Source organism: Cherax quadricarinatus, chromosome 18 (assembly GCF_038502225.1).
Source record: "Cherax quadricarinatus isolate ZL_2023a chromosome 18, ASM3850222v1, whole genome shotgun sequence".
Taxonomy (NCBI): domain Eukaryota; kingdom Metazoa; phylum Arthropoda; class Malacostraca; order Decapoda; family Parastacidae; genus Cherax; species Cherax quadricarinatus.
This window is the reverse complement of record NC_091309.1, coordinates 23,838,819-23,976,276: the sequence shown is the minus strand read 5'-3', so window position 1 is coordinate 23,976,276 and position 137,458 is coordinate 23,838,819. Positions and strand designations below refer to the sequence as shown.

Here is a 137,458-nt window from a genome sequence, read left to right as displayed (position 1 = left end):
CTATTCTCATTATCAAGTCACTGCAGCGTACACTGATGGACTTAAGTGCCTTGAAAGTGTCAGGGTGTGGAGCAGCTTTCCCGGACAGTTATTCGAAATAACTTACTAGACTTTGTTTTTTCACAGCCAAGTTGTATAAAACTCTTGGCAGTCAGATATTGCCTCAATGCTTGCCTTGTCACTGGTAGCAATTTCAGTCTTCCATATTACGTTGGAGGCTATCTAGTAATTTGATTCCCCTCGTCTCATCGTCCTAAGTATACAACTTTGGTTATGCCTCATTTCTAGTAAACACTAAGACGACGTTTTCTGTAGTTCCTAGACACTTAAATGTCCCTGGCAACGAATAAGCAAGATTCCGCAGCTAACATTATACAGAGCCTGGGGAGGGAATTGAAGGCATTCAGGCTCAATTCAGGGAACCCGAGCAGATCCAATACCGTAGATCAAGAACCCCTCACCAGCATCGAGGAACCTTCCTCGAGGGGTGTTTACAATGAAATACATTGTCTAACTATGCTTATGTTCCTAGATATCGTTGTCATGTTTAGGACTCGCTCACCTATCAGACATCCCACTCACGGACATCTCAGGAAAGAACGCTCGGCACCACTAAGGATTGCGAAGTTAGGCTGTTGGTTCATAATTTTTATAAATTGTCTTCATTAGCAGAATGCATAATTCCACTTCGTCTTCACCGCCCTCCTTGAAAGTCGCACCCTTTGACTTAAACTTACTGCCTCCAACAATAAATACCTCTGGGGAAGAGATGAAATCAAACTATCAAGACTGGGATGAAACAATGAAATTCCACTATTACAGTGCAGTTGGAACTTTCCAGAAGTCAGATTGGTGTAACATTTCAAATTTTCAGCTACGCATCCACTAACCAATGGGGCAATAGTTGTTTAGACAGAACATAGCGTGCAACTGTAAAGTTAGAGTAGCACAATTATGGATTTTGATTCTACAACTATGACTAATTTTTTCCTAACACTTGGTACTGTGTACAGCCCGAGTAACTTTCTTAGCTCAAAAGTACCTATTTTAATATTAAACAATGCACACAATCTTAGGAACAATACAAACTTAAAGCTATTAGGAAAGCAGGTTTCGAGTGCCCAAAACTAATTATATTTATGGGAAAAGTTTTATACAAACCTCTGAACCAGTAAGGATCATACAGCTGAGAAGGAAACAGGTTTTATTTAACTAGAGGCACTAAACCCATGAGAGGTCATAAAGTGCCTGGGGAATAGAAGTTAAAGGTCCAATTCCTTAGCTTAGGAGCTCGCCAGCATTTTCAAAATCTGCCTCATTAATTTAAAATATCCATAAAGCCCTCAAATTAGTATTAGCAACCATTTCCTGACAAAATCCAGGTTACATAAATAATGTTCACTGGAAATCTAAATTCATAGCAATCATACAGAACCTGAGGAATAAGTAATCAGATCTGATTAGAGGGAAGGTCTGAAAGGGTCATACTGCACCACAGAGTAGGATGCAAGCAAGAGGTTATCGAGTTGGCACAATAGTCGTCTTAAAAACTATCTACATCAGACAAAAATGATAAAACCTCACTCGTTGATTTGAGTAGCCTGTATTTAGTCATCTATGGAGGAGCTCCCTTACTACCAATCTTTTATACCAGTTTTGTCTATACAAATCAATGTTAAGTATTTGACTTTGCGAAATTATGTTGCTTAAAATTATCTTTAAAAGTACAGGAGGGCACTGCAGAGCACCTTTTCGGTGTTCCATGCGTTTGTCTGCTTCAAAGGAGCCATTGCACATTAAGTCCCACATGCTGGTGATTTTAACAATGGTTCAATTTTAAGCCAATGAAAATGTTAACACCAAAAATAGGTGCTGTATATGCAGGGCACTCCTGTGCAACATTTAAAACTAAGGCATTAAATAAAATAGTGCACTGAAAAATTTAGCATATATTTGAAGTAAAATAAAATCAATGAAAATATATTTTTGTAACTAAAATGGTATTATTTGGAAAAAATATGTTTTGATGTAAAAGTACTTCAGGAATGTTTACCTCCAGTTTAACTAATAGCATGTGGAAGGTAATTTTCACCTTAATATTTTCAATATTCATCCCCATCTTCAATGTCTTCGCCATCAGCAGAATCCATGCCAACTTCTTCATAATCCTTCTCCAGTGCTGCCAAATCCTCACGGGCTTCAGTGAACTCTCCTTCCTCCATGCCCTCTCCTACATACCAGTGAACAAATGCACGTTTGGCATACATCAGATCAAATTTGTGGTCAAGACGTGCCCATGCCTCTGCAATAGCAGTGGTATTCGACAACATGCAAACAGCGCGTGACACCTTTGCCAAATCAGCACCAGGAACTACTGTTGGTGGCTGGTAATTTATGCCAACCTTAAAACCTGTGGGACACCAATCTACAAACTGGATGGTACGCTTCGTCTTGATCGAGGCAATAGCAGCATTCACATCTTTGGGGACAACATCACCCCTATACAAGAGGCAGCAGGCCATGTATTTCCCATGTCGAGGATCACACTTTACCATTTGATTGGCTGGTTCAAAGCAAGCATTTGTGATCTCTGCTACAGATAACTGCTCATGGTATGCTTTCTCAGCCGAAATTACGGGAGCATAAGTTACAAGAGGGAAATGGATCCTTGGGTAAGGAACTAAGTTAGTTTGGAATTCAGTCAAGTCAACATTTAAGGCACCATCAAATCTGAGGGAAGCTGTAATGGAAGACACAATTTGACCAATGAGTCTGTTGAGGTTTGTGTAAGAAGGCCTTTCAATATCTAAATTCCGGCGACATATATCATAAATTGCTTCATTGTCTACCATGAAAGCACAATCCGAGTGTTCGAGGGTTGTGTGAGTCGTCAGGATGGAGTTGTATGGCTCTACCACAGCAGTAGCAACCTAGAGGGGAAAAATAAAGAAAGCATTAAATTTTAGTACATGTCATATTCATATACTAAATGCAACAAGCAAACATTGGCAACTGCACTTTTTAATAAGGAATAGACACTCACCTGGGGTGCAGGGTAGATGGCAAATTCCAGTTTACTCTTCTTTCCATAGTCAACTGAGAGGCGTTCCATTAACAGCGATGTGAAACCTGAACCAGTGCCACCACCGAATGAATGGAAGATAAGGAAACCCTGAAAGAGAATTTCTTTAGTGATAGGCATATTGAAGGCTCAAAGCTACTCTTGAAACTATGTGAACCACAAACTCGAAACTAAAAATGGATGGTATGAAGATTAACTATAGTCAAGTTTGCTCAGTAACCTAAATTACAATGATTTACAGATTGAAAAACATTTGTACAGTAGGGCCCCACTTATACAGCAGGTTAAGTTCCAGGGTACTGCTGTAAAGCGGAACAGCATTAAAAAAATTACACAGTAAATTCATTACTTAAAATATCTGTGGTTTTAACGTTGGGGCAAGAGGTTAGTAGTATTAATTGCAGGAAGTCTGGTGGGGTAGCTCCCACACCAGCTACCCTAACTACACGAAATATGACAAATTTAACCCTTTGACTGTTGCAAGCCCATTTCTGAAACTGTCATTCTATGTTGCAAATTTTTTTTGGGAAAAAAAAAAAAAAAAAAAAAAAAAAAAAAAAAAATAAGAGAATCTTTTCCCAATGCTAATGACACCATAGGTATGAAATCTAATCGAAAACTTGCAGAATTACGCTCCCGCTAAGTTAGCGATTTCTGATTTCACCAACTTTGAGCCCTATTTTCAGCCAATTCCATTGTTCCAGTCGACCAATCTCGACTATTTTTTTTAGAACTCCATTTTTTTTCTATCAATTGAATACAAGAAACCGCCCATTTATCAATTTTAAATATCCAAATTAAAAAGACGCCAATTTCAAAATAGGGTCCAGAATAAACAATGCAGACATTCTTGGCTGCTCCACTTCTGGTTAGTGTGACTTTGTCAATGGTCCAAGTCGGACCGAAACGTCGTCGTAAGCTTCTCTCTTATGTGCGGGTTATTTGTGTATCGTTCCAGTCACGGTATTGTGCCTTTTTGTTATTCTTGGCATTAACATAACATCCTCTGTTCATCAGTCATCTCCAGACCCCTCTTATTTTGATTCTTTTTTAGTCACACAAAAATCGAAGATTTACTGTTATGCAGACTACTGCATTATTGTAAAAATGGTATAAATAACATCAGTGCACTAATGAAAGATTAGACTCCAAAGTTGATGTGTACTGGATATGTGGCATGATTTGCTTACTCTTGAACATTGGTAAAAATCTAACATTTCTGCTACTCTGAGCTCAAATTTAAGGTAGTTTTCATCATGAAACTAATCAAAATCACCACTATTTCTGTAATACGTTTTCCCTTGTATCAAATGAGACCATGAAAATGAGAATACAACTATAAGTACAGTGGACCCCCGCTTTACGATCGGCTCCCAATACGACCAATTATGTAAGTGTATTTATGTAAGTGCGTTTGTATGTGTATGTTTGGGGATCTGAAATGGACTAATGTAATTCACAATATTCCTTATGGGAACAAATTCAGTCAGTACTGGCACCTGAACATACTTCTGGAATGAAATAATATCGTAAACCGGGGGTCCACTGTACTATACGAAAATACACCTCAAAGTCGGCGTTTTAATCCAAAAACAGTCTGAGTATTTTTTTTTTTTTGTTGTGCACTGCGTGCCGCAGGATTTTTTTTTTATGCAGTGCACACTGACCCATTCTCTCACGTGGGCCTACCAGCTTTCTCCTGCTTGATTTGAAGCCACTAGAATCAAGTATATGTACGTCTGAAATACAGTCACTGGATCAGAAGAAATGCATATTAACATCAGTCTACTTTTGGTTCAAACAAGTACATTTGCACGAGTTGGTGAACCACTTACCCCACAAAAATTGCAGTAGAATAAATAGCTACAAGTGAAGGCATACGAAAGGAATAATTTTCTAGTTACCCCCAGTAATAAGAACAAAGGAACACTGCAGCATGCCTACTGGCCCATGCAAGGCGGGTCCAAGTCTCCTACCAGCTTAAGCCAACCACCAAACCAAGTGAGGTCAGGTCACATCCACTTAAGGAATGAACATGGCATCAGACCAATTAGCACAAAATAGTCAGGTCCAACTTACACTCACTCGTGTATTTATCAAACCTATTTTTAAAACTGCATGTTTTAGCTTCTATGACAGTACTGGGGAGTTTGTTCCACTCATCCACAACTATTACCAAACCAGTACTTTCCTATATCCTTCCTGAATCTGAATATTTCCAACTTAACCCTTTGACTGTTTTGGTCGTATATACTGTACATGTTTTAAGAGTCAGTGTTTTTGACGTATTTATACTCCAAAATTCTAGCGGCTTCAAATCAAGCAGGAGAAAACTTGTAGGCCCACATGTGAGAGAATGGGTCTGTGCGAGTATAAAAAAAAATCCTTCAGCACACAGTGCATAACTAGAGAAAAAAAAACAACTGACAGTTTTTGGATTATAATGCCGACTGAGGTATTTTTGTATAGTATTTATGGTTGTATTCTAGTTTCCTTGATCTCACTTGATAGAACAGAAGACATGTTACAGAAAGAGATGATTTTGATCGGTTTCACGATGAAAAGGACCTTGAAATTGAGCTCAAAGTAGTGAAAGTGTTCGATTTTTGCCGACGTTCAAGAGTAAACAAATAGCGTCACTGTCCAATACATGTCCAACCGGCCATTCTAATATGCAGTCATGAATGGGCGATTATCAATAATAATGCAGTAGTCTTAACAGTAAATCTTCTATTTTTTGTGCAAATAAAAATAAAAAATGGAAAGCAGTAGTAATACAAGAGGGGCCTGGAGACACGACTAATGAACAGAAAACGTTATTTTAGTGCCAAGAATGTCTGCCTTGTTTATTCTGGACCCTATTTTGAAATTGGCATCTTTTGAAGTTTGTTAAATTGGTCAAATTGCCAATTTGACCACTTTATTGGGTAGTTGAAATCAGTAAGTGGGCAGTTTCTTGTACTCTATCAATAGAACAAATGGAGTTCTAGTGAAACAGCTATGATTTTAGTCAATTGGAACAATGGAATTGGCTGAAACTAGGGCTCAAAGTGGGTGAAATAGCCAGTGTGAACATTGCATAGATTGTTAACTTTGCGAGAGCATAATTCGAGTTTTCCACCAAATTTCGTACTTTAGGTGTCATTACCATCGAGAAAAGATTATTTCATAAGATTTTTTTTTTTTTAATACTTTGACAGTTAAGGATCAGGGGTCTCAACACTATAAAGTGAAGTGAATGACAATGGGAAAGCAATAAAGGGATTTCTTTTTCTTTTTGGGTCACCCTGCCTTGGAGGGAGACGGCAAACTTGTTAAAAAAATTAGTTACGAAGACTGCGAAGAGGTTAGGCGACTACTGAAGTTCTAACCCCCCCCCCATCCTAGAATAAAGGCAACCAACCTGTTAAAATTTTTTTTAATGAAACTAGTTTAATAGCCAGTCTAAAAAGGAGGAAAATATATGGATATAGTAGATTAAAAAAAAATTTAAACCCTAACCAAAACATGTCAGTTTATGAAAATTTGCATTCCTGATTAAGTGGCAGACATAATAATGAAGTGCTAAACCTGTGGCAGACAAAAAATTAGCCCCACTTATGCAGCAGGTTAGGTTTGTGTTTACCACGACTTGGGAGTCGTGGTAAGTAGAAATTAAAGCCAAGACAACAGTGCCTAAGTGTGTATAAAAAGTTTAACAGATCACTAGGATTTATTTCAACAAGTGCAAGTAACGTAATTCCAAGAGTTATTTTATAGCTCTCTACATCACTAGTGAGGCCTTGCAAAATATGCTGCTCAGTTTTGGTCTCCTTACTACAGGATGGATATAGATTCATTAGAGAACATTCAGAGAAGGAGGACTAAACATATTTAAAATACAAGGAATCTCCCATATGAAGATTGAGTCTTGAATCTTCACTCTGGAGAGACTTAGAAATGAGGGGAGATATTGTTGGAATGAGTGATAAAATACAGGAGATATCGAATCAGGTAAAAACAAAAAGTAATGGATTTAAGTTAAATAAATTCACATTTAGAAAGGCCATAGCTAAGTACAGCCTCTCCTCACTTGAGGACCGAGTTGTGTTCCTAAGATCTCGTCGGTAAGCAAATCTGCAATGAGTAGCATACTATAATGGTAAATTTTTAAAGGTTTATGCATTAATGTACTGTATATTGTAATAAACAAGAGGAAATCAGCTGTAACACATTTTGGTATGCATACTGGTCAGAGAACCTGTCAAATCTGAGTTGTTGGTAAACAAGTACATCACTGAGGAGAGTACTGGTTTTCAAGCAGTTGTGGATGTGTAGAACAGTCTTCCGAGTAGAATAATCGAGGCTAGGACCCTGGGTAGCTTTAAAGAGATTGGAGAAATATACAGGTGGGAAGGGCTGGGTGTGATTGGTGTTGTGGGTACAGGAGTAAATTCTTCGGTAGCAGTGGTTTTGGCAAGGACCTGCCTTGTATGGGCCAGTAGGCCTTCAGCAGTGTTCCTCCATTATGGTTTTCTCCTTACTTTTAAATACATATAAATGCCTGACAACTTTTACAGTATCACATTAAATGTAGGGTTAGAGGTGAATAGCATTTATTATAGGTAGTCAGGTGTGGTAGCCCACCCAGCTACCACCCCTCAACTGTTTTATTGCGATTGTATACATTTAACTTGACATTAAAGCATGATTTTTTTTTTTTAAAACTACCCTTAGATGTGATCATAAATGTGAGAACAAGACACTGAGAAGGTGAACAGTGTGAACAAGTAGTAGACAGTAAGACTAATGTGTGTTAATACCTGTCCACTTGCTGTTCATACACTTTCATTTCACATTAGGCAAGTTTTTCCACACAATACAAACACCTTATATTGTGTACAAGTTGTCTTCATGTTGGTGCAGTAGAATAAACCAACACACTCATGCACAATTAACCCACACGTAAGAGGAGCTTACAACAACATTTCGATCCGACTTGGACCATTTATGAAGTCACACTAACAAAAAGGAGAGGGAGTATATATAGGCCAGTAGACAGGGACAGGACAAGAGAGGTAGTAGGAAATGAAGGAGAGGTAGAAGTATAGTAGAGTCAAAGACTGATAAAGAGGAGCACTGCAAGGGAGCTAGGAAGCCACAAAGGGTAGGAAGAACAAAGGGAAAGGGGGGAGGGGTAAATAATAATGGACCAAATACCCAAGGCAGAAAAAACTCCAAAGGAGAAAGGAAAGGGGAAGAGAAAAGAATCAGGTTAAGTCATAGGTGTTCTGAAGTTCTGAGCATTTTACAATGTAATGGGAAAGGAAGGCTTTTACAGAGACAGCCAGGACAGATTCATACAAGGAAAGTTGTGTAAAAGGGAGGATTCAACTAGAGAGCGACTGAAAATTAGACGTAGAATACAGTCTTCGCAGAAGACCAGTCAACAGGATGACTGATCTCTACCATGACAAAAGAGCTGTTGTCGCAGGCTCCTCTCTCCTACGTGTGGGTTATCTGTGTATTGCTCCAGTCATGGTATTGTGCCTTTTTGTTATTCTCGTGCAACACGATTTTTAGCAAAAGATGCTAAAAGTGATTATTACTATGCTTATTGAGTCTTCACCATGTGTACCGGCATGCCAGCAGTTTCCAAGTAAATTCCAGTACGTGTAAAATTTTTTTTTTATTAACACATCAGCCGATTCCCACCAAGGCAGGGTGGCCCGAAAAGAAAAACTTTCATCATTCACTCCATCACTGTATTGCCATTGGGGTGCTTTACATTAGTTATAAAACTGTAACATTAACACTTCCTAGTGCCAACACTGTACTTCCCCTCTCCTGGACTCAAGTCCGGCCTGCCGGTTTCTCCGAATCCCTTCATAAATGTTACTTTACTCATACTACAACAGCACATCAAGTATTAAAAACCATGCATCTCCATTCACTCATCAAATATGCTCACATGCTTGCTGTAAGTCCAAGCCCCTCACACACACAACTTCCTTTCCTCCTCCCTCCAACCTTTCTTAGGCCAACCCCTACCCCAACCTTCCCTTCACTACAGATTTATACTCTTGAAGTCATTCCGTTTCGTTCCATTCTCTCTACATGTCCGAACCACCTCAACAACCCCTCATCAGCTTTTTCGATAACAGTTTTGGTAATCCCGCACGTCCTCCTAACTTCCAAACTATGAATTCTCTGCATTATATTCACACCACACAATGCCCCCAGAAATGACGTCTCCACTGCCTCCAGCCTTCTCGTTGCAACATTCTCACCCACGCTTCACATCCACGTAAGTGTGTTGGTAACTATACTCTCTTACATTACCCTTTTTCCTTCCACAAAGTTCTTCATCTCCACAGACTCCCAAATGCATCGCTCGCCCTTTTCCCTCATCAATTCTACGATTCACCTTATCTTTCATAGACCCATCTGCCGATATGTCCACTCCTAAATATCTGAATACTTTCACCTCCCCCATACACTCTCCCTCCAATCTGATATTCAATCTTTTGCCACCTAATCATCTTGTTATTGTCGTCAACTTACTCTTTCCTATGTTCAGTTTTAATTTTCTTTTACATATCCTACCAAATTTATCCACCAACCTCTGCAATTTCTCTTCAGAATCTCCCAAAAGCAGTGTAATCAGTAAAAAGCAACTGACAACTCCCAGTTTGTGTTTGATTCTTTATCTACCCTCTCATTCACTTCTTACAACCCCATCTATAAATATACTGAACCACGGTGACATTACACATCCTTGTCTAAGGCCTATTTCTACTGGCAAATAACCTCCCTCTCACCTACATACTCTAACCTGAGCCCCCCTATCCTCAAAAACTCTTCACTGCTTTCAGTAACCTACCTCCTACACCATACACCTGCTACACTGCCCCCCTATCCACCCTGTCATACGCCTTTTCCAAATCCACAAATGCCACGAAAACCTCTTTAGCCTTGTCTAAATAATGTTTACCTATACGTTTCACTGTAAACACTATCTACACCCACCTACCTTTCCTAAAGCCTCCTTGTTTATCTGCTAACCTACTATCTTACTCCTAATTCTTTCAGTAATAACTACCATACACTTTACTAGGGGTACTCAACACTTTTCTTTCAACACGCCGGCCGTATCCCACCGAGGCGGGGTGGCCCAAAAGGAAAAACTAAAGTTTCTCCTTTTACATTTAGCAATATATACAGAAGAGGTTACTAGCCCCTTGCTCCCGGCATTTTAGTCACCTCTTACAACACGCATGGCTTACGGAGGAAGAATTCTGTTCCACATCCCCATGGAGATAAGAGGAAATAAACAAGAACTAGAAAGAAAATAACAGAAAAACCAGAGGGGTGTGTGTGTGTATATATGCTTGTACATGCATGTGTAGTGTGACCTAAGTGTAAGTAGCAAGACGTGCCCGAAATCTTGAATGTTTATGAGACAGAAAAAAGGACACCAGCAATCCTACCATCATGTAAAACAATTACAGGTTTTCGTTTTACACTCGCTTGGCAGGACGGTAGTACCTCCCTGGGCGGTTGCTGTCTACCAACCTACTACCCAGGACTCGACAGACTTATTCCCCTATATAAAATACACCCACTTTTAAACTTAAAATTTTGGAAGTTTCCATTCATAAACAAGATGCAGAACTCACAGATGTAAACAGGCATTCACATGTCATAGCGAATCAGGAAGCTATATAAATTTTAGGCGGGCGGCGACGGCGAGGGGGTGGGGGTGGGGGGGTTGGTTGGTTGGTTTAATACGATATATCCATATTAGCAAATTCCTGTAAACGGGGGCCCTCCTGTATAGTTTACCTCAAGTTGTGCATGTTTATTAGACACCTATGAGTGCACACACTTCATGATTAACCCCTTCAGGGTCCAAGGCCAAAATCTGAAGTGGTGCCCCAGTGTCCAAGAATTAAAAAAAAAAAAAAAATCTTATGAAATGGTAGAGAATCTTTCGGTTTATGTAACAAAACAAAAAGTACGATATTTGATGGAAAATTAACGAAATTATGCTCTCGCGAATTTTGATGTGTCAGCGATATTTACAAATTGGCGATTTTGCTGACCGAGTCCAATTTTAGGCCAATTACATTATTCCAGTTGACCAAATTTTTATCTATTTCACTAGTATTACTTCTATTCTATCAATTGAGCACAAGAAATCGCCAAGTCAACTGTTACAACTACAAAATATAGTGATCGGAAATTGCTAATTTGGCCAATTTAACACAAAGTTCAAAATATTCCGATTTCAAAATAGGGTCCAGAATAAACAATGTAAGTATTCGTGGCACTAAACTAACATTTCCTCTGTTCATTAGTTACATTTTGAGGCTTTACAAATAAATTCCATTTTGATTTTTTATTCACACCAAAAAATAGAATATTTACTATTATACAATATTGTAATAATGGTATAAATATCACCACATTTGTGAATGTATATTAGACCCACAAGCTGGCATGTATTAGACATATGAGGTCGTTTGTTTACTCTAACATCAGCAAAAATTTAACATTTCTGCTACTTTGAGCTCAGTTTCAAGCCATTTTCAGTGCTAAAACCTATCAAAATCATCTCTATTTCTGTAATATGTCTTCCATTCTATCAAATGAGACCAAGAAATCGCAAATACAACTATAAAAAACATACGAAAAAACACTGCAAATTCGCTGTTTTAATCGAAAATCATGGTCTCAGTTTTTTTCTCTCATTATACACAGTGTCCTGCAGGATTTGTTTTATGTGGTGCACACATACCACAGATGTATTTGCTCATATCTAGGCCCAAATGTACCACTCACAGTTTATCAGAGTGAGCTGAGCTCATGGCATAGATCTATGGTTTGGACCCTGAACATAAAGCCGTAGATCTACGCCATGAGCTCGGCTCACTGATAAGCTGCAAGTGTTAAATTTGGGCCTAGATATGAGAGAATACATCAATGTAGTATGTGCACACCACAAAAAAATTCTGCAGCAGTGTATAATGAGAAGAGAAAAGAGAAAAGAGAGAAAAGAGAAAAGAAAAGAGAAAAGAGAGAAAAGAGAAAAGAGAAAAGAGAGAAAAGAGAAAAGAAGAGAAAAGAAAAGAGAAAAGAAAAGAGAGAAAAGAGAAAAGAAAAGAGAAGGAGGAGAAGAGAGAGCGCACCAGACCGTGATTTTCAATTAAAACAGCGACTTTGCAGTGTTTTTTTTTTTATTTTTTTTATAGTTGTATTTGCGATTTCTTGGTTTCATTTGATAGAATGGAAGACGTGTTACAGAAATGGAGATGATTTTGATTGGTTTTAGCACTGGAAATGGCTTGAAACCGAGCTAACAAATGACCTCAAATGTCTAATACATGCCAGCTGGTGGGTCTAATACTATTTATGGTTTGAATAAAAATTCATTATGTGAATAAAAAATCAAAGTGGAATTCATTTGTAAAGCCTCAAAACGTAACTAATGAACAGAGGAAATGTTAGTTCAGTGCCAGGATACCTACATTGTTTATTCTGGACCCTATTTTGAAATTGGAATATTTTCAACTGTTAAATTGGCCAAATTACCAATTTCTGATCACTATTTTGTAGTTGAAACAGTTGACTTGGCGATTTCTTGTGCTCAATCGATAGAATAGAAGTATTTATTAATTATAGTTGAGAATTTGGTCGACTGGAATAATGTAATTGGCCTAAAATGGGAGTCAAAGTCGGCAAAATCGCCGATTCGTAAATATCGCTGACACATCAAAATTCGTGAGCATAATTTCGTCAATTTTCCATCAAATTTCGTATTTTTGTTTTATTACCTTCAGAAAAAGATTCTCTACCATTTCATAAGGAGAAATAATTTTGTTTCTTGAAAATTCTTATAGACTCTGGTGTATACTTTGGAATTTGACCTCTGGATCCTGAAAGGGTCAAGTATTTCACCGATACTCAATTTCAGGATGATACAGACATCAAAATTAGCCAATACAGCTACGGGTACTAGTACTAATGAGATGTGGTTATTAAAAAATTAGCAAATATTAATAAGTGTTTAACAAGTGCTAGACCAATAGAAAAGGGTTTTGAAAGAACATAGCAAAGACAAAGTAAGAAATTAGTTTTTTTTTTTTAAACCTTTCAGGGTCGAGAGGCCCTCTCCTAAACTTGTTCTCAGGGTCGAAAATTCCCCCCCGGGTGGGGGCGAGATTTTTTATGAAAAGATATTTTCTTGATCACAATGACGCCAAAAGTATGAAAATTGATGGAAAACTTACGGAATTATGCTCTTATGAAATCAGCGGTCTCTATGAGGTTTATGCATTGGCAATTTTGCCCACTGAGCCCTATTTTCTGCCAATTCCAGTGTACCAGTCGACAAAAATCGTAACTATTTCGCTAGAACTCCATTTTTTTTTCTATCTACCGAGCACAAGAAACCACCCATTTACCGATTTCAACTATCTAATAAAGTGCTCAGAAATTAGCAATTTTGCCAATTTCACAAATTTTGAGATGCCAATTTCCAAATAGAGCCCAGAATAAACAAGACAGACATTCTTGGCACTAAAATAATATTTCCTCTGTTCATTAGTCACATCTCCAGGCCCCTCTTACATTTATTTTCCACTTTGAATTTTTATTCTTAACCCCTTTGAGGGTCGACAGGCCCTCTCCAAAACTCGTTCTCAGGGTCGGCCAAATTAAAAAAAAAAAAAAAAAAAAAAAAAAAAAAAAAAAAAAAAAAAAAATTATTTTCTCTTATGAAAAGATAGATAATCTTTTCCCGATCATAAGGACACCAAAAGTTTGAAATTTGATGGAAAACTTACGGAATTATGCTCTCGCAAAGTTAGCGGTCTCGGCGATGTTTACGCATCGGCAATTTTGCCCAGAGCCCCATTTTCGGCCAATTCCACTACTAGTCGGCAAAAAACATGAATATTTCGCTAGAACTCCATTTTTTCTATCGAATGGGTGCAAGAAACCACCCATTTATGAAATTCAACTATCCAGTACAGTGGTCAGAATTTAGCAATTTTGCCAATTTCACACAAATTTCAAAGATGCCAATTTCCAAATAGGGTCCAGAATAAACAAGAAAGACATTCCTGGCACTAAAATGACATTTCCTCTGGTCATTAGTCACGTCTCAAGGCCCCTCTTATATTCTTTTGCTTTCCACTTTGATTTTTTATTCTCACAAAAAATATAAGATTTACTGTTATGCAGACTACTATATTAGTGTAAAAAATGGTATAAATATTATTGGTGCACTTGTGAGAGAATATTAGACTCACCAGTTGACGTGTATTGCACGCTTGGCACGATTTGTTTACTTTTGAAATTTGGTAAAAATCGAACATTTCTGCTACTTTGAGCTCAATTTCAAGGTATCTCATTGTAAAACCAGTCAAAATCATCTCAATTTCTGTAATGTCTTCCATTCTATAAAATGAGACCAAGAAAACTAGAATACAACAATAAATACCATATGAAAATACAGTGCAAAGTCGCTGTTTTATTCCAAAAAAAAATTGTCAAAGTTTTTTTTTTCTCATTATGCACTGTGTACTGCAGGATTTTTTTTTAGACTGTGCACACTGACCAGACCCATTCTTTCATATGAAGGCCTACCAGCTTTCTCCCACTAGATTTGAGGGCGCTAGAATTTAGGCGTACTAGTACGCCAAAAACCCTGGGTCGTAAGCCGTACTAGTACGTCCAAAACCCTCAAAGGGTTAAACCAAAAATACCATACAAAAATACAGTGCAATGTCGCCGTTTTAAACAAAAAACGGCGAAATTTTTTTTTTTATCATTACGCACAGTGTGTTGCAGGATTTTTTGTTTTTATATTGTGCACACTGACCACAGACCCATTCTTTCATATGTAGGCCTACCAGCTTTCTCTCACTAGATTTGAAGGCGCTAGAATTTGCGAGTACCAGTACGTCAATAACCGTGCGCAAGCCGTACTAGTATGTCAGAAACCCTGAAAGGGTTAAACAGATGGGGAGAGAAAAAAAAAAAAAAAACACTGAAGCATGAAATACACAAGGGAGAGATGAGGGAAAGTACAATTGTTTAAACGAAAAGCAGTGCGGTTCATCATAGGCAATGCAGAAGTAAACACGTGATCCAAGATTACCTGGTACCAGCAAATATGGTTAAGATTGCCAGATTAAGCTCATGAATTTAAGAGGAAACTAGCATCAACCCTTCCCATCTTTCAAAGTGCCAGATCAACCTGGCTGTGATGGATGTTGGGGTCAATAACATACTAGTTAAACTTTTGACAACAGCCTGGCTTTATGTTAGAGCGCAAGGGCGGAAAAACTATAGGTTCACGACAGATACTAGTCTAGTATTTTTAATATTATTGTGATACTTAAATTAGACCTAATATGGAAACAAAAACAAGAATAAAAGGTTAATTTATTAAAATAAGAAAAACGCACATTTAAGAGAAAAAAAAATACTCATATGCCACGAGGATCTAATTGCACAGATGATTTAGCTGCATCAAGTACTTACAAGAAATAGGAACATTAAATCTGGATGAATATCAATTAGAGTAACTTGTGTTAAAATATAATTAAGTAAAATCAGACTATAATCTTTGAAAAAATAAACAATTAAAATTAATGAAGACCACACCAGATGTATAGTTCTGATCCTTTCAGTACAATTACTAAGGGATGAGGGGCTATAAATAGCAGACAATCATCACTATTTGAAATGATCCCCACAATGGAAGCCATTTCTTGGCCAAGGCCTTGAGTGTGCAAGCAATAGACAGTGCTAAATCAGCAACAAAGCAACTTTAAAATACTAACCTGGAGCCCAGTGCACTGGTCCGCTAGTTTGCGGATCCTGTCTAGCACCACATCAACAATTTCTTTGCCAATGGTGTAATGTCCGCGAGCATAATTGTTGGCAGCATCTTCCTTTCCAGTAATAAGCTGCTCTGGGTGGAAAAGTTGCCGATAAACTCCAGTGCGTACCTCATCTGGAAGATTCATGAAGTTAGTACATAGTAACTTTACATTTTGAAACTATGGCAGCTTTGCCAGCCAGTTAATTTTAACCCTTTCACAGTGGTGCCATAGTACTATGACTTATGAGCTAGTGTTGGTGCCATAGTACTACACTAAAATTCTATCCACTTCAAATCTAGCAGGAGAAAGCTGGAAGGTGTACATGTGAGAATTGGTCTGCATGATCTATGTGCACAGTATAAAAAAAATCAGAGCCAATGGTGCATTATGGGAATGCTATTTCAGTAGTGTTAGTTCAGCGTGCCTAAATGTAAAGAAATATTTGACTCCCTGGCAAATTTGGGACTCTTCCCAAGTGATAGTTCTAACAAATGAAAGTCAGTGAAGATGAATTTCATGGTTATGAAGAGTGTGACCAAAAGGAATGACCAGGATACCAGATGCAGATAGTAAAAAGGGAAGACAGCTTGGGTGTTGGGGGAAGACGGTGGGGAAGACTGCGTGTAAGTTTATCCAGGTATACATGAATATAGTTACATAGATTATAATACAGAGCAGCATGTGGAGAGTACCTAGGATAACCCAAAAAAGTCAAGCATGGGTGGTGAGGAAGACAGCATGGGTTTGTGTAAACCTGTTTTGTAAACAATGATAATGCTTGTGTGGTTAATGTGTTGCATACGAGTGGAGATATACAGATTATATTATGCATTATATTGGTCTCACAGGGCACAAAAGTTACTTGCAGTTCACTATGTCAACTTCATGCCTATCTTGGGAAGGAGAGAGAGAGAGAGAGAGACAGAGACAGAGAGAGACAGAGACAGAGACAGAGACAGAGAGAGAGAGAGACAGAGAGAGAGAGAGAGAGAGAGAGAGAGAGAGAGAGAGAGACAGACAGAGAGACAGAGAGAGACAGAGAGAGAGAGAGAGAGAGAGAGAGAGACAGAGAGAGAGAGAGAGAGAGAGAGTGAGAGAGAGAGACAGAGAGAGAGACAGAGAGACAGAGAGAGAGAGACAGAGAGAGAGAGAGACAGAGAGAGAGAGAGAGACAGACAGAGAGAGAGACACAGAGAGAGAGAGAGAGAGAGAGAGAGAGAGAGACAGAGACAGAGAGAGAGAGAGAGAGAGAGAGAGAGAGAGAGAGAGAGAGAGAGAGAGAGAGAGAGAGAGAGAGAGAGAGACAGAGAGAGAGACAGAGAGAGAGACAGAGAGAGACAGAGAGAGACAGAGAGAGACAGAGAGAGACAGAGAGAGAGACAGAGAGAGAGACAGAGAGAGAGACAGAGAGAGAGACAGAGAGAGAGACAGAGAGAGAGACAGAGAGAGAGAGACAGAGAGAGAGAGACAGAAAAACAAAAATATTCTTAAAGATTTTGCAAAGAAATTTTTTTTTTTCTGAATACTTCGACAGTGTGATCAGAGGTCTCAACAGTGAAAGGGTTTAAAAACTGAAAATTTAAAATGCACAAAATAAATTCCCATTTTGAAAGTTACAAGTCCTCACCAACAACAGATGGTTCCAGGTCAACAAATACAGCTCTTGGGACATGTTTGCCAGATCCAGTTTCACTGAAGAAAGTATTAAAAGAGTCATCACCAACTCCAATTGTCTTATCAGAGGGCATCTGGCCATCAGGCTGGATACCATGTTCTAGGCAATAAAGCTCCCAGCAAGCATTGCCCATCTGGACACCAGCCTGACCAACGTGGATGGAGATGCACTCACGCTGAAAAAACAGAACTGTTACAATAACTGAACATATTTTTCCACCAAGAGGATAGGCAGCATATTGCAAAGCAATTATTTACATTTATGTATCAAGACATAGCAGATCAACCTGAACAGTAGATGAGGTGAGGATGCACGCTCCTACCCAAATGGGAAAGGTAAAATTTTATCAATCTTATATAAAAGTGAAAAATAAACGAATATGCAAAAATGCATCTGGAAAAAACTTTTTTGGAGGTATAGTGCAGGAATTACTACACAAGTACTGAATGTGGCAATGAGGTGGTAAGATGAAGCAATGTCAAGTTTGAGAGCGATGTGAATATTGCGCAGAGAATTCAGAGTACAGATTAAGATTGGTATAACTACGGGGACTGAGGTGGTTTGGGCATTGAGAAGAGAGGGAGATAGGATAACTGAGGGTTTATCAATCTGAAGAAGCTAAGGAAATTTGTCATTAAATTGTGATGTCAACAAAATTCTGGCAACTGTAAATGAGTGAACAAGAGAATGTGGGAGGCCACCTTGCTTTAGGCAAGAGATTGTCCAAGGTTAAAGTTAGTTTTGGATGGATGAATATTTATATACCATTTAAAAAATACTTTCAAGAAGTCTTACCACAAACATGCAGAATAGAAAAATTCTCCAGAAAGACAGCATCCTCAACTATCCTTTCACTGCAAGCACTAATTGCCCTAACATTTTTCACATGGTTTGATAGTTTCTATTCCTGCAGCCCAACCCTAAGCCAGGCTTGTCTGGTCAACTCAGGTTGTATTGGTGAACTAGCATACCCATCAGTCTAGCTCATCTGGTACTATGCAGTACTTTCCTAATTTTCCCCATGGTTACTTGTTGCAGCAACATTTAGAGCTTTCTAGCAAGATGCAGAAGTTTGCCATCACTTAAAGTGATACAATAGATTTGCTTTATTTCCACAGCTACTTTTCACCATTTTCTTTTGTATTATGATGCATCATTTTTCTAGTTGTCATGAAGTGTGTTTAGGACAGGCAAGCCACCATTACGCATGTCCCTTCTATTCCACTGGGCAATCCTTATACAGTGGTCCCTCATTTTTCGCAATTAATCCTTTCCTGGAAGTGTGACTTATCGAAATAGACTATTTTTGAATCCATTTTCCCCATAAGAAATAATTTAAATCCAATTAATTTGTTCCAGACACCCAGAAGTATAAATTTTATTTCCCTTAAAGATTGTTTTACATGCACAAAAGAATGAACATTCAACATGACAGTTACCTTTATTGAAGGCTGTTGTTGATGAATGGAAGACAGGAGGAGAGAGGTTATTGTTTGGAAGAGGAATCCCCCTCCATAAGAACCAGGTCACTTCCCTAGCTTAAGTATAGATTTACATGCAGAAAAGAATGCCAAATAAATGTAAAGCACTAATAAAAAGTATAAATAAACATTAAACATCACACTTGCCTTTTATTGAATACTTTTGTTAGTGTATGGCAGACGGGGCAGAGAGAGGGGAGGAGAGTTTATTGTTGGATAATACGACACTAATATCAACTCTATGGCTTTTTTATCAATCACAATTCAACTAATATGACAAACTACATTAACCCTTTGAGGGGTCCAGAGGCCAAATTTCAGTGTGCACCAGTGTCCAAGAATTTTCAAAAAAATAATTATTTTTTCTTATGAAATGGTAGAGAATCTTTTTCTGAAGGTAATAAAACAAAGTATGAAATTTGATGGAAAATCTATGAAATTAAGCTCTCCTGAATTTTGATGTGTCAGCGATATTTACGCATTGGCGATTTTGCCGACTGACTCCCATTTTAGGCCAATTACATTATTCCAGTATCAAATTCTTAGCTATTTCACTAATACAGTGGACCCCCGGTATTTGATGGCATTGGTATTCGATGCATTTTAAGGCAAAAATTTCACCTCTGTATCCGATTGAAAATCTGGTATTCGATGAGATTCGTACGAGACGTGTCCACGTGTGGCCTGAACTGCCCCGTGTGTGCCAGTGTTTACAAGCCAGGCAGCGTGTGCTCATCTAAGGATACATTTGGTACATTCCATATGACTTTTTGGTGCTTGTTTCTGCAAAATAAGTTACCATGGGCCCCAAGAAAGCTTCTAGTGGTAAAAAGGGTGAGAATTAGTATGGAAATTAAGAAAGATTTTGAAGGGTTTGGGGCTAACCCTGAGAAGCCTATGCCAGTTGTGGAATCCAGTGTGCATACTTCGAAAATAAAAAAATGTGTGCAAAGTGGGTTGAACTGCAAACCTTCATGGATGAAAATCACCCTAACAGCTATTGCAAGCCGTGCTGGTGACTATTACAATGACAAATCTTAAATGAACGGGAGGTACAGAGCTCTATGGACAGATTTGTTGTGCAACAGAGGTCCAGTGACTCAAGCTGGTCCTAGTGGCATTAAAAGAAGGGAAGTAACCCCTGAAAAGGACTTGCTACCTCAAGTCCTAATGGAAGGGGATTCCCCTTCTAAACAGTAACAACTTCAGACACTTTCCCCTCCTCTGATGCCTACATCTTTCCTGCCTCAAGTCTGCAGGGGGTGCTGGATTATAATCCCTGGCAGGTCAGTGCTGCTGACCTATTGTGAAACTAACATGACACTAGGAAGCTATCCCAACATACCACTGACAGATGTAGTCTAAGGACACGATTAACCCTTTGACTGTCGCAAGCCCCTTTCCGAAACTGTCATTCTATGTCACAATTTGGGGGGGGGGGGATTTCTTACTATAATCTTTTCCCGATGGTAAAGACACTAAAAGCATGAAATTTGGCCAAAAACTCACGGAATTACGTTCCCACGAAGTTAGCGGTCGCTGATTAAGCCCTGTTTTTGGCCAATTCTGTTGTTACAGTTGACCAAACTCATAGCTATTTCTTTAGAACTCCATTTTTTCTATCAAATGAGTACAAGAAACCACCCATTTACTGATTGAACTACCCAAAAAAAAGTGGTCAGAAATTGGCAATTTGGCCAATTTCACACAAATTAAAAAGATGCCAATTTCAAAATAAGGTCCAGAATAAACAATGTAGACATTCTTGCCACTAAAATAACATCCTCTGTTCATTAGTCACACCTCTAGACCCTTATATTACTATTACTTTCTATTTTGATTTTTTATTCATAAAAAAAAAAAAAAAAAAAAAAAAAAAAAAAAAAAAAAAAAAAAAAAAAAAAATAATTTACCATTATGCAGAATACTGCATTATTGTAAAAATGGTATAAATAATATCAGTGCACTAGTGAAGGAATATTAGACTCCCCAGTTGACATGCATTGGACGTGTGGTGTGATTTGGTTACTCTAACTTTGGTAAAAATCAAACATTCCCACTACTTTGAGCTCAATTTCAAGGTCGTTTTCAGCATGAAACTAATCAAAATCATCTCTTTCTACAATATGTTTTCCCTTTTATCACACAAGACCACGAAAATGAGAGTTCAATGATAAATACTAAGAAAATACACCTCAAAGTTGGCGTTTTAATAATAAAAAAGGTTCTCATTATGCACTGTGTGCTGCAGGACTTTTTTGTGTGGTGCACACTGACCACACAGACCCATTCTCTCACATGTGGGCCTACCAGCTTTCTCCTGCTCGATTTGAAGCCACTAGAATTATCGAGTACATATACGTCCGAAACACTGGCTCGTGAGACGTATATATATGACCAAAACAGTCAAAGGGTTAATGAGCTGAGGAAACATTGCTTTAGTCCCAGGAATGCTTAGTCAATATTAATGGACTTTTTAAAATGGGATTTTTTTTCTAATTTTAGTTGAATGGGCACTTTCTGGTGCTCAATTGGTAAAATGGAAAGCACATTAGGAAAAATAGCCAAGAATTTGATTGAATTGAACATCATAATCACGGGGGAGCGCTAAACCAATAGGATTATACAGCGCATGTGGGGGGGTAGTCAGGCTTAATTCAGGGAACTGGAGCTCAGATCCAATCCCCTAGATAAAGAGCCTGTCAAGGAACCTCCCTTGAGGGGATTGAATTGAACAATGATACTGGCTTAAAATAAAAACCGCTGATGCACAAATTGCTTCCAAACTGCTAACTTCGCACCCGTGTCATTCCTGGTATTACCCCCAGCAATTTTTTCTAATTTCAGATGTCTTAAGAAATGCCAACAGCCCTATTACAGGGCTGAGTGTACTGGTCAAGGTTTAAACCCAAAAGGGTTTATAACCGAGATGCCTCTGACAAGGTTCAAAAATAAAAATAACAGAACCTTTATGCTGGTGTTTATCATGCTTATACTTAACAGCCTTAGAAATTATTCTGCACTATTTACCGAGGTAGACTGGGCTGGGCTTGGGGTATGGAATAAGGGACTACAGTGGTACCTTGACTTATGAATTTAATTCGTTCCACGACCGAGCTCTTAACTATTTGCTCTTATATCAAATCAATTTTCCTCATCGAAATTAATTAAAATGCCATTAATCCATTCCAGTCCCCCCAAAAAATCACCCCAGGGGCAGGAGAAAATAAATTATCAACTCTACAGCTTATTTATCTATCAGAATTGATCTAATATGACAAACACTAAGTAACATAGGAACAATACATGTATACATCTAGACTAAAATAGGCCATAATATGGCGAGTGTCCAAGACCAGTCCAAGCACAAAATCATTACTGCTCCTTCCTCTAACGTGTTCTTTGCTCCTGGGTAAGAAAATGGAGTTTTTGAAGAGGCTAACTGTGCTAGATCACTAGTGCAGCGATATATGAATATCTCGGAAGTTATTGACTCATTTCAAGAAGCCCGCCATTTATTATTGAAATAAATGCAATAATATTGACAGGAATCTTAAAATGATTGTTCTACAATTGGCTTGTGGAATACTGGAAATATTCCAAATATTTTGGAATTTCTGCGAGTAATGGGCAGGATATTTTGCAAATGTCAAAAACTTAGCAACTTTATTTTTCTGTAGAATAACTAAAGAATTACACTACTACCTTCAGTGAGAACATCGCACTAGCATTGTTTAACCCTTAAACTGTCCAAACGTAGATCTACGTTTTTTCAACATTTGGAAGCATATAAAAAACATTATTATTATTATTTTTTTTTACACACATTTGAAGTGTAAAAAAAAAAAAACTGATCTTTTTTGTTATATTTGAAAATATGTAAAAAAAAAAAAAAAAAGATCTATTTTTGGAGCACTATGCATGTGAACATAGATCTGTTTGGACAGTTTTAGGGTTAACAAGTACCAAGTCCCAAAACCATCTTTTGTTGTGCCATTTTGGCAGGGATTCTTGCAAATATTTTTAGTAATTTTTTTTTCACTCAACTTTGATTTTGGCTCGCAACTCAAAGCAAAAAAAATAGACCGAGTGACGGCTTGTAACTGAAAACTTGTAAATTGGGGCACTCTTAAGTCAAGGTGCCACTGTACCATAGTCTTCACTTTGTTACCTTCAGGAATATTTTAATCAGTGAAAAAATGCAGTGCTATAATGCTTAGGTATTATATACTGTCTGTAAAATACAAGGCATTTGGATTCAAGCCAAGCAAAGAAAAGTTTCATTAGACAGAGCCCTTCAGTGCCATGTGCAAACATCCTTGGGAAGAAATTACATTAATAATATCTATTTCTACATGTACAAGGTATACAGGCCTAGCCAACATTAATAACATACTACTATAAAGCCACTTGTTATGCAGACCATTTCAGGCAAATTAGGTCAGTTGTCCCAGGATGCAACCCACACCAGTCGACTAACAACCAGGTACCCATTTTACTGATGGCGGAAGACAACCAGTGTAAGGAATCACACCCAATGTTCCTGCCGTTGCCGATAATTGAACCCAGACCCCTCACCGTGTGAAGCGACAGCTTTAGCCACCAAGCGGGTCAGTGCCTGAAGCAACTGGAGACATTCAGGTTCAATTCATGGGATGGCAAAGCCAAAGTCCACTAGGAACCTTTACCCCTAAAATTGGGGGGGATATATGGTTGAAGTTTTAAAAATGGTGGACAGGAATAAATGGAATATAAATAATGTGCTGAAAACATCTAATGAAGACAGAACTTGCAGCAATGGGTTAAAGTTAGGAAAATCTGGGTTTAGAAAGGATATGGGAAAGCACTCATTTTGTATGTGGTGGAAAAGTGAAAAACTCCAAAACAGCATCATGAGAACCAAGAGTGACTTTAAAAATTAGAATGAATAGGTACACAAGTGAGTGGGTGGCTGCCAGTTGAACTTGTCTAGCAAAGGCCAGGAGACCTAACACAGGGCTCCTGTTATTTATACTGGGGGGAACCAAGGAATCCACAGGTGTTATTACCTGGAGTTTACCTGGAGAGAGTTCCGGGGGTCAACGCCCCCGCGGCCCGGTCTGAGACCAGGCCTCCTGGTGGATCAGAGCCTGATCAACCAGGCTGTTGCTGCTGGCTGCACGCAAACCAACATACGAGCCACAGCCCGGCTGATCCGGAACTGACTTTAGGTGCTTGTCCAGTGCCAGCTTGAAGACTGCCAGGGGTCTGTTGGTAATCCCCCTTATGTGTGCTGGGAGGCAGTTGAACAGTTATAGTGGCTGATAAATTAGATTTTAAGATCAGGGGTTACTACTAAATCCATACAGCTCATACATGTCCTGGTGAATAAGAGGTATTTATGTTAGATACAAGGAAAGGTAGAGGACGTCCAGGCCCTTGGATCAATAGCCTCCACCCCCTGGCATCAAGGTACTTGCCTCCCTTGAAGTACAAGGGAATTAAATGCATTATAACTACTTGGGTGGAACTTTTTCGTCATAGTAACCTTCTTGATGGGAAGTATTTAAACTAGGTTCCCATGAACACTAGGAAGTGTGTCAAGGATATCAGCCAAGCTCATCACCGGTTATTATACACGCTACAGGACGTCGAGCATGACCTACGCTCCACTTTTTAATTTATGCGTCATACATACACGCACTTTAAAGTATATAAACATGTAGAAAGTAATTTTTAATTAACACAAGATAACCCGTAGTTAAATATGCTACTTTCACCAGGAATCTATTTCTACTGTAGAAATGTTTTGCCTAGTATCCACTAGGAGCTCCTGTCATATGACACCCGTTAATGACGGCAGGCTTGCTACAATAAGGCAAATACGTACTTGGACAAGTTTTATCGAGTAATGGCGTAGTGAAGCCAGTCAAGTGATGCCGGTTACCACCCTCGAGGGCCCCACACTGGCTGAATCATACTCACTCCACATAAATGTGACTTTCGTTAACATCGAAACTAAAACAATATAATCCACATATAAAACGATTTAAATTGGAAATGCATTACAGCCCTTAAAATTTAGGAAGCCGTCCTAAAACGCGATTTTGAATCGCGCACGACTACAGCCACCTGTTGAATGTTGACCAATACACCTGTAAAAAATACATCCACAGCACGTATACTTCACCCGGAAACACGCTAGACTTCAGATGTGCTATAAACAACGTTAAAACTTACCATTTTGATCGATTTAAAAAGAAATAGCACGACAAGAAAGCCTCTCACAGGACCAGCTTTGGGTGTTCCCGCAATTGTCTGGAAAGTGCCACGTTGCTCACCTATTTATAATCTCTGATCACGTGATGTGCGCAGGTTTCAAACCTGGAGTCTGCGCATCTCAGCTTCCCTCCACACCCTCTTGGTCTACTCTCTCTTACAGTGATCATCATGATAATAATAATAATAATAATAATAATAATAATAATAATAATAATAATAATAATAATAATAATAATAATAATAATAATAGCACTATTACCAATAATAATTTGAGATTGTGTTATTCTATAGCACCGGCTCTTTCAAGAATTTCAGATGTCAAAATAAAAAAAATAAACGTGATCTCTATTTTTAAGAATACACAGACATTGCAATGGTTGGGAGGTTCATAATGGTTATAGGTTTTATACAATAATCACACAAAAATTATGTGACACACCATTATGTAGTATGTCACTGATGTCAGCTAGGCTTGTATACCTTGTAGATGTAGAAATAAGTAAGTTTATTCAGGTATACACAAATACAGTTGCATAGATTATCATACATAGCAGCATATATTAAGAATATTAAGAATTATATTAAAAATTAAGAATTAAACTAAGTCTGTCCGAAATGCCTAGCCATGCTAGGTGTTCTAGTGGTACACTCTGTAATCATTATTTTACTATATGTAAACCACACAATAACTAAATTCTGTAAACTCAGCATTGTAATCCTTATAGAGAATAAACTTATAGAGAACCTCTGGTGTAAATTATGGGACCCATAGCCTCGGAGAAGTGAATAAAAAGGCTTCAAGGAAGAATATTTGGAATTCTTCCTGGAGCTGTTTGAATATTCCACTTCCTCTACCACCTCATCTTTTCATTCTTTTTTACCAATACCTGGAGTTTACCTGGAGAGAGTTCCGGGGTCAACGCCCCCGCGGCCCGGTCTGTGACCAGGCCTCCTGGTGGATCAGAGCCTGATCAACCAGGCTGTTGCTGCTGGCTGCACGCAAACCAACGTACGAGCCACAGCCCGGCTGATCAGGAACTGACTTTAGGTGCTTGTCCAGTGCCAGCTTGAAGACTGCCAAGGGGTCTGTTGGTAATCCCCCTTATGTGTGCTGGGAGGCAGTAGGTATATTTTATTACATAATATGGTACAAAAAGGTTTAAGAGATACATTGTTGATATACAGATGGCATATACAGTACATGAGATGTGAGAAATACATGTCTACTCCATATTGTTACATGTTTGTCACTGATTATAATGCGAAAATCTTATCCAGCTCTTCAGAAGTGGGGCACGTGCCCAAAATACAGCAGGCATTACCCCTCTGAACAGCAGCGCTGAGTCGCTGGAACAGAAAACTAGCCGCCCTGGGATCCCTAGTTACCCTGATGAGTCTTTTGCCTAGCTCCTTAAGGAACTTAGATGCACTCTTTCCCCATGAGCCAAGGGTCTCTGAGCCTATGGGAAAAAGCACATAATGACGGGCAAGTTCTCCAGCATATGTGTAGAGAACCTAGTGTAACCCAAGTCAGACAGTGACTTATTTCCATTGGGGTCCTTTTACCTTATTATTATAATATAAAGGTCATAATATCTTATTGTTCTACAATGGAGATAACATCTTATTATCATATTAAAAAGACTATCTACTACACGAGGGTCATTAAGACTATCTACAATACGAGGGTCATTACTAGGAATAAGGTAAAATTACACGTGTATTAGCTAAAAAATAATTCCCCTCCTTTTCTGTAGCTACATTCATCAGACACCTTTTAGCTTTGACATGTGCAGGTAGTCTGTTCCAATCCTTTATTGCTGTACAATAAAAGGTGTTTGAAGCCTGGCCACTGACTGTGGCTACTACAAAGTTGTGCTCTCTCCCGCTAGTACTATAATTGATTGGGTTCCTAACCTTGACAAAATTGTCAGCAAGATATTATTATTATTATTATTATTATTATTATTATTATTATTATTATTATTATTATTATTATAGAAGGCCACGACGTATGAAAGTTAAAAAAAATATTGTCATACAATATAAAAACCCTTTCGTCCAATATACACAAAATTCGTATGTAAATAAATCATTGGCTGTACAGAAGGCATCTCACCGAAAATCTTCAGGCTCTTTTTCCTGTGTCTTCTTTGTGGTTCAGTTCACAAGTATAAGTTTCTTTAGGTACAGGTACACATTAATACTATTAACGTACCTAGTAACATTGCCTAGGATAACCCCATAAAAGTCAGACAAAATGACTTATTTCCATTAAGGTCCTTGATCTTCTATAATCTCAATATATACTTGTTGGTATGATACCTCTTTCCCTTCCTCCATCAACACAATTTTCACTTTACCCAGTTAACTCATTCCAATCTACCTCTCTTCAGTTTTTATTCTGGTTTAATAAACAAGTTAATATTATTTTTAGTTACCTTATACACCAAACACTATACCATGCATCAATGTGCACCAATAGTCAGATAGTGTTACTTGTGAGGAATGAGACACTTGTGCAATATTTGGGAATCTTTATTGTGGACACATGTTGCCAGTCAGTGGCTTCATCAGTCCAATACAGAGAATAACGGTGGCAGATGATGAGTTTGAAGTAATCAGTCCCTCAACCTGGAGTCGATGTGCTCAGTCCATCAATCTTGAAAGATATACAGCATATGCGCTGTGCAACTGAATATATTGGATTAAAATTGCAAATATTTCAACAGTGCAGAATATCGCTACTCTCTCTCTGCAGCTTCAGTCATTAGAGTTTCTTTATCTCAGTTTTTAAATAAATTTACATTAAGGTTAGCCTTAAAATGATCAGTTGACCCATTCTATTCCTTTATAGTTAAATAATAGGAATTTGAGGCCTATTGTGGGCACTTCAAAATTATCTCCACTTCCCCTAGCACACTCCTGGCTTCGGTTCACATCTCTCACAAAATTTGAAGGAAGACTATTGGACAATGTTGTTAGCAATTTTTTAATACATGGTTTAATTTCAGCTGCTTTAATCCATCTTCCATTTTTAGTATATCCAGTTTCAGCAGTTCATTCTGGCCTACATATTTTCTTGGGCCCAGATACAGGATATCATCTTATTCTGGATGCTTTGTACGTATTTCTCTTTTTGGTAGAGCAGAGTTAAACGAAGAACACGCCTGATCTACATGACTTTATATAGAAGCTGGATATTAAAGTCTTTCATTCCCGAGCTGGTAGGCACTGTACCTCTTTATAGAGCAATATTAACTTGGAATTCGCACTTTTACTTCGTTATGGCTCACCTGGCATGCTAAAGCTCTCGCTTCACACGGCGAGGGTCTACGTTCGATTCCCAGCAAGGGTAGAAACATTGGGCGTGTTTCTTCACACTGGTTGTCTATGTTCACCCATCACTAAAATGGGTACCTGGGTGTTAGTCGACTGGTGTGGGTCGCATCCTGGGACAAGGACCTAATTTGTCCGAAATGCTCAACATAACAAGCGATGTCAGCTAGGCCTGTATACTATGTATTATGTACTTGTAGTAAATAAAGGTATTATTATTTTATAATGTTTCATTGAAGTTGCTATTGAGACAGGTTCCTTTAGAATTATTATTTTTTTTTTTTTTGCAACTTATATTTTGAACCAAATAATATAGCTATTGTTTTGCCCCGGTGCAACAACGATTCGTCTATTACTATCGCCTGCACTGTTCTAGTTCCACTGATAATACCCAAATTACTATGTATCATTTGGGGTCTTTTCCTAACACCAAAAGAAATGTCATCTGCATAAAGTAGAAGTTTACATTTGACACTGACAAATGTGTCACTGACAGAACATGAAGAGCAGGGAACCCAAGGAACTCTGGTGAGGGAATCTTGATTCAAAGAACCGGTCTTATACTTTCCTTCTCTAGCTCGAGCCTGAATATTTTCTGTTCCCAACGCCCTATATGATCACTATGGGTTCAGCGATTACCCCTTATTAAAATAAAAAATGATAAGACTAACAGTTGTTTTCTGTTTTGGTAAGACTTAATTAAAAAATCTACAGAGCTAATGTCGATACCTTGACATTTTTACACAATATAAGGCTTTCTTTGTCAAAATCTTCGGTAGGTTTAAGGTAACTGTGACTGAAATTTCTATTCGACATTTAGATTCCTATGTAATCAATCAAGTTAATTTGAATGACATCCCCTGAAACCAGACTGGTAACTAATATATTATTGTTATTCAGATACCCACCTAACTACAAAATTATTATTAATGGAGGAGCGCAAAACCCGTAGGAATCATTCAGCGCCTGGGGGAAATTGGAGACAATCAGGTTTGATCCAAGGAAGGGGAGAGCAGGTCCTACTAATTGGATCAAGAGCCCCTTACCGGCGTCATGAAACCTCCCTTGATTGGTACAGTCTCCCTTAAAAATTGCTCCCTTAATTATTTATTTTACACTTTCAAAAATGTCTCGTTACACTCTTCTCTGCCCTCAAGAGATTCCTTGATGCCGGTGAGGGGCTCTCGATGCAAGGAAATGGATCCGTCCTCTTCCTTGGATCAAACCTGATTGCCTCCCATTTCCCATAGGAGCTGCATGGCCCCAACGGATTCATTGTTTCCCCTACATACAATAATAATAATAATAATAATAATAATAATAATAATAATAATAATTTAATATATTATGCAGCCCAAATCCATCCTGTGGGGGGTGACTAACACTTTCTTACATTGTTTTACTGTCTCGTGCATTGTGTAAACTATACTTTTAAATGTACTTCTCAATATTAAACAATTCTAAGTAATGGCCTGAACTTGCTACCACCTGCAGCTCACAACTGCCATCCCCACGAGCCCCTTTGTGGGGCGGGGCAGATGGCAGACCAGAGGCCTAGCTTCTCCCTGCTAGCCCCGTGAGGGCGGGGACTGTGGCTAGGCCTGGGGACACTTGGTCCCAAAGATGAGGGAGGTATTTGTACCTCCTCCCATGGGAGACTTAGGTCTCGAGACACTCCCCAGATAGGGAGCCAAAGCCGGGTCACCACTATTGGAAAAGACCCGGGCCGGGAGATTACCGGCGAATAATAATAATAAAAAAGACTATAATTTTTAAAGGGGTGGACCGGTAAGCCAGCGGAAGGCCTCGGTCAGATGACCAAAAGCTCCAAAGGCGGGTCATCATTTGACCAAGACCCGCGTCAGGAAACACTTGTCCTGTTTCCTGACGAACCTTACCTAACAATTCTATATGAACAAATCTCTATGAATAAAGAAATAACAGAAGTTACCACCACATGGCAAACTCTGATGCAGGAAATGACAATACAACATATTTATATTTAGCAGGAGAGAATGACGTCAGTGAGGGGGCCCCGCTGAGGAGTGCTGGGAGTGCCGGTGTTTGTTATCTACTTAGTCATACAGAGCCTAGCACACCTTCATCTACCAAGAGGTGTATATTATCTAATCACACTATATACGCCGAAGTCTTACTTTAATCCTCGAGATAAAACCAAATAAATCACACCGTGTTAGAGCGTTCATATCTCCTGAAAAATTCTGGCTGCGGCTGCTACCGTCCCTCTTCACCTAGCACTGAATAGGCACCTAGTGTTAGTCAACTGTTGTAGTTTACATCCCTGGGGACTGGGGTGGGGGTAAAGTAGTATACTAAATGAGATTTAAAGCCTATCGATTACACGAGGATCATCAAAACTGCGGATAACTTACTTGTCCGCAATCAGTAAAACATATTGAAATACCTAGAGCAGGGATTATTAAAATAAACTCTGTGTATATACATTGAAAGCTATATACTTGTCTATGTATATCATCCCCTAAAATTAAAAATAAGTTTTATTTAGGTTAAGTATACTGACTTTTTACAGACTGTCGTTTAAATTATGATGTGCTTGCATTAAACACATTGTTATAGACATACATTTGGAATATGGTATTGTTTTTAAATTGAAATAGTTCAGTTTGCAGGTTAAAGAGCTGGTATCCCAACTTGGTTTATCTCAGAGCCAAGTCCTATCTTATTTTAGAAAATAAATACATATCCCAGACTCCCCACAATACTAGACTTAAAATTAAATGCTCACACCACGACCATAACACTTAAACCAAAGGTTATTCTTTTGTCTGACGACGAATGACGTAATTATTTACACACTAAAGTGTTTCCGACTTTCTCCTCACAGAGTTTCACACCAGTTCAAAGAAATCTAACTATTCAGAAGACAGACCCTACGTCAATCAACGGGGTATTATTGATGATAGTGTGCAGCGAGCTGCTGCACACATTAATGAACTAAGTAGGTTTTTACAAAGCACAAATATGAAAAACAGTATAGAATGGGTCAAATAACTAGAGAACAGTCTAAACGTTACTCGTCAGCTCTTACCAGCCTGATAAGATCTAAAAAATTGTATTATGAAAACAGATTACATAACATAAAAAAAAAACTGGAAAACTCTATCTGAAATTCTTGGAACTAAAAAGTTATCCAAAAACAAAACAATCAAACTAACAAGATCAGACGAACCCCTACTCACACCAGCTGAAACAGCAAACAGACTCCAAGCTCAATGTTTTCTTCTCCACCATAGGAAAAAATCTAGCGAACAAAATACAAAGCTCAAACACCCGTCCATGAGACTACCTCATAGGTACCTACCCAAATACGTCATTCCTAGCTCCAACCAACCCACTAGAAGTCTCGCTTATCATCAACACCCTTAAAAACAAGGCAGGAGACATAAACAACTTGCCTGCTTTTAGGTACAAAAAGCTTCTCAAGTATTGTCACCAAATATTGCAACACTCTTTAACAAATCCATTGAATCATCTACCTTCCCAACAATCCTCAAAATAGCGAGGGTCACTCCGATCCATAAAGGAGGTGACCAAGCTGACTTGAATAACTATAGACCAATATCTAACTTACCACTGCTCTCTAAAATCTTTGAAAAATTAATTCATAGACGCATCTATTCCTACTCGTCTCACACAACATATTAAACCCTTGTCAGTTTGGATTCAGGAATAATAAAAGCACAAATGATGCTGATACACATGCAAGAACTAATATATACAGCACTCGAAAAGAAAGAAGTCCCGCTGGACATTTTCATTGATTTACGTAAAGCTTTTGATACAGTCGACCATGAACTGCTGTACTCTAAATTAACGCACTATGGTATCAGAGGCCACTCCCTCAACTACCTAAAGTCATACTTTAGTAGCAGAATTCAATATGTGTATGCAAATGGTGCAAACTCTTCCACCCAACCAATCACAGTAGGAGTCCCACAGGGAAGCGTCCTTGGAACACTCCTCTTTCTCATCTACATCAATGAACTACCGAATGTATCACAGCTACTCAAACCCATATTATTTGCAGATTACACTGCATACGTCTTCTCCCACCCAAACCCAGTCATACTCGCCAACACTGTCAATGCCGAATTGCAGAAAATATCTGCCTGGATGATGACTAATAAACTTACCTTGAATACTGATAAAACCTATTTCATTCAGTTTGGAAACAAAGCTGCAAATGTTCCACTTAACATAACGCTGAACGGATCATCAGTCACAAGACTTGCAGAGGGAAAATTCCAAGGTATCCACCTTGACAGTAGCCTTAAGTTCCAGACACATATACAACAAATCACCAATAAAATCTCTAAGACTGTAGGCATACTATCAAAGATACGGGACTACGTTCCACAATCAGCTCTCCTGACACTGTACCATTCACTCATATACCCTTATCTCACATATGGAATTTGTGCATGGGGGATCAACAACATTAAATCACCTAAGACCTCTAATAACCCAGCAAAAGGCAGCAGTCACAATGATAAATTCCCACTCCCGCCAGCATACTCCACCAATTTTCCAAAGTCTAAATCTGCTCACCATTAAAAACATCCATACTTATTCATGTGCCCACTACATACACAGAAGAATACACGCAAATATAAACCCTCCACTCAAACTTCTCACCAATCTTAACAGGACACATGACCATAACACAAGACACAGATCTCTTTTTGATGCACCATATCACACTGTGTAAAAACTCTGTGCACATAAAGGGCCCCATTATTATTATTATGATAATCAAGGGGGAAGCGCTAAACCCGGAGGATTATACAGCGCCTGGGGGGGATGTGGAAGGCATTCAGGCTTAATTCGGGGAACTGGAGCACAGATCCAATTCCCTAAATCAAGAGCCCCTCACCAACATCAAGGAACCTTCCTTGAGGGGATAAAGGGCCCCAAAATATGGAATTCATTACCAGAAGATGCTAAAGTAACCCGGTCTGAAAATCAATTTAAGACTCTTCTAAAAAGCCACTTAATCACCCTAGACTGAATGCTAAATACTCAGTACTCACATACTCAATACGTATTCCCATATCATAATTACAACAATTACTTTTGAACCTTTTATCCATTGTCGACAGGAATATAATTGAATCATTGTTTTCACAAAAAGCATCTTTGAATATATGAATATATCTTTTGTCTTGTACAAATCAGATTCACTTATAATCAATAATCTACTGTACAACCATGATATAATTAATAATCTACTGTACAACTATGATAAAATCCTTAGTGTTAAGTAGTCAGTAAGCCAATAATGTTAAGTTGGCCCATAATGCCTAGGCATAATAGAGGTTCTCTTTGCATTACAACCCATTATTGTAAATACATAATATCAATGTACTATTTGCAAAGACATAAACAAATAAATAATTAAAATAAATAAATAGGATTTACAAACCAACATATAAATGTTTACGGTGGTCTTTAGGGCGCACCTTGTATAACAGGGGCAGCAGAGATTTGCTGATATGTGCTTTATCGTAATGGTGTTCGACCCCATGGCCTCTATGTATTGGCCCATCTTTTACTCTGTTCTCAGTAATATTAACAGTAGAAGGGCAAAACACATATGCATTTGCAGGTTCATTAATTAGGTAATCATTGGCTGTAGTCCTAACTAAAATTGGTTTCGACATGATCAGGTAACTCATTACAGTTCTTCGTAGGTGTATTATATAGAAGGTGTTTGGCGCCTGGCCACCTACTGAGAGTACTGCAAAACTGTGCTCACTTTCCTTAGTAAGACACTGACTGGTCTTGGTTGCTACCTTAAAAAAAATGAGAGGTATTCTGGATACCGATTACTAGCAATTCTGCAATTCTGCATATATGATTTGTTTTCATCTATGTACTTTATTTTATCTGCCGCTTTTAGCATTTCTGGTTTTTGCATTTCATTCTTGGCTTAAATATTCTCTTGATCCCAGGTCTAGTCTCAGTTTCACTATCTTATTTTGGATTTGTAATCTGCTTTACTTTTTTTTTTTGGGGGGGGGGGGGGAGGGAGGATGGGAAGAGTACCACGAAGCACAGAAGTAATGTTGTATATGCCATTGTAAGAGTTAGACAGTAGGTCATGTTTGCTTGAGTCGGTAGACACTGTGGAGAGTTTTTAAACATAAAAGACTTAACAAACACACACGGTGACTCGCGCAGGTCACATACCTCGAGGTGAAAACAGTTGGAACGGGTGAGCCTCACATTCTTGCTCCTCCATCACCACAGCCAATGAACTTGACCCCTCCCTTTCTTTTCCTGGTAACCTGTTAGTTCACCCCCCCCCCTTTTTTTTTATCTGCAAATTAAATGCAATGCATTGTAGTTCGAGTATTTAGTGGAAGTAACGGTAGAAGGGAAATACAGTAGAAGACATAAAAAGCCAGACTTTAGGAGTTGAGAGGTTGAGAAACTTCCTGAATGTAGTGGATTGGGACACTGAACTGGAAGGTAATTTAGTGGATGAGATGATGGAATACCTAGCTGGAAAAGGCAGGGAAGCTGAAGAGACCTTCATACCAAGAAAAAGATGCAGAAACAACAAAGACAAAGAGAGCCCTGGGTTCAACTAGAGATGCAGGGAAGCAAAAACAAAAAAGTGAATGAGTGGAAAAAATACACAAAGGAGATACAAGAGAACAGAGAGGTGAGTAATGGCCAGAAACGAATATGCTGAGATACAGTTTGAGAATGAAATAACAACAAAGGCCAAGTTTGAACCGAAACTATTTCACAGCCACATTAGGTAATTCGACTGAAGAAAGAAGGAGAAATCACGAACAATGGGAAGAAAGTTTGTGAAGTGTTAATACAACGATCTGAAGAGGTCCTCTCAGTGGAAAACGGGGCAGTACCAGAGAGATTTAAGGAACAGAGGTCGCCGACAAGTACTGGATGTCATCCACACAACAGGGTAAGAGGTAAAGAAACTGTTGATGAACTTGGATACATCAAAGGCATTGGACCTGACAAAGTGTGACCATGGAATACGGGACTGGGTGCAAAATCATTGTTAAAACCACTAGTTGTGATCAGCAATAAGTTATCTGATACAGGACAGTTGCCAGAGATCTGGAAGACAGCAAATGTAGTCCCTCTCTTTAAGAAAAAAGTCACACAGGAGGCGTTAAACTATAGAAAAGTTTCTCTGACCTGCATACCTTGCAAGGCAATGGATAAATTTATCAGGGGGAGAGTAGTAGAACACTTGTCTTACTAGCTTGTTGGAATTCTGTGACAAACAGATTTGCGATGAGAGAGAGTGGGGTGGATTTTTTTTAGACTGTATGAAGGCGTTTGATACTGTACTCCACAAGAGGCTGAGCCAAAAACTTGAGACTCACGCTGGATTATTGACAGGGAACATACTCCGGTGGATCAAAGAGTATCTTAGGGGAAAGAGGCAAAGAATGATTGTCAGGAAAGAGAAGCCAGAATGAGGAAGAGTAACTAGCGAGGTTCCTTCAGGATCGGTATTAAGACCAGTGCTGTTTCTGGTTTATGTGAATGACATTCTAGATGGAATTGATTCAGATATATCCCTGTTTGCTGATGACGTAAAAATAATGGGGAGAATAAAAACAGACGAGACAAAGAAAGGTTCCACAGGGATTTGCACAAATTGCATGAGCGGTCAGATATGTAACTGCTTAAATTCAACCCCAGTAAATGCAAGATCATGAAAATTGAGGAAGGAGCAAGCACACCGGGAACTGCATATTGACAAGGGGGTTAGAGGCTGCAGACTTCACTTAGAAAGGCCTAAGGGTGAGCGTAGTGCCCAGTATAACGCCAGAGGCTCACATCACCAGAATAACCTCTGCAGCCAATGCTCGTCAGGCAAATCTAAGAGTAGACCTCAGGAATTTCAACAAAAAGTCATTCTGGGCCTTTTTACATAGCATACATCAGGCCCATCTGGAAAGTGTACAACACCAGTATGGAATCTGCACCTGCCCAAAAACAAAACAAAACATAAGAACCTGGAGAAAGCACAGTAATTATTCCTGAGCTAAAGGACATGAGCTACGGGGAGAAGCCAACGAAACTGGAGGACAAGAACCAAGGGAAGCAGGATAACACTATATAAAATACTCATGGGAATTGATAAGGTAGACAGGAATAGGCTGTTTGAGAGGCTAGAAATGGGAACTTAGGGACAACCACTGGACGTTCAAGGCACAGATGAGCCACGGGGATGTTAAAAAGTATTTCTTCATTCTTAGAGTGTGCAGGAAGTGGAATGATCTTGGTGAGGAAGTGGTGGAGGCAGGCTCTATATATAGCTTTAAGAGTAGGTACGATAGAGCCCACAAGGCTAAGAGGGAATGAATCTGAAGAGTGGAAAGATAAAAGGCATGGCCAGAATCAGAGAATCGACCCCTACAACTACAAATAGGTGAGTACATAAACAAGTGCCCTTGACAACTGGTAATTAAAACACACACACACACACACACACACACACACACACACACACACACACACACACACACACACACACACACACACACACACACACACACACACACACACACACACACACACACACACACACACACATACACATGTACGTATTTACAACAGGCCTAGTGTCTAATCGACATGTGCCTAGGACAAAATGGTAACTAACACACATACACACACACACACACACACACAGTCGCAGAAGCGACTCGGACCAGGATCCTGCAGGAGAAAGCACGATTAAGGGACATGACGGCATACAGGAAGGTGTATCTCGACCGCGACAGAACACAAGAAGAAAGGCAGAAACTGAGAGAGATGACACAAAGGCGAAAGGAAGAAAGAGATGGGATGGAGAAGACAGACAGGAGATCCCAGACCCAGGAAGAAGATCAAATACAGCCTCCCTCACAACTTCCTATAGAAGCCTCCCAACCAGGTCAACCCCAGTGCAACCAAACACTCTAAATCAAAACACCCATGCCACATCCAATGCCCCCACCCACTACATTACAAACTCCACCCCCACAGCAACAACCCATAGTTCCTTACCAGGTCTCCCACTTCCCCAACCCCAATATACCTCCCAGACCACAGTCTTAGAAAAGAAGTTGAAGGTGTGGTATACAAATGCAGATGGAATAACAAACAAGTATGAGGAGTGGCACGAAAGAATCAAAGAGACATCCCCAGACATAATAGCACTCACAGAAACAAAACTCACCAGAATAATAACAGATTCAATCTTTCCATCCGGATATCAAATCCTCAGGAAAGACAGAGGGAGGAGAGGGGGAGGAGGAGTTGCACTGCTCATTAAAAACAAGTGGGGTTTTGAGAAAATGGAAGGAATGGATGGCACGGGCGAAAGGGACTACTTAGTAGGAACAATCCAGTCTGAGGGACATAAGGTGATAATTGCAGTAATGTACAAACCACCACAGAACTGCAGGAGGCCAAGAGAAGAATACGATGAGAGCAACAGAGCAATGATCGACACACTAGCCGAGGTGGCCAGGAGAGCACACATGGGGGGAGCAAAGTTACTAGTTATGGGTGATTTCAATCACAAGGAGATTGACTGGGAAAACCTGGAGCCCCATGGGGGTCCTGAAACATGGAGAGCCAAGATGATGGATGTGGTACTGGAAAACCTCATGCATCAACATGTTAGAGACGCTACCAGAGAGAGAGGAGAGGATGAACCAGCAAGGTTGGACCTTGTATTCACCATGAGTAGTTCGGACATCGAGGGTATCATGTATGAAAGGCCCCTGGGAGCTAGTGATCATGTGGTTCTGTGCTTCGACTACATAGTTGAGCTCCAAGTGGAGAGAGTAGCAGGAATAGGCTGGGAAAAACCAAACTACAAAAGGGGGAACTACTCAGGCATGAGGAACTTCCTTCAAGACATTCAGTGGGAGAGGGAACTGACAGGAAAACCAGTACAAGAAATGATGGACTATGTAGCAACAAAATGCAAGGAGGCAGAGGAGAGGTTTGTTCCCAAGGGAAACAGAAATAATGGGAAGAACAGAACGAGTCCTTGGTTCACCCAAAGGTGTAGGGAGGCAAAAACTAGGTGTACTAGAGAATGGAAAAGGTACAGAAGACAGAGAACTCAGGAAAATAAAGAAATCAGCCGAAGAGCCAGAAACGAATATGCACAGATAAGAAGGGAGGCTCAGAGCCAATATGAAAATGACATAGCATCAAAAGTAAAGACTGACCCGAAGCTGTTGTACAGCCACATCAGGAGGAAAACAACAGTCAAGGACCAGGTAATCAGACTGAGGAAGGGTGATGGGGAATTCACAAGAAACGACCGAGAGGTTTGTCAGGAGCTCAATACAAGATTTAAAGAGGTATTTACAGTGGAAACCAGTAGGACTCCAGGAAATCAGAACAGGGGGGCACACCAGCAAGTGCTGGATGAGATATATATAACCAAGGAGGAGGTGAAGAAGCTGCTATGCGAACTTGACACCTCAAAGGCGGTGGGACCAGACAACATCTCTCCATGGGTCCTTAAAGAGGGAGCAGAAATATTGCGTGAGCCATTAACAAAGATCTTCAACACATCATTTGAAACTGGGCAACTCCCTGAGGTATGGAAAATGGCAAATGTAGTCCCAATTTTTAAAAAGGGAGACAGACATGAGGCACTAAACTACAGACCTGTATCACTAACGTGTATAGTATGCAAGGTCATGGAGAAGATCATCAGGAGGAGAGTGGTGGGGCACCTGGAAAGAAACAAGTGTATAATTGACAACCAGCACGGTTTCAGGGAAGGAAAATTCTGTGTCACAAACCTACTAGAGTTTTATGACAAGGTGACAGAAGTAAGACAAGAGAGAGAGGGGTGGATCGACTGCATATTTTTGGACTGCAAGAAGGCCTTCGACACAATTCCTCACAAGAGGTTACTGCAAAAGCTAGAGGACCAGGCACACATTGCAGCCATGTATACACGTAAGTAACCATTCTTACAGTATTCATTACCTTTGTAACTTGTGAGTTCATTACCTTTGTAACTTGTGAGTTCATTACCTTGTACCTAGTTCAGCCATCAAAACTTTGGAGCCCGGTCCCTGGACCCATTGTGTACCTCTGTAATCTGTAAATATCTTTGTAACTTGTCATGATGGTGACTAGACCTACCTGGAGTTCATTACCTTTGTAAATTGTGAGTTCATTACCTTTGTAAATTGTGAATTCATTACCTCTGTAACTTGCTCAGCTATCAAAACTTTGAGGCCCAGTCCCTGGACCCATTATGTACCTCTGTAATCTTTTGACTACCGCCCACTGGATGGGTATGGGGTGCATAATAAACATATTAAACTAAAAAAACTAAACCAGGCACACATAACAGGAAAGGCACTGCAATGGATCAGAGAATATCTGACAGGGAGGCAGCAACGAGTCATGGTACGCGACGAGGTGTCAGAGTGGGCGCCTGTGACAAGCGGGGTTCCACAGGGGTCAATCCTAGGGCCTGTGCTGTTCTTGGTATATGTGAACGACATAACGGAAGGGATAGACTCAGAAGTGTCCTTGTTTGCAGATGATGTGAAGTTAATGAGAAGAATCAAATCGGACGAGGATCAGGCAGGACTACAAAGAGACCTGGACAGGCTACAAGCCTGGTCCAGCAACTGGCTCCTTGAATTTAACCCTGCCAAATGCAAAGTCATAAAGATTGGGGAAGGGCAAAGAAGACCGCAGACACAATATAGTTTAGATGGCCAAAGACTGCAAACCTCACTCAAGGAAAAAGATCTGGGGGTGAGTATAACACCGAGCATATCTCCTGAGGCGCACATCAATCAGATAACTGCTGCAGCATACGGGCGCCTGGCAAACCTACGGATAGCGTTCCGATACCTCAGTAGGGATTCGTTTAAGACTCTGTATACCATCTACGTCAGGCCCATACTGGAGTATGCAGCACCAGTTTGGAATCCACACCTAGTCAAGCACGTCAAGAAATTAGAGAAAGTGCAAAGGTTTGCAACAAGACTAGTCCCAGAGCTACGGGGATTGTCCTATGAAGAAAGGTTGAGGGAAATCGGCCTGACGACACTGGAGGACAGGAGGGTCAGGGGAGACATGATAACGACATATAAAATACTGCACGGAATAGACGAGGTGGACAAAGACGGGATGTTCCAGAGATGGGACACAGACACAAGAGGTCACAATTGGAAGTTGAAGACTCAGATGAATCAAAGGGATGTTAGGAAGTATTTCTTCAGTCATAGAGTAGTCAGGCCATGGAATAGCCTAGAAAGTCATGTAGTGGAGGCAGGAACCATACATAGTTTTAAGGCGAGGTATGATAGAGCTCATGGGGCAGGGAGAGAGAGGACCTAGTAGCAATCAGCGAAGAGGCGGGGCCAGGAGCTGTGAATCGACCCCTGCAACCACAAATAGGTGAGTACAAATAGGTGAGTACACACACACATCCTTGTTCACAGACGACGTGAAACTAATGACGAGAATGCAAGCGAACGAGGACCAGGAAAGGCTACAAACGGATCTGGACAGGTTCCAGGTCTGGTCTGACAAATAGCTCCTGGAGTTTAACATCACCAAATGCAAAGTTACGAAGCTTAGTGTAGGACATAGAAGACCGCTGACGGAGTACAGGCTTGGGGTGCAAAGGCTGCGGTGATATCATACCGATCACATCCCCTGAAACGCAGATCAACCAAATAACTGCTACAGCATATGCGCGCCTGACAAATCTAAGGCTAACATTTCGACACCCAAGTAAGGAACTATTCACAATACTGTACACCGTTAACGTCAGGCCCATATTGGAGTATGCAGCACCAGTGTGGAACCCACACCTTGTCAAGCACATCAGGAAATTGGCGAGAATGCAGAAGTTTGCAACAAGACTAGTCCCAAAACTAAGGGGTATGTCCTATGAGGAGAGGTAAAGGGAACTCAACCTGATGATACTGGAGGACAGGAGGACTAGGGAAAGACGATAAGTTAACGATGTACAAAATACTGAGAGGAGATGACAAAGTGAAACAGAGCGAGAATGATTCAGAGATGGGGTACAGGAACAAGAGTGGACAACTAGAAGATGAAAACTCAGATTAGTCATAGGGATGTTAGGAAGAATTTCTTCAGCCTTAGGGTTGTCAAGAAGTGGAACAATCTGCAGACTGAAGTAGCAGAGTTTTAAGAAGAGGTACGATAAGGCTCTTGAAGCCGGGAATGAACCTAGTAGCAACCAGCGAAGAGGCGGAGCCATGAGCTGTGAATTGACCCTTGCCACCACATACAGGTAAGTATACATACACACACACAGAGGCGGGGCCAGGAGCTGTGAACCGAACCCCACAACCACAAATAGGTAAGAACAGCATGGAGGTGACTCGACTCCATGAAACAGCTAGGCGAGTACACACCAGGGAACCAGCGGCACCCTGACAGAAATCATTCGCGCCTCAGCTTTATCTCTATTTTCATTCAACTGTTCTTCCTTCAAGAAGCCAGTGAACGGGTCGTCATATTAGGACCCACATGAGGACACTGTTTTCCTGACGGATTAAAAAAAAAAAGAGAAAAAGAACGCTTGCTGTATGACGTTCGCTTACACCACCTCTTCATCTAGTTCATTCTGGTTACCACTGAGGGTTGTGGTTTCAGGGTTCAGTATTTATCACTTTTAACTATGGGTGTAGTTGTTTGCTCTTGAGGTGTATAATTATGCATTTATAGTAACAGGAACAGAGCTGTTCGTCGAATACTGTTTTCAGTATCTTAAGTTAATTTTAAGCCTGCCCATAATGCTCTGCATGCATGGGGCTTTGGCATGCTGCACTTTAAAAATTGTATTCCTTGTACTTCTCTGTATCATGTTCAAATTAAATAAATAAATAAATAAATAAATAAATACTGTTTGTACATCAATGCATGCAACCATACGACCTGTTTTTGTAATACTCATTTGTGCTTGTTATCTGTTTACAATGTTTTACCACTGAATACTTCATTGCTTAGTTAATCTTAAGTTAATTTTAAGCCTGCCCGTAATGCTATGCATTCAAGTGGCTTTGGCATGCTGTATTTAACTGTATTCTTTTGTACTTCACTGTATCATGTTCAAATTAATTAATAAATAAATAAAGTACGTGAAAAGTTCGGATTTTTAACCCCGGAGGGTTAGCCACCCAGGATAACCCAAGAAAGTCAGTGCGTCATCGAGGACTGTCTAACTTATTTCCATTGGGGTCCTTAATCTTGTCCCCCAGGATGCGACCCACACCACTCGACTAACACCCAGGTACCTATTTGCTGCTAGGTGAACAGGACAACAGGTGTAAGGAAACGTGTCGAAATGTTTCGATTCCCGGCGGGTGGAAACATTTCGACACGTTTCCTTACACCTGTTGTCCTGTTCACCTAGCAGCAAATAGGTACCTGGGTGTTAGTCGACTGGTGTGGGTCGCATCCTGGAGGACAAGATTAAGGACCCCAATGGAAATAAGTTAGACAGTCCTCGATGACGCACTGACTTTCTTGGGTTATCCTGGGTGGCTAACCCTCCGGGGATTAAAAATCCGAACGAAATCTTACTGGCATGGTGGGCGGGATATAGTGTGAGTGGAATGTAAGTGGGCGGAGAGGCTGTGGGAGGGAGAGGAGTGGGTAGGTGTTTGGTGGTGGGCACAGCAGCCGTGGGAGAGGGAGTGTGGTAGTGAGGACATCAGCCGTGGGAGGATGTGAGGGAGTGTAGGTGAGCATAACGACCTCCAGAGAGAAGGTGGGTGGGGAGGTGGGTGGGGAGGTATGTGGGAGGTGGTGGAAAATCATGGGACGTTGGGAAGGGCTAGCTGGAATGTGAAATTTATTTATTTTAATAAAGAGCGTTTGGAATCAGCAATAATTACAAATACCATATATTATGATAACTGGCGCTTAGTTTGTGACTTTAGTGCCAGCTTAAACATGAACCTGTAGTCGCATAGCAACAAAAGATGGCCATGTTTGACTAGGAAATGCCAGACAAGACGTAAACGGACACGGTTCATGGTGACTGATCATTTGAATTACGTGGGCGGACCTCCACAAACACACAGGTGCATGTCACTATTCAGTGCCATGCATCTATGGGCCTTCAGATTATTTATGTACATTAATGCTAAAATAAAGATACGTTGCTGTATTTGTAAACATCTATCATTATCCATAGCCACACAATGTGTTGTATCTAATTTAGTTAAAAACTATCTAATAACTTAAGGGCTTAATTAGTTAACTTTTAAAAGTTTTTTCTTAAGATTATATGTAACATATACAGACTAAGGAAACATTTTATCATCAAAATTGATACATTTAGTTGTAACTACCCTCATCTATATATTTTACAAGGTTAGAGCAAGAACCATGATTATCCAACACATTCATCACGCAGGATGATTTTCCTGTTATACTCCACCACAGGACAGGTTTACATACAAGGAAATGAAATCTCAGCCTGAGCTGGGAGATTTCAGGACAATAAGAATCAATATTTATACAGAACTGAGTAGATCTAACCCACTATGATAACATAAACGTAGATAAGTATGTTTATGGAGCAACTTGCAATGTGAACAGACTGACTGATGTAGTGGCCAGGCTTAGGCTTGGTTACAAGTACTTCTGGCAGTTTGGGAGACACACAGATGATCAAACTAAATGCAAATTATATGATCAGGCATATGGTCACTGTCTTGAACACTATGTGCTTAATTGTCTACTTATTGAGGAATATAGATAGACAGTATAATAACCTATGTGACATGTCAAGATATCTTATTAATGAAAATAAGATACCAGATATACGAAGCAAATTTCCTAAATTTGCTTGTAACAGATAAGTGAACTGTAGATATGTAGATATAAATCCATATGTATACCTGCTAACCCTTTTGGGGCCTAGTTCCTAGGCCTTTTGTGTATCCATATGCTCTTGCGCTACCGTCCCCAGGATGGATATGGGGTGCACAATCAACTAGCCACTTCGGTGGCAAAATCTACAAAATCTTCCTTCCAGCAGGGCTGGAGTTACTGTTAAAGACGTGTCATGCTTTGGACATTTAGCAATACATAAAAATGGCTGTTCAAGAACTGAGGTTGAGCATTGTAAAGAGATAGGTCCAGACGTTGCAGTTCGCTAATCCTGAATAACTTGCAGTTGATTTACCTATATCTTGGTTATTATTATTACTACAATCAAAACTAGACGCTTAACCCACAAGGACATCTTGGTTAATTGGTGCCTTTTTAGTATATCTTGGAAATTTAGCTTATGAGGCAAAAGGAAAGCTGTGTAAATTCACTGTTGTAATAATGTTATATTCGTGGAAATGCGCTAAGCTGTTGTATTATATTTATAAAGCAGCGCTAAACCCGTAAAATTACGCAACACCTAGTTGATAGGAGAGTAGCTCCAATTCCTTGGACCAAGACCCCTTTATAAGCGAGTTACATTAGCACCTGGGAAATGGGTGGGATGGTTTATGACTTGCCAAACACGCAAGTCATAAACACCTGGGGAATGAGAATCACGTTTGATCTGAGGAGAGAAAAGATAATAACTTTCGTGAATCAAGAGCATTTTATCAGCATCAGGGCACTAAAAGCACTTTATCAGCATCAGGGCACTAAAAGCACTTTATCAGCATCAGGGCACTAAAAGCACTTTATCAGCATCAGGGCACTACAAGCACTTTATCAGTATCAGGGCACTAAAATCTATACTTCTAAATCCTGCAAGGGATTTAGTAGTATAGATTTTCTTATATGTGGCGTCACAGGTTACTTGACAGCCATATTGGACGTGAAGCTTCTTTTGAGTCATATTACAAACACCGCATATGTGCAAGATTTCTCGACTTCTTAAGTCTCTACAATGATTATTACATTTAAGAGCACTTGTTGTACTCTTGGATGTAATAATCAGCAAGCCACAGCGTCTCCAATTATTGTGAAGACAAAACGAAGGATTTGGAGTTGTTCCAAATACAAGAGTTTGGAAGAACCCTTCTTTTCTCGGACAAAACAAACTCCCATTCCACAGGTGCTTTACGATACGTATGAGTTTAGTGCTTCCCCATAAATATATAACAATTGAGAGCAAGTGTTACAACAATGTTAACATTATGCGAATACTGTTATCACACAGCGCTGCACAACCCATATATAGATTTGGTAGTTTTGATAATAGTAATATAATTCACAGGGGTAGCTCTGAACTCGCAGTTTACCTGGAGTTTACCTGGAGAGAGTTTCGGGGGTCAACGCCCCCGCGGCCCGGTCTGTGACCAGGCCTCCTGGTGGATCAGCGCCTGATCAACCAGGCTGTTGCTGCTGGCTGCACGCAAACCAACGTACGAGCCACAGCCCGGCTGATCAGGAACTGTCTTTAGGTGCTTGTCCAGTGCCAGCTTGAAGACTGCCAGGGGTCTGTTGGTAATCCCCCTTATGTGTGCTGGGAGGCAGTTGAACAGTCTCGGGCCCCTGACACTTATTGTATGGTCTCTTAACGTGCTAGTGACACCCCTGCTTTTCATTGGGGGGATGGTGCATCGTCTGCCAAGTCTTTTGCTTTCGTAGTGAGTGATTTTCGTGTGCAAGTTTGGTACTAGTCCCTCTAGGATTTTCCAGGTGTATATAATCATGTATCTCTCCCTCCTGCGTTCCAGGGAATACAGGTTTAGAAACCTCAAGCGCTCCCAGTAATTGAGGTGTTTTATCTCCGTTATGCGCGCCGTGAAAGTTCTCTGTACATTTTCTAGGTCGGCAATTTCACCTGCCTTGAAAGGTGCTGTTAGAGTGCAGCAATATTCCAGCCTAGATAGAACAAGTGACCTGAAGAGTGTCATCATGGGCTTGGCCTCCCTAGTTTTGAAGGTTCTCATTATCCATCCTGTCATTTTTCTAGCAGATGCGATTGATACAATGTTATGGTCCTTGAAGGTGAGATCCTCCGACATAATCACTCCTAGGTCTTTGACGTTGGTGTTTCGCTCTATTTTGTGGCCAGAATTTGTTTTGTACTCTGATGAAGATTTAATTTCCTCATGTTTACCATATCTGAGTAATTGAAATTTCTCATCGTTGAACTTCATATTGTTTTCTGCAGCCCACTGAAAGATTTGGTTGATGTCCGCCTGGAGCCTTGCAGTGTCTGCAATGGAAGACACTGTCATGCAGATTCGGGTGTCATCTGCAAAGGAAGACACGGTGCTGTGGCTGACATCCTTGTCTATGTCGGATATGAGGATGAGGAACAAGATGGGAGCTAGTACTGTGCCTTGTGGGACAGAGCTTTTCACCGTAGCTGCCTCGGACTTTACTCTGTTGACGACTACTCTCTGTGTTCTGTTAGTGAGGAAATTATAGATCCATCGACCGACTTTTCCTGTTATTCCTTTAGCGCGCATTTTGTGCGCTATTACGCCATGGTCACACTTGTCGAAGGCTTTTGCAAAGTCTGATAATAAAGTACTTGGGAAATGAGAGGTAATCATACTCGGTCTATGGGAAGGAAGATTAACACCAATTTATTCACCCTCCACTGGAACACTTGAATGAATTATTATTATAATCAAGACTAAGCGCTAAACCCATGAGGGTCATGCAGAACTTTATTATAATCATAACGAAGAGCTAAACCCTTAAGGGCCACACAGTGCACAAATAACCCGCACATGGAGAGAAGCTTACCTGGAGAGAGTTCCGGGGGTCAACGGACCCGCGGCCCGGTCTCTGGCCAGGCCTAATGGTGAATCAGGGCCTGATCAACCAGGCTGTTATTACTGGCAGCACGCAATCCAACCTACGAACCACAGCCCGGCTGGTCAGGTACTAACTTCAGGTGCCTGTCTAGTGCCTGCTTGAAGACAAAGTGTGACTTTGTAAATGGTCCAAGTCGGACCCAAACGTCGTCGTAAGCTCCTCTCTCCTATGAACGGGTTATTTGTGCATTGTTGCAGTCACGGTATTGTGGCTTTTTGTTCACAAAGGGTCATACAATGCTGCATACAGCACTTGAGTGAAGGATTTCTCAGCTGTTATAAAGTGCTTTTTATTACATTTATTCAAGGAAGAGGGAAAGGACTCTTGATCCAAGGATTGGGCTATCTTCTTTCCTCGAATCAAACCAATCATTTCCCATTCCTTGGCTCTGTATGACCTTAACGGTTCAACGCTTCACCATGAATTTAACAGCTAATGCAGCCGTCAGTGTTGTGAACGTTTAATATTCAGATTTCATGAATTATTAATTATTAATTAATAATTATTAATATTAATTATTAATAAAAGGCCCTAAAATCTGGAATTCATTACCTGTAAATATAAAAGAAACACTACCTGTTTATAAATTCAAGTCTCTTCTCAAAGATCACTTACTCACTCAAAACCAAATAAATACTGAATAACTGAACCTTATAAATTGTATATCCTATATGTTACTCACACTTATATCACACAAATGTTAAACCTAGGACCCAATCTAACTTTGTTATTTTTTTAAATACACTACCTAACAGAATACTCCATTCGACTGAATGTACAGCAATGCATGCAACCATATGACCTGTCTTTGTAATACTCATTTGTGCTTTATAGTTATCTGTTTACAATAATGTTTTATCACTGATTTCATCATTGCTTAGTTAATCTTAAGTTAATTTTAAGCCAGCCCGTAATGCTATGCATATAAGTGGCTTTGGCATACTGCTCTTACCTGTATTTTTTGTACCTCTGTATGTATGTATGTATGTATGCTAAAGTATGATTTGTGGGTTTAGCACTTAATTTTGATTGTAATAATAATAATAACACTGGTCAACAATTTTTGAAAAGCTGTGAACTTCTTAAATGAGATTAGGTGATTCTTATGTATTTTCATGTCCTAAATCCAAACATAACCTTGAAAAATGCTTATTGGCTATAGGTTTAAAGATACGAGATATGTAATATTTGATTATTTTATTATAACGTACAATGTGTGTCAGTATTCCGTACCTACTCTCTGCCTTTTTGCTTGACGTTTATATTGGGCTAAATAATCATCTCTTGCCAATGTCCAGCAATAGTCTTCAAGCATTCTTGTGCCCTAATTGCCCTGGCACCATTTTTCCAAGGTTGAAATATCTTGGTGAAACCTTTCATCATGTTTGTCACTAACTGCCCCACAGTTCACTGGAAAAGTCTAAATATGAGTCCAAAAAGTGTGTTTTAAGTGACATGTTACATCCCATGTTCTTGTAAGCTTTAATGAGGTTTTCCACCAATTCTTCATAGTTGTCTTCCCTTCTGTTTCCGAGAAATTCCTTCGCCACTAACTTGAGTGCTTCCCAAGCAACCGTCTCCTCCTCATGAAGGTCTAATTCGGTCTCCATCTTTAAGAAGCTCTCGAATCTGAGGACCATTGAAGACTCCCTCTCTTATCTTAGCTTCACTCAGAGAGGGGAATTTTGATGTTCAATACTTGAATCCCTGACCGGATTTGTCCATAGCTTTTACAAAGTTTTTCATGAGCCCCAGTTTTATGTGAAGTGGTGGTAGTAAAATTTTGTTTGGTTCAATGAGAGGTGGATGTTGAACATTTTTCATACCAGGCTCCAATGATTGACGAGGTGGCCAGTCTCTCCTGATGTAGTGGGAACCTCTTGCACGGCTGTCCCATTCACATAGAAAGCAGCAGTACTTGGTGTATCCGCCCTGTTTGGTTAAGAAAATCACCTACCTTTCACCTCAAAATATAAACTTGCACAGTACAACCACCACCAATGACTGCTGGAACAATAATGAAGGACAGTGACTGGTAAGAAACACACTGCCTCAAGCATGTTGGAACTTGTTGTGACACGTAGGTGTATATTGAAAAGTAAAGCTAACAATTTTAACCATGATATTCATTATCAGTGACCTAAAATTAGTTGGAAATTGCTACTCTGGTCTCGGAAGCATTTTGGTTGTTGACCAGTGTAATGTGAGGTTTCATTTGTAAGCAACTTTTTTGTTTCATTATACATATTTGGTTACACGTGAAACTGGTGGGAGATAATGGGAGACAAACCATTACATCAGCTGATATATTGGAGAATTATTTATAGGATGTGCATTGTAGTGTCCATAATTTCACAACAATGAGGTGTGGTGTATTCATAAATGTTAGGAAAAGTTATATACCAGACAGCAAAAGCAAACCCTTCATTCAATACGACGTTTCGACTAGAAGAGGCTTCCCTAATTCCTGAATAAAGCCTCTTGTAGGTGAAACGCATTTAATAGTCTAGATAAATGATCCAGAGAGCCGACAGGTTGATGACTGAGACACTTGGGAATCTTAAATGTGGAAGATTTTTGCCAATAAGTAGCTTACTCAGTACGGTAGAGAGGAATGGTGGAAGGGATGTAGTTTGAGGTAATCATTCCCTTAGCCTTGAAGTGCTGTGTTCAGTCCATCAATCATGATCAAAGTTCAGCATTATAAGTGCTAAACCGATAGTGGTATTATGAAAGGTTAGAAAAGAGAAGATTTTATGGTTTAACCCAGAGGGTTAGCCACCAGGATAACTCAAAAAAGTTAGCGCATCGTTAGGAATAATTATTTCCTTAGGCTTCTTAAATCTTAATCCCCAGGATGCAACCCACAAATCTACTAACACTTCAGTACTTACTCACTGCTAAGTGAAGAGAGGTAGCAGGTGTAATGAAGCATATTCTCTATATCCATGCCAAGGAGTGAATTGTAGACCCTCATTATTATAAAAAGCTAAGCGCTAAACCCACTAGGGTCACGTAGACCCCTCAGTGTGCAGCTGAGGACGCTAACATGACTCACGAAATCGTAATGACACGATTGCAAACAAACCATACCACGGGTGGGGATAGAACCCGCAATCAGAGAGTCTCAAAACTCCAGACCGCGTTAGCCACTGGACGAATCTTATTGTGGCTAGCTGGTCCAGTGGCTAACGCGACGGTCTGGAATTTTGAGACTGATCGCAGGTTCTATCCCCACCCGTGGTATGGTTTGAGGACGCCATTAACTGTCAACCGTGCTGTGTGGAACCACACTCAGTAATTTGGGAGACTGCCTCCTGGGAAACAGGAGGCAATCTGGTCTGATATAAGGTAGTGAAGATTAGGGGTAAGAGTACCTGAATTATCATGAAGCACTAAACCCATACGGATTATGGATTATACAGTGCCTGTGGGGAGAGATGGGAGACATTCAGGCTTAATTCAGGGAATTGGTGCACAGATCGAATTCCCTAGATGAAGAGTCCCCCAGCAGCATGAAGGAACCTCCCTTGAGGCCCAGTAAAGTACCTGCAACAGGTTGCAATGGGAGAGGATTATATTCATTGGGGTATTGCTAAACTTGTAGACTGTAGAGTCACATTGCTTGGGGAAAATGGAAGGCATTCAGGGTCAATTGAAGGGGAAGGCAGGTCAAAGTCCTTGGATTAATTGCCTCCTCACCGACATCAAAGAACCACCTTTGAGGGTATGGGTGAGCAATATGCATCCAAGCCTCATTCTAGATTATAATAGAGGAAAGCATTAAACGGTAGGTGTTGTACAGGACATGAGTGAAACAGTAAGTAATCAGGTTTGATTCAAGAAAGTAAAGATAGGTTCAACTTCCTGCACAAAAAGTCCCTCACCAGCATCAAGGAGGGAGGTTAATGTAGAAAACCTTATCAGATTAATGCTTTAAGAGGACAAATTGCCCACTTCTTCCCATGGGGAAGCGCTCGGTCCATTTTACAAATACTACTTGCATTATAATAAAAGTGCTAAACCTACAAGGGTCATACAGTGCCGCTGGGCAGGGAAGGATGCAAGAGTAATGGGTAGCAAGTGGGAGGGGGATGATTATTAGGTCATGGAGTGCAGCAGGGCAGTGGATAGTGCAGGGGTAGAGGGTAAGATAAGATTTTTAACCCCGGAGGGTTAGCCACCCAGGATAACCCAAGAAAGTCAGTGCGTCATCGAGGACTAACTTATTTCCATTGGGGGTTCTCAATCTCGTCTCCCAGGATGCAACCCACACCAGTCAACTAACACCCAGGTACCTACTTGCTGTTAGGTGAACAGGACAACAGGTGTAAAGAAACGTGTCGAAATGTTTCCACCCGCCGGGAATCAAACATGGGCCCTCCAAGTGTGGCGGGAGCCTTAGCCACTGGGCAAGAGATTGAGGTACAAATATGTACTTGTATTAATGATACAGTGCTAAACCCACAGAGGTTACATAATGCCTGTTGAAAGGTATGTGATCACATTCGATCGAAGGAAAAACAAATAGCTCAAATTTCTTTTATCAGTATTCATTTATCAAGGGTCATATAGTTAAAAAAAATATAATGCCAATATTTGTTGTGTAAACAAGCTGATTATTATTATTATAATCAAAAAGAAGCGCTAAGCCACAAGGACTATACAGCATAAACAAGCTGAAGTGTTCATGACTAATATAAACTGGATATTAAAAATCTCTGTAGCATTCAATTTTATTTCACAAAATTATGATTCTTCAATGATTTTCAAATTCATTCAAAGCAACAGGAATGTTTAGAAAAAATATAATGATCTTGAAAATTATGAACTTAACAGTTGAAGAATATCTTTATGGTGGAATCCCTAGATTATCTGCCACTTTACTGATCAAAAATCTAATGTATCCCTACCACAATTCTGGGGCAGAGACCTACTGTAATCACTTAATCTAACCTTGTGCTTATTGCCTTAATTTTACTATAATGTATATTTTTGCTAACCATAAATTCATAGTTACACAGCCAGCACTATAACCCGTATGCATCATACAGTATACAACAAATTCAGTGTTGCATTCGTTATGCTTAATCATTTGGCCAAACTTCTAAACGGTCTATAACAGTATGCTCAAAATGGCGTGTTTAAATAAGATAAAAAAAAAAACTTGGTGTTAATATATGCATCAGATATTTGAGGCTACAAGTATCTTCACAGAAGTATAATTGTGGTTGTCATTAAGAGCTGTGCATTACTCCCTTGATGAAAATTAATGGTTATGAAAACACACCATTTTGAAAAATATTTCATTTTAAATTTTAATTACAAATCAATCATTTTCATTAGCTAAATTCTATATTGCATTTACAAAGTACTGTACTCCGAAGAAGGGGGTAGAGAGATGTTGCCATTTCGTTGGTCGTCTGAACTGCAATTTCTGCAACCTCCTGGCAAGAGAACTGACTGAATGATGGTGAATGCATTTCACATTTTGTCTACCTTAGTGGGAGACTGATGTAGTTATTGTTTTTACAATAACACTAGTACAACATTAAAACATGCACATACACGCACTCACGTGTGCATGCACGCACATGCGCGCACGTGCACGCGCACACACACACACACACACACTGTACTTTATGATAATTGGGATTTTTTTTCCTCGAGTGCCTGTTCTTTCAAGAAGTTCAAAAGCACTAGCACACAATGCCATAAATGCAACATCAATGATGAAAAATACCACTGTATTAAAGTTCATATTCAAGAGTGACAGTATGATCATCAGCTCTAAAAAAGATATGCTTTCCAACTGAGACCCAAAAGCATGATCAGACTCCTGACTTAACAGACACTGGCAACCTGTTGTTCAATATAGGAGCAACATATGAAAAGGCTTTTTCTGTGAATGATTTCTCCAACAGCATTAGGCTCAATCTGTCTAAAAGGGTTCCTGGAAATTCGGAGAAACATTCCTGGGCCTGACAAAATCTACAAGCATATGAGCAAGCTACTTAATAGATTCAAATGTTGATAAACTAAAGCTTAAATTCAATTCTTGCCTTGATAGGGAGCCAATGTAGCTCATACAAGTGCAGACTGATGTTTAACAATATTTAGAAATTTAAAAACATTTTGTAGGTCAATTACCTCTGCATGGAAATACATTAAAAAATTTACAAATGAATAACTTAAGAAATCAAAGAAAGGAAGAAATTTTATACCTACTTAACTGAACAGTGCAATTTTTTTCTGTTACAATTTCTCATTTGGCAAACATTAGCTTGGAAAACAACTGAGATTAGGATGTGTAATATGTGATTGGTTAATGCTAAAAATTTGGATATGTTCTAAAACTACATTACTTTAAAAAATACTTAAAACAAATATAATTATAGTATTACTACAATCAAAAAACAATACCGAGGGTAATTTAGTAGCACTGACATGGCATGGAAATTACGTACAGTAATATGAATAGGTAAATTGAAAAGATTATCAGGCTGAATGGTCCCTTCCCCTTCAAGTGTTTATGTCAGTGTTGCTAGATAAGGCTATTATCATGGGTTTAGTGCCACTGGTGAAATGTTAGTACCTCCTCCAGATGCAGTCACCCTCCACAACCACCCCCTTCCCTCCACGTGTGGTACCAAGTAGCATTTTCAGCCAGTCTCAAACGGTATGAAGCGATTTGCTGGTCTTCAATATTAACATTTAACACAAATTACTCATTAAAACTGATTACTGTCAGTTATTTGAGACAAGTGTCCATGGGTAGTTTTGGGTGTGGAAGGGAAATACATGTACTTTGGAAATCAGTCAAACTCGTCAATCGGAACATAGCAACACACAGGCATGTGCAAGGTAGTCTAGGATCCACTGTGCTGTTAAACATACTCTACAAAGTTCCTGATAAACATGAAACAATTTTTTAACAAATAAGTGTCTAAAATATCACAGTGATACTGCTAAATATATCATTATGCAGTACTATTTGTAAAATTTCTGAAAAACATCATTTGACAAGTATATTAATATTCATCAGTTTCTTCTTCGTTTTCACCCTCAGCCGTGTCCATTCCAACTTCTTCATAATCCTTTTCAAGAGCACCCAGGTCTTCACGGGCTTCTGTGAACTCTCCTTCTTCCATGCCCTCCCCCACATACCAGTGTACAAATGCACGTTTGGCATACATTAAATCAAACTTATGGTCAAGGCGAGCCCATGCCTCTGCAATTGCAGTGGTATTTGACAACATGCACACAGCACGGGCCACTTTGGCCGAATCTCCACCAGGTACAGCTGTTGGAGGCTGATAATTAATCCCCACTTTAAAACCTGTGGGACACCAATCCACAAATTGTATGCTCCTCTTTGTCTTAATACAGGCAATAGCAGAAGTTACATCTTTTGGCACAACGTCACCTCTGTACAAAAGACAACATGCCATATACTTCCCATGGCGTGGATCACATTTCACCATCTGATTGACGGGTTCAAAACAGGAGCTTGTAATTTCTGCTACAGACATTTGTTCATGGTATGCCTTCTCGGCAGAAATAATAGGAGCATAGGTTGTCAAAGGAAAATGGATTCTTGGGTAAGGTACCAAGTTTGTCTGGAATTCAGTCAAGTCAACATTTAAAGCCCCATCAAATCTCAGGGACGCTGTAATAGAAGACACAACTTGACCAATCAGTCGATTGAGATTTGTGAAGGTGGGGCGCTCTATGTCTAAATTCTTTTTGCATATATCGAATATGGCTTCATTGTCAACCATGAAACAGCAGTCCGAATGTTCCAGAGTCGTGTGTGTTGTTAAGATGGAATTGTACGGCTCCACAACGGAGGAGGAAGACTGGAAAAAAGAAAGAAAAAAAAAAGTCATTCTTCGGTTAATATTACAGCATGTTAACTAGCAAATTCAAAGTAAAAATTCTTTTGAAGACCTAATCTGCTTCATCATTATTCACTACACTAACAAAATAGCAATTAAAAATGAAATTATATATAAAGACAGTCCCAGTTAACAAAGGACCATTTATGAACAATTTGCATTACACTCCACATTATGATATTATTTGGTTTAGCAAAGCCAAGATAAAACTTAAAAAATGCTACCACTATCCTAAACTTTGCTGTGGAGTTCAACTTAATCGAGCAGCTGACACCCAAGTCCATGGAGGCATACACTGACTAAAGTTCTTAAATTTTTCTCCTTGCTTGTAGATATATGACTTTTCTTTGCATATTTCTACTCCATATAATAATAATAATCCTGTTTTAAATTTCTCTTCAGCCAACACTTCTTAGAAGAGCACCAAAGCTGGAAAGTAAAAATTATCTTGTTCTAGCTGCTTCTACTGTGTACCATATTCAGTTAATGTCTTCCTTATAACAAATCTCCCTTACCATTTACCAAACCTTGATGGAACTATATACCTTACGTCACAAAGGCTGTAAACAATTCTCCTCCCATCTCATAAGTGAATTTTATCTTTTATGTTGTAATAAGGACACAGGTTATTAGCCAACCCATCTGAACACCGTTTGAAAGTATTTTACTGTACATAATACCTGAAGCTTACGAAAAATTGATTAATTCATAGTAATGGGAAACAATTTCCATTACGATCAATTACATTTTTGTCAATACCCTAGCAATAGCAGTCCTAATCCTTGCATCCACACATTCTGAATCATAATTTGAGTAACTTTAAAAGAGTACAAAATTCCAATACAATTCTGCAAATGTTAAACTCTTGTACAATTAAGAGATCATGATCACAACAAACTCGTGCACTCCACAAAATTTTGTTCTTGCTAATATTAGACTATGGGATAGTTTCAATTGGCAAATACAGTATTCCATTAAATTATTTCCCAGGAAAGCACGGACTTTGTTAAATGGGGATGCCTGTATATAATTACACGTATAAGAAATGTAAGAACAGAAAAAACAAATATACAGTAAATGGATATTAAAAAAAATTAGTAGCATTTAAATTTAATTAATATTTAATTTCACAAAATTACATGTTCTCTGCAATTCAAAGTTATTAAAGCAACAAGAATTTTCAGGAAGAAAAGGCAAATTACAAAACTTAAAAATTGAAAATGTTAGTAATCATCAATCTACAGTTCTAAGTTAGTAATAACACAACTACTGTACTGATCAATACATAACAATGGGCTATGCATCTAATACTGTTATAGGGTATGATTTACCCATCCTTACAGCTATGATATTATTTGCATAATAAATATAATTATTTTAACATTATCATTTTTGGGAATAAAAATCATGAGATAGCAATGCCAAAGCTTCTGAAATAATTAACACCAGTTTATGAGATAATACACATTAAATACTCATCAGCTTTTCATTTACACATTCAGTGGAGTCCATGGCAATCTCTTCATAACTTTTGTCAAGAGCAGCTAAGTCCTCTTGGGCTTCTGTGATGATCTCTTCTTCCAGGCCATCACCCACATACCAGTGGGCAAACTTGTGGTCAAGGCAAGCCAATGCCTCAGCAATAGAGCAGTAGTATTGTTCAACATGCACACAGAACAGGACACTTTGGCTGAATCAGCTCCAGGTACAGTTGTTGGTAGTTAACTCCAACCTTGAAACCTGTGGGACACCAATCTACAAATCTGATACTCCTGTCTTAATACAGGCAATAGCAGAAGTTACATCTTTTGGAACATCCCCTTTGTACAAGACAATATGCCATATTACCTCCCATGTTGTGGATCATTTTTCACCATCTGACTGGTTCACTGCTGGAACTTTATAATTTTTAACAGACATTTGGTTATGTTATGCCTTCTCAGTAGATATAAACAATGGTTGTCAAAGGGAAATAAATTGTTAAGCAAAATAGAGAGAGACCAATCAGGTGGTTGGCATTTGTAAAGCAGGGTCACTTGTGTTTCAATTTATTGGGCATATATGGCTTCAATGCCAATGAAGAATCAAAAATGTTTGAGAGTAGTGGTGAGGTGGGGGTTAGGATGGAATTGTATAACACCAGAGAACTGAAAAAAAATTGCACTGATTAATATTATATGTATAAACAGGAACAGAGTTAGGATGAACATTTTTTTCCAAATTACAATTTTTTCATTATTTATTCAAGCATAATATTTTCACTCTGGTAAGTCTTGGTATCTTAGTACACCAATCCAACCCCAAAAAGGCCTCTTTTCCTTCACAGTAATACTGCACAATGTTGCTGCTTATTTTTTCAAAAAGCTTCAAATATCCATCAATGCGATAAATAATAAAGACTTAATGGATTTGTGGCTTCAGTCAAACTGAAGGGTAAGGTGGGGTTTTTGAGGACAGCACCTCAGTATGGTTATGAACAGGGATGGGTAATAAAAACTGAAATTAAACAGCTCATACAAGCACACACATTATCTGTTCTTGGTTCTGAAGAATATCATCTGCAGTGCCTGGACTCAGACTAGGTCTCCTAGGTTGGAAAATCTAATTTTACAGGATTAGTTGGCAAACTGCCAGTTTAGCAGAGATGGATTAAAAATAGAAAAGCCTAGTTTCTCATAAAAAAAAACTTCATGCTTCTATGGTACACAGCATGGACAGGAAGGTTTTTTTTTTCCCTAAAGCAACTGAAGCAATGAATTTGGGACCATTTGCAAAGCTTAAATAAACAGCGATGATGCAAAAGTGACAATTAATGGGCAACTTAGGCAAAATTTTGCTAAATGGCTAAGCTACAGTACAGTAATTATGACATATGGGGCTAGGCAAATTTTTTTTTGGCACAGTCAAGAAGTTACCTACTAACTACACTGTTGATGTAAACTCAACTCTGAACATTAAAATGGTATAAAATATCAACAGGTTGTTAGGTAAGACACATACGCAACAGTTAGGTATCTATATTTTGAAATTTTTCTCCTACACAGTAGGCTTCTTCAGTCGAGTACAGAAAAGTTGATTGAAGCAGAAGAGACGTGAAGACGATGTAATCAGTCCATCATCCTTGAAGTTTTGAGGTGGTCAGTCCCTCAGTCTGGAGAAGAGCATTGTTCTATGGAACAATGCTCTTCTCCAGACTGAGGGACTGACCACCTCAAAACTTTAAGGGTGATAGACTGAATACATCGTCTTCAAGTCTCTTCTGCTTCTATCAACTTTTCTGTACTCGACTGAAGAAGCCTACTGTGTAGGCGAAACGTTTCGAAATAAAGATACCTAACTGTTGCATATGTGTCTTACCTAACAACAAACTCAACTCTGTCTGGGTACAGGACTGACGAAAGTATCTACATATAGCAAAACTTTTGACAATTCTACCATAACTTAAAAGAACCAGGAATACTCTTTGCCCATTTCTAAGTATCTTTTCCTCTTTCATCCATTAAACATATGTACTCGTCATTCAGAAATTATATCCTAACCAGCTTTCAGCATCTGTTTTCATCCAATCCATGTGAACTGCTGCTCTTCCCTCGGAACCTGCTTACTACCTTAATGCTTCCTCTAGTCACTTTTGGTTTTTTCTTTCCCTTAAACTGTATTCTTAGATGTACCATGCATGAAGTATCTTTAATGTTTAAACTCAAAATATTCTGTCCAATACTTATCTACTCATCCAATCCCTCGCCACTTTCAACTGACAAGTACATTTTCTCACCAAGCTCCCTTATTTCTTAACTCTCCCTCCAAAACTGTCTCATATCAGCAAAATTTGCAATTCTTAACTGTTAACATGTTGTCTCTATATACTCAACTTGCCTAATATTTTAACATGCAAAACTCTTCCTCCAACAATTGTTTATACCTCTCAACACAGTTTTATTAACTTTCACTTCATTTTTACACAAATACTATTCTCCTTGCATTACACCTACCTAAGCTTCAGTTACCACAAAATACAATAACTGGGCTTGTTAGTCGCTCCTCTGATAACACATCCTTAAGTCCACCCTTCAACCTTTTATACACCAACATATAATCTATCAAACTGCTTTCATAGCACACTTCATACCTGGTGTACCTCTTTTTATCCTTTTCTTGAAACATATATTGCCTATTACCAAACATCTTACTGAACACTAGTTGGTCTTTTTTTATGAATGGCTCCATTAATGTTGCCACTGGCAGAAGCATAATGCATATTATGTGGCCAATTTTCTTTGAAGGACAAGTAATTACCCTGTTTTATCACAGCTAGTTGCTTTCAGCAGTCTGCCTCTTCTCTTTTCCAAAGGAAAGTGAAAGGGATATATGCTGTAACATTAATATTCTTATACAGGATATACTTAAGTATAAATACCCTTATATACTTTGTTACAGTATATACAGTACACCAGAAAGAATAGTTAGAAACTTCCATAAATGGATATATATAGTATTTCAATGGGAAATTTTAAAATCTTTTTCTAATAAATGTGGGAAATGACATATGCAAAGAAATTATATACTGTATTAATATAAACAGAAGAATAAACTAGAATGAATATCATGCAAAGACTAATATGAATATGATCATTAAGATTTTTCTACAAGAATTAGGCAATTGTACAGAGGCCAAAAGTATAAACAATGAAATTTAAAAGATTTAGGAATTACTGTACTATGGTAATTATTAAACAAACCTTACAAATTCCCATGTATCTGCTAAGGAAAGATAAAATTACTTGAGTATGAAATAAAGTTTAAAAAATGAATGCAACAAAATAAGACTATTATTGAAGGAAATACAAGTATTATACATGGATAAGTTTTCTTGCAATGGGCAGTCGATAATATGCAGGTGAACCTAATCCAGCGCCAAACATATAAATATTTATACTGCATATACTGTTGAGGTGGTTCAGACATGTAGAGAGGATGGAACAAATAGAATGACTTCGAGAGTGAATAAATCTGAAGTGGAGGGAAGGCAGGGTAGGGGTCGGCTTAGGAAAGGTTGGAGGGAGGGGTTAAAGATGGTTTTTGTATGCGAGGGACTGTCGAATGTGTTGGAAATTAGCAAGTGAATAATTGTTTAAATGAAAAACATTTAGGCACAGCCATTAAATCAGATAGTGTACAAATGTATTGCAATCTAGAGATTCTCCCACACCTTGTTAGGCAAGGCAAAATAGTGTTTATTTGGCTAATAAAATGAGGGAAAAGTTATGTGCAAGTTTCATGCCAGCTGTTGCCTGTTATATTATAATATCAACATAGTTATATTTTGAGAGGACTTAGAGGCACAATATTTCTGAGCTGACTCTGGATTCATTTTAGTTAGTGTGTAAAGTGATGCCAACTAATTACTTTCTCTACTGAACACAAAATTATTGCCCTCTGATGCATTGTTCACAAGAGTTAAAATTTTACAATTTACGTATTTACTGACGAATTAAATATAGAAACTGGGATCTGAAAAGACTGCTTGGAGCCAAGGCAAGAGCCTGCAGACCTCTCCACATCTCGACACAGCCTCCCACAACATTTTAAAAAACAAAAGTATGGTAATTTATTTTCATTCATTATTACTTTCTGAAATGACTTGATCTTTAGCATATGTTTATATAGGTGTGGTGATTTTATTATACAGGGTAAAGACCTAAATTCTTAGGGGTCATTATACATAGCACATTAGGAATGGTAGGTAATCAATGTTCAATCCAAGGAAGTGAGGATAAGTCTAGTTCATTAGATTAAGAGCCCCTAACCAGCATCAATGCACCTGCTTTGAGTGGTGAGTTCCTATATGTATAGTACAATTTGGTATGGAAATGTGGAAAATTTGGGTGCATGATTTAAGGAGTGTTGGTGTGTATCAGAGGTGAAGCTGGGAGTGCTAAGAAGGGAAATTCTGCTACTTAGGAATGAGAATAAGATACTGAAAATTTGTTTGGATAAGCATAAAATGGAGACAAATGGTTTTTAGGACTTCATGTGCTGTTGGAGTGTGAGCAAGGTAATATTTATGAAGGGAGTCAGGGAAACTGGCAGGCTGGACTTGAGTCCTGGAGATGGTAAATACAGTGTCTACACTCTGAAGGAGGGGTGTTAATGTTGCAGTTTTATAAGTGTAGTGTAAGTGCACCTCTGGCAAAACAGTGATGGAGTGAATGACGAAAGTTTTTCTTTTTCAGGCCACCCCGCCTTGGTAGGAGACAGCCAATGTGTTAATAAAATAAAACAAAAGTGTAAAAATAAGTGAAGTACACAAGGGTTGTGAAGTGCAACCTGTTAGTGAACTGTAACATGTTAGCAACAGCAAAAGAAAATGCTAGTATATTTGTGAATGGGAAATGGCTTGCAGTACGAGGTATAGTGGTCAGTGAGGACAGATATGACTAGCCCCTCTACTAAGAAAGATAAGTACTTGCTCATTGTGGGGAACCCTCAAGCTAAATATATGTATATGAACCAAACATTCCATAACAGGGTCAGAAGGGTGAGACTGCTTTCCCAGAGCTAGTTTGGTTGATATAACTGGCAGAATGTATAAGATAATATGCCAGGTAAAAGAAACAACTAAACTGTCTCAAATGTCTCCTTTGGCCTTTTCCCAAGAAGCGAAATGGGAAGTGAAAACTTGTCTAGGGCAATTAGTGAAAATTACTGGCTACCTGGAGGGGGTTTCAGTGAGCAACACCCCTACGGCCCAGTCCGTGGCCAGTCCTTGTGGTGGATCAAGGCCTGATCAACCAGGCTGTTACTACCGACTGCACGTAAACTGACATACGAGCCACAGCGTATCTGGTCACGTTCTGTCTTTAGGTGCCTGGCCAGTGCCTTCTTGAAGATAGCCAGGGGTTTACTGGTAATCCCCCTTATGTATGCTGGTAGGCAGTTGAACAGTCTTGGGCCCCTGACACTCACTGTCGTCTCTTAGCATACTCATGGCACCCTTAATTTTCAGTGGGGGATGTTGCGTATGATGTATTGCCTGGTCCTGGTTAAGTCCATGGAAATCATCATCTTTTTCTTCTCAGCACTGTTCTTTACACTTATTTTCTTAGGACCCATGGTTAGAAAAAAGAAATTTGACCAAAAGACGGTAAAAAAATGCAAACAAGCACGAGAGAACTGCTCCCATAGTGATATAAACAAGTGTACAATGTTTTGGCATCTGTAGTGCTATCTAGGGGCAGGATTCTGAATTATTATTACATACGTATTATGTGTTATTATTAATTTAGGGAACTGAAGCTGAATCATTATAATTATTATTATTAATTTAGGGAACTGAAGCTCTATCGTTATAATAATATTATTATTATTATGACTGTCATTATTAATTTAGGGAACTGGAGCACAGATCCAATTCCCTAGATCAAGAGCCCCACATCAGCGTCAAGGAACCTTGACGCTGGTGAGGGGCTCTTGATCTAGTGAATTAGATCTGTGCTCTAGTTACCTAAATTAATAATAATAACACCAATAATAGTAATAATAATATTATTATTATTACTAGTATTATTATTATAATTATGAACGCCACCAACTCAGTTCACTGTTTATCTCGCTGTGGGAGCGCTTTCTCATGCTTTGTTTACAATTTTGACAGTCATTTGGCCAAATTTAATTTTTCTAAGCATGGGTCCTAAGAAAGTAAGCGTAAAGGACAGTGCTGAGAAGAAAAAGAGAATGATTTCCATGGAATTAAAGCATGAAATCATAGATAAACAAGCGAGGTGTCCAGGTTTTGGGTTGAGGGGGAAGGGGGAGAGGAGCTGACTCATAACTCAAATGTTGGTTCGTAACTCAGAGCAAAAAATCGACCCAGGTACAGCTCATGTCTCAAAAAACTCCTACATTGGGACACTCGTAAATCAAGGTTCCACTGTATAATATATAATATACAGACAGGTTTATGCGCAACACTGAAAACAAATAGAGAGCCTTTCTTGCCATAATCCCCAGTGCAAGATTCAGACTTCATCTTAGGGGCCATGGTGAAATTTACTGTCCAGCTAGTACAATTAATACAGTATGATGCTGCTGATAGGGCAGGGTTACTCAAACTGATGCTGCCTGCATGATGCATTGCCGCCGCAAGTATTGTCAAATACTGTACAGCGGTGTGCATCAGATGGCCCAGCCCAGCTACCAGATGCACGGTCGTAAGTCGAGTGGACGTATGTCGAGCAAGTCATAATTCGAATGGTAGGTGTATATTCTTCTTTCAACGTACCAGCCATATCCCACTGAGGTGGGGTGGCCCAAAAGAAAATACTAAAGTTTCTCCTTTTATATTTAATAATATATACAGGAGAAGGGGTTACTAGCCCCTTGCTCCAGGCATTTTAGTCACCTCTTACAACACGCATGGCTTACAGAGGAAGAATTCTGTTCCACTTCCCCATGGAGATAAGAGGAAATAAACAAGAACAAGAATTAGAAAGAAAATAGAAGAAAACCCAGAGGGGTGTGTATATATATGCTTGTACACGTATGTGTAGTGTGATCTAAGTGTAAGTAGAAGTAGCAAGACTTACCTGCAATCTTGCATATTTACGAGACAGACAAAAGACACCAGCAATCCTACCATCATGTAAAACAATTACAGGCTTTCGTTTTACCCTCACTTGGCAGGACGGTAGTACCTCCCTTTGGCGGTTGCTGTCTACCAACCTACAAGGTGTATATATATAATATATATATATAGTGGAACCTCGGCTTACGAATGCACCACCATGCAAATTTTTCAGGATATGAACAGTCACTCGATCGATTTTTTGCTTCTGGATACGAACAAAATTTCAGGATGCGAACTTTCCCCTCAAGGGAGGTTCCTTGGTGAGGTGCTCTTGATCAAGGGAATAGGATCTGTGCTCCACTTCCCTAAATTAACAATAATACTAATAATAATTATTATTATTATTACTAAAAACAACAGACATAGCCCCACTCCACAAAGGGGGCAGTGAAGCAAAGAACTACAGACCGATAGCACATCCCATATCATAAAAATCTTTGAAAGGGTCCTAAGAAGCAAGATTGCCACCCATCTAGATACCCATCAATTACACAACCCAGGGCAACATGGGTTTAGAGCAGGTCGCTCCTGTCTGTCCCAACTACTGGATCACTACGACAAGGTCCTAGATGCACTAGAAGACAAAAAGAATGCAGATGTAATATATACAGACTTTGCAAAAGCCTTCGACAAGTGTGACCATGGCGTAATAGCGCACAAAATGCGTGCTAAAGGAATAACAGGAAAAGTTGGTAGATGGATCTATAATTTCCTCACAAACAGAACACAAAGAGTAGTAGTCAACAGAGTAAAGTCTGAGGCGGCTACGGTGAAAAGCTATGTTCCATAAGGCACAGTACTTGCTCCCATCCTGTTTCTCATCCTCATATCTGACATAGACAAGGATGACAGCCACAGCACCGTGTCTTCCTTTGCAGATGACATCCGAATCTGCATGACAGTGTCTTCTATTGCAGACACTGCAAGACTCCAGGTGGACATCAACCAAATCTTTCAGTGGGCTGCAGAAAACAATATGAAGTTCAATGATGAGAAATTTCAATTACGTACTCCGATATGGTAAACATGAGGAAATTAAATCTTCATCAGAATACAAAACAAATTCTGGCCACAAAATAGAGCGAAAAACCAACGTCAAAGACCTGGGAGTGATCATGTCGGAGGATCTCACCTTCAAGGACCATAACATTGTATCACTCGCATTTGCTAGAAAAATGACAGGATGGATAATGAGAACCTTCAAAACTAGGGATGCCAAGCCCATGATGACACTCTTCAGGTCGCTTGTTCTATCTAGGCTGGAATATTGCTGCACACTAACAGCACCTTTCAAGGCAGGTGAAATTGCTGACCTAGAAAATGTACAGAGAACCTTCACGGCGCACATAATGGAGATAAAACACCTCAATTACTGGGAGTGGTTGAAGTTCCTGAACCTGTACTCCATGGAATGCAGGCAGGAGAGATACATGATTATATACACCTGGAAAATCCTAGAGGGACTAATACCGAACTTGCACACGAGAATCACTCACAACAAAAGCAAAAGACTCGGCAGACGATGCAACATCCCCCCAATGAAAAGCAGGGGTGTCACTAGCACGTTAAGAGACAATACAATAAGTGTCAAGGGCCCGAGACTGTTCAACTGCCTCCCAGCATACATAAGGGGGATTACCAATAGACCCCTGGCTGTCTTCAAGGAGGCACTGGACAAGCACCTAAAGTCGGTACCTGACCAGCTGGGCTGTGGCTTGTATGTTGGATTGTGTGCAGGCCTGGTCACAGACCGGGCCGCGGGGGCGTTGACCCCCAGGACTCTCTCCAGGTAAACTCCAGGTATTATAATGCATACGTACCAATAATAATAATACACTGAAGCAGGCCTGTTGGCCCATAGTGGGCAGGTCCTTCACAATCCATCCCACTAACAGAATATTTGGCAAACTCAGTTTTCAATGCTACCCAAGCAACAAGCTTTGATATTTCTATTTACATGCAGGTCCCACTCACATCCAACCCCTCTCACTCATGTATTTTTATTTATTTTATTTATTAACACACTGGCTGATTCCCACCAAGGCAGGGTGGCCCAAAAAAGAAAAACTTTCACTATCATTCACTCCATCACTGTCTTGCCAGAAGGGTGCTTTACACTACAGTTTTTAAACTGCAACATTAACACCCCTCCTTCAGAGTGCAGGCACTGTACTTCCCATCTCCAGGACTCAAGTCCGGCCTGCCGGTTTCCCTGAATCCCTTCATAAATGTTACTTTGCTCACACTCCAACAGCACGTCAAGTATTAAAAACCATTTGTCTCCATTCACTCCTATCAAATACGCTCACGCATGCCCGCTGGAAGTCCAAGCCCCTCGCACACAAAACCTCCTTTACCCCCTCCCTCCAACCTTTCCTAGGCCGACCCCTATCCCGCCTTCCTTCCACTACAGACTAATACACTCTTGAAGTCATTCTGTTTCGCTCCATTCTCTCTACATGTCCGAACCACCTCAACAACGATTCCTCAGCCCTCTGGACAACAGTTTTGGCAATCCCGCACCTCCTCCTAACTTCCAAACTACGAATTCTCTGCATTTTATTCACACCACACATTGCCCTCAGACATGACATCTCCACTGCCTCCAGCCTTCTCCTCGCTGCAACATTCATCACCCATGCTTCACACCCATACAAGAGCGTTGGTAAAACTATACTCTCATACATTCTCCTCTTTGCCTCCAAAGACAAAGTTCTTTGTCTCCAAAACTCCGAAGTGCACCGCTCACCCTTTTCCCCTCATCAATTCTATGATTCACCTCATCTTTCATAGACCCACCCGCTGACACGTCCACTCCCAAATATCTGAATACATTCACCTCCTCCATACTCTCTCCCTCCAGTCTGATATCCAATCTTTCATCACCTAATCTTTTTGTTATCCTCATAACCTTACTCTTTCCTATATTCACTTTTAATTTTCTTCTTTTACACACTCTACCAAATTCATCCACCAACCTCTGCAACTTCTCTTCAGAATCTCCCAAGAGCAACTGTGACAACTCCCACTTTGTGTGTGATTCTTTATCTTTTAACTCCACGCCTCTTGCCAAGACCCTCGCATTTACTTCTCTTACAACCCCATCTATAAATATATTAAACAACCACGGTGACATCACACATCCTTGTCTAAGGCCTACTTTTACTTGGAAATAATCTCCCTCTTTCCTTCACACTCTAACTTGAGCCTCACTATCCTCGTAAAAACTCTTCACTGCTTTCAGTAACCTACCTCCTGTACCATACACCTGCAACATCTGCCACATTGCCCCCCTATCCACCCTGTCATACACCTTTTCCAAATCCATAAATGCCACAAAAACCTCTTTAGCCTTATCTAAATACTGTTCACTTAAATGTTTCACTGTAAACACCTGGTCCACACCCCCTACCTTTCCTAAAGCCTCCTTGTTCATCTGCTATACTATTCTCTGTCTTACTCTTAATTCTTTCAATAATAACTCTACCATACACTTTACCAGGTATACTCAACAGACTTATCCCCCTATAATTTTTGCCCTCACTTTTGTCCCCTTTGCCTTTATACAAAGGAACTATGCATGCTCTCTGCCAATACCTAGGTACCTTACCCTCTTCCATACATTTATTAAATAATAGCACCAACCACTCCAAAACTATATCCCCACCTGCTTTTAACACTTCGATCTTTATCCCATTAATCCCAACTGCCTTACCCCCTTTCATTTTACCTACTGCCTCACGAACTTCCCCCACACTCACACCTGGCTCTTCCTCACTCCTACAAGATGTTATTCCTCCTTGCCCTATACACGAAATCACAGCTTCCCTATCTTCATCAACATTTAACAATTCGTCATGTATTTATCCTACACAAATCTGAAACTACCCAAGGTTTTAGCCTCAATAACCATACTAGGCAGATTGTTTCACTCATCATAAGAACATAATAGAGGAGGAACACTGCAGCAGGCCTGTTGTCCCATACTTGGCAGGTCCTTCATAAATCCAGCCCACTAACAGAATAAATGCTACCCAAGCAATAAGCTTTAATAATTCTATTTACTTACGTCCAAGTCCCACTCAAATACAACCCCTCTCACTCACGTATTTATCCAATCTAAATTTGAAACTACCCTAGGTTTTAGCTTCGATAGAACCTTGGGTAGCTTTAGCTTTAAAAAAAAGATTGGACAAATATATGAGTGGGAGGGCTGGGTATGATTGGTGTCATGGGTACATAATAACATAAGAAAGGAGGAACACTGCAGTAGGCCTGTTGGCCCAAACTAGGCAAGTCCTTCATAGATCCAACCCACTAACAGAATAAACGTACCCAAGCAATAAGCGTTGATAATTCTATTTACTCATCTTGACTGTGTGCTAATGGAGTTTACAGGAAGCCGACATCGAAGAAATGCTGAACATTGACAATGATGCACCTGTTGTGCATTCCTTAACACTTTGACTGTTTCTGACCTATAAATACGTCTTACGAGCCAATGTTTCTGACATATTTATACGCACAAATTCTAGCGGCTTCAAATCAAGCGCCAAAGGCCTGGTAGGCCTACACGAGAGAGAATGGGTCTCAGTGGTCGGTGTGCACCCTGTGAAAAAAATCTGGGACCCAGCGGTGCATTGTGGGAACGCCATGTTGTTAGTCCATTTTCACCATGCCTCTCGGTAAGAAGTTCCTCACTCCTCGGCGGATTGGAGGTCTTTTGTTCCCAAGTGATAGCTCTAACAGCGATGAAAATGTCAGTGACAGTGAATTCCAGGGTTTTGAAGTGAGTGTTACCGGAAAAAGTGCCCAGGATAACGTAATTAGTGATGAAAACCCAGATGACCCACAACCTTCCACCTCTGGTGCTGTGCCGGCTTGTTCACGTTCACGTTCGCCTGTACCAGGACGAAAGAGGAAACTATTTGGTTGTGTACAACACCCAGATGATAGCAGTGATAGTGATAGTGATTTCAAGGTCATTGAAAGCAGTTCCAGTGACAGTGAGATTGAATATTCCCCAGTGAAGCGGCAGTATGTACAACATAGCATGCGGTCTGGTAGTGTTTCATATGTTGTTCCAAGGGGAAGGAGAAACTCTAGGAGCACATCCCATGGCCCTACACCACGACCTGATAGTGAAGATGACGATATTGTAACGATGGGTATGAATGGTGACAGTGAGGGAGGAGGCAGTGGTGGTGATAGTGAGGGTGGCACGGCCCATGTGGCACCATCAGCAGGCCACGCTACTACCCACGCTGCTGACGCAGCAAAACAACCAGCCTCACCCTACCCCACACTCCCACAACCTGCACCACCACAACCTGCACCACCACAACCTGCACCACCACAACCTGCACAACCACAACCATGGTACAATATCCAGACCCCACCAGCAGACCGCATCTGGGATTGGCAGGACGGTGACGAGTTTGTTCCCAGTCCCCATGACTTTGATGAAACACAAAGTGGAATAAAGCCATCTTGTCCACTTGGGAACAATGCCAATGAACTGGATTGCTTTGAGTTATTCTTTCCTTGTGGCTTAGCGCTTCTTTTTGATTATAATAATAATAATAATTTGAGTTATTCTTCGATGAACCCCTGATGGACATCATTGTCAGGGAAACAAACACATACTGTGATTACACCATGGCAAATACAATTCTCTCACCAAAATCATGGCTACACAAGTAGAAGGAGACAACTGTGGCAGAGATGTACCTGTGTTTTGCCACAATAATGCTTATGCCACATGTGTATAAGCACACTGTCACCACATACTGGGCAACAGAACGCCTGATTTCAACTCCAGGTTTTAGTGACATTATAGGTGTCAATCGTTTCCTGATACTGTTACGTATGTTACACTTTTCAGACAAAACCAGGCCTGACAGAAGCGACAGGTTATATAAGATCAGAAATGTGTTTATGTACCTGAAACAAAAGTGCTGCATGTATTTTTATCCCTTCAGGAAGCTTGTTATTGATGAGTCCTTGATTTTATTCAAAGGAAGACTCTCATTCAAGCAATATATACCAAGCAAGAGGAAACGCTTTGGTATAAAGCTATTTGTACTGTGTGATTGCAGAAGTGGTCTAGTTTTGGATATCATTGTGTACACTGGCAGTAATACTTTGAGAGATACCATGAAGTTATTGGGTATCTCTGGTGATGTGGTTCGAACAATGATGGAACCATATCTTGGTAAGGGGCATATGTTATTTACTGATAACTGGTACACAAGCCCCTTACTCAGTGATTTCTTACGAGTGAACGACAGACGTGTGTGGCACAGTGCGTGGTAATCGTAAACATATGCCAAGGTTCAACGCTGGCACTCGCAGAGGTGAGGTGCAAGCCTTTGCTGCCAATGACATCATGGCATTTCGGTGGCATGACAAACGTGATGTCACATTGTTGACATCAGTTCACAGAAACGAAATGGTACCCAGTGGCAGGGACAACAGAGAGACCAATGAACCCATTCTAAAGCCTGCAGCTGTCATGGACTACAACCTCAATATGCACTTAGTGGACAAATGTGACATGCAGATTGGGTTTGCAGACTGTGTACGCAAGAGTTATAAGTGGTATATAAAACTTTTTTCCATCTTGTTGATATCTCTATGCTAAATGCTTATAACATATACAAGTTGAAGACCAACAAAACACCAAAATATGGTGAATTTAGCCTGTCAGTAATCAGACAAATAATTGCAAAGTACCAAGGAGCAACTCCTGCAATAGACCAGCGCCCACAGACGTCATCTCGTTTGAGGCCTGGTGATCACTACCCCATACAACTGCCTTCTACTACTGCCAAGAAAAATGCTCAGAAGAGGTGTTATGTATGTATGCATACCACAAAACGCCCACAAACACGCAGAGACACTCGTTTTATGTGTGAGGAGTGTCAAGTGCCACTCTGCATATACCCATGTTTCAAAGAGTTCCACAAGCTGCAGCAGTTCTAGGAACGTGTTCAGTGACTGTACATATGTATATATATTATGGAACAATAGTAATAAACATTGTTTTGTATTGTTTGTTTGTGTAAACAAAGTGTATACACAAACTAATAGTGATAAAGGTTGTTCTGTTATTGTGTTGTAAACAATGAGTGTATATTTGAAGAATGCACCTTACATTGGTCTCACAGGCCACATAAGTTACCTGAAACAGAAAAATATTGAAAAATGCAAGAAACCTTTGAATTAGAGTAAATAAAAGAATACCGGGTGGGCGGCGGTCGCCGCTGTTGCCGTACGCACGTCACTTTCTGCAAACTTTGCGGCTCTATATCTCGGTAAGTACTGATGGCAAAAAATTTTTTTAGGCTTAAAACACTACTAAAAATATTCCTAACATTTTCATAAGAAAAAATAATTTTTTTTTTTCGAATATTTGGCGACATAGAATGACAGTTTCAGAGAGGGGCCTGAAACAGTCAAAGGGTTAACTGATGGTGAAATTAGATGAATTGCGATATATAAATAAGCCGTAGAGTTGATATTAACATCATATTGAAGTATTTTGTCGCGCCTCCTGAGAGAAGGAATTCTGCTGTAACGGATTAATGCCATTTCAGTTAATTTAAATGAGGAAAACTGACTTGGCATACGAACAAATCGGGATACGAACAAGGTCACAGAATGGATTAAATTCGTAAGCCGAGGTTCCACTGTATATATAATATATATTTGTGATGGAAATAAATGGTATAAAATACCAACACAATGGATATAGAAACACTTAAGCAGTATAATGTAATCCTTCATTGACAACGTTTTGCCCACGCAGTGGGCTTTATCAAGTCACAAACAGATCTGTTTCTGACTTGATAAAGCCCACTACGTGGCGAAATGTTGTCAATAAAAGATCACATTATACTGCTTAAGTGTTTTTATTTCCATATATTTGTGATTTTGTTGCACATCATTAGCCCTTTGACTGTCGCAGGCCCCTTTCTGAAACTGTCATTCTATGTCGCAAAATATTTGAAAAAAAAAAAAAAAAAAAAAAAAAAAAAAAAAAAAAAAAAAAAAAAAAAAAAAAAAAAAAAAAAAAAAAAAAATTCTTACGAAAATTTTAGGATTATTTTTCCGAGTGTTTTAAGCCTAAAAAAAAAATTTTGCCATCAGTACTTACCGAGATATAGAGCCGCAAAGTTTGCAGAAAGTGACGTGCGTATGGCAACAGCGGCGACTGCCGCCCACCTGGTATTCTTTTATTTACTGTAATTCAAAAGTTTCTTGTATTTTCCAATATTTTTCTTTTCCAAGTAACTTATGTGGCCTGTGAGACCAATGTAAGGTGCATTGTTCAAATATACACTCACTGTTTACAACACAATAACTGAACAAACTTTATCACTATTAGTTTGTGTATACAATTTGTTTACACAAACAAACAATACAAAACAATGTTTATTACTATTGTTCCATAATATATATACATATGTACAGTCACTGAACACGTTCCTAGAACTGCTGCAGCTTGTGGAACTCTTTGAAACATGGGTATATGCAGAGTGGCACTTGACACTCCTCACACATAAAACGAGTGTCTCTGCGTGTTTGTGGGCGTTTTGTGGTATGTGTACATACGTAACACCTCTTCTGAGCATTTTTCTTGGCAGTAGTAGGAGGCAGTTGTATGGGGTAGTGATCACCAGGCCTGAAAGGAGATGGCGTGTGTTGGTAATTTCGTAGGCGCTGGTCTATTGCAGGTGTTGCTCCTTGGTACTTTGCGATTATTTGTCTGATTACTGACTAACAAAATTCACCATATTTTGGTGTTTTGTTGGTCTTCAACTTGTATATGTTATAAGCATTTAGCATGGAGATATCAACAAGATGGAAAAAAAGTTTTATATACCACTTATAACTCTTGCGTACACAATCAGCAAACCCAATCTGCATGTCACATTTGTCCACTAAGTGCATATTGAGGTTGTAGTCCATGACAGCTGCAGGCTTTAGAATGGGTTCATTGGTCTCTCTGTTGTGCCTGCCACTGTGTGCCATTTCGTTTCGGTGAACTGATGTCAACAATGTGACATCACGTTTGTCATGCCACCGAAATGCCATGATGTCATTGGCAGCAAAGGCTTGCACCTCACCTCTGCGAGTGCCAGCGTTGAACCTTGGCATATGTTTACGATTACCACGCACTGTGCCACACACGTCTGTCAAGTTCACTCGCAAGAAATCACTGAGTAAGGGGCTTGTGTACCAGTTATCAGTAAATAACATATGCCCCTTACCAAGATATGGTTCCATCATTGTTCTAACCACATCACCAGAGATACCCAATAACTTCATGGTATCTCTCAAAGTATTACTGCCAGTGTACACAATGATATCCAAAACTAGACCACTTCTGCAATCACACAGTACAAATAACTTTATACCAAAGCGTTTCCTTTTGCTTGGTATATATTGCTTGAATGAGAGTCTTCCTTTGAATAAAATCAAGGACTCGTCAATAACAAGCTTCCTGAAGGGATAAAAATACATGCAGCATTTTTGTTTCATGTACATAAACACATTTCTGATCTTATATAATCTGTCGGTTCTGTCAGGCCTGGTTGTGTCTGAAAAGTGTAACATGCGTAACAGTATCAGGAAACGATTGACACCTATAATGTCACTAAAACATGGAGTTGAAATCAGGTGTTCTGTTGCCCAGTATGTGCTTATACACATGTGGCATAAGCATTATTGTGGCAAAAAACAGGTACATCTCTGCCACAGTTGTCTCCTTCCACTGGTGTAGCCATGATCTTGGTGAGAGAATTGTATTTGCCATGATGTATTCATACTATGTGTTGGTTTCCCTGACAATGATGTCCATCAGGGGTTCATCAAAGAATAACTCAAAGCATTCCAGTTCACTAGCATTGTTCCCAAGTGGACATGATGGCTTTATTCCACTTTGTGTTTCATCAAAATCATGGGGACTGGGAACAAACTCGTCACCTTCCTGCCAATCCCAGATGTGGTCTGCTGGTGGGTTCTGGATATTGTAACGTGGTTGTGGTTATGCAGGTTGTGGTTGTGCAGGTTGTGGGAGTGTGGGGTCGGGTGAGGCTGGTTGTTGTTGTTGTGCAGAGTCAGCAGCGTGGGTAGTAGCGTGGCCTGCTGCTGGTGCCACATGGGTCGTGCCACCATCACTATCACCACCACTGCCTGCTCCCTCACTCACATCATTCATATCCATCGTAACAATATCGCCATCTTCACTATCAGGTTGTGGTGTAGGGCCACGGGATGTGCTCCCAGAGTTTCTCCTTCCCCTTGGAACAGCATATGAAACACTACCAGACTGCATGCTACGTCATACATACTGCCGCTTCACTGGGGAATATTCACCCTCACTGTCACAACTAGAACTGCTTTCAATGACCTTGAAATCACTATCACTATCACATTCACTGCTAACATCTGGGTGTTGTACACGACCAAATAGTTTCGTCTTTCGTCCTGGTACAGGTGAACGTGAACGTGAACAAGCCGGCCCAGCACCAGAGGTGGAAGGTTGTGGGTCATCTGGGTTTTCATCACTCATTACGTTATCCTGGGCACTTTTTTCGGTCACACTCACTTCAAAACCCTGGAATTCACTGTCACTGACATTTTCATCACTTTTAGAGCTATCACTTGGGAACAAAAGACCTCCAATCTGCCGAGGAGTGAGGTACTTCTTACTGCGAGGCATGGTGAAAATGGACTACCAATATGGCGTTTGCGAGGCATGGTGAAAATGGACTACCAAGATGGCGTTCCCACAATGCACCGCTGAGTTCCAGATTTTTTTCACAGGGTGCACACCCACCACTGAGACCCATTCTCTCTCATGTAGGCCTACCAGGCCTTTCCCGCTTGATTTGAAGCCGCTAGAATTTATGCGTATAAATACATCAGAAACAGTGGCGCGTAAGACGTATTTATATGGCGTAAACAGTCAAAGGGTTAATATACTACATTTTAAAATTAACATGATCTTTCATAAAAATTTCAAAGAAATTCTTGCATTCATTTTTAAAGCTACTATACATTACTACTCATATCTTGGAAGACTCCAAAGATATTTGAATTACATTTATTCTTTCATTTACAATATATATACATTGTCTGTGACTTAACTACATAATGTGTATCCACAAGAACAAAATTCTGCCCTTGGTGTCCTATCTTTAGCAAGTGAAGTTTTCAAAAAACTTAAAATTCACAGCAACAACAGCATCTGCTACCTCCTCTTTCATACCATTTGACTATTGTTCTCATTATTGATTGTGTCAAGAAGTCTTTTGTATTTTTGTGTATACTTTTATGAACTTACATGGTTATTTTTCATTTTCTTGTCTACTAATACATGATAATTATGAGAAATGATGGCTTTTTGTTTTTTTTTTTACTTAGGACAGCAATGACAGTAGAGACTTAATACTTTCAGTGTCTCAAGACACTGCTATTAGTTACACATTGCTAATGGGCCAGTAGGCCTTCTGCAGTGTTCCTCCATTCTTATGTTCTTATGTTATCTTTCGAAAGTGAATACTTTTTGCTAGGAAAATTTACATAGTATGGGCAGCAGCCTACTCACTATTCCTCAAAACCCTTTACATAGTACACATTTAAAGTGCAGTGGACCCCCGGCTTACGATATTTCATTCCAGAATTATGTTCAGGTGCCATTACTGAACGAATTTGTTCCCATAAGGAATATTGTGAATTAGGTTAGTCCATTTCAGACCCCCAAACATACACGTACAAACGGACTTACATAAATACACTTACATAATTGGTCGCATTGGGAGCTGATCGTAAAGCAGGGGTCCACTGTACTGTATTATACTGCCATTAACAGACTTGGGAGATATGGTATAGATATGTTGATATTTTTTATTATCTACAAAGAAAAACAATTGAAATTTGATGTCTTAGAAAAACTACAAGACTTAGTTTCCAGGACGAACTTTAGTATAGAAAGAGAGCAGGTTACCCCTACCTAGATATTTTTACTATCTAAAGTAAACCACCATAAGCATTGTCTGTTCACATAAATTCTAAATATTTAGCCAAATATTCAAGTTCTTTGTCACCATTTGTAAGAGACTAAGAAAAATGTAGCCCTGGATTATTTTCTACATATACTGTGTCATCTGCAAAGAAAACATGATCACTGAAAAACCTCTCGAGTTATCATTATTGTACTCATGAGTAGTGCTCAACTCTTTGGGAGCACCTGGGGTAAATAAAGACACTAATTCAATAAAGGAAAGGGAGGACAGATCAAAGTCCTTGGATCAAGAGCACTTCACTGGAATCAAGGGACCTCCCTTCATGGGCATAACTCTGAAGACCTTGTTACTGAGAATGATTTATACTAGAATGTCAAGCATGAGCCAATACTAGTACTAAAGAACTAATATGAAAATAAAAGCAACACAATGGAAACCTACTCAACTGTAACTCATTTGCCACAAAAGTATATACATGAACATGAAACTCCTTCAAAGTGCAAGGATTGCCTTTGCCACTTCCAGCTAACCAGCTGAAGTGTGAGCAAATTACCTTGCTCACATTTCAACAGCACATGCATTACAAACCTCTTGTCTCCACTTACTCCAATCTAAAGTGCTTACACATGCATGCTCGTTGTTCAAGCCCATACCACTCAAAACCTCCTTTACCTAGTCCCCCCATCCCTTCTTGGGATGACCCCTACCCATCCTTCCCACCAATACAAGATTTAAATACACTTCTAGTCAAACTATTTTCCTCCAAGTGCCCAAACTTCCTCAACAATCCCTCCTCAACTCTCTGAGTTACATTTTTGGAAACCTCACACTGTGAATTTCCATACTCCAAATTCTCAACGTCACATTCATATCACACACTGCCTTCAAACACGACATCTCCACTGATTCCAGCTTTCTCCTAACTGCAATGTTTAAAATCCATGTTTCACACCCATGCAACACTGTTGGTGCCACTATACTCTGGCACACAGTCCCTTTGGGAGGGAGAAATAAGAAGTTGAGAGTTTTAAGGGATTGAGTAACCAGCAGGTTTGAGTCTGTTAGATAGTAGTGAATGGAGACAAGTGGTTTTTAATGTACATTCTGTTGGAATGTGAGCAATATAACTTTTATGAAGGGATTCAGAGAAACCAATAGGCTGGACCTGATTCCTGGAGGTGGGAAGCACAGTGTCTGTACTCCTGGGGAGGGATGTTACAGTGCGAGGGTCATTAACAGTGACGTTAGCACACTTCTGGAAGGATGGCAAACTGTTTTCATCTTTGGGTCCCCCTTTCTTGGCAGTAAACAGCTATTGTAAAAAAATATAAATTCATTACTCATTGCCTTCCTTTTTCTATATTCTCTTATTATTTGTTTCTTTTAGAAACTCCCAAAACAATTATGTTATCAGCAAAGAGCAACTGTAACATTGCCAACTCTGTATCTAATTATCCCTTAGTCACACACATTTTTGCATTTACTTTCACAACTGCATCTATAAGTATGTTGAACCAGTGACATCACACATCCTTCTCTAAGGCCTATGTTTACCGCACAATAATTCCTTTTCTCCTATATACCATAACCTGAGACCCCTCCCTCTCCCTCGTGATAAAAATTCCATTCCTATTAATAACCTGTTTCACATATTTGCAATGTCATATTGCTCTTGTCCACCCTATCATTTGGCTTTTCTAAACCCCCAAATGCAATGCAAAGTTTCTTACCTTTATCTAAGTACTGTTAACTTATGCTCCAATGTAAAAACTGTTTATACATTTATTCCAATTCCTAAAATCTTGTTCCTTTGCAATCTACTTTGTTTTACCCATAATTCTTTCATTCTACCACACACTTTACTCCGGTTTAATCAAAAGCTTATTCCTAATAATTCTTGTGCTCACACCAGTTTTGTTCTGAGGCCAGATTTCATTTTTAACTGTCTGATCAATCAGGCTGATGCTGCTAACAGCCCAAAGACATACATAGCTATCACACCTTGGATGATGAGTTCTACCTTCTCAGTGTGTCAGTTTCTTCTGGAAATCTTGTACCACTACTCCAGCAATATTTCTTATATCTGCTGATAAAGCTGAAAAAGCTATAGATCACAGCTGTCACCCCTGTATTTTACTTTGTTTATTCTACACTTCTTCCTGCAACTCTTCAATGTATTTATTCTCTGGTCAATCTTAATCATTGCAGAGTACATTCCATATCCTTTTAGGAATTCCCACCAGTTTATATGTTTCATGGCATTAATACTCAGTGATGCTTAACAAAGCTGTAGATTGGTTGCATACAATGAAATTGTATTTAATTACATTATGTAAAGTTAGGAAGGCCATATCAGATTTCTAAATTAAGACTTGGTGCAGTTATATAGGCATTAGGGACAAAACAAAAGAATCTGCAACCACATACAATGACATCAAAAATGAAAGAACCAAGAGAGATTTCTTAGCACTATCTACAATTTACCAACTGCAAACTGAGAAAAAAGTTAACTAGACAATTTTTCCACAAAGAGTACTGTAGTAGAACAATTGAAAAAGGCATACAAGAGGTATTAAGTGCCACAACCATTGAAGACAGGACACTAAAAGCACAGACCCAATTCTGTAGCTAAAAATAGCTACAAATAAAAAATTGACAATCAAAGTGAATGTGTATGTGTTTATGTATAGTGTATGTGTATCTCTACATTTGCGTGTTGTGCATGTATGTGTATATGAGTGTGTGTACATGTGCAAGCATGTGTGAAAGTTTTATGTAGTACATATTATAAACACACAAAGTAAACCCTTTACAGCCTCTCCTCACTTACTGACGTACTCGTTTACCGACAACGGGCTCTCTGATGAGTTACTGTATACTGTACGAGAACTTGGGTCATGAACAGGCAGTGCAGCGTCTCAGGGTTAAGCATCTTTATCTCCTTCCTACAGCCACTCAGTACACTAGCTTTCACAGTCTCAAAGACTACACATTTTGTACAAATTTCCTGTTGTTATTCCTCTTCCAAGAGCAAAAACAACAGGAAAATGGAAAAAGTACAAGAACTTCATTGTAAAGGGGTTAGTGATGCAGCTCAGCATCAAGCAATCTCCAAGACTACATATTTCATCTATAAATTTGTACTTTGTGCATCCCATGGTAGAAAATAGAGTTAGAAGTGTAGCAACACTTGGAAGAGGAAAATGGAAGTACAACTGCATGTTTCATGAGTTAGCTGGTGTGTTTGTCTGTGTTTACATTCTTGGTATATCGTGGAAGCTTAAGAAATGATTTAACTCAGTGAACAAGGTATGTCGATGGTAATAATAATAATAATAATTAATAATAATCACTATGGAGTGCTTTAAATGTCAGCTACCAAACCTATACAAAATATGTATGACATTTAAAGCACTTCACAGCAATTATTATAAATGATTATTATAAATTATTACCATCGACATACCTTGTTCAGCGAGTTTAATCTTTTCTCAAGATGCCACGAGACAGCATAACATATGACTCAGAAAAAAAAAGGTGAAGAAAATTGCTCTATTTTGGCATTTTTTCTTATAATAAGAGTGATTTAAGAGTTTACCCTAGTGTAAACACAGTCTTCTTTCACTGTAGACCAGAGGTACAGATGAGAGAACGTATATCTATCCTATGATCTTATCCCAGAGCAGAAGCCCCACTTACATAATATGGCATATATTATTCATTTTGGCATCTTTATTATAGTTCTAGGTATTTACTGTGTTTCTGATATCTATTTGGAATAAATGTAATATATAGAGAACCTTTATTACTAATATTAGCGTAATTACACAACATTTTATTAGCCGAATAGCTAACATCTGACTCCCATGACGACTGACCGGATACTGAATGGTCCTGCTGGCCTCCCTCTCCAGGAAACCCTCTCCAGGTAAACTCCTTTAGCTCCTCTCACTTTGTAATGATGGTACATGGTAAATTTAATGTACTACAGAAAGAATGAAAAAAAAAAAAATCTGAAAATTCACTACATGTTCAGACGTATATTACTTGTAGCATCATGAAGTTAATTTTTTAAAATGACTAATTCTTTGTAGAAACATGGTACAAAGATGATACTTATACCAAAATGTTGCCAGATTCTTAAGCTATTTTTCTGTAAGCTTATCTTGTACATGTATGTGTATTTTACTTTTTTATTGTTTTCCGTAATTTACAAGAGTTATGCAAATTAACCCTTAAACTGTCCAAACATAGATCAACGTTCACGTGCGTACCGCTCTGAATATTGTGGGGAAAATTTTTTTTTTTTTTAAATGAAGAGTACATTTTTCCCAGCATCCCCAAATTTTGTCATACTGCACACACCGAGTGCACAGACTCATTCACTCATGTCTAGGCAACTCAGGCTTATTGTGCTAAGGTTGAAAGCATGTAAAATAAAATGTGGCTTTATGCTCAGAGCACTGTGCACGTGAACATAGCTCTATGTCTGAACAGTTGAAGGGTTAAAATAAGTTATCAAGCTGGAGTTTGTTTTATTTTATTTTTTCTTTCTAATATACATATTTAATTCACTATCTGGCATGGTTACAAAGTGGGCAGAGCTAGATATAGCAGAGGGAGAAGCCAGCAGTCTCTCAGTAACTGATGCTATCCCATGCTGCAAGGAAATGTGCCATACCCCACTATAAAATATTGTATAATTATACTATTACTATCAATAAAGGTTATCTACCTATCATATTTATTCCAGAATAACTTTAGGTATAACAAATAATGTAAAAGCATGATAAAGATGCCCAAATTAATAAAAACTGACATTATATAGAGGGGTATTGAAGGGTGGAGGGCGGGGAGGGATGATAGATAGATAAAAAAAAAAAAAAAAAAAAAAAAATAAAAATAAATAAATAATCCCAAGTAATCAGCTATGTACGCATTTCCTGGAATGCCTCTGAAGCCATTCGCTTACCCATTTCATGTTGTATTACCGTTAATAATAAACAGACTGAAAGCAATTTCCCAGGAAACACAAAACTGAATGTTTTAATTTTGGGTGGTAACAATTTTGAAATGTCAGTAAGTGACGATTCCTTGATTAGCGATGAATTAATTTTCTCACGTAGTCTTAGGAATGGAACTCGGTTGGTAAGTGAGGAGAGGCTGTACTAACTCTTGCCATTTTGTTTTAATGCTACTTGAAAAATGTAACCACAAATTCATAGTGCAATAAAATGCTGCTATAAAATTGTGAACAAGAAAGGCGAACCTTGCAAAAGTGTAAAATGCACAATTGGCTTTAACAAACTTTAGTTTCCAGAATGTGTCAGCTGATCACATTGTGGGAAAACTTCCCTGCTCACTTTGCACAAATTATTCCCGAGAATGGTTATTTTTTTTTTTTTTTTATTATCACACCGGCCGATTCCCACCAAGGCAGGGTGGCCCGAAAAAGAAAAACTTTCACCATCATTCACTCCATCACTGTCTTGCCAGAAGGGTGCTTTACACTACAGTTTTTAAACTGCAACATTAACACCCCTCCTTCAGAGTGCAGGCACTGTACTTCCCATCTCCAGGACTCAAGTCCGGCCTGCCGGTTTCCCTGAATCCCTTCATAAATGTTACTTTGCTCACACTCCAACAGCACGTCAAGTATTAAAAACCATTTGTCTCCATTCACTCCTATCAAACACGCTCACGCATGCCTGCTGGAAGTCCAAGCCCCTCGCACACAAAACCTCCTTTACCCCCTCCCTCCAACCCTTCCTAGGCCGACCCCTACCCCGCCTTCCTTCCACTACAGACTGATACACTCTTGAAGTCATTCTGTTTCGCTCCATTCTCTCTACATGTCCGAACCACCTCAACAACCCTTCCTCAGCCCTCTGGACAACAGTTTTGGTAATCCCGCACCTCCTCCTAACTTCCAAACTACGAATTCTCTGCATTATATTCACACCACACATTGCCCTCAGACATGACATCTCCACTGCCTCCAGCCTTCTCCTCGCTGCAACATTCATCACCCACGCTTCACACCCATATAAGAGCGTTGGTAAAACTATACTCTCATACATTCCCCTCTTTGCCTCCAAGGACAAAGTTCTTTGTCTCCACAGACTCCTAAGTGCACCACTCACTCTTTTTCCCTCATCAATTCTATGATTCACCTCATCTTTCATAGACCCATCCGCTGACACGTCCACTCCCAAATATCTGAATACGTTCACCTCCTCCATACTCTCTCCCTCCAATCTGATATTCAATCTTTCATCACCTAATCTTTTTGTTATCCTCATAACCTTACTCTTTCCTGTATTCACCTTTAATTTTCTTCTTTTGCACAACCTACCAAATTCATCCACCAATCTCTGCAACTTCTCTTCAGAATCTCCCAAGAGCACAGTGTCATCAGCAAAGAGCAGCTGTGACAACTCCCACTTTGTGTGTGATTCTTTATCTTTTAACTCCACGCCTCTTGCCAAGACCCTCGCATTTACTTCTCTTACAACCCCATCTATAAATATATTAAACAACCACGGTGACATCACACATCCTTGTCTAAGGCCTACTTTTACTGGGAAAAAATTTCCCTCTTTCCTACATACTCTAACTTGAGCCTCACTATCCTCGTAAAAACTCTTCACTGCTTTCAGTAACCTACCTCCTACACCATACACTTGCAACATCTGCCACATTGCCCCCCTATCCACCCTGTCATACGCCTTTTCCAAATCCATAAATGCCACAAAGACCTCTTTAGCCTTATCTAAATACTGTTCACTTATATGTTTCACTGTAAACACCTGGTCCACACACCCCCTACCTTTCCTAAAGCCTCCTTGTTCATCTGCTATCCTATTCTCCGTCTTACTCTTAATTCTTTCAATTATAACTCTACCATACACTTTACCAGGTACACTCAACAGACTTATCCCCCTATAATTTTTGCACTCTCTTTTATCCCCTTTGCCTTTATACAAAGGAACTATGCATGCTCTCTGCCAATCCCTAGGTACCTTACCCTCTTCCATACATTTATTAAATAATTGCACCAACCACTCCAAAACTATATCCCCACCTGCTTTTAACATTTCTATCTTTATCCCATCAATCCCGGCTGCCTTACCCCCTTTCATTTTACCTACTGCCTCACGAACTTCCCCCACACTCACAACTGGCTCTTCCTCACTCCTACAAGATGTTATTCCTCCTTGCCCTATACACGAAATCACAGCTTCCCTATCTTCATCAACATTTAACAATTCCTCAAAATATTCCTTCCATCTTCCCAATACCTCTAACTCTCCATTTAATAACTCTCCTCTCCTATTTTTAACTGACAAATCAATTTGTTCTCTAGGCTTTCTTAACTTGTTAATCTCACTCCAAAACTTTTTCTTATTTTCAACAAAATTTGTTGATAACATCTCACCCACTCTCTCATTTGCTCTCTTTTTACATTGCTTCACCACTCTCTTAACCTCTCTCTTTTTCTCCATCTACTGTTCCCTCCTTGCATCACTTCTACTTTGTAAAAACTTCTCATATGCTAACTTTTTCTCCCTTACTACTCTCTTTACATCATCATTCCACCAATCGCTCCTCTTCCCTCCTGCACCCACTTTCCTGTAACCACAAACTTCTGCTGAACACTCTAACACTACATTTTTAAACCTACCCCATACCTCTTCGACCCCATTGCCTATGCTCTCATTAGCCCATCTATCCTCCAATAGCTGTTTATATCTTACCCTAACTGCCTCCTCTTTTAGTTTATAAACCTTCACCTCTCTCTTCCCTGATGCTTCTATTCTCCTTGTATCCCATCTACCTTTTACTCTCAGTGTAGCTACAACTAGAAAGTGATCTGATATATCTGTGGCCCCTCTATAAACATGTACATCCTGAAGTCTACTCAACAGTCTTTTATCTACCAATACATAATCCAACAAACTACTGTCATTTCGCCCTACATCATATCGTGTATACTTATTTATCCTCTTTTTCTTAAAATATGTATTACCTATAACTAAACCCCTTTCTATACAAAGTTCAATCAAAGGGCTCCCATTATCATTTACACCTGGCACCCCAAACTTACCTACCACACCCTCTCTAAAAGTTTCTACTACTTTAGCATTCAAGTCCCCTACCACAATTACTCTCTCACTTGGTTCAAAGGCTCCTATACATTCACTTAACATCTCCCAAAATCTCTCTCTCTCCTCTGCATTCCTCTCTTCTCCAGGTGCATACACGCTTATTATGACCCACTTCTCGCATCCAACCTTTACTTTAATCCACATAATTCTTGAATTTACACATTCATATTCTCTTTTCTCCTTCCATAACTGCTCATTTAACATTACTGCTACCCCTTCCTTTGCTCTAACTCTCTCAGATACTCCAGATTTAATCCCATTTATTTCCCCCCACTGAAACTCTCCTACCCCCTTCAGCTTTGTTTCGCTTAGGGCCAGGACATCCAACTTCTTTTCATTCATAACATCAGCAATCATCTGTTTCTTGTCATCCGCACTACATCCACGCACATTTAAGCAACCCAGTTTTATAAAGTTTTTCTTCTTCTCTTTTTTAGTAATTGTATACAGGAGAAGGGGTTACTAGCCCATTGCTCCCGGCATTTTAGTCGCCTCATACGACACGCATGGCTTACGGAGGAAAGATTCTTTTCCACTTCCCCATGGACAATAGAAGAAATAAAAAAGAACAAGAGCTATTTAGAAAAAGGAGAAAAACCTAGATGTATGTATATATATATATGCATGTGCGTGTCTGTGAAGTGTGACCAAAGTGTAAGTAGGAGTAGCAAGATATCCCTGTTATCTTAGCGTGTTTATGAGACAGAAAAAGAAACCAGCAATCCTACCATCATGCAAAACAGTTACAGGTTTTTGTTTCACAGTCATCTGGCAGGACGGTAGTACTTCCCTGGGTGGTTGCTGTCTACCAACTTAGTCCCAACCAAATGTTGTTTTAAGGAGATGGGGATATGTTGGAAGCATATGCCATCAAGAATTTATAGTAGCAAGCAAGAATATTTGCACCTGGTTTTAAGGCAGTTAAGGATCACTTCAGCCTGCTTCTCTGCACAAATGCATTAGGTGATTTTGAGTGTATACAGATGTTAATTTATTGCACAAAGAATCCCCTTGCTATAAAAACCTACAGAAAACCTGTTTGCCTGCTATTTGGCAGTCTACCAAGGCATTATGAATGACTGAGGCTCTGGTTTGTTGAAAGGTTCAAGCATTATTTTATTCCTGCAGTCATGCTGTACCTGGTCAGGTAGAACCTTGTTGTCAAGGCTCTCCTTAATCTTAATTTCCCTGGTTATTGCGAAATCTTGCAGTCTGGGAACCCCACTGTGAAGACTGCATTGTTACCACCCAACATTTTTGATACAGCCCCTACCTCAAAGAGCTAAAACATTTAAGTGCCACTATATATACAAGGTCATGGAAAAACTAGGTCAGAAAGAAATTAGCATGCTTTCACCTCTCAAAATATTACTGTTGATAAAATGCATAACAGCAGCAAGTGGCAGGAAATTTGCCTATAAATCTTCCCTTATTGCAGTAGAAAACAAATAAATAACTTTGCCTTACCTAGCGACGTGTAGGGATTCCTTAGAATAAGCTGTGTTGGGGTCATTAGCTGGTGTCATATCTGCACCACGGTGAATATGTACATATTGTACTTTCACTATACAACTATTTCGCTTTAACCCTTATTCATTCTTTATCACCAATCAATCTTTCCAAAGGTAAGTAAATTTTGGAAAACACAAGTTTAGCAAAATGTAGTTGGGTGGAAAAGACTTGGTCACTAAGATCAGTGAGAGGCTGGAGGGTACAGCTTGTGGCCTGGCAATCAGATTGAAAAAAATCTGGAGAGGAAACTACCCTAATTTCATGAATGTTTTTATTTATTTATATATATATATATATATTTTTTTTTTTTTTTTTTTTCAACAAATCGGCCGTCTCCCACCGAGGCAGGGTGACCCAAAAAAAAGAAAGAAAATCCCCAAAAAGAAAATACTTTCATCATCATTCAACACTTTCACCACACTCACACATTATCACTGCTTTTGCAGAGGTGCTCAGAATACAACAGTTTAGAAGCATATATGTATAGAGATACACAACATATCCCTCCAAACTGCCAATATCCCAAACCCCTCCTTTAAAGTGCAGGCATTGTACTTCCCATTTCCAGGACTCAAGTCCGACTATATGAAAATAACCGGTTTCCCTGAATCCCTTCACTAAATATTACCCTGCTCACACTCCAACAGATCGTCAGGTCCCAAGTATCATTCGTCTCCATTCACTCCTATCTAACACGCTCACGCACGCTTGCTGGAAGTCCAAGCCCCTCACCCCCGGTTAACAATATTTTTTCACTCCAGAAGTATGTTCAGGTGCCAGTACTGACCGAATTTGTTCCCATAAGGAATATTGTGAAGTAGATTAGTCCACTTCAGACCCCCAAACATACACGTACAAACGCACTTACATAAATACACTTACATAATTGGTCGCATTCGGAGGTGATCGTTATGCGGGGGTACACTGTTATTTTCATATAGTCGGACTTGAGTCCTGGAAATGGGAAGTACAATGCCTGCACTTTAAAGGAGGGGTTTGGGATATTGGCAGTTTGGAGGGGTATGTTGTGTATCTTTATATGTGTATGCTTCTAGACTGTTGTATTCTGAGCACCTCTGCAAAAACAGTGATAATGTGCGAGTGTGGTGAAAGTGTTGAATGATGATGAAAGTATTTTCTTTTTGGGGATTTTCTTTCTTTTTTGGGTCACCCTGCCTCGGTGGGAGACGGCCGACTTGTTGAAAAAAAAAAAAAAAAAAAAAAAAATATATATATATATAATATATATATATATAATATATATACATAATATATATAATATATATAAATAATATATATATTATATATAAATAATATATATATATGGTTCGGACATGTAGAGAGAATGGAGCGAAACAGAATGACTTCAAGAGTGTATCAGTCTGTAGTGGAAGGAAGGCGGGGTAGGGGTCGGCCTAGGAAGGGTTGGAGGGAGGGGGTAAAGGAGGTTTTGTGTGCGAGGGGCTTGGACTTCCAGCAGGCATGCGTGAGCGTGTTTGATAGGAGTGAATGGAGACAAATGGTTTTTAATACTTGACGTGCTGTTGGAGTGTGAGCAAAGTAACATTTATGAAGGGATTCAGGGAAACCGGCAGGCCGGACTTGAGTCCTGGAGATGGGAAGTACAGTGCCTGCACTCTGAAGGAGGGGTGTTAATGTTGCAGTTTAAAAACTGTAGTGTAAAGCACCCTTCTGGCAAGACAGTGATGGAGTGAATGATGGTGAAAGTTTTTCTTTTTCGGGCCACCCTGCCTTGGTGGGAATCGGCCGGTGTGATAATAAAAAAAAAAAAAAAAAAAAATATATATATATATATATATATATATATATACAATAAGATCACAGTTAACAGGTGATTTCAGAATATGCAAAACAACCACTCTGAAAGAATAGAGAAATTCCAAGCGCTTTCGTGAGTAGTCACGAAAGCGCTTGGAATTTCTCTATTCTTTCAGAGTGGTTGTTTTGCATATATATATAATATATATAATATATATATATATAATATATATAATATATATAGGTATATAGGTATATATATAGGTATATAGGTATATATATAGGTGTGGTAGGTAAGTTTGGGGTGCCAGGTGTAAATGATAATGGGAGCCCTTTGATTGAACTTTGTATAGAAAGGGGTTTAGTTATAGGTAATACATATTTTAAGAAAAAGAGGATAAATAAGTATACACGATATGATGTAGGGCGAAATGACAGTAGTTTGTTGGATTATGTATTGGTAGATAAAAGACTGTTGAGTAGACTTCAGGATGTACATGTTTATAGAGCGGCCACAGATATATCAGATCACTTTCTAGTTGTAGCTACACTGAGAGTAAAAGGTAGATGGGATACAAGGAGAATAGAAGCATCAGGGAAGAGAGAGGTGAAGGTTTATAAACTAAAAGAGGAGGCAGTTAGGGTAAGATATAAACAGCTATTGGAGGATAGATGGGCTAATGAGAGCATAGGCAATGGGGTCGAAGAGGTATGGGGTAGGTTTAAAAATGTTGTGTTAGAGTGTTCAGCAGAAGTTTGTGGTTACAGGAAAGTGGGTGCAGGAGGGAAGAGGAGCGATTGGTGGAATGATGATGTAAAGAGAGTAGTAAGGGAGAAAAAGTTAGCATATGAGAAGTTTTTACAAAGTAGAAGTGATGCAAGAAGGGAAGAGTATATGGAGAAAAAGAGAGAAGTTAAGAGAGTGGTGAAGCAATGTAAAAAGAGAGCAAATGAGAGAGTGGGTGAGATGTTATCAACAAATTTTGTTGAAAATAAGAAAAAGTTTTGGAGTGAGATTAACAAGTTAAGAAAGCCTAGAGAACAAATGGATTTGTCAGTTAAAAATAGGAGAGGAGAGTTATTAAATGGAGAGTTAGAGGTATTGGGAAGATGGAAGGAATATTTTGAGGAATTGTTAAATGTTGATGAAGATAGGGAAGCTGTGATTTCGTGTATAGGGCAAGGAGGAATAACATCTTGTAGGAGTGAGGAAGAGCCAGTTGTGAGTGTGGGGGAAGTTCGTGAGGCAGTAGGTAAAATGAAAGGGGGTAAGGCAGCCGGGATTGATGGGATAAAGATAGAAATGTTAAAAGCAGGTGGGGATATAGTTTTGGAGTGGTTGGTGCAATTATTTAATAAATGTATGGAAGAGGGTAAGGTACCTAGGGATTGGCAGAGAGCATGCATAGTTCCTTTGTATAAAGGCAAAGGGGATAAAAGAGAGTGCAAAAATTATAGGGGGATAAGTCTGTTGAGTGTACCTGGTAAAGTGTATGGTAGAGTTATAATTGAAAGAATTAAGAGTAAGACGGAGAATAGGACAGCAGATGAACAAGGAGGCTTTAGGAAAGGTAGGGGGTGTGTGGACCAGGTGTTTACAGTGAAACATATAAGTGAACAGTATTTAGATAAGGCTAAAGAGGTCTTTGTGGCATTTATGGATTTGGAAAAGGCGTATGACAGGGTGGATAGGGGGGCAATGTGGCAGATGTTGCAAGTGTATGGTGTAGGAGGTAGGTTACTGAAAGCAGTGAAGAGTTTTTACGAGGATAGTGAGGCTCAAGTTAGAGTATGTAGGAAAGAGGGAAATTTTTTCCCAGTAAAAGTAGGCCTTAGACAAGGATGTGTGATGTCACCGTGGTTGTTTAATATATTTATAGATGGGGTTGTAAGAGAAGTAAATGCGAGGGTCTTGGCAAGAGGCGTGGAGTTAAAAGATAAAGAATCACACACAAAGTGGGAGTTGTCACAGCTGCTCTTTGCTGATGACACTGTGCTCTTGGGAGATTCTGAAGAGAAGTTGCAGAGATTGGTGGATGAATTTGGTAGGGTGTGCAAAAGAAGAAAATTAAAGGTGAATACAGGAAAGAGTAAGGTTATGAGGATAACAAAAAGATTAGGTGATGAAAGATTGAATATCAGATTGGAGGGAGAGAGTATGGAGGAGGTGAACGTATTCAGATATTTGGGAGTGGACGTGTCAGCGGATGGGTCTATGAAAGATGAGGTGAATCATAGAATTGATGAGGGAAAAAGAGTGAGTGGTGCACTTAGGAGTCTGTGGAGACAAAGAACTTTGTCCTTGGAGGCAAAGAGGGGAATGTATGAGAGTATAGTTTTACCAACGCTCTTATATGGGTGTGAAGCGTGGGTGATGAATGTTGCAGCGAGGAGAAGGCTGGAGGCAGTGGAGATGTCATGTCTGAGGGCAATGTGTGGTGTGAATATAATGCAGAGAATTCATAGTTTGGAAGTTAGGAGGAGGTGCGGGATTACCAAAACTGTTGTCCAGAGGGCTGAGGAAGGGTTGTTGAGGTGGTTCGGACATGTAGAGAGAATGGAGCGAAACAGAATGACTTCAAGAGTGTATCAGTCTGTAGTGGAAGGAAGGCGGGGTAGGGGTCGGCCTAGGAAGGGTTGGAGGGAGGGGGTAAAGGAGGTTTTGTGTGCGAGGGGCTTGGACTTCCAGCAGGCATGCGTGAGCGTGTTTCATAGGAGTGAATGGAGACAAATGGTTTTTAATACTTGACGTGCTGTTGGAGTGTGAGCAAAGTAACATTTATGAAGGGATTCAGGGAAACCGGCAGGCCGGACTTGAGTCCTGGAGATGGGAAGTACAGTGCCTGCACTCTGAAGGAGGGGTGTTAATGTTGCAGTTTAAAAACTGTAGTGTAAAGCACCCTTCTGGCAAGACAGTGATGGAGTGAATGATGGTGAAAGTTTTTCTTTTTCGGGCCACCCTGCCTTGGTGGGAATCGGCCGGTGTGATAATAATAATAAAAAAAGAAATTATATATATATATATATATATATATATATATACATATATATATATATATATATATATATATATATATATATATATATGTATATATATATATATATGTATATATATATATATGTATATATATATATATATGTATATATATATATATATATATATATATGTATATATATATATATGCAATAAGATCACAGTAAACAGGTGATTTCAAAATATGCAAAACAACCACTCTGAAAGAATAGAGAAATTCCAAGCGCTTTCGTGACTACTCACATTATCAAGGAACTATGAAAGTGAAGCATCCAAGGAAGCTATATAAGGGGTCGGCCAGCACCTCACTATCAGATCCCACAACGGTTAAACACGTGACGCGCGGCGTCACGTGGAATTTCTCTATTCTTTCAGAGTGGTTGTTTTGCGCGCATATATATATATATATATATATATATATATATATATATATATATATATATATATATATATATATATATATATATATATATATTTATGGAGTGTAGTAACAAGGATTTTTAGGGCACTATGAATTTTTGGAGACTTTTCCCATCGAGCTTACACATAATTGCAACAAAATGTGTTATAAGAGGGTTTATTGTATATACAAATCAAACTATTACACACTGCACTATACATGGTATGAGAAAACTAATTCAGTGTGAAAGGTGACAATTATAATACTAAGCCATTAAGTTGGAAGGTTAATAGCACAGAAAAACAGCAAAACTGTACAATACAGGCTTCATGAACTCACCTGAGGTGCAGGGTAGACAGCTATTTCCAGTTTACTTTTTTTCCCATATTCAACTGATAAGCGCTCCATTAGCAGGGAGGCAAAACCAGAGCCTGTCCCACCACCAAATGAGCGAAATATTAGGAAGCCCTGAAATTGTAAATAAACTGAGTTAGCTTATTTATGAAGACTAATGTTCATTAACATAGTAGGACCCCCGTATCTGCAGGGGATACATTCCAAAGACCTGCCACGGATGCTGAAACAGCAGATAGTAGCGAACCCTACATATGACTTTTTTTTTCTTTCCATACATTATTATTATTATAAAGTGTAACTGCTGAACTACACACAATAAGTAGAGAATTATCACTTTTTTTTACTGATGTGAAGCACTTCATGGTTTCTCTTAGGCTTTGAAAAACTTCATCACTACTTGTGCACTTTGAGGCCATTATTAAGCAAAAATAAGGGTTATTTTTTGTGCCATGGCAAACCATGGATAACTGAAACCGAGGATACAAGACTCACAGATACAGGAGTCCCACTGTACATAATCTTCATATTAAAAACAGCACTAAACCCATTAGTCACACAGATGTGCAGTGCAATTTGTAATAGCTGGGGTTTGTTGAAGTGCAAAATTTATATCAAAGTTGGTACAATGTGTAAATTATACATAATACTGTTTGAAGGACTTCATTCACTCCCAATAATTTAAGTGCCTGAAAAATATTATACAGGAAGTGAAGATTCTCTGTACATTCTCTAGATATGCATCAGAAGGGACCCTTATGTATAAAATACTGACCTGAAGTCCTGTACATTGGTCTGCCAGCTTACGGAGTCTGTCAAGCACGAGATCAACATACTCCTTGCCAATGGTGTAATGCCCACGAGCATAATTATTAGCAGCATCCTCCTTGCCAGTGATCATTTGCTCAGGATGGAAAAGCTGACGATAAACTCCAGTGCGAACCTGATCTGAAAAGATTGCAAACAAGTCCACTGAAATTCTTACACACTTTTGGTCGACAACACAACCAGTCAGAAAATTTAAAACTATTTTCAAAATAGCAAAGAATTACACTTATATTGTTTTCCTTTAATTTCATTTACACCTGGATGATAAATGTACCTCTAATATGGAAAAAAGTAATCCATTTAACTACTGACAATAAACCATATCCACAATTATACATCAAAATTAATGACTGCAAATGGGAGAAAAAAAATTTGAGCTCATAATGAGCTCACTTAAAAATTATATAAAAAAAAATGTTGGTATACTTAAGAGCAATAATTATGTTTCAAAATCTATACTACTATAATTCTCTCTCTTACCCAGTAAACCCTCAATGTAAGTGACTAGGAGGGGGATTGTCCAAGGGATTGTTAACTCAGAATGAAGTTAGGTAAAGGACAAATCTCCTAGAGAGCAAATCGTCCAACTTGGACCATTAACTACTTACAAAAGTGTAAAGGGAAGGGAGTCAGAATATATACAAGAGGGAAACAAGGAACAGGATTTGTAGAACAAGAGGAGAGAGTAGTAATATTGCAGTAGTGGTAGTTAATAGCAGTAGTCATAGTATAGCAGTGATGAAGGGGCAGCATGTTATATTAGCAAATAAATAGTAGTAGCAATAGTGGAGGTAGTCTAAGGAATAAGAAAACAGGTCACTGCTGGAGAGCTAATGGCCAACTGTGGTAGGACAAAATCCCTGCAGTACAGAACACCACAGAACAGAACCCACTTAGGCAGATAACAGGAAAGGCAATGAAAATATAGCAAAAATTTAAATACTAAAGAGATGAGATGAAGATTAGATCAAGTTACAAGTGTTCTGAAGTTTGGAGTATTTGACAGTAATGAGAAAGGAAGGCATCTACAGACAAAACTATGACTTAAGATTCAGATTAGGGGGTGCTTTAACAAGACAGTATCAGTGAAGGCTTCTTAAAAGGGTAGAGAGACTTGGCACAATAGTAGTTAACAGGATGACTGATTTCTAACATACTAGTAACTGGTCCTCTGCTAAAACTGTCTAGCTGCCTTCTAGCCTCCACAAATGTTGTCTTATTGAAGCATCCCTTATATACAACACTCCTAATATGGATCTCAGTCCTGGCTTTGTCTCTGAAGGCCCTCCTTTCTTATTACATTATCAAAATGTTCCAAAACTTAAGAACACTTGACTACCTGATCTTTATCTCCTCCTCTCCCTACCTTTTCATCTTTCGTCTTCTGTATAGGCGAGTTCTGTCCTAAGGGATTTTGTTCTACCCCAGCTGACCATTAGCTGTCCAGCAGTGCTCCTCTTCTTTTCCCTTCAGACTACTTCCACTATTACTACTACTATTTCTTTAACACTCCACTCACCCATCTTTCTCCCACTACCTTCTTACTGCCACCTTTATCACCACTGTAATACCTCGTCCCATTCTTCCACTCCTGTCTAGTATATATTCTGCCTCCCTTACAACTGTGCTTCTCTGTGTGACTAGTTTTAGTATTTATTATTATCACACTGGCCGATTCCCACCAAGGCAGGGTGGCCCGAAAAAGAAAAACTTTCACCATCATTCACTCCATCAGTGTCTTGCCAGAAGGGTGCTTTACACTACAGTTTTTAAACTGCAACATTAACACCCCTCCTTCAGAGTGCAGGAACTGAACTTCCCATCTCCAGGACTCAAGTCCGGCCTGCCGGTTTCCCTGAACCCCTTCATAAATGTTACTTTGCTCACACTCCAACAGCACGTCAAGTATTAAAAACCATTTGTCTCCATTCACTCCTATCAAACACGCTCACGCATGCCTGCTGGAAGTCCAAGCCCCTCGCACACAAAACCTCCTTTACCCCCTCCCTCCAACCTTTCCTAGGCCGACCCCTACCCCGCCTTCCTTCCACTACAGACTGATACACTCTTGAAGTCATTCTGTTTCGCTCCATTCTCTCTACATGTCCGAACCACCTCAACAACCCTTCCTCAGCCCTCTGGACAACAGTTTTGGTAATCCTGCACCTCCTCCTAACTTCCAAACTACGAATTCTCTGCATTATATTCACACCACACATTGCCCTCAGACATGACATCTCCAATGCCTCCAGCCTTCTCCTCGCTGCAACATTCATCACCCATGCTTCACACCCATATAAGAGCGTTGGTAAAACTATACTCTCATACATTCCCCTCTTTGCCTCCAAGGACAAAGTTCTTTGTCTCCACAGACTCCTAAGTGCACCACTCACCCTTTTCCCCTCATCAATTCTATGATTCACCTCATCTTTCATAGACCCATCCGCTGACACGTCCACTCCCAAATATCTGAATACATTCACCTCCTCCATACTCTCTCCCTCCAATCTGATATCCAATCTTTCATCACTTAATCTTTTGTTATCCTCATAACCTTACTCTTTCCTGTATTCACTTTTAATTTTCTTCTTTTGCATACCCTACCAAATTCATCCACAAATCTCTGCAACTTCTCTTCAGAATCTCCCAAGAGCACAGTGTCATCAGCAAAGAGCAACTGTGACAACTCCCACTTTATGTGTGATTCTTTATCTTTTAACTCCACGCCTCTTGCCAAGACCCTCGCATTTACTTCTCTTACAACCCCATCTATAAATATATTAAACAACCACGGTGACATCACACATCCTTGTCTAAGGCCTACTTTTACTGGGAAATAATTTCCCTCTTTCCTACATACTCTAACTTAAGCCTCACTATCCACGTAAAAACTCTTCACTGCTTTCAGTAACCTACCTCCTATACCATACATCTGCCACATTGCCCCTATCCACCCTGTCATATGCCTTTTCCAAATCCATAAATGCCACAAAGACCTCTTTAGCCTTATCTAAATACTGTTCACTTATATGTTTCACTGTAAACACCTGGTCCACACACCCCCTACCTTTCCTAAAGCCTCCTTGTTCATCTGTTATCCTATTCTCCGTCTTACTCTTAATTTTTTCAATAATAACTACCATACACTTTACCAGGTATACTCAACAGACTTATCCCCCTATAATTTTTGCACTCTCTTTTGTCCCCTTTGCCTTTATACAAAGGAACTATGCATGCTCTCTGCCAATCCCTAGGTACCTTACCCTCATCCATACATTTATTAAATAATTGCACCAACCACTCCAAAACTATATCCCCACCTGCTTTTAACATTTCTATCTTTATCCCATCAATCCCGGCTGCCTTACCCCTTTTCATTTTACCTACTGCCTCACGAACTTCCCCCACACTCACAACTGGCTCTTCCTCACTCCTACAAGATGTTATTCCTCCTTGCCCTATACACGAAATCACAGCTTCCCTATCTTCATCAACATTTAACAATTCCTCAAAATATTCCCTCCATCTTCCCAATACCTCTAACTCTCCATTTAATAACTCTCCTCTCCTATTTTTAACTGACAAATCCATTTGTTCTCTAGGCTTTCTTAACTTATTAATCTCACTCCAAAACTTTTTCTTATTTTCAACAAAATTTGTTGATAACATCTCACCCACTCTCTCATTTGCTCTCTTTTTACATTGCTTCACCACTCTCTTAACCTCTCTCTTTTTCTCCATATACTCTTCCCTCCTTGCATCACTTCTACTTTGTAAAAACTTCTCATACGCTAACTTTTTCTTCCTTACTACTCTCTTTACATCATCATTCCACCAATTGCTCCTCTCTCCTCCCACACCCACTTTCCTGTAACCACAAACTTCTGCTGAACACTCTAACATTACATTTTTAAACCTACCCCATCCCTCTTCGACCCCACTGCCTATGCTCTCACTAGCCCATCTATCCTCCAATAGCTGTTTATATCTTACCCTAACTGCCTCCTCTTTTAGTTCATAAACCTTCACCTCTCTCTTCCCTGATGCTTCTATTCTCCTTGTATCCCATCTACCTTTTACTCTCAGTGTAGCTACAACTAGAAAGTGATCTGATATATCTGTGGCCCCTCTATAAACATGTACATCCTGAAGTCTATTCAACAGTCTTTTATCTACCAATACATAATCCAACAAACTACTGTCATTTCGCCCTACATCATATCTTGTATACTTATTTATCCTCTTTCTTAAAATATGTATTACCTATAACTAAACCCCTTTCTATACAAAGTTCAATCAAAGGGCTCCCATTATCATTTACACCTGGCACCCCAAACTTTCCTACCACACCCTCTCTAAAAGTTTCTCCTACTTTAGCATTCAGGTCCCCTACCACAATTACTCTCTCACTTGGTTCAAAGGCTCCTATACATTCACTTATAATTTCCCAAAATCTCTCTCTCTCCTCTACATTCCTCTCTTCTCCAGGTGCATACACGCTTATTATGACCCACTTTTCGCATCCAACCTTTACTTGAATCCACATAATTCTTGAATTTACACATTCATATTCTCTTTTCTCCTTCCATAACTGATCCTTCAACATTACTGCTACCCCTTCCTTTGCTCTAACTCTCTCAGATACTCCAGATTTAATCCCATTTATTTCCCCCCACCGAAACTCCCCTACCCCATTCAGCTTTGTTTCGCTTAGGGCCAGGACATCCAACTTCTTTTCATTCATAACATCAGCAATCATCTGTTTCTTGTCATCCGCACTACATCCACGCACATTCAAGCATCCCAGTTTTATAAAGTTTTTCTTCTTGTCTTTTTTAGTAAATGTCTACAGGAGAAAGGGTTACTAGCCCAGTGCTCCCGGCATTTTAGTCGCCTCATACGACACGCATGGCTTACGGAGGAAAGATCCTTTTCCACTTCCCCATAGACAATAGAAGAAATAAAGAAGAACAAGAGCTATTTAGAAAAAGGAGAAAAACCTAGATGTATGTACATATATATATATGCATGTGCGTGTCTGTGAAGTGTTTACCTGGAGTTTACCTGGAGAGAGTTCCGGGGGTCAACGCCCCCGCGGCCCGGTCTGTGACCAGGCCTCCTGGTGGATCAAAGCCTGATCAACCAGGCTGTTACTGCTGGCTGCACGCAAACCAACGTACGAGCCAGAGCCCGGCTGATCAGGAACCGACTTTAGGTGCTTGTCCAGTGCCAGCTTGAAGACTGCCAGGGGTCTGTTGGTAATCCCCCTTATGTATGCTGGGAGGCAGTTGAACAGTCTCGGGCCCCTGACACTTATTGTATAGTCTCTTAACATGCTAGTGACACCCCTGCTTTTCATTGGGGGGATGTTGCATTGTCTGCCAAGTCTTTTGCTTTCGTAGTGAGTGATTTTCGTGTGCAAGTTCGGTACTAGTCCCTCTAGGATTTTCCAGGTGTATATAATCATGTATCTCTCCCGCCTGCGTTCCAGGGAATACAGGTTCAGGAACCTCAAGCGCTCCCAGTAATTGAGGTGTTTTATCTCCGTTATGCGCACCGTGAAGGTTCTCTGTACATTTTCTAGGTCAGCAATTTCACCTGCGTTGAAAGGTGCTGTTAGTGTGCAGCAATATTCCAGCCTAGATAGAACAAGTGACCTGAAGAGTGTCACCATGGGCTTGGCATCCCTCGTTTTGAAGGTTCTCATTATCCATCCTGTCATTTTTCTAGCAGATGCGATCGATACAATGTTATGGTCCTTGAAGGTGAGATCCTCCGACATGATCACTCCCAGGTCTTTGACGTTGGTGTTTCACTCTATTTTGTGGCCAGAATTTGTTTTGTACTCTGATGAAGATTTAATTTCCTCGTGTTTACCATATCTGAGTAATTGAAATTTCTCATCGTTGAACTTCATATTGTTTTCTGCAGCCCACTGAAAGATTTGGTTGATGTCCGCCTGGAGCCTTGCAGTGTCTGCAATGGAAGACACTGTCATGCAGATTCGGGTGTCATCTGCAAAGGAAGACACGGTGCTGTGGCTGACATCCTTGTCTATGTCAGATATGAGGATGAGGAACAAGATGGGAGCGAGTACTGTGTCTTGTGGAACAGAGCTTTTCACCGTGCCTGCCTTGGACTTTACTCTGTTGACTACTACTCTCTGTGTTCTGTTAGTGAGGAAATTATAGATCCATCGACCGACTTTTCCTGTTATTCCTTTAGCACGCATTTTGTGCGCAATTACACCATGGTCACACTTGTCGAAGGCTTTTGCAAAGTCTGTATATAATACATCTGCATTCTTTTTGTCTTCTAGTGCATCTAGGACCTTGTCGTAGTGATCCAATAGTTGAGACAGACAGCAGCGACCTGTTCTAAACCCATGTTGCCCTGGGTTGTGTAACTGATGGGTTTCTAGATGGGTGGTGATCTTGCTTCTTAGGACTCTTTCAAAGATTTTTATGATATGGGATGTTAGTGCTATCAGTCTGTAGTTCTTTGCTGTTGCTTTACTGCCCCCTTTGTGGAGTGGGGCTATGTCTGTTGTTTTTAGTAACTGTGGGACGACCCCCGTGTCGATGCTCCCTGTCCATAGGATGGTAAAGGCTCGTGATAGGGGCTTCTTGCAGGTCTTGATGAACACGGAGTTCCATGAGTCTGGCCCTGGGGCAGAGTGCATGGGCATGTCATTTATCGCCTGTCCGAAGTCATTTGGCGTCAGGATAACATCAGATAAGCTTGTGTTAACCAAATTCTGTGGCTCTCTCATAAAAAATTCATTTTGATCTTCGACTCTCAGTCTGGTTAGTGGCTTGCTAAAAACTGAGTCATATTGGGACTTGAGTAGCTCACTCATTTCCTTGCTGTCATCTGTGTAGGACCCATCTTGTTTAAGTAGGGGCCCAATACTGGACGTTGTTCTCGACTTTGATTTGGCATAGGAGAAGAAATACTTTGGGTTTCTTTCGATTTAATTTATGGCTTTTAGTTCTTCCCGCGATTCCTGACTCCTATAAGATTCCTTAAGCTTAAGTTCGATGTTTGCTATTTCTCTGACCAGTGTGTCCCTACGCATTTCAGATAGATTGACCTCTTTTAGCCGCTCTGTTATTCTTTTCCGTCGCCTGTAAAGAGAGCGCCTGTCTCTTTCTATTTTACATCTACTCCTCCTTTTTCTTAGAGGAATAAGTCTTGTGCATACATCGAGTGCCACTGAGTTAATCTGTTCTAGGCATAAGTTGGGGTCTGTGTTGGTTAGTATATCTTCCCAGCTTATATCGGTTAGGACTTGGTTTACTTGGTCCCACTTTATGTTTTTGTTATTGAAGTTGAATTTGGTGAATGCTCCCTCGTGACTAATCTCATTTTGTCGGTCTGGGGCTCTGCGCATACATGTCTGAACCTCAATTATGTTGTGATCTGAGTATATTGTTTTTGATATGGTGACATTTCTTATCAGATCATCATTGTTAGTGAAGATGAGGTCTAGTGTATTCTCCATTCTAGTAGGCTCTATTATTTGCTGGTTTAAATTGAATTTTGTGCAGAGATTTAAAAGCTCGTGTGAGTGTGAGTTTTCATCAGAGCTGCCTCCTGGTGTTATTACTGCAACAATATTATTTGCTATATTCCTCCATTTTAGGTGCCTTAAGTTGAAATCCCCCAGGAGCAAGATGTTGGGTGCAGGAGCTGGAAGATTTTCCAGACAGTGGTCAATTTTTAACAGCTGTTCCTGGAATTGCTGGGATGTTGCATCCGGAGGCTTGTAGACTACCACAATGACTAGGTTTTGGTTCTCGACCTTTACTGCTAAAACTTCCACTACATCATTTGAGGCATTAAGCAGTTCTGTGCAAACAAGTGACTCTGCAATGTACAGGCCGACCCCCCCCATCCTTTTGCCTGTTCACTCTGTCACATCTGTATAGGTTGTAACCTGGGATCCATATTTCGTTGTCTAAGTGATCCTTTATGTGTGTGACCAAAGTGTAAGTAGAAGTAGCAAGATATCCCTGTTATCTAGTGTTTTTATGAGACAGAAAAAGAAACCAGCAATCCTACCATCATGCAAAACAGTTACAGGTTTCTGTTTCACAGTCATCTGGCAGGACGGTAGTACTTCCCTGGGTGGTTGCTGTCTACCAACCTACTAGTTAATGGTCCAATTCAGGCCAAAACAGCATCTTAAGTTTCAATCTATATGTGGGCTATTTGTATGTTGCTCTAGTCACAGTATTGTGCCTTTTTGTTCTTTCTAATTTATATACAAACACTCTAGCAAAAGGAATAAAATCATGAAAATTTAGCAATAAAAAATTACTAAAGCATTGCAAGAAGACTAATGAATTCAGTAATTCTACTGAGGTAGAAAGAGCTATGTAAATGAAATGGGAGAAAAGAGCTATGTAAAAGAAATGAAAGTAATGAGACCACATGAATAATAAAGAACTAAATGAATCAAACTAAGAATGATCTAGGAGTTGTCACTGAAAAGGTTAAAGGAAATGTGTGTTAATTTCATTTCTATGTATTACAGGTCTCCCTTAACATTCGCGTTTTCAACTTTCGTGGGCTTCACACATTCATGAATTCCCAACCGCCAAATCATATTTAAGTTTCCCGCCACCCACGAGTCTCTACTACCCTCCCTCCAACCCCCACAACTGGCAGCCAGCCCTCCCACCACTCAGTGTGGTGAGTGTTTTGTTTGTTCATTATTTGCTATTAAACTACAGTATAAACAATGTCAACCCATTCATGACCGAATATTGGAATGGCTATTCGGACAGGTATTGGACGGTGACATCATATGTTTACTCTTGAACATGGCAAAGAATCAAACATATCTGCTACTGCTAAAAATAATAATAATAATAATAATAATACAGTGGACCCCCGAGTTTCGTGATTAATCTGTTCCAGAGAGCCTGCCGAAAGTCGAAATTCACGAAACTCGAAACCATTTTCCCCATGAGAAATAAAGGAAATAAAATTAATCCGTTCCACACACCTAAAAATATTAAAATAATTTTTTTTTTCAAACTAAATAAAGATTTACATACTGAAAACAATCAGAAATCAAGTACATGCATATAAAAAATAATAATAACATTACACTTACCTTCACTGAAGACTTCTGGGTGGATGGAAGACGGAAGGAAGGGATAGGAGGAAGGTGTACACTATTGTTTGGAAGGAGAATCTCCTTCCATTAGGACTCCAGGTAGCAAGTCCTTTTCTGGGGTTACTTCCCTTCTTCTTTTAATGCCACTGGGAACAACTTGGACCCCTGTCGCACAAAATATCTGTCCAGAGAGGTCTGTTTCTGGCATTTCTTTATGATTTGCCTAAAGTGGGACAAGGATTTGTCACTGAACATGTTGCAGATATGGCTTGTTTCAGCTTGATCAGGGTGATACTTTTCAACAAAACTTTGTAACTCATTCCACTTTGAACACATGTCCTTAATCACCGAAGAAGGCACCTCCTTCACTCTCTTTTCCTCCTCCTCTCAAGCAAGTTCCTCAGCTGTGGTCTGATGCTATTCCAGTTGAAGCTCTTGCAGTTCGTCAGTGGTTAGCTCTTCCCTGTGGTCCTCCACCAACTCTTCCACATCCCCATCACTCACCTCCAACCCCATGGACTTGCCCAATGCCACAACACATTCCATAACAGGCAGAGGGTTGGCAGGGTCAGGGTCTGCCTCAAACCCTTCAAAATCCCCCTGGATCGTGTTCTTCACTTTCTTTACCAAAGGGCTTGCACTAGCTTTCCTTGGGCCCATGGTGGCTTATTTAGCAGTTGCAATCACAAAAAACAATGGATTATTATGTATGAACCCGTGGGGTGATGGTCATGTGTTGGTAAACAATGGCACACTGAGCGTGAATGGCATGGGAGACTGGCTTTGTGTGCGTGGTGACGGGCGGACAGGTACTGGACGGTTGCCGAATCACGAGTCTAATCACGAAACTCGAGGCCAAATTTTGCCCAAAAAACTTGCCGAGTCGAATTTCACGAAAGTTGATGCTGCCTAAACTCGGGGGTCCACTGTAAATGCATGAAAGAGGGGAAAGTATCTAGGGATTGGCGGAGAGCATGTATAGTCCCTTTATATAAAGGGAAGGGGGACAAGAGAGATTGTAAAAATTAGAGGAATAAGTTTACTGAGTTTACCAGGAAAAGTGTATGGCAGGGTTATTACTGAAAGAATTAAAGGTAAGACAGAATGTAGGATTGCGGATGAGCAAGGAGGTTTCAGAGTGGGTAGGGGATGTGTAGTTCAAGTGTTTACATTGAAGCATATATGTGAACAGTACAGTGGACCCCCGGTTAACGAACTTTTTTCATTCCAGTAGTATGTTTAGGTGCCAGTACTGACCGAATTTTTTCCCATAAGGAATATTGTGAAGTAGATTAGTCCATTTCAGACCCCCAAACATACACGTACAAACGCACTTACATAAGTACACTTACATAATTGGTCGCATTTGGAGGTGATCGTTAAGCGGGGGTCCACTGTATTTGGATAAAGGTAGGGAAGTTTCTAATGCATTTATGGATTTAGAAAAGGCATATGATAGAGTGGATAGCGGAGCAATGTGGCAGATGTTGCAAGTATATGGAATAGGTGGTAAGTTACTAAATGCTGTAAAGAGTTTTTATGAGGACAGTGAGGCTCAGGTTAGGGTGTGTAGAAGAGAGGGAGACTACTTCCGGGTAAAAGTAGGGAGCAATGTGGCAGATGTTGCAAGTATATGGAATAGGTGGTAAGTTACTAAATGCTATAAAGAGTTTTTATGAGGAAAGTGAGGCTCAGTTTAGGGTGTGTAGAAGAGAGGGAGACTACTTCCGGGTAAAAGTAGGTCTTAGACAGGGATGTGTAATGTAACCATGGTTGTTTAATATATTTATAGATGGGGTTGTAAAAGAAGTAAATGCTAGGGTGTTCGGGAGAGGGGTGGGATTAAATTATGGGGTATCAAAAACAAAATGGGAATTGACACAGTTGCTTTTTGCTGATGATACTGTGCTTATGGGAGATTCTAAAGAAAAATTGCAAATGTTAGTGGATGAGTTCCGGAGTGTGTGTAAAGGTAGGAAGTTGAAAGTGAACATAGACAAGAGTAAGGTGATGAGGGTATCAAATGATTTAGATAAAGAAAAACTGGATATCAAATTGGGGAGGAGGAGTATGGAAGAAATGAATGTTTTCAGATACTTGGGAGTTGATGTGTCATGGATGGATTTATGAAGGATGAGGTTAATCATAGAATTGATGAGGGAAAAAAGGTGAGTGGTGCATTGAGGTATATGTGGAGACAAAAAAAGTTATTTATGGAGGCAAAGAAGGGAATGTATGAAAGTATAGTGGTACCAACACTCTTATATGGGTGTGAAGCTTGGGTTGTGAATGCAGCAGCGACGAGGTGGTTGGAGGCAGTGGAGATGTCCTGTCTAAGGGCAATGTGTGGTGTAAATATTATGCAGAAAATTCAGAGTGTGGAAATTATTAGAAGGTGTGGAGTTAATAAAAGTATTAGTCAAAGGGCTGAAGAGGGGTTGTTGAGGTGGTTTGGTCATTTAGAGAGAATGGATCAAAGTAGAATGACATGGAGAGCATTCAAATCTGTAGGGGAAGGAAGGCGGGGTCGGGGTCGTCCTCGAAAAGGTTGGAAGGATGGGGTAAGGGAAGTTTTGTGGGCGAGGGGCTTAGACTTCCAGCAGGCAAGCATGAGCGTGTTCGATAGGAGTAAATGGAGACGAATGGTATTTGGGACCTGATGATCTGTTGGAGTGTGAGCAGGGTAATATTTAGTGAAGGGATTCAGGGAAACCGGTTATTTTTATATAGCTGGACTTGAGTCCTGGAAATGGGAAGTACAATGCCTGCACTCTAAAGGAGGGGTTTCGGGATATTAGCAGTTTGGAGGGATATGCTGTCTCTATACGTATATGCTTCTAAACTGTTGTGTTCTGAGCACCTCTGCAAAAACTGATTATGTGTGAGTGAGGTGAAAGTGTTGAATGATGATGAAAGTATTTTCTTTTTGGGGATTTTCTTTCTTTTTGGGTCACCCTGCCGCAGTGGGAGACGGCCACCTTGTTAAAAAAAAAAAAATAATAATAATACGATAGAACTGAAGGAAATTGCACAAAAATATGAGGGTTGAAGCAGTGGTGGAAGAAGTGGTTGACGCATCGTCAGTCAGTGTGGCTTCATTTATGCTGGAGTGAGCATTAGTTTTCCAAACACTTCACAATAATTCATTGTGTTTGGTGCTTGTAGATTGAGTGCGACTGGAGTGGTAGAGGCAGCGGTTGAGGCAGCAGTTTTTAATAAGATATTATTATTAATAACATATAATACATGTTGTTATTAATAACATCATATTATTATTATTATTATTAACATGTTATTAAAAACCACTGCCTCAACCGCTACCTCTACCACTGCCTCTACCACTCCAGTCACACTCAATCTACAAGCACCAAACACAATGAATTATTGTAAAATGTTTGGAAGAGTGTGGAGACTATTACTCACTCCAGCATAAATAAAGCCACACTGACTGACGATGCCTCAACCACTTCTTCCACCACTGCTTCAACCCTGGTATTTTTGTACTATTTCCTTCTCCAATTCTATCGTATTAATAATAATAATAATATGATAGAATTGAAGAAGGAAATTGTACAAAAATACGAGGGTTGAAGCAGTGGTGGAGGAAGGGGCTGAGGCATCGTCAGTCAGTGTGGCTTTGTTTATGCTGGAGCGAGCATTAGTCTCCACGCTCTTCCAAACGTTTCACAATAATTCATTGTGTTTGGTGCTTGTAGATCGAGTGCGACTGCCACATAATTAACCATGGGCCCAAAGAAACTTTCTAGTGCCAGCCCTTTGGTAAAGAAATTGAGAAACACGATAGAATTGAAGAAAGAAATTGTACCAAAATACGAGCAGTGCGCTGCAGTGGTTGAGGCACTGGTGGAGGCAGTGGTATTTAATAACATACATGTTATTAAACCATAACGTGTATTTAGTACAATATTTTACAACATTTTCATGTATTTTATGATTGTTCATGGTTCAACAAGTTAAGGAAGCAGTATTGTAGATTTCCCTACAATATATTGGGGAACCAAACATTCGCGATTTTTCAACATTCATGAGGCTCTTGATCCCCTAACCCTCGCGAATGTTGAGGGAGACCTGTACTGTATTTTATAAATTATAAAAAAAAAAAAAAAAACTCACCTATGACGCTTGGTTCAAGATCTACAAAAACTGCCCTTGGGACATGTTTTCCACCACCAGTTTCAGTGAAAAATGTGTTGAAGGAATCATTATTATTTCCAACACTTTTGTCAGAAGGCATCTGGCCATCAGGATGGATACCATGCTCCAAACAGTAAAGCTCCCAGCAGGAATTTCCTATCTGGACACCAGCTTGGCCCACATGGACTGAGATACATTCACGCTGTGGAAAGTTCCAAAATTAAATAAATAAAAAAACAAAAAAATGTTATGCTTGACCAAACCTGGAAGACAGTAGTGCAGACTACAGTATACGTATTAATTTAAGTTCATAATGAATGCGTATGTGTTAACTTTTCTTTAATTATCAAACTATGCTTGTATAATAAGTATACTAGAATTAAAGTTTTACATTTTATCAATAGTGAAGATCCTAAAACAAAATGATCAAGCACTTAAATTATTTTTGGGGTCAACAAAGTCTAAAAACCAAATAATTCTCAACTTATTGATAACTGTCACTCAATACATGTCCCTTTGTTTTAGGATACCTCTTACTAACTAGTGAACAAATTAACAGCAGTGAAGGTAAGTAAGTAAGTAAGTAAGTTTATTCAGGTATACACAAATACAGTTACATAGAATTATCATACACAGCAGCATATGTGTAGAGAACCTAGGATAACCCCAAAAAATCAGACAGAGTGACTTATTTCCATTGGTGGCACCTTACATCTCTCATGAAGACACTGGAGTCACTAGTATTTAAACACACTGAAACCTCTTGGTAACAATTTTCATCCAATAGGGCCAAATGCCCTAACTGAGCAAAATGAGCAAAAGTCTAATTTCTCATTTTGTCTGTAGCAATAGTAGTGGTTGCTTTCTGAATTATGTAGCCAAATCCACCAACTCCAATGTCTGTGAGGTATGGGCCAAAGCAGCCATATCTAGGATGCCACATTTGTATGGTATGAGCCAAAGTAGCTATGTCCAAGACCCATCCATTTTCGCTGTTCCCCAAGCAGTAGGCCACTTGAACCAGTTTACTGTTTACTCATACACTCATCATTCAACCTTTAATGTTCTCTGGATTTAGAGCATTCTGTATGACATTAATGAAGGTCGAGTCTGGTATCTCATTGGCACGGGTATAAGATGAATAATTTGTTAAAAAAGTGTTCGATCTCAAGTAACAAGGACAAACTTACAGCCTATGATGTTAAATTAAGTGTAGATGCTATCCATAAGGATTCCACAAATGGTTCAAGAAAGCATATGAAAATGTCCCACAAAACAAGCTTCAAGAAGCAGTATATAACTGGCATGTTAAGCAATGCTCTGTTGGTGTTTATGTTCATGGTGTTGATCTTTGCTCATTAGCTAGCAAACATTTGAACAGAATTTCAAACAAGTGATTGATGGTCAGATTTGATATTTCCATAATCGCCATAGCTTGAGAAACAAGAAGACTTATGGTGAGACTTGTAGTTCACCCACGAACCAAGATAACCTGTTCAGATATTAAAGGATCTGATAAACAGTGAGTAGCTCCTCCTATCTCAAATGTATAATGCTGATGAGACTGGTCTTTTTTGGCATTTGCTCCCAACACACTAATCTTTCAGTATGAAGGCAGAATACCAGGTCATAAGATGACCAAATACTGCTTCTTGGTATTATGCTGTGCTAATACTGATGGTTCTTATCATTTGAAATGGATGGTCAAAGGCAAATCAGCATAACCTTGTGCTTTAAAGGCTTACATGAACGAGTTTCCAGTAAATTGTAACATGGGTAAGAAATGCTAGTTTGGCAGGGCTATACAGTGGACCCCCGGTTAACGATATTTTTTCACTCCAGAAGTATGTTCAGGTGCCAGTACTGACCGAATTTGTTCCCGTAAGAAATATTGTGAAGTAGATTAGTCCATTTCAGACCCCCAAACATACACGTACAAACGCACTTACATAAATACACTTACATAATTGGTCGCATTCGGAGGTAATCATTATGCGGGGGTCCACTGTATTTAGCATTTGGCTTTTTTACACATTTTGTCTCTGAACTATGCAAATACTACCAGTTAGGGGTCCTTAAACAAGATCCTGAGAATGTAGACTTTTCTTTTGCTTGATAACGAATCTGCTCACTCAAGGGCTGAAAATTTAAGCATAGATGGTGGCCTGTGGCCTGGTGGCAAAAGTTCTAGCTTCACAAGCTGAGGGTCTGGGTTCGATTCCAGGCAAGGGTTGAAACATTGGCATGTTTCCTTACACCAGTTGTCTATGTTTACCCATCAGTAAAGTAGGTACCTAGGTGTTAGAACATAACATAAATCAAATCAAATCAAAGTTTATTCTCTATAAGGATTACAATGCAGGGTTTACAGATTTTGGTTATTGTGTGGTTTACATGTAGTAAAATACTAATTATTGAGGGGCCACTATAACACCTAGCATGGCTAGGCATTTTGGGCAAACTTAGATTAATTCTTAACCCTAAATTATAACAAATTGTCGAGTAAGTTGACTAAATACTAAGTGACAAATACTAGTTTGTGAGTTTAGCAATGTGAATGCTTTTGTTTTGGCACAATACATAGTTTCTATATTTGAGTATCACAGGCAAACTTATGACTAGTTTGGAATTATTAAGATTAGGATAAGAAAGGAGGAACACTGCAGCAGGCCTGTTGGCCCATACTAGGCAGGTCCTTTACAATCCATCCCACTAACAAAACATTTGCCCAACCCAATTTTCAATGCTACCCAAGAAAAGCTCTGATAACTATCCACTCTCATGTGCAAGTACCACTCAAATCCAACCCTCTCACTCATGTATTTATCCAACCTAAATTTGAAACTACACAAGGTTTTAGCCTCAATAACCCAACTAGGTAGACTGTTCCACTCATCACTACCCTATTTCCAAACCAATACTTTCCTATATCCTTTCTAAATCTAAACTTGTCTAATTTGAACCCATTACTGCGGGTTCTCTCTTGGAGAGATATTCTCAAGACCTTATTAATATCCCCTTTATTAATACCCATCTTCCACTTATACACTTGATCATGTCTCCCCTCATTCTTCGTCTAACAAGTGAATGTAATTTAAGGGTCTTCAATCTTTCTTCATAAGGAAGATTTCTAATGCTATGTATTAATTTAGTCATTCTACGCTGAATGTTTTCTAACGAATTTATGTCCATTCTGTAATATGGAGACCAGAACTGAGCTGCATAATCTAGGTGAGGCCTTACTAATGATGTATAAAGCTGTAATATAATCACTGAACTTCTGTTGCTTACACTTCTCGATATAAATCCCAATAAACTGTCTGCCTTATTATGTACGCTCAGGCATTGCTGTCTTGGTTTAAGGTTGCTGCTTATCATAACCCCCAAGTCGTTTTCGCAATCTGTATGGCTAAGTTCTACATTATTTAACTTTTAAGTGCTGAGGTTGTGGACACTCTCGAGCTGCATAACCTTGCATTTATCTACATTGAACTGCATCTGCCACTTTTCTGACCAGTTACATGTATTGAGTTTGTCTAAATCCTCCCAAAGCTCCCTGATATCTACGTTTGAATCGATTATCCTACCTAACTCTGTCATCGGCGAATTTGCTCATTACACTATTAATTCCCTCATCAAGATCATTGATATATATTATAAACAACAACGGGCCTAAGAATGATCCCTGTGGAATGCCACTTGTTACAGATCCCCACTTGGATTTAACCCCATTTATGGACACTCTCTGCTTCCTGTCTGTGAGCCATGACTATCCATGACAGCACTTTTCCTCTAATGCCATGAGCTGCCACTTTCTTTAACAGTCTTTGGTGCAGTACTCTAACAAAAGCCTTACTAAAATCTAAATAAACAATATCAAATTCTTTGTCGTGATCAACAGCCTCAAAAGCTTCACTGAAGAAAGTTAATAAATTAGTTAGACAGGAACGGCCTCTCATGAATCCATGCTGAGTATCATTAATCAGATTATGCTTATCCAGATGACTTCTCATAATCTCAGCTATAATTGACTAGTAATTTGCTTACAATTGAGGTTAAGCTTATTGGGCGGTAATTTGAAGGTAACGACTTGTCCCCTGCTTTAAAAATAGGAATTACATTAGCCATCTTCCACATATCAGACACTACACCTGTTTGAAGAGATAAATTAAAAATATTAGTTACCGGTTCACAAAGCTCCATTTTGCATTCCTTAGGAACCCTTGAAAAAAAGCTCATCAGGACCTGGTGATTTATTTTGTTTCAGATGGTCTATTTGAAACAAGGGTTTCCTTGTTTGCCAGAAACAAGTCAAGCAGGTTATTTCCCCTTGTAGGCTCTGTCACAAACTGCCTCAAAAAACAATCCTGAACTACTTCTAAGAAGTCGTTAGATTCTAAATTCCCAGTCAAGAAATTCCAATCAGTATGACTAAAGTTAAAAGTCCCCTAGAATTACAACATTATCATGTCTTGTGGCCTTAACAATTTCCTCCCAGAGTAGTCTTCCTCGGTCTCTATCCGAGTTTGGGGGGCAGTGTATCACACCTAAAGTCAATTTTTCATGCCCCTCTGAAAATTCTACCCAAACAGACTCAGTATGTGTTTCAGACTTTATACCCATTTTTATGCAACAATTTAAATGATCAATACTTCTGTCTACTCGGAACAATTTAAAACCCCGAATGTGACATTCAGCAGGGATGTCCCTATTTTTAATATTAAACCATGTCTCGATTATGGCAAAAAGATCAATGTTACCCGCATTTGCAACTAATCTCAATTCGTCCATCTTATTTCTCGCACTATGACTATAATATATTTTTAGAAACCCTCCCTTCTCTTTTTTCTTCCTGCTGATTTCTGTTCCTTCACTATGCCTGTTACTCTCCTTATCACCTAATGCCATTGGCTTTCCTATGTTCACCAATAACTACTTCATTCTGCCTATAACGGGATTCCTTAAAACACACACTATCACTACACTCTGAATACATTGATTTTTCGTGAAAACCCATACCGCTATCTATTTCTAGTTTAAAGACCTAACAGCTCCCTCCACTGCGTTAGCCAGTGTTCCCACCCCAAACCTAGATAAGTGAACCCCATCCCTGGCATACATGTCATTTCTGCCATAGAAGAGGTCCCAGTTGACTATGAATGTTGTTGCATTTTCCTTACAGTGTTTGTCCGGCCAGCAATTGACACCAATTGTCCTGGACAACTATTCATTTCTAACTCCTCTCCTGGGCAAAATGCCACATATCACAGGGATCCCACCCTTCCTCCTAATTATTTCTATTGCTGTTCTATACCTGCTAATCAGGCCTTCACTCCTACGTCTGCCAACATCATTGCCTCCCGCACTGAGGCAGATAATAAAATGCTCCCATTACCCTTCATGATATCGTCCAGACGACTAACAATATCCCCTATCCCAGCCCTGGAAAACATACTCTCTGCCTCCTCTTCCCGTCTCTAAGACAAAATGCCCTATCCATAAATTTCACTTGACTGTCCCCAACTAAAACAATGTTCTTACCTTCACTGGTGGAGTTCGTAGTGACGTTCTCAATGGTCTTCGTTGGGGTTTCAAGAGATGTCGACTCACCCTCATCTGCCAGTGATTCCTTGGTATTCATTGTGACATTCCCAGTAGACAACACACATTCGTCGGGTAGCACTGAAAATGGGTTGGAAGTCTCCACAGCAGTTTTCTGGATCTTCGCTGTTTCCGCCACTCCAACAGTCTTCTTGATTTTCAGCTTCGTTCCATGTTGGTCGGCCACTGACCAGGTTCCTCTCTTGACCTGAGGACTTGCAACAGGAGGATTACTTCAAATCATCGTTTTCCTCCGTCGCCATATCTCAAGCTTAGCAACCCTGAGCTCCTCTTTTAGCTGCTGGTAGAGTTGCTCAAATGAGGACATCTTGTGCAGATTCATGGATAACACACTGGACAGATCTTCACAGAGCAAAGTGGGCTGCATCCCAGAACAAAATTGATGTAATTTGCCCAAAATGCTGTGCATAACAAGTGGCTTTCCATATAGTAGTATGTGACTGATGTCAGCTAGGCCTGTATACCTTGTATATGTATGTGCTTGTAGAAATAAAGATTTATTATTATAAAATTGAGGCCATGTTTCCATCTCCTAATGTCACCTCCCTGATCCAACTTATGGATTGGGGGGTTACTGCAGCCTGCAAGAGGCTGTACAAGTCTAAGTACACAGATGAAGCATTGATAGTGATTGAGGAGGACGAAGATTTGTATAGACATCAGAGACCAGCCTTGGGCCAGGCTCATCTGGTGTACCAGGCTGTTGCTGTTGGCAGCCCAGTGGCCCATATATCCATCACAGTCTGGCTGACCTGGCACCTGGTGAAGATACTTGTCTGGTTTCCTCTGTCTACACTTACCCCAGCAGTGTTTTTGATGTATTCTGGTAAGACGTGAATAGTCTGGGGCTACATATGGTGATACAGTGTTCCCTTATTGGGCCCATGGTGCCCCTGCTTTTCACTGGCTTTATTATCTACATTAAAAAGTTCCTTCAGTTTCTTCCATGAAGAGTCATGGAAAGAAATGAAAACTACAACATTAGCTAATGGTTGGAAAAAATAATTATATAACCTTGATACTGAGCTGGACTTAGAAGGGCTTAAGGCCAGTGATTTTCATCATACACTTCAGAGGGTAGTAGAAACAGAAGTTAAAGAGGAAGATGCGAGGGCAACAGTTATTAGAAAATGGTGATCCTGATAACCACATGATGGGTGATGCAGAAATTAGTGATGATGAAACAGACCACCAAAGCTGTAAGGGAATGGTAGGGCAAGAGCTGGGGCTTGGCGGGCCAGGAGCTGGGGCTTGGCAGGCCAGGAGCTGGGGCTTGGCGGGCCAGGAGCTGGGGCTTGGCGGGCCAGGAGCTGGGGCTTGGTGGGCCAGGAGCTGGGGCTTGGCGGGCCAGGAGCTGGGGCTTGGCGGGCCAGGAGCTGGGGCTTGGCGGGCCAGGAGCTGGGGCTTGGCGGGCCAGGAGCTGGGGCTTGGCGGGCCAGGAGCTGGGGCTTGGCGGGCCAGGAGCTGGGGCTTGGCGGGCCAGGAGCTGGGGCTTGGCGGGCCAGGAGCTGGGGCTTGGCGGGCCAGGAGCTGGGGCTTGGCGGGCCAGGAGCTGGGGCTTGGCGGGCCAGGAGCTGGGGCTTGGCGGGCCAGGAGCTGGGGCTTGGCGGGCCAGGAGCTGGGGCTTGGCGGGCCAGGAGCTGGGGCTTGGCGGGCCAGGAGCTGGGGCTTGGCGGGCCAGGAGCTGGGGCTTGGCGGGCCAGGAGCTGGGGCTTGGCGGGACAGGAGCTGGGGCTTGGCGGGACAGGAGCTGGGGCTTGGCGGGACAGGAGCTGGGGCTTGGCGGGACAGGAGCTGGGGCTTGGCGGGACAGGAGCTGGGGCTTGGCGGGACAGGAGCTGGGGCTTGGCAGGACAGGAGCAAGAGCTGGGGACGAGGGTAAAACGCTGGGTGGCATAAGGTGGAGTATGGACGTGATATGAGGTAAGCACTGGGGAAAGGCAGAGTAACAGATGGGATGGCAGGGTAAGAGGTGGGATGTTAGTGTATACACACACAACCCGAATGTAAGATAATGAAATTTGTGACTAGTTAATGGTCCAAGTCGGACCAAAACAATGTTTCATTATCCAATATGCAGATTAACTGTGTATTGTTCTAGTTAAGGCATTGAGCCTTTTTATCCTTTAGCTGGAGGTGGGAGGAGTAGCGTAGAGTTGGATTGGCGTAACAGATTAGATTTAGAGTTAGTGATGAAGCGAGATAAGATGTGGGAGAGGACTAGGTTAAGAAGTGGGGAGAGGCGGATCAGGAACTAAGGGGCGGTGGAGTATGAACTGGGGAGGAGGGAGGGAGACATTGTAGTGAAGATCTTTATTTGTAGTCATGCCTTTGTTACCAACCGTCGGCAGCATGCCACTATCTCCACCAGATGCGGGAGTTGGGGCAAGAGTGGGCAATGGCATAGTTATCAGTTTGAGTGGCTACGATGCACATGCTGACGCCCACGTAGGCGGCCACACTGTATATCTGGAGAGAGTTCCGGGGGTCAACGCCCCCGCGGCCTGGTCTGTGCCCAGGCCTCATGGTGGATCAGGGCCTGATCAACCAGCTGTTACTGCTAGCCGCACGTAACCCAACGTATGAACCACAACCCGGCTGGCCAGGTACTGACTTTAGGTGCCTGTCCAGCGCCTGCTGGAGACAGCCAGGGCGTCTATTGGTAATCCCCCCTGATGTATGCTGGGAGGCAGTTTAACAGTCTTGAGCCCATGATACTTATTGTGTTCTCTCTTATCATGCTAGTGGCACCCTTGCTTTACATTAGGGGGATGTTGCACCATCTGCCGAGTCTTTTGCTTTCGTAGGGAGTGATTTTCGTGTGCAAGTTTGGTACTAGTCCCTCTAGGATTTTCCAGCTTTGTGGGCATACATTATATTCACGAGGGAGCGCTTACTCGAAAGTGTCACAGAGCAGGCACTGGACAAGCACCTAAAGTCGGTACCTGACCAGCCGGGCTGTGGCTCGTACGTCGGATTGCGTGCAGCCAGCAGTAACAGCCTGGTTGATCGGGCCCTGATCTACCATGAGGCCTGGTCACGGACCGGGCCGCGGGGGCGTTGACCCCCGGAAAATGAGAAACTCAGGTTGGATTCTAAAAGGGAAAGTTCAAAAGTGTCTTACCACCATTAAATACTCTTGAGGGTGTGGGCGTAGACCAAGTCACAGTAACATAGTGAGGGTGGAGTTGTGAGCTCCCCCTCAACACTCACATCGAAGGATGAAGTGTATCGCCCTTCCTGAACGATGAATGAGTGTTGTAGTCTCCCCCACACCATTGTGTAAAGAGGACGGGTACCAAACCTACAGCCCATTACCTATCACAGTTATACAAAACTAGCATTTCCTGCAACAGTAATGTTCAAGTCATCACCACGTTCATTGACGAATGTATTCCGTAGGTCTACTTTTATACCACATTTAGAAATAGGCTAAACTTGTATTTTCATTAAAAATTTTAGGCATGCCTGTAACAAACCACATAGAACAGAAATACTGAACAATGAATATATTATTTTATATTAAATATCCAGTATTTCAAGAAGACATTGCTTAAATCTGGATTTCATCCATTTCCTAAGTGAACGAACTGTCACTTAAGGTAGACAAGTAGACTCCAGGCAGGTTGACTGGTCTATCAATGGATATAATTGGGAGTGAATAATACTGTCAGCATGAGCCAGTAAACCAAACAGTAGTATATAACATCCTACTGTATGCCATTAATAAGACTACAATAAAAATTATGACATAATGGCTAAAATCACATTTGGATTTACAAGCATGACATCACCGCCTTGATACACTGCACATCTTCAGCCTCAAGCACTTTTATATTTTTTTATAAAGACTGTTTAAAAATAACTGATTATCTAATTATTCTCAAAACTTTCACGAAAGCTAAGTCAAATATGTGAAATATAGTGTCAAGAGATGGCTGCTGTCATGGAGAAAGTTAATAAAATAAGTCAAGGCTGTGAAATCTTTGTTCTAGTGGGTTATCTTTGAATAACGCCTACTACACACTTATCTCGGATGACAGCATCATGATGACACTACCATCATCACCAATTTCGGGGGCGGCGCATTAGAAAATTCGTGAAAGGCATTATATTCTAGACCCCCACCTGCAGTTAATAACATATATTACCCAACAACTAGCAGACGATCTTTCTACTAAAGGTTAAAAAAAAAACTTACCATTATAGAGGTGATTTGCGTATAGCCGAAGGAAGACTGTCTTACAGGAACAACTGTAGGCGATCCCGCAATAGAATGGTGACTAGTGTGAGTCTCAGCGGCCGTGATAAACAGTGATCACCTGACGTGCGCACCAGCTACTGCGCAACACTCACTCACTCACTCTCTCTCTCTCTCTCTCTCTCTCTCTCTCTCTCTCTCTCTCTCTCTCTCTCTCTCTCTCTCTCTCTCTCTCTCACACACACACAGTATCTACTCCTACACCTAGGTTACCATACATGCCAGGAGCTTGGACTCGACCCCTGCAACCTCAACTAGGTGAGTACAGGGGGTACACCAACAAGTGCTGGATGAGGTACACATAACCAAGGAGGAGGTGAAGAAGCTGCTATGTGAACTTGACACCTCAAAGGCGGTGGGACCAGACAACATCTCTCTGTGGGTCCTTAGAGAGGGAGCAGAGATGCTGTGTGTGCCATTAACAAAGATCTTCAACACATCCATTGAAACTGGGTAACTCCCTGAGGTATGGAAGATGGCAAATGTATTCCCAATTTTTAAAAAGGGAGACAGACATGAGGCACTAAACTACAGACCTGTATCACTAACGTGTATAGTATGCAAATTCATGGAGAAGATCATCAGGAGGAGAGTGGTGGAGCACCTGGAAAGAAACAAGTGTATAATTGACAACCAGCACGGTTTCAGGGAAGGAAAATCCTGTATCACAAACCTACTGGAGTTCTATGACAAGGTGACAGAAGTAAGACAAGAGAGAGAGGGGTGGATCGACTGCATTTTTTTGGACTGCAAGAAGGCCTTCGACACAGTTCCTCACAAGAGGTTACTGCAAAAGCTAGAGGATCAGGCACACATAACAGGAAAGGCACTGCAATGGATCAGAGAATACCTGAAAGGGAGGCAACGAGTCATGGTACGTGACAAGGTGTCAAAGTGGGCGCCTGTGACAAGCGGGGTTCCACAGGGGTCGGTCCTAGGACCTGTGCTGTTTCTGGTATATGTGAATGACATAACGGAAGGGATAGACTCAGAAGTGTCCTTGTTTGCAGATGATGTGAAGTTAATGAGAAGAATCAAATCGGACGAGGATCAGGCAGGACTACAAAGAGACCTGGACAGGCTACAAGCCTGGTCCAGCAACTGGCTCCTTGAGTTTAACCCTGCCAAATGCAAAGTCATGAAGATTGGGGAAGGGCAAAGAAGACCACACACACAATATAGTCTAGATGGCCAATGACTGCAAACCTCACTCAAGGAAAAAGATCTGAGGGTGAGTATAACACCGAGCATATCTCCTGAGGCACACATCAATCAGATAACTGCTGCAGCATACGGGCGTCTGGCAAACCTACGGATAGCGTTCCGATACCTCAGTAAGGAATCGTTCAAGACTCTGTATACCATTTACGTATGCAGCACCAGTTTGGACTCCACACCTGGTCAAGCACGTCAAGAAATTAGAGAAAGTGCAAAGGTTTGCAACAAGACTAGTCCCAGAGCTAAGGGGATTGTCCTACGAAGAAAGGTTGAGGGAAATCGGCCTGACGACACTGGAGGACAGGAGGGTCAGGTGAGACATGATAACGACATATAAAATACTGCGCGGAATAGACGAGGTGGACAAAGACGGGATGTTCCAGAGATGGAACACAGAAACAAGAGGTCACTATTGGAAGTTGAAGACTCAGATGAATCAAAGGGATGTTAGGAAGTATTTCTTCAGTCATAGAGTAGTCAGGCCGTGGAATAGCCTAGAAAGTGAAGTAGTGGAGGCGGGAACCATACATAGTTTTAAGGCGAGGTATGATAAAGCTCATGGAGCAGGGAGAGAGAGGACCTAGTAGCAATCAGTGAAGAGGCGGGGCCAGGAGCTGTGAATCGACCCCTGCAACCACAAATAGGTGAGTACAAATAGGTGAGTACACACACACACACACACACACACACACACACACACACACACACACACACACACACACACACACACACACACACACACACATGCACACACACATGCACACACACACACACACACACACACACACACACACACACACAGGAAGGGCACTGCAATGGATCAGAGAATACCTGACAGGGAGGCAACAACGAGTCATGGTACGTAATGATGTATCACAGTGGGCACCTGTGACGAGCGGGGTCCCACAGGGGTCGGTCCTAGGACCAGTGCTATTTTTGGTATATGTGAACGACATGACGGAAGGGTTAGACTCAGAAGTGTCCCTGTTTGCAGATGATGTGAAGTTAATGAGGAGAATTAAATCTGATGAGGACCAGGCAGGACTTCAAAGAGACCTGGACAGACTGGACGCCTGGTCCAGCAAATGGCTTCTCGAATTTAATCCTGCCAAATGCAAAGTCATGAAGATGGGGGAGGGGCACAGAAGACCACAGACAGAGTATAGGCTAGGTGGCCAAAGACTGCAAACCTCACTCAAGGAGAAAGATCTTGGGGTGAGTATAACACCGAGCATGTCTCCGGAAGCACACATCAATCAGATAACTGCTGCAGCATATGGGCGCCTGGCAAACCTGAGAACAGCATTCCGATACCTTAGTAAGGAATCATTCAAGACACTGTACACCGTGTATGTCAGGCCCATACTGGAGTATGCAGCACCTGTTTGGAACCCGCACTTGATAAAGCACGTCAAGAAACTAGAGAAAGTACAAAGGTTTGCGACAAGGTTAGTTCCAGAGCTAAGGGGAATGTCCTATGAGGAAAGATTAAGGGAAATCGGCCTGACCACACTGGAGGACAGGAGGGTCAGGGGAGACATGATAACGACATATAAAATACTGCGTGGAATAGACAAGGTGGACAAAGACAGGATGTTCCAGGAAGGGGACACAGAAACAAGAGGCCACAATTGGAAGTTGAAGACACAAATGAGTCAGAGAGATAGTAGGAAGTATTTCTTCAGTCATAGAGTTGTAAGGCAGTGGAATAGCCTAGAAAATGACGTAGTGGAGGCAGGAACCATACACAGTTTTAAGACGAGGTTTGATAAAGCTCATGGAGCGGGGAGAGAGAGGGCCTAGTAGCAACCGGTGAAGAGGCGGGGCCAGGAGCTAGGACTCGACCCCTGCAACCACAAATAGGTGAGTACAAATAGGTGAGTACACACACACACACACACACACACACACACACACACACACACAAACACACACACACACAGTATCTACTCCTACACCTAGGCTACCATACATGCAAAAGTTATGTACGACAGCATTTTATAGTTACGAATAATCACTACTCAACACTGTAGGGAAATCAAGATCGCTGTCTAAGTTTCTCAAACAAAATAGAACTCTTAGATTTGAAAAGAAATCCCACATGTGTGTGGTTTAAAAAAAATTGATGGCTGACCACCACGAGGAGGATTCCACAATCAAATTATATGTTATTTATATAGACATCACGTGATGCACATATGTATAGCACACCATTAAAGCTGTGTGACCCTTACGGATTAAGCGCTTATTTTGATGATAAAGAAATAATACTTTTATAGCTAAAGAATTAAAACATTTTATACGTCTTCCAACTATTACCTGTTAATATTGTACAGTTTATTATACCCAAGTGCAAGTTTATATTCCATAAATGCAAATTAGAATCCTGTCATCTTATACAGGTGTATATATTTCGTACTCTAAATTCACATAACGTTCTGCTACTTGAAAAGCAATTGCAGCATTGCACAATCTAGAAAATGTTTCTACCCTCGTCAGTGTTAGCAAGTCTTAGCTAACATCTTATTTTGCATATTGACCATTTACCAATATTGTAGTTTCATTTTGTTTGTGGTACGCAGTTTTTATGTTAGTGTGTTCGTGTGTATGTATGTACTTGCCTATACATGACTGTGTATTCACCTACATGTGGTTGCAGGAGTCGATTCATAGCTCCTGGCCCCTCCTCTTCACTGGTCAATACTAATTCACTCTCTGTTCCATGAGCTTTATCATACCTCTTCTTAAAGCTATGTAGGAAACTTGCTTCCACTACATCACTCTCCAGATTATTTAACTTCCTGACAACTCTAAGGCTAAAGAAATGCTTCCTAACATTCCTATGACTCATCTGGGTTTTCAGCTTCCAATTGTGTCCCATTGTTCCCGTATCCCACCTCTGAAACATCCTGTCTCCGTCCACCTTGTCTATTCTGCGCAGTATTTTATATGTCGTTATCATGTCTCCCCGGGCCCTCCTGTCCTCCAGTGTCGTCAGGCCAATTTCCCTTAACCTTTCTTCGTAGGACAATCCCCTTAGCTCTGGGACTAGTCTTGTTGGAAACCTTTGCACTTTCTCTAATTTCTTGACGTGCTTGACCAGGTGTGGATTCCAAACTGATGCTGCATACTCCAGTGTGGGCCTGACGTAAATGGTGTACAGAGTCTTGAACGATTCCTTACTGAGGTATCGGAACGCTATCCTTAGGTTTGCCAGACGCCCGTACGCTGCAGCAGTTATCTGATTGATGTGTGCCTCAGGAGACGTGCTCGGTGTTATATTCACGCCAAGGTCCTTTTCCTTGAGTGAGGTTTGCAGTCTTTGGCCACCTAGACTATACTGTGTCTGCGGTCTTCTTTGCCCTTCCCCGATCTTCATGACTTTGCATTTCGCAGGGTTAAATTCAAGGAGCCAGTTGGCGGCCAGGCTTGTAGCCTGTCCAGGTCGCTTTGTAGACCTGCCCGATCTTCGACCGATTTAATTCTCCTCATTAACTTCACATCATCTGCAAACAAGGACATTTCTCAGTCTATCCCTTCCGTTATGTCATTCACATATACCAAAAATAACACAGGTCCTAAGAGTGACCCCTGTGGAACCCCGCTTGTCACAGGCGCCCACTCTGACACCTCGTCACGTACCATGACTCGTTGTTGCCTCCCTGTCAGGTATTCTCTGATCCATTGCGGTGCCTTTCCTGTTATGTGTGCCTGATCCTCTAGCTTTTGCAGTAACCTCTTGTGAAGAACTGTGTCGAAGGTCTTCTTGCAGACCAAGAAAATGCAGTCTATCCACCCCTCTCTCTCTTGTCTTACTTCTGTCACCTTGTCATAAAACTCCAGTAGGTTTGTGAGTCACAAACCTACATAGTGTATCGCCTTTACCTAACACTTCCAGCTACTAACTGTGAAGGAGAACGTTCATTTTCTGTTTTGAAAAGAGTGAAAAACTAGCTCCGTTCAACAATGAGCCAAGACAAATTGTGTACCTGGAGTTTACCTGGAGAGAGTTCCGGGGGTCAACGCCCCCGCGGCCCGGTCTGTGACCAGGCCTCCTGGTGGATCAGAGCCTGATCAACCAGGCTGTTACTGCTGGCTGCATGCAAACCAACGTACGAGCCACAGCCCGGCTGATCAGGAACCGACTTTAGGTGCTTGTCCAGTGCCAGCCTGAAGACTGCCAGGGGTCTGTTGGTAATCCCCCTTATGTATGCTGGGAGGCAGTTGAACAGTCTAGGGCCCCTGACACTAATTGTATGGTCTCTTAACGTGCTAGTGACACCCCTGCTTTTCATTGGGGGGGATGTTGCATCGTCTTCCAAGTCTTTTGCTTTCGTAGTGAGTGATTTTCGTGTGCAAGTTCGGTACTAGTCCCTCTAGGATTTTCCAGGTGTATATAATCATGTATCTCTCCCGCCTGCGTTCCAGGGAATACAGGTTCAGGAACCTCAAGCGCTCCCAGTAATTGAGGTGTTTTATCTCCGTTATGCGCGCTGTGAAGGTTCTCTGTACATTTTCTAGGTCAGCAATTTCACCTGCCTTGAAAGGTGCTGTTAGTGTGCAGCAATATTCCAGCCTAGATAGAACAAGTGACCTGAAGAGTGTCATCATGGGCTTGGCATCCCTAGTTTTGAAGGTTCTCATTATCCATCCTGTCATTTTTCTAGCAGATGCGATTGATACAATGTTATGGTCCTTGAAGGTGAGATCCTCCGACATGATCACTCCCAGGTCTTTGACGTTGGTGTTTCGCTCTATTTTGTGGCCAGAATTTGTTTTGTACTCTGATGAAGATTTAATTTCCTCGTGTTTACCATATCTGAGTAATTGAAATTTCTCATCGTTGAACTTCATATTGTTTTCTGCAGCCCACTGAAAGATTTGGTTGATGTCCGCCTGGAGCCTTGCGGTGTCTGCAATGGAAGACACTGTCATGCAGATTCGGGTGTCATCTGCAAAGGAAGACACGGTGCTGTGGCTGACATCCTTGTCTGTGTCAGATATGAGGATGAGGAACAAGATGGGAGCAAGTACTGTGCCTTGTGGAACAGAGCTTTTCACCGTGGCTGCCTCGGACTTTACTCTGTTGACTATTACTCTCTGTGTTCTATTAGTGAGGAAATTATAGATCCATCGACCGACTATTCCTGTTATTCCTTTAGCACGCATTTTGTGCACTATTACGCCATGGTCATACTTGTCGAAGGCTTTTGCAAAGTCTGTATATATTACATCTGCATTCTTTTTGTCTTCTAGTGCATCAAGGACCTTGTCGTAGTGATCCAATAGTTAAGACAGACAGGAGCGACCTGTTCTAAACCCATGTTGCCCTGGGTTGTGTAACTGATGTGTTTCTAGATGGGTGGTGATCTTGCTTCTTAGGACCCTTTCAAAGATTTTTATGATATGGGATGGTAGTGCTATCGGTCTGTAGTTCTTTGCTGTTGCTTTACTGCCCCCTTTGTGGAGTGGGGCTATGTCTGTTGTTTTTAGTAACTGTGGGACGACCCCCGTGTACATGCTCCCTCTCCATAGGATGGTAAAGGCTCGTGATAGGGGCTTCTTGCAGTTCTTGATGAACACGGAGTTCCATGAGTCTGGCCCTGGGGCAGAGTGCATGGGCATGTCATTTATCGCCTGTTCGAAGTCATTTGGCGTCAGGATAACATCAGATAGGCTTGTGTTAACCAAATTCTGTGGCTCTCTCATAAAAAAATCATTTTGATCTTCGACTCTCAGTCTGGTTAGTGGCTTGCTAAAAACTGAGTCATATTGGGACTTGAGTAGCTCACTCATTTCCTTGCTGTCATCTGTGTAGGACCCATCTTGTTTAAGTAGGGGCCCAATACTGGACGTTGTTCTCGACTTTGATTTGGCATAGGAGAAGAAATACTTTGGGTTTCTTTCAATTTCATTTATGGCTTTTAGTTCTTCCCGCGATTCCTGACTCCTATAAGATTCCTTTAGCTTAAGTTCGATGTTTGCTATTTCTCTGACCAGTGTCTCCCTACGCATTTCAGATATATTGACCTCTTTTAGCCGCTCTGTTATTCTTTTCCGTCGCCTGTAAAGGGAGCGCCTGTCTCTTTCTATTTTACATCTACTCCTCCTTTTTCTTAGAGGAATAAGCCTTGTGCATACATCGAGTGCCACCGAGTTAATCTGTTCTAGGCATAAGTTGGGGTCTGTGTTGCTTAGTATATCTTCCCAGCTTATATCGGTTAGGACTTGGTTTACTTGGTCCCACTTTATGTTTTTGTTATTGAAGTTGAATTTGGTGAATGCTCCCTCGTGACTAATTTCATTATGTCGGTCTGGGGCTCTGCGCATACATGTATGAACCTCAATTATGTTGTGATCTGAGTATATTGTTTTTGATATGGTGACATTTCTTATCAGATCATCATTGTTAGTGAAGATGAGGTCTAGTGTATTCTCCAGTCTAGTAGGCTCTATTATTTGCTGGTTTAAATTGAATTTTGTGCAGAGATTTAAAAGCTCGTGTGAGTGTGAGTTTTCATCAGAGCTGCCTCCTGGTGTTATTTCTGCAACAATATTATTTGCTATATTCCTCCATTTTAGGTGCCTTAAGTTGAAATCCCCCAGGAGCAAGATGTTGGGTGCAGGAGCTGGAAGATTTTCCAGACAGTGGTCAATTTTTAACAGCTGTTCCTGGAATTGCTGGTTAGTTAGTTTAATATGTTTATTATGCACCCCATACCCATCCTGTGGGCGGTAGTCAAAAGATTACAGAGGTACATAATTGGTCCAGGGACTGGACTCCAAAGTTTTGATAGCTGAGCAAGGAATTGCTGGGATGTTGCATCCGGAGGCTTGTAGACTACCACAATGACTAGGTTTTGGTTCTCGACCTTTACTGCTAAAACTTCCACTACATCATTTGAGGCATTTAGCAGTTCTGTGCAAACAAGTGACTCTGCAATGTACAGGCCAACCCCCCCTTTTGCCTGTTCACTCTGTCACATCTGTATAGGTTGTAACCTGGGATCCATATTTCGTTATCCAAGTGATCCTTTATGTGGGACTCAGTGAAAGCCGCGAACATTGCCTTTGTCTCTGCAAGCAGTCCACGGATGAAAGGTATTTTGTTGTTTGTTGCTGGCTTTAGACCCTGTATATTTGCAAAGAAGAATGTCATCCGATTGGTGGTATTGTTGGTGTTGGGGGGGGGATTTTTTTCCCGGCATTAGTATCTGTATCTGTTGGTTTGGAGTGGAGGCCATCGACTGTGGTTCCACTCCAGGAATGACTGGATTTGGTGTACAATTTCTGCCATTTCCTGCCAGTTTTTTTCCCTTCCTGGCACTAAAAAACCTCTCCCTCTTGAGTGGCTGTGGCTACCCAGGTTTTCCCATGGCCTGGATGTTTTGTATCTTTTTGTATCCTTTAGATGGTGTGCCTGGCAATTTAAGTTATAGCACAGTCTTTCCTGTACTGAAGAGGTACACATTTCAGGGTGAAAAAGCTTACAGGAAGGGAGTTTGCATTTTCCTGTTGTCATATGGGCATGGCATTTTCTAGGGTGGTCATAGTTGCACGTCCTGTCTATTTTTCCAGATTTCCCATGTCTGCAGATACCAAGTGCATAGTATGTGCACAGGCTTGGTTTCCGTTTGCCTTGGGTTTCTGTGACTGTATTCCCTGTTGGTGCATGTTTCCCTGTCTTATTCCTATCCTCCCTAGCACCAACAATGGAGCTCTCACCAGTTGTTTTTGGTAATATATCCTCACTATTGCTAGTGGAGTCCTCTTGTTTGCTATTTCCTGTGGTATTTCTAGTTTGCAATATTGGTTTTATCTTATCTTTGACGACACTTGTTTCCCCACTACGGCTCCTGTCCCCTATGAGGTCATTTATATGTATTCCTTCTTGCGTATAATTCCCGACTACCTGGACAAAATCTCCAGCTTCACCATTACTGTCTCCCAGGACAGCACCTCCAGCTTCACCATTACTGTCTCCCAGGACAGCACCTCCAGCTTTACCATTACTGTCTCCCAGGACAGCACCTCCAGCTTCACCATTACTGTCTCCCAGGACAGCACCTCCAGCTTCACCATTACTATCTCCCAGGACAGCACTATCAGCCCCAGATTTACTGACTACCAGGACATCACCTCCAGCCTTACAGTTTCTGACTACATGGCCAGTATCAAGGGCAGTACCATTCAGCCCAGACTTTTTATGTTCCCATCTGTTGTAGAAAGCTTCCAGGTTTTCTATGAAAGCAGCTTTGATGTTATCCTCTTTTAATACCCTTGTGATTTTAGTCCACAGATTTTCCTCATTTGGGCATACCGAAAAACACTTCCCTGTTTTAATACTGCTTGTAGCTAGTTCTTGGATATCTGCACAAGGGGCGTGACACCAATTTCCACAAAAATGACAATTTATCCATGTGGAAGCCCGTTTGTTTGATTGACCGCAGACTACACAGGGCTTCATAATGATTTGAATGGTTTCAATGGATGTGTTGAAGATCTTTGTTAGTGGCACACACAGCCTCTCTGCTCCCTCTCTAAGGACCCACAGAGAGATGTCTGGTTCCACTGCCTTTGAGATATCAAGTTCACATAGCAACTTCTTCACCTCCTCCTCGGTTATGTGTACCTCATCCAGCTCTTGTTGGTGTACCTCCCTGATCTGATTTCCTGAAGTCCTACCAGTTTCCACTGCAAATACTTCTTTAAATTGCGTGTTGAGCTCCTCACATACCTCTTGGTCGATTCTTGTGAACTCTCTATCATCCTTCCTCAGTCTGATTACCTGGTCCTTGACTGTTGTTTTCCTCCTGATGTGGCTATACAACAGCTTCGGGTCAGACTTGACTTTCGATGCTATGTCATTTTCGTATTGTAGCTGAGCCTCCCTTCTTATCTGTGCATATTCGTTTCTGGCTCTTCAGCTGATCTTTGTTCTCCTAGGTCCTTTGTCTTCTGTACCTTTTCCATTCTCTAGTACACCTAGTTTTTGCCTCCCTACACCTTTGGGTGAACCAAGGACTCGTTCTGGTCTTCCTTCTATTTCTGTTTCCCTTGGGAACAAACCTCTCCTCTGCCTCCTTGCATTTTGTTGTCACATAGTCCATCATTTCTTTTACTGATTTTCCTGCCATTTCTCTCTCCCACTGAACGTCTTGCAGGAAGTTCCTCATGCCTGTGTAGTCCCCCCTTTTGTAGTTTGGTTTTTCCTATCCTATTCCTGCTACTCTCTCCACTTGTAGCTCAACTATGTAGTCAAAGCACAGAAACACATGATCACTAGCTCCTAGGGGCCTTTCACACATGATATCCTCGATGTCTGAACTACTCTCTGGTAGTGTCTCTAACATGTTGATGCATGAGGTTTTCCAGTACCACATCCATCATCTTGGCTCTCCATGTTTCGGGACCCCCATGGGGCTCCAGGTTTTCCCAGTCAATCTCCTTGTGATTGAAATCACCTATGACTAGTAACTTTGCTTCCCCCATGTGAGCTCTTCTGGCTGCCTCTGCTAGTGTGTCGACCATTGCTTTGTTGCTCTCATCGTATTCTTCTCTTGGCCTCCTGCAGTTCTGTGGTGGGTTGTACATTACTGCAATTACCACCTTATGGCCCTCAGACTGGATTGTTTCTACTAAGGAGTCCCTTTCGCCTATGCCATCCATTCCTTCCATTTTTTCAAATCCCACCGGTTTTTAATGAGCAGTGCAACTCCTCCTCCTCCTCTCCTCCCTCTGTCTTTCCTGAGGATTTGATATTCAGGTGGAAAGATTGCATCTGTTATCATCCAGGTGAGCTTTGTTTCTGTGAGTGCTATTATGTCTGGGGATGTCTCCTTGATTCTTTCATGCCACTCCTCAGACTTATTTGTTATCCCATCTGCATTTGTATACCACACCTTCAACTTTTCTAAAACTGTGGTTTGGGGGGTACATTGGGGTTGGGGAAGTGGGAGACCTGATAAGGAACTATGGGTGGTTGCCATGGGGGTGGAGTTTGTAATGAGGTGGGCGGGGGCATTGGATATGGCATGTGCATTTTGGGTTAGAATGTTTGGTTGCATTGGAGTAGTCTTGGTTGGGGGCTTCTGTAGGTGGTTGTGAGGGAGGCTGTATTTGATCTTCCTCCTGTTTCTGGGTTTTCTTGTCCATCTCCATCCTCATCTCTCTTTCCTCCTTTCGTCTTTACACCATCTGTCTCAGTTTCTGCTTTTCCTCTTGTGTTCTGTCACGGTCGAGATACACCTTCTGGTATGCCGGCATGTCCCTTAGTCTTGCTTTCACCTGCAGGATCCTGTTTCGAGTCCATTCTGTCTTGAAAGTCACTTTCACTGGCTGGGCTCTCCTTCTTGCAAACCCCCCTATTCTCCGAAAATTTACCAACTGGCTCATGTCATCTTTTCCTATTGCCTTTATGATGCTTTCGATCGCATTTTTCTTCGCTTGTCTTCTTGCTTTGTAAGTTTCCCCTTCAACTTCCTGGAGCCCATAAACAAAGACTGACCTCTCCCTTTCATTCTCCCACTGCATATCCCAATGTATCCCCTGATTTGGTTTAGTTTCCTCCATTGCAGCTTTCCTTTCTTCAGTTCTTCACTATCTATTGTCCTTGGGCTCAGTGGCCTGTCATTTTCCCTTCTCAGCTTTCCCTGGGCTCTGCTGTGGTCTGACAGGGCCTCCACATATAGCTTAGTTCTTTCATTTTCTTCAGTCCCCTTGATTGCTCCTGATGTGTTTCTGCATGCAGTTCCACCCCTTCATTCCCTACAGTCCCCTTGTTTGTGTCTGAGGTAACAGTCTCTGATGTCATTCCCAAATTGTTCTTTAGTGTACCTCAGGAGATGTGCTCGGTATTATACTCACCCCAAGATCCATTTCCTTGGGTGGGGTTTGCAGTGTTTGGCCACTTAGTCTGTACTCTGTCTGAACTCTTCTTTGCCCTTCCCTGATCTTCACGACTTTGCTTCTGATGGGGTTAAATTCGGGGAGCCAGTTGCTGGACCAAGCTTCCAACTTGTCCAGGTCTCTTTGTAGTCCTGCCTGATCCTCATCTGACTTAATTCTCCTCATTAACTTCACATCATCTGCAAACAGGGACACTTCTGAGTTTGTCCCTTTCGTCATGTCATTCACATTTACCAAAAATAGCACTGGTCCTAGGACTGACCTCTGTGGAACCCCACTAGTCACAGGCGCCCACTCTGATACCTCGTCACATACCATGGATCACTGTTGCCTTCCTGTCAGGTGTTCTCTGATCCATTGCAGTGCCCTTCCTGTTATACGTGCCTGATCCTCTAGCTTTTACACTGATCTCTTGTGAGGAACTGTGTCGAAGGCCTTCTTGCAGTCCAAGAAAATGCAATCTACCCACCCCTCTCTCTCGTATCTTACTTCTGTTACCTTGTCATAAAACTCCAGTAGGTTTGTGACACAAGATTTGCCTTCCCTGAATCCATGCTGCTTGTCGTTCACGAGCTTGTTCCATTGTAGGTGCTCCACCACTCTCCTCCTGAAAATCTTCTCCATGACTCTGCATACTATAAACGTCAGTGACACTAGTGTATGGTTAAGTGCCTCATGTGTCTCCTTTCTTGAAAATGGGGACTACATTTCCTGTCTTCCATACCTCAGGTATTTGCCCAATTTTAATGGATGTGTTGAAAATTGTTGTTAGTGGCACACACAGCATCTCTGCTCCTTCTCTAAGGACCCATGAAGAGTTATTGTGTGGTCCCACTGCCTTTGAGGTATCAAAGTCACTTAGCAGCTTCTTCATCTCTTGGAGAGAGTTCCGGGGGTCAACACCCCCACGGCCCGGTCTGTGACCAGGTCTCATGGTGGATCAAGGCCTGATCAACCAGGCTGTTACTGCTGGCTGCACGCAGTCCAACGTACGAAACACAGCCCGGCTGGTCAGGTGCTGACTTTAGATGCTTGTCCAGTGCCTGCTTAAAAACAGCCAGAGGTCTATTGGTAATCCCCCTTATGTATGCTAGGTGGCAGTTGAACAGTCTTGGGCCCCTGACACTTATTGTGTTGTTTCTTATCGTGCTAGTGGCACCCCTGCTTTTCATTGGGGGGATGTTGCATCGTCTACCGAATCTTTAGCTTTTGTAGGGAGTGATTTTTGTGTGCAAGTTTGGTACTAGCCCCTCGGTTGTGTGCATATCATCCAGTACTTGTTGGTATATCCCTTGTTGATGTACCCCTCTGTTCTGACTTCCCAGTCCTTTCTGTCTCCACTGTAAATACTTCCTTAAATCTCATGTTGAGCTCCTCACATACTTCTTGGTAGTTTCTTGTGAACTCCCAACCTTTCCACAGCCTGATTACCTGGTCCTTGACTGTTGTCTTCCTCCCAATGTGGCTATACAACAGCTTCGGGTCAGCTTTGATTTTTGATGCTATGTCGTTTTAGTAAGTTACATAGATTATTATACATAGCAGCCTATGTGTAAAGTACCTAGGATAACCCCAAAAAGAGTCAGACAGTGACTTATTTCCATTGGGGTCCTTTTCGTACTGTCGCTGGGCCTCCCTCCTTATCTGTGCATACTCGTTTCTGGTTCTTTGACTAATCTCTTTATTTTCCTGGGTCCTTTTTCTTCAGTGCTTTTTCCATTCTCTAGTGTACTTAGTTTTTGCCTCCCTACAACTTTGAGTAAAACAAGGTCTCGTTCTGGTCTTCCCATTATTTCTGTTGCCCTTGAGAACGAACCTTTTCTCTGTCTCCTTGCATTTTGTTGTTATATAGTCCATCATTTCATTTACTGACTTTCCTACCAATTCTCTTTCCCACTGAACCTCCTACAGGAAGCTCCTCATACCTGTGTAGTCCCCCCTTTTATAGTTTGGTTTTTCCCATCTTACTTCTGTTACCCTCTCCACTTGTAACTCTATTATATATTCAAAGCTCAGAACCACATGATCACTAGCTCCAAGGAGCCTTTCATATGTGTCCTCAACGTCCGAGCTACTCGGGGTGAACACAAGGTCCAGTCTTGCTGGTTCATCCTCCTCTCCCACTCTGGTAGTGTCCCTAACATGTTGATGCATGAGATTTTTCAGCACCACATCCATCATCTTGGCTGTCCATGTTTCAGGACCCCCATGTGGCTCTAGGTTTTCCCAGTCGAAATCGTCCATAACTAGTAACTTTGCTCTATCCATGTGAGCTCTTCTGGTCACCTCAGTTAGTACCCACCATTGCTCTGCTCTCTTGATATTCTTCTCTTGGCCTCCTGCAGTTCTGTGGCGGGTTATACATCACTGCAATGCCTACCTTACGTATCCCAGACTGAATTGTACTTACTACATAGTCCCTTTCACCAATTTTGTCCATTTCCTCAAATCCCTATCGGTTTTTAATGAGCAGTGCAACTCCTCCTCCCCTTCTGCTCCCTCTATCTTTCCTCAGGATCTGATATCTGGGTGGGAATTATTATAATTATGGAGAGCGCTCAACCCATAAGATTGTACAGCGCATGTGGGGGTGGAAGGTATTCAGACTCAATTCAAGGAACCGGAGCACAGATCCAATTCCCTAGATCAAGAGCCTCTCACCAGCGTCAAGGAAATTCCCTTGAGGGGTTCAGGTGGGAAGATTGCATCTGTTATCATACCAGTGAGTTTCGTTTCTGTGACTGCTATGATGTCTGGGGATGTCTCTTCGATTCTTTCATGCCACTCCTCACGTTTATTTGTTATTCCATCCGGGCAGAGAGTACAGTGTATGGGTTTTGGTTTAGATTGGTTGCATTGGGGTTGTTGTGGTTAAGGTCTTTCTGTGAGTGATGCTGTGGAAATTTGTCTGGACTGCCTCCATGTGATTTGTCTACCCTGGCAAGCTCTGTTGACACCGAGCCCTGAGGTCGGTACCTCAGCCTCACACGTGGCTTATAGGACAGAGTTCCATAAATGATGTTGCAAGAAATCTCGCCTGCATTCACGTATAAAGGACTAACTTACTTGGTGTTGGAGAATCTATCCTCATCTTCAACTTCCCTAAGCTTTAGCCCCTCTAGACTTCCCCTCAGAACCACGTGCAACCGGGAGCCTTAATTCCTGCAATATTCAGTCAATATTAGTGACCTGCCTGCACCTCAGCAAATTCCTGTTTCCAAGGGGGTGTGTATCCCCTAGTATAACTATGCAGAAATGGACACTAGCTTCTAAGCCTGACGGAGTGATGCCAGTACGTACTGGTCATGGGCCGCCTGTCTGCACAAAGGCCCACAGCTCAACTCACTCGCAATTTCCCCCAGAAACTGGCCAGAATCCCGAGAAGGAAAGGGAGGTCTTGTCTTACTGTATGGGCCTGACGGAGGAGGACATCTACGGTACGTCGAGATTCCTCCACCAGATTTCCCCAGGTCTAGTATGTGAAGACACGTGGGGGCGCTGCCTGCTGATCACAGCACTTGTTGCTCCGATGGTGTCTGATCTTAGAAGAAAGGGCACTGCAGTCTCAAACCCGTGCCCCAGTATTCAAACTTGGGCTGCCAGTTCTCCCTGGCTAATATAACCTAATGTTTGCCTACATTGTCGGCCTATTACTTCCTACGTTAAGGTCTTAGGTCTACATTATTATTATCTACAGTTGCCTCAATAATCCTAATATAAGTGTACTAACAGTATAAACTACCTACCTCTTCCTTGAAGGGTAAATCTATCAATTAAGAAGTACCTTCCAACCACCTTCGCCAACCCGGGTGTGTGTTGTGTGTTTTGGGTGGGTGTAAGGGCCACCCAACCCAGCCGTTCCATCCGCGACCTGTTGGGATCTTTGTACGACTTATCTGCCCTGTGGAGCTTTAGGACCGAATAAATTTCCACAGGTGCTGAGGGAGGTGAATGTTTGTGTGCGTGTGAATGTCTGAGTGTGAATGTGTATACGCATGTATGTGTGAGTGTGTACTCACCTATTTTTGGTTACAGAGCTCCTGGCCCGGCAGGAATGCGTGTGAATGTGTATGCATATGAAAATGTGAGTGAATGTTTATGTGTATGAATGTTTGAGTGGGAATACCTGGAGTGTGTATGCGTGTGGATGTGTACTTAATTGTGGTTGCAGAGGTCGAATCATAGCTCTTGGCCCCTCTCTCTCTACTGGTCGCCACTAGGTCGCTCTCTGCTCCATGAGCTTTATTATGCCTCTTCTTAAAACTATGTATAGATCTTGCCTCCACTACCTCACTGCCCAAACTATTCCATTTCCTTAGCTCCGGGACTAGTCTTGTTGCAAACCTTTGCACTTTCTCGTTTCCTTATGTACTTGGCTAGGTGTGGGTTCCAAACTGGTGCTGCATACTCCATTATGGGTCTAACGTACACAGTGTACAGGGTCCTGAATGATTCCTTACTAAGATGTTGGAATGCTGTTCTTAGGTTTGCTAGGCGGCCATATGCTGCAGCAGTTATTTGGTTGATGTGCGCCTCAGGAGTTGTGCCCAGTGTTATACTCACCTCAAGATCTTTTTCCTTGAGTGAGGTTTGTAGTCTCTGGCCCCCCTAGCCTGTACTCCATCTATGGCCTTCTTTGCCCTTCCCATTCTTCATGACTTTGCACTTGGTGGGGTTGAACTCAAGTGCCAGTTGCTGGACGAGGCCTGCAACCTATCCAAATCCCTTTGTAGTTGTGCCTGGTCCTTGTCCGATTGGATTCTTCTCATCAACTTCACATCATCTACAAACAGGGACACTTTGGAGTCTATTCCTTCTGTCATGTCATTCACAAATACCAGAAACAGCACTGGTCCTAAGACTGACCCCTGTGGAACCCCACTCATTACAGGCGTCCAGTCTGACACCTCGCCATGTACCATGAATCACTGTTGTCTTCCTGACAGGTATTCCCTGATCCATTGTAGTGTCTTCCCTGATATCCCTGACTGGTCCTCCAGCCTTTGCACTAATATCTTGTGTGGAACTGTGTCAAACGCCTTCTTACAGTCCAAGAAAATGCAATGTACCCACTCCACTCTCTCTTGTCTTACTTCTGTCACCCTGTCATAGAACTCCAGTAGGTTTGTATGCGTATGAATGTGTATGCTTGTGACTGGGTATGTATGTGAATGTGTTTGCATGTGAATGTGTATGCATGTGAATGTGTATCCGTGTGAATGTTGTCCCAAACCATGCATCACAGGCAAACTTATACCTATATCTAAGGAAGGCTATATATGTAGTGTTCAAAAATGCATCTGACCAATTTCATAACATATGTAAAAAAAAAAAAGTTTTGAGATTGGTAAGATGTGCATTCAAGCAACTGATGTAGCCATCCTTACAAATAAATGTTGGTGTTTCTATGATGTGCAACTTGGTGAACATCCTGGAGTATACTTAGAGAGGGTTTCGGGGGTCAATGCCCCCGTGGCCCAGTCTGTGACCAGGCCTCTTGGTGGCTCAGGGCCTGATCAACCAGGCTGTTACTGTTGGCTGCATGCAACCCACCGTATGAACCACAGCCTGGCTGGTCAAATACTGACTTCAGGTGCCTGTCCAGCACCTTCTTGAAGACAGCCAGGGGTCTATTGGTAATCCCCCTTATATATGCTGGGAGACAGTTGAACAGTCTTGGCCCCCCCTCACACTTACTGTGTGGTGCCCTTGCTTTTCATTGGGGGGATGTTGCATTGTCTACCGAGTCTTTTGCTTTCAGGGAGTGATATTCATGTGCAAGATTGGTACTAATCCCTCTAGGATTTTCCAAATGAATATAATCACGTATCTCTCCTGCCTACATTCTAGGGAGTACAGGTTGAGGAACTTTAAATGTATTATTATTAAAATAAAAAATAAGTGCTAATGAGGAACTTTAAGCGTTCCCAGTAACTGAGGCTTTTTATCGCAGTTGTGTGTGCCATGAAGGTTCTCTACATTTTCTAGGTCAACAGTTCCACCTGCCTTGAAAGGTGCTGTTAGTGCGTAGCAATATTCCAGCCTAGATAGAACAAGCAACCTGAAGAGTGTCATGGGCTTGGCATCCCTGGTTTTGAAGGTTCTCATTTTCCATCCTGTCATTTTTCTAGCAGATGCAATTGGTACAATGTTGTGGTCTTTGAAGGCGAGATCCTCTGGCATTATCACTCCCAGGTCTTTGACATTAATTTTTCGTTCTATTGTGTGGTTGGAATTTATTTTATACTCTGATATAGTTTTAATTTCATGTTTTCGATATCAGACTAATTGAAATTTCTCATCATTGAACTTCATATTGTTTTCTGCAGCCCATTTAAAGATTTGGTTGATGTCCGCCTGGGGTTTTGCAGTGTCTTCAATGAAGGACACTGTCATGCAAATTCAGGAGTCATCTACATTATTATTATAATCAAAAAGAAGCGCTAAGCCACAAGGGCTATACAGCGAGTCATCTACAAAGGAAGACACAGTGCTGTAGCTTACATCCATGTCTATGTCAAATATGAGGATGAGGGACAGGATGAGAGTCAGTACTGTGCCTTGTGGAAAAGAACTTTTCACCGTAGCCACCTCAGACTTTACTCTATTTACTACTACTCTGTGTTCTATTTGTTAGGAAATTATAGATCCATCTACCAACTTTTCCTGTTATTCCTTTATCATGCATTTTGTGTGCTATTACACCATGGTCACATTTGTCAAAGGTTTTTGCAAAGTCTGTGTATACTACATCTGCATTTTGTTTGTCTTCTAGAGCATCCAGGACACTGTCATAGTGGTCCAGTAGTTGGGATGGGCAGGAGCAACCTGTTCTAAACCTATGTTGCCCTGGGTTGTGTAACTGATGGGTATCTAGATGGGTGGCAATCTTGCTTCTTAGAACCCTTTCAAAGATTTTTATGATATAGGTATGTGTAGTGTGTTCAGCAGAAGTTTGTGGGTACAGGAGGGAAGAAGAGTGATTGGTGGAATGGTGATGTAAAGAGAGTAGTGAGAGAGAAAATGTTAGCATATGAGAGGATTTTACAAAGTAGAAGTGGTGCAAGGAGGGAGGAGTATATGGAGAGGAAAAGAGAGGTTAAGAGTGTGGTGAAGCAATGTAAAAAGAGAGCAAATGAAAGAGTGGGTGAGGTGTTATCAACAAATTTTGTTGAAAATAAGAAAAAGTTTTGAAGTGAGTTTAATAAGTTGAGGAGGCCTAGGGAACAAATGGACTTTACTGTTAAAAATAGCAGAGGAGAGTTATTAAATGGAGAGTTAGAGGTATCAGGAAGATGGAGGGAATATTTTTAGAAATTATTAAATGTTGATGAAAATAGGAAAGCTGTGATTTTGTGTATAAGGCAAGGAGGAATAATATCTTGTAGAAGTGAGGAGGAGTGAGTTGTGAGTGAGGGGGAAGTTCATGAGGCAGTGGATAGAATGAAAGGGGGTCAAGCAGCTGGGATTGATGGGATAAAGACAGAAAAGCAGGTGGAGATATAGTTTTGGAGTGGTTGGTGCTTTTATTTAATAAATGTATGGAAGAGGGTAAGGTACCTAGGGATTGGCAGAGAGCATGCATAGTTCCTTTGTATAAAGGCAAAGGGGACAAAAGAGAATGCAAAAATTATAGGGGAATAAATCTGTTGAGTTAGACAGCAATTGCCCAGGGAGGTACTACTGTCCTGCCAAGTGAGTATAAAACCAAAGCCTGTAATTGTTTTACATGATAGTAGGATTGCTGGTGTCTTTATTCTTTCTCATAAACATGCAAGACTTTAGGTATGTCTTGTTACCTCTACTTACACTTAGGTCACACTACACATGCATGGACAAGCATATACATGTATATATACACATTCCTTTGGGTTTTTTCTTCTATTTTCTTACTAATTCTTCTTATTTCCTCTTATCTCCATGGGGAAGTGGAACAGAATTCTTCCTCTGTAAGCCATGTGTGTCGCAAGAGTCGACTAAAATGCCAGGAGCTAAGGGCTAGTAACCCCTTCTCTTGTATACATTACTAAAGTTAAAAAGAGAAACTTTTGTTTTTCTTTTTGGGCCACTCTGCCTTGGTGGGAAATGGCTGATTTGTTGAAAGAAGAAGTCTGTTGAGTATACCTGGTAAAGTGTATGGTAGAATTATTATTGAAAGAATTAAGAGTAAGATGGAGAGTAGGAGTGCAGATAAACAAGGAGGCTTTAGGTAGAGTAGAGAGTGTGTACACGAAGTGTTTACAGTGAAACATATGGGTGAACAGTACTTAGATACAGGTAAAGAGGTTTTTGTGACATTTATGGATTTGTGGATAGGGGGGAAATGTGGCAGATGTTGCAAATGTATAGAATAGGAGGTAGGTTATTGAAAGAGCGAAAAGTTTTTACAAGGAAAGTGAGGCTCAGGTTAGAGTATGTAGGAGAGAAGGAGATTATTTCCCAGTAAAGGTAAGCCTTAGACAAGGATGTGTCATGTCACCATGGTTGTTCAATATATTTATAGATGGGGTTGTAAGAGAAGTGAATGCTTGGGTGTTGGCAGTTAAAAGATAAAGATTCTAACAAAGTGAGAGTTGTCACAGTTGCAGAGGTTGGTGGATGAGTTTGGTAGGGTATGTAAAAGAAGAAAATTCAAAGTGAATATAGGAAAGAGTAAGGTGATGAGGATAAAAAAAATTAGGTAACGAAAGATTGGATATCAGGTTGGAGGGAGAGAGTATGGAGGGGGTGAATGTATTCAGATATTTAGGAGTGGATGTGTCTATGAAAGATGAGGTGAATCATAGGACTGATGAGGAAAAAAAGATGAGTGGTGTACTGAGGAGTCTGTGGAGACAAAGAGGTGAATGTATGAGAGTAAAGTAGAACCTCAAAAATCGAACGTATCACATATCGAAAGTTTCGAAAATAGGACCATTTTTTCGGACAAACTGTGTCCCTATTATCGAATGCGCCCCTATTTTTGGACTGCCGGTTACGGGACCTGTCTGCCGCCCGCTCTGTCCGTGTCCTGGCGCAGGCGCCGTGAGCAGTCTAGCTTTGTTTATGCTTGAGTGAACACTAACCTGCGCTCTCATTCATGCATTTTACGATTATTTTGTTGTTTAGTGCTTGTGGGACTGTGAAATAAGCTGCCATGGGCCCAAAGAAACTTGCTAGTGGTACCCCTGTGGTAAAGAAAGTGAGAAACACCATAAATGTGAAGAAGGAAATAATACAGAAGTATGAGAGTGGTGTGAGACTTGTTGAGGTTGCCAGGATGTATGGGAAAAACAAGTCGACCATCGGTTCTATCCTGTCCAAGAAAGAACAAATCAAGGAAGCTGATGTTGCGAAAGGTGTTAATATAGGGAGTGGATGAGGTGCCTTCTTCAAAGATTAAGGAGATTTGTGCCAAGTGGAATGATGTCCAAATGTTTGTGCAGAAGTACAACCCTGAGCAAGCTGAAACAAGCCATCTTTGCAACAAGTTCAGTGGCAGAACCATGTCCCATTTTAGGGAAATGTTAAAGAGGTGCCAGAAACAGAGGACTGTGGACAGTTATTTTGTGAGACAGGGGTCCAGTGACTCTCAAGCTGGTCCTAGTGGCATTAAAAGACAGAGAAGGGAAGTAACCCCAGAGAGGGCTTTACCTGAAGTCCTCATGGAGGGGGATTCTCCTCCCAAACACTAACCCCAACTCCCTCTCTCCTCCTCCCTATCTTCCAGATGCCATCACTAATCTTCAATAAAGGTAAGTAAAAATGTTATTTTATATGTATTATTATACATAATTAAAAACTATAGTATTTGTTGTATGTAAAACTGTAATTAATCTCTATAAAAAGTATTTTTTGTGTGAATATTTTTGGGTTTCTGGAACGGATTAATTGTATTTCCATTATTTCTTATGGGAAATATTGCTTCGAATTTCAGACTTTTCGAATTTAGAACTAGCTCCTGGAACAGATTAAGTTTGATTTTTGAGGTTCCACTGTAC

At 40.7% G+C, this 137,458-nt stretch overlaps 2 protein-coding genes across 2 annotated transcripts; both read right to left on the bottom strand.

The window, feature by feature from the left end:
* Positions 1-1,934: 1,934 nt before the first annotated feature.
* Positions 1,935-25,472, bottom strand: LOC128689444 (tubulin alpha-1 chain). Its single transcript, XM_053777752.2, has 5 exons — positions 25,333-25,472; positions 17,585-17,807; positions 15,916-16,088; positions 3,044-3,172; positions 1,935-2,930 (listed from the first exon to the last, which is right to left on the bottom strand). The coding sequence occupies exons 1-5, from the start codon at positions 25,333-25,335 to the stop codon at positions 2,103-2,105; spliced, it is 1,356 nt and encodes a 451-aa protein (XP_053633727.1). The 5' UTR covers positions 25,336-25,472; the 3' UTR covers positions 1,935-2,102.
* A 26,805-nt stretch (positions 25,473-52,277) lies between these two features.
* LOC128689445 (tubulin alpha-2 chain) lies at positions 52,278-115,447 on the bottom strand. Its single transcript, XM_053777753.2, has 5 exons — positions 115,293-115,447; positions 105,449-105,671; positions 92,135-92,307; positions 91,345-91,473; positions 52,278-55,412 (listed from the first exon to the last, which is right to left on the bottom strand). The coding sequence occupies exons 1-5, from the start codon at positions 115,293-115,295 to the stop codon at positions 54,585-54,587; spliced, it is 1,356 nt and encodes a 451-aa protein (XP_053633728.1). The 5' UTR covers positions 115,296-115,447; the 3' UTR covers positions 52,278-54,584.
* Between the last annotated feature and the right edge of the window lie 22,011 nt (positions 115,448-137,458).

What these genes read in the sequence shown, in the direction of transcription:
- LOC128689444 (XM_053777752.2), bottom strand. An exon ending in ACCAGTGCACTGGGCTCCAG is followed by an intron (nt 3,173 to 15,915) that starts GTTAGTATTTTA and finishes ATTCTCTTTCAG; the next exon opens with GGTTTCCTTATCTTCCATTC. An exon ending in CCATCTACCCTGCACCCCAG is followed by an intron (nt 2,931 to 3,043) that starts GTGAGTGTCTAT and finishes TTTCCCCTCTAG; the next exon opens with GTTGCTACTGCTGTGGTAGA.
- LOC128689445 (XM_053777753.2), bottom strand. An exon ending in ACCAATGTACAGGACTTCAG is followed by an intron (nt 91,474 to 92,134) that starts GTCAGTATTTTA and finishes TTACAATTTCAG; the next exon opens with GGCTTCCTAATATTTCGCTC. An exon ending in CTGTCTACCCTGCACCTCAG is followed by an intron (nt 55,413 to 91,344) that starts GTGAGTTCATGA and finishes TCTTTTTTCCAG; the next exon opens with TCTTCCTCCTCCGTTGTGGA.